This window comes from Miscanthus floridulus, chromosome 14 (assembly GCF_019320115.1).
Source record: "Miscanthus floridulus cultivar M001 chromosome 14, ASM1932011v1, whole genome shotgun sequence".
Lineage (NCBI taxonomy): Eukaryota > Viridiplantae > Streptophyta > Magnoliopsida > Poales > Poaceae > Miscanthus > Miscanthus floridulus.
In genome coordinates, this window is record NC_089593.1 from 59,799,408 (window position 1) to 59,943,586 (window position 144,179).

The 144,179-nt window shown below is 43.0% G+C and overlaps 4 protein-coding genes, 2 long non-coding RNA genes and 2 pseudogenes across 6 annotated transcripts in view; 4 read left to right on the plus strand and 4 right to left on the minus strand.

Moving 5' to 3' along the window:
* Window positions 1-23,042: 23,042 nt before the first annotated feature.
* On the minus strand, window positions 23,043-27,117 carry LOC136503519 (uncharacterized; annotated as a pseudogene).
* Window positions 27,118-54,202: 27,085 nt separating this feature from the next.
* Window positions 54,203-61,835, plus strand: LOC136505566 (nucleoside diphosphate kinase 2, chloroplastic-like). The gene is made up of 4 exons (XM_066500736.1): window positions 54,203-54,259; window positions 54,369-54,455; window positions 61,435-61,515; window positions 61,613-61,835. Exons 1-4 carry the CDS (start codon window positions 54,227-54,229, stop codon window positions 61,766-61,768), a joined length of 357 nt encoding a protein of 118 aa, XP_066356833.1. The 5' UTR covers window positions 54,203-54,226; the 3' UTR covers window positions 61,769-61,835.
* On the minus strand, window positions 56,247-57,688 carry LOC136502628 (uncharacterized). The gene is made up of 3 exons (XR_010770645.1): window positions 57,425-57,688; window positions 56,993-57,190; window positions 56,247-56,582 (listed from the first exon to the last, which is right to left on the minus strand). It is a non-coding gene; the product is annotated as an uncharacterized lncRNA (long non-coding RNA).
* Window positions 61,836-63,156: 1,321 nt separating the features above from the next.
* On the minus strand, window positions 63,157-68,455 carry LOC136503520 (uncharacterized). The gene is made up of 3 exons (XM_066498570.1): window positions 67,015-68,455; window positions 63,721-63,905; window positions 63,157-63,582 (listed from the first exon to the last, which is right to left on the minus strand). Exons 1-3 carry the CDS (start codon window positions 68,453-68,455, stop codon window positions 63,157-63,159), a joined length of 2,052 nt encoding a protein of 683 aa, XP_066354667.1.
* A 15,834-nt stretch (window positions 68,456-84,289) lies between these two features.
* LOC136503521 (uncharacterized) lies at window positions 84,290-96,585 on the minus strand (annotated as a pseudogene).
* A 951-nt stretch (window positions 96,586-97,536) lies between these two features.
* On the plus strand, window positions 97,537-101,851 carry LOC136503522 (putative elongation factor TypA-like SVR3, chloroplastic). The gene is made up of 8 exons (XM_066498571.1): window positions 97,537-97,632; window positions 98,782-98,916; window positions 99,006-99,122; window positions 99,605-99,756; window positions 99,831-99,915; window positions 100,073-100,167; window positions 100,854-100,930; window positions 101,844-101,851. Exons 1-8 carry the CDS (start codon window positions 97,537-97,539, stop codon window positions 101,849-101,851), a joined length of 765 nt encoding a protein of 254 aa, XP_066354668.1.
* Window positions 101,852-109,500: 7,649 nt separating this feature from the next.
* On the plus strand, window positions 109,501-110,909 carry LOC136506131 (uncharacterized). Its single transcript, XR_010771407.1, has 3 exons — window positions 109,501-109,597; window positions 109,861-109,943; window positions 110,807-110,909. It is a non-coding gene; the product is annotated as an uncharacterized lncRNA (long non-coding RNA).
* Window positions 110,910-137,431: 26,522 nt separating this feature from the next.
* Window positions 137,432-144,179, plus strand: part of LOC136505538 (nucleoside diphosphate kinase 2, chloroplastic-like) — a 7,669-nt gene continuing 921 nt past the window's right edge. The window contains exons 1-2 of the mRNA XM_066500715.1: window positions 137,432-137,488; window positions 137,598-137,684. Coding sequence (XP_066356812.1) covers window positions 137,456-137,488; window positions 137,598-137,684 — 120 coding nt within the window. The 5' untranslated portion in view covers window positions 137,432-137,455. The remainder of the gene's footprint in view (window positions 137,489-137,597; window positions 137,685-144,179) is intronic.

Below are 144,179 nucleotides of genomic sequence, written 5' to 3' on the forward strand. Positions count from 1 at the left end.
TCAGAGACTTCAAGTAGTAAGCCAGCAAAGGACCTAGGAGATTGAGATTCCACAAGGGTATCACTATGGCACAGATTATAACACCATCCATATGATGCCAAATCCAGGATATCAAGGCACGCGGGATTTCAGTCCACAGATGGGTCAGTAGGTGCAGAGGAATCCAAATCTGTAGGCTGATGAATTATTGCTAAGGGTGACCAAGATGATGAAGAATCAGTTCGGTCTGAAGCCAAAAGGGCTGACCTTTTCGTACAAACACCCATATCCAGAATGGTATGATTTGATCGCTCTTCCAACAAATTATAGGCTCCTAGAATTCGTTAAGTTCACTGGCCAAGACAGTACAAGCACAATAGAACATATCAGTCGGTATCTTACACAATTGGGTGAAGCATCAGTTGAGGATGCCCATTGAGTTCGTTTCTTCTCTCTGTCCTTATTAGGGCCAGCTTTCACTTGGTTTTCATCATTGCCAGTCAATTCCATTGCCAATTGGGCTGACCTAGCGAAGAAATTTCATACATATTTTTACAATGGGAGTGGAGAAAAGAAGATTACCGATCTGACAACTATAAGACAGAAGACTAATGAATCGGACACTGAATTTCTTCAGAGGTTCCGAGAAACCAGGAACTTGTGCTTCTCCTTAAACTTGGCCGATGATCAATTAGCTTTTTTAGCTGTTTAAGGAATGATGCCGATGTAGAAAGAAAAGCTACTGGAATAAGAATTTGACAACTTGGGACAATTGGCTCAACGAGTAGCATCGCTCAATAGCCAATTCCAGAGCATGCGCAGAGATACCCGGTTCTAGAAGAACACCACAGTAGCCGAAGCTTATGATCCATACTCAGTCGATGATGACTATGAAGATGAAGAAGAAGAGGTTGCTATGGTTGAATGGAATTGGGGCAAGAAGACAGTGATGGTGCCCAATCCTTGGGGAAGGGGAGTCAAGAAGAGCTATGACTTTGATGTCACCAAATCAGATAAGCTCTTCGATTTCTTGCTTGAGAAGGGGTAGATCAAGTTGCCCAATGGTCATGTCATGTTGCCCCCTGATCAGTTGAAGAATAAGAAGTTCTGCAAGTTCTATAACGCTACTTCTCATTCCACTAATGAATGCAGAATCTTCAGGTAGCATATACAGAGAGCTGTTCAGCAGGGGAGGCTCAAATTTGATACGCCTCGGAAGATGAAAGTCGATGATAATCCTTTCCTAGGAGATCAAAACATGGTTGATGCTGGCTATTGAAAGGAAAAACCAAGGTCCTAACATCGACCAAATCAAAAGAAGCTAGAATAGTCGATCCCAAGATGCAAGTATCGGCTGACGAGTACAGAGAGATTAGAAGACATCATGCCGAGCAAAAGAGCCGATACGAGCAGGGGAAGACGTCTAAAGCAGAGATGACAAAGCTGCGGGTCACATCTCGGATTCTATTGAATAAATGGTAGCGGTAGAAGAAAAAGGATTATCAGCATTGGTTGAAAGATCAAGCGTACCAACATCAACTAAAACAAGAGAGGTATGAAAGGGAACAAGCCGAATTACATTAGAATTGTCCTTTCTTTAGACATTGCTAGAATGAAGGTTTGAAGTTGCCTACCAGACATGATTGTCCAGAATGCAGCAATCAATATCAGGAGTATAGGCAGTCTCAAACCAATCACCGATCTATCCATGCTCAAGATGCATATCATCATAATAACATGGATCGGCGCTTAGAAAATAAAAGTGTTCATGATCGGCTTGGAAAAAGAGTCATTGATCAGGACTGGGTTGATCATGAAGAGGAAGGCACTAAAAGGAGATATGTATGGAAGGAAGGCCAGTGGTGCCCAAGAAGTTTAGCAAGAAGCTAGAAGAGAAGGGTGCAACGCTTAAGGAATAAAGAGATGGAACATGCTCAGGCATCCAGTAAGACTCAAGTGTGGCGTACCAAGCAAATAGCCGATAGAAAGCAACCATCAGCTAATATCCAAATGGCTTTTTTGTTGCCATTGGAATTCAGAGCTCCGGCAGATCAAGAAGTTTACTCGGATTTCGATGAATCAGAGTATGAGAAGATAGTTGCCAAGTTGATGGTTGTACAACAAGCAATATTTGACAAACCAGTCAAACATCGGCACTTAAAGGCGTTATATATGAAAGGTCTTGTCGATGGGAAGCCGATGAACAAGATGTTGGTGGACGGAGGTGCTTCTGTCAATGTTATGCCTTACACTACTTTTCATAAACTTGGCAAAGGGCCAGAAGATCTGATGGAGACTGACATGATGCTTAAGGATTTCGGAGGTAATACGTCTAAGACCCGGGGGGCAATAAACGTCGAACTAACAATTGGAAGCAAGACTATGCTCACTACATTCTTCGTCATCGATGGGAAAGGGTCTTACAGTTTGCTCCTCAGTCGTGATTGGATTCATGTGAATTGCTACATACCATCAACCATGCATTAGTGTTTGATCTAATGGCATGGAGATGACGTCGAACTGGTTCTCGCTGATGAGTCCATGAGCATCGCAACACCCGATCTAGTCTTTTGGGAACTAGGAGACTTCAAATGTTTTTCTAGCAAGTCATGGGAAGGAGGCTTCATTAAGATCAGCAATGAAAGCCAATAGTCGATGCAAGCGATCGACTCTAAAAGCTTGTTTTAGTAGAAAAATCACGACTTCACATCGGTCATTGGATTAAAGGAAAAATAAGCGTTGAGTCTTGGAGATAAACTTAGGCCGACGTATGTGATTGCTGAGTTAAAGTATAAGTGTGATTTAGAGTTAATGGATTTCTTAAAGAAGATCTGTTTCGCTTAATAGGATGTTCAACCTGGACTAATTAATCGTTCAACTTTTGATATGGAAAGTTTTGTGGTACGTTATCCTGACACTCGGTCAACATTTGATAGCCGGTTCGTTCTCAGCTCTAATAGCCGGTACCAGAAAGGTATCGCCTCTAGTTCAAAAACAAAAATCTTCAAAGACAATAAAAGCCGATATGATATGTATCACCTATAGAGCAAAAACAAAAGATAAAAGTAGTAGGGCATTGCACTGAGGCGCATTCATGAAAGAGAAGTCTTTGTTCATTGGTTCCCCTAAGTACAATCTAGTCAAAGACTTTGTTCACCACATCCTAAGCGGATGTGATGTCCACGATGGCCTCCACCGCTGTGGTGAAATCTTCTATCAAATCTTCATGTCCCTCAAGGCCATCACCAATCGAGAAACCAACCTCCATGGCATGGAGATTAGGCCCGGTTTGGACCTATGCCATAGTTAACGCCATCGATGTGCCATGATGAACACCGTAAAGAGCGATCTCCTAGACGTAGGCTGGAATGTCTTGGAGATGAGCGTCAATGAGGGAACCCCTCGCATTGATGGCGTTCGTGGCCGCATTTGCTGCCAATTGGAGAGATTCCAGTTGCACCGTTTGAGATGGTGATTGCAGAAGAATATCAAGACAAAGGCAATGGAAACCAGAATGGAAACGTTAATGGAGCTCATCTTACCTACTACCATGGCATCAGACTCAGCCAGCCACGCTCGAACGGTGCTTGCCTCCTCCTCAGCCGCATTAAGAGCTGCTTGGAGGACTCTTAGATGAATCTCTAGTTGACCATTGTTCTAAATTGCCTCAGAATAGCGATCCTCGACCGCCCTCCATTCTTGAAAGAAGCACCAAGCATCATCACCGTCATATGAGTTGGAAGAACCCGACGATAAAGCTGACGCAAAAGATGCAACATTAGTGGGTTTGTTAGTCCTAGGGAAAGGATGAAGGCTGTCATTCACAATGAACATATAGGCAAGTCAGAACAGATCATCATCATGAAACAGAGGTTGCCAATCTCACCTCATGCATTGGAGACGCTAGTTCATAGGCATGTCTTCTGCTGGGATCTCCTCTGCCACGCGCTTACCTCGATTACCTTCGCTGGCCATGAGAAATGATTGGATCTACAGAAGAGAGGAAGAGAACCACTATAGGGTTTTGGTAGGCGGAAGAGAGCAAAGGAACAATTGCGAATAGAGATGTGTTTGAGGCCGAAGCCCTCGGCTGGTATTTGAAGACATAAAGCAAAGAGGCGGACGCCTCAGGACGCGCAAAAGGCAACCGCAATTAATCGAAGGCAAAATGCCACTTCACCAATGTCGAAGAGAATACGGCGCCAGATGAATAAGGATGGAAGATCGAAAGGCTCCCTTAATAAAGGCTATGTTTTTAGACCTAGATAGAATTAAAGCCAAGAGTCTAGGATCGGTTATTTTTAAAATTGGTTCTTCAGCCGAAACAAAGGACCTGATCTTCAAATGAAGAAGGGAGATGCGACTTTCGAGAAGGCTGGGAATGAATTACCCTTGATGACCAAGGGCAAAAGGGCTGATAGAGTCACCTTATGAACCTGTGTATAGCCATAATACAGTCCCTCCTTGGGAAGTTCAAACCGGATCGAGGTGCGTTATGCCGAAGTCTACAAGAATTTTGTGGTGAATAGCTTAGAAGATTTGTGTTGCCTTCGGCTGTGCGATCTTGAAAAGCATTGAAGCCCACAAACTGAGGATTGCAATGTTATGATTAAAAAGGGCAAGAATGAACAATTCTCTGAGAGAGATTTGTTTTGAAAAGTAAAATTGCCGATCAGGTCAAAGGACAGCGAATCTGGCAAAAAGTAGTCAACTACTTGGGAGAAACTCTATCGGATCAAGCGTTGTGTGTCGGGTAATATCTATATTTTGGAAACACTAAAAGGGGAAGAAGGATTCGGTAGAGCAATCGAATGGGGAATATTTGAAGGAATATTACCCTAACATTTGGATTAATACTTAACAACCAATTTGCTCATTTGACAGCTCTAGTATCCGATATCATAAGGATATCGCTTCTGGTGCAAAAATAAACCCAGAAGGGTAAAAGCTGGTACAATGTGTATCGCCCACAGAAGCAAAGCAAACATAGACAAAGTGATGCATATAGTATGAAGTATGGAACAAAAGAAAATCACTCAAGATAGAGGAATTGTTTGCTAATATCACCTATTACAAACTACGAGCCGGAAAACACTTTGGCTATTATATCATCGGCCTAGAAGATAAAGGCTCCAAAGTTAGCAGCACTGAAGAAATCCTCAATCAGACATTCATGATCCCCAAGGTGCGCCGCTATTGGAAGACCATGGGGGAGAAGCTGAAGTTCATGGCCAGAATGAGCTTGCGCAGAAGCTAGCGCCATGGCGAGCGCCATGCAAATCGACCTCCCTGACGCGATTCGGGATATCATGTAGGCAAACCAATGAGACGGCACATCTGGCATTGATGAATCTCGCTGCGTGCTCTGTGGCCGATCAAAGTTTCTCCAGTTGGGCAGACAAGTCTAAGAAGACTCAAAGGGAAGGTGATTAGAATCTTGAGAATGGAAATGAAAAAGGACCAAAGGTCATGACAGATGTCTCACCCATGATTTTTGCCTCGGCCTTAGCCAACCTATCCTCCACTGAATTAGCCTTGGGAGGTGATCGACATCGAACCATGGCCAGAGCTAATTTCGCAAGGGAGACACATTCAGCGAGACTCTAGCCATGCCGATCAATGGAGGCAAGTAGATCATCGTTGTCAATCCGCCTCCTTTGCTAACAAGGGAGTTGGCGACAAGCTATTAAAGAGGAAGACCCTAGAGGCCAAACGGAGTTGGTCCTATTCCCTGAGGCAGTGGGGGCACCATGTGTTGCACCCTCCTACCGATGAAGGCGTTGACGCAATGATGCAGTTCCATTGAGGGCCTCCACAATGAACTTCTTTCTATTCTCCATGATCTCAAGCCTACAAAGAAGCAGGAGCTATACTAAGGACATGGAAGGTTTGAGGTGAAGCGAGTTCTTTTTTGATCCCTAGCCATGGCCTGTATATATAGCCCGGGAAGGTAGTGAGATAGATCTCACCAGCGGTGTGAAATTGAAATCAGATACGAAAAAGGGTCGACGCTCCGAGAATTCAGGGAGCAGATAACGAAGAGATAACAGATTCAGACTTATTGCTCTCCCAAGTTACAGAATGCCGTGGGATAGATCAAAAGATTTACATTGACCAGCAATCAACCCACCAAGGCCTCTTTGGATTGAAGGGAGTTCGAATCCCCACAAGGCCGAAAGTCATCATAAACCAAGTCACATCGGCCCGTTAATAAAATTACGATAGGGAAGGAAAATGTTGCTTGTCTAACAAATGCCCAGCTAATTTCTTGAAGCCGCTGGAAAGAAGCTTATGGCTTTCCCGGTGGGCATTTGATTGAGCAAACAAGGGGAAGTGTCCACGCATTTTAGCCTTTACAAACACTAGAACAGCTCTGTGAGCATGGAGAGAAGACCCAGGTGATATCACAAGGATTCTTCTAACCATAGTAGCTAATTCTCTTGCTCGACAAGGTGCTAAGATGGGAGACACAATCACCCTATGCACAAGAATTCTTCTAACTGCTCAAGATTTTCATAGCAAGAGAATAGACCATGGAGGGCCCAGCGAAGTCGGGGGCACTCGAAGAGATAGTAAGAAGAAAGACATGGCTGAATTGTTGAGTTGCTCTCACCAAGGTCGGATAGGCATTTTATAGCCGGCCTGTGAAGATGAATCCAAGTGCCTGTGAAGCAATGATGCTTTTGTGAAAAGTTTTGAGGCATAGGCTCATGAGTGGATGCAAGCGGCAATAAACAGTAGACCCTAGATCAAGGTTCTCTACCCGTGACTATGGACCAATCAGGGATACAAACAGCATAATTTTGGAATAAAATTACTTTTATCCCATAATTGGGGGACATGTGTTTGCACCAAAATTTGGAAGAAGAGTCATAGGGACTCAAAAGCTCCCAAGATCATGTCATCAAGGAATCAATTGCGTGTAGATCAGAACCAGCTGATTCGGATGCAAAAACTAGAATCGGCTTTCTTCAGATAGCGCCAGCGGATAACGACAAAGTCTATGATTCGGTGCCACGACAAAACATGTTGGACTTTACAAAAAGGGAAAGATTAGAGTCCAAGTTATCTTAAATTAGGAATGTTTTCTTTAGGGTCAAAAATTGTGATGAGTCGTGCGCAGGCCCCAGGTATAAATATCAAGCCCCGGCTATTGTAAAAAGACATCAATCAATCCAAATACAAGTCAATTACTTTTTCGGCTTCGGCCACCTCTTAGGAGTAGCAATAGAGTAGATCTCGGCGAGTTCTTCAATGAGTACGGCTGCATCGATTCGGTCGACCTCCACTGCTTGTCTGTAAGTACCATCATGGTTTATACCTCCGTTCGTATGGCTGTATCGATCCGGTCGACCCCCACTGCGGCTCTGGTATAAGCTAGTTATCGACTCTTGTTTAATTCAAGTATGGCCTGTGATATTCTGCCTCACACCCCACTGCTTGAACTAGATCAAGGTCAAGTTATCGGCTCTACCTTAGAATGGCAGTCTTTGGTAGATTCATTAAGTTACCGATATTGCTTATTGCTTTCATTATTTATCTAATTACAGCAATATCACTCTGCCCGATTGAGATTGATTTAGATCAGCCTTATATCTTATTTAACCCATCATTTGCTAATCTAAAACTGATCTAATCTACACCTTAAATGATGAGTTATGTTTTATCGGCAATTTTATATCAATCTTAATCATGCATAACGTGCGGTTAAGGCATGTTGCATCTCGAGTAGATCTATTGGCTAGCGAAAACTGTTCCACGGCCCATTATCACGGCCTATGTGATTCTGCCTCACACCCCACTATTAGCACCATGGAGTGGGGATCGTTATTTAGTAGATGTATTCCTGGTAAGGCATGACTTTAACTATGCGCTATGCCCAAATCTGCTGTTTTAGCCAATATCGAGTGCTTTCACGAATAGTTCATGTCACGAGACCGTTGAAGTAAAGATAGGTTGAAAGATATGTTAGCCCCATGATCTTATTATTGTGTTATGGCATGCATGATTCTGCCTCATGCCCCACTGATATTAGTAATGAGTTAGGGTTGTTGAGTTTATCATTATTTCTACGGCCTGCATGATTCTGCCTCATGCCCCACTGGTCATAGTGATAGATGAGATCTAACATGTTCATTAGATTTATCTTTATTAAATGGTTAAATGGTGTTGAATTGTTTCTTTATATAAAAGTGGTTCGGTTACTTGTAATCATTGGCTTAGCATAAACCAATCATCATTGATATCTTATTGCCATTGATTAATATTTGCTCAAATAATAATATTTATCCTGAATGATAACTGATTCTTCTTACACAACCCCATCAGCTTTAATCGATTTATTCTCATGAATATACTAGAATCGACTATTTAGTCGATCTCCTTTCATATCGGCTCTCATAGCCACACATTCGGGACTATCTAGCAACACCAGCAAGTTCTACCCTTAATTACTGATAAACTTTCATCTCCTTATTAATTGTTGGGTCAAATTGACTGGCACGTCTCGGGAGGATTGCGCAGGATCGACCATCCCTATGCTGAAGCTAGGTGGATTTGCTCCATCGAGCGGACCCTTCCAGTTGCTGCGTGTGTCCTCAGCACGGGACGAAAATTCTATGTCGACAGAAGCCACAGTGCAGAATAACTCCGGAACAAGAATGGGTCAGTCGTGCACAATACAACACGTGTGACACCTATGGATGACGTATCTGCAAGCAATATGGGCACTACAATGCACAAACAGGATATGCATGAATGCACATCCTCTACCTGTAGAAAATTGATTAAGCCTACCTAAGCTAGCAGACTGCCATCTATCCTGGATACATAACCATAGTAATAGGGCTACTTATCTAACTTCGCATGCAATGCCCTAACTTTTTGAAAAGAATTTATTGTCAAGTTTTATTTTAGAAATAGGTTCTAAAGCTTTATTTCCTCATTTATGCTCTGATACCACCTATGGTAGAACCGCCTAATCTAATGCCTCCTAGGAGTACTTGTCTTCCCTTAGACACTAAGTACTCAAGGGAGAACACTAAATTACACAGTTCCGTTAGGCACAGCGGTTTTAAGAACAAAACCAGATACACACCATATGTGAGCCCAGGAAGTCATATTTCATATAAAGCTACAAATAAGGGTAATATCAAAAGACAATGCCTAAATACATAGCGTATTAGTATAAAGATTATAACCTTAGAGTATAGACAGCGGAAAGTCAACTCTGATCTTTAGGCGAGTACTCCAAGTTCATAGGGACAACTGACTGGTTGATCACAAGACTAATTCTTCCAAACTCTAGCAATCTGGTACCCATCCGGGATTTTTATCCAAATAATTGAAAAGTAAAGCAAGCGTAAGTACATGTCGTACTCAATAAATATAACATGGGGTTCATGAGGCTCAACAAGCTAACACTGGTTCAACTGCGATTAGCTTTTAATTGTTATAATTTTAGCAATTGAGTAGCAACAAGATTATCACAAAGCCCATAAACCCATGATCAGGTAAACATGAATAATGAATAGCATAAACAGTAATCATTAGTAAGCATCTTCATCATCAGTAACATCTGTGTTCATCATATATTCCATAAATTTTTTAAGGCCGCTCGTGACCGTGAGCACGACTGATATACCAGTTTTACACTCTATAGAGGTTGTACACTTTCATTGTGAGTCATGATTTACCCTTTCGCCCGAGGTGATCAGCCTCTTGACCCACTACCAAGGAAGGTCGGCAGGGTTCACTGTGAAGCCTTTCAAAAGTTTGTCTAACAAGTTAGGGACGCTAGGTTTCTATGGCCTGTGAATGTAGAGCTCCCCTTCCGATAGGCACAATGACGTGTAGCCTATACACTGATAGACAGAGGACGCACTATATCCAACCCAGAACACACCCCTCTTGCACCATAAAGGTAACCACTAACAAGCTAGAAAAGGTCCTCATACTGAGCTAAAGCCAGAGCCATATAGCCCTTATAGTTGTACTGTAAGTCCCGGATGATCACTTATAGATAAGTCCTTAGGGAGAGGAATCTAGAGCACCATAAATAGCCCAATACTCTAGTCCCCTTGTTCCATGTTGCTAAAAAGCATCTTTTAATGTTTATTGGATAATCCATTAGTCAAGTTACAAGATCGTGGTTGTAGTTGAGCACTACATCATACTACCCAATGCAATACCCCATAGGAGTCAAGGTACAAGTACAAAAGACTAGGATATCCTTAGTGATAGTCAAGGTAGACACATGAAATATGAATTAAATGATTAAAGGTGAATAGGTAACAAGGATGGTCCCATGCTATACTTGCCTTAAAACACCGATCCTTCGATAATCTATAATCTTCAACGTTCTTCTTCTTCTTCTTCTTCTTGATCACCACATATATCTCACCGACTGGACAAAATCATAAAGCACCACACAAGCATCAATACAATCATACAAGAAGCAAACAATAGATCTAAATTAGAACAATACACCAAACATAAAATCAAGATGAAAAGTTTGTAAAATGAATCGACGTCTCGCTATGAACACACAGACGTGAAAAGCACGCTAATCGAAGTTATGGTTAAAAACATACAACAACCGAGAGATCTACTCATAAAACTATTAGCTTCATGTGTTTTAATTATATAAAAATATATATAAGACATTGTATAGATAATATAACGTAAGTCAAATTTAAGTTTGAATTATAATACTAAAGTAAAACAAATCATATTTTATTTATAAAACTGAATTGCATAATTATTATTCAATTTAGAGTTTAAACCATAAAATTCCAGAAATAGTGACATGGTAACCACCGTTACTAATGCGTAGATCTCATCGCTATGAATCTAACGAAACTTGAATGGGTCAAAACTGAGTTAAAACGCAAAAGATATGATTTAAACAAGATCTCCTTAAAATAATAGATTAAATCTAACCTCAAATTTTAAAAGTTGAAAACCTACTTAACAGTAGTATGAACATGTAGATTATGAAATTATGAACCTAATGCAATTTGAACGGGTCAAATCGGAGTTAAAACTGAGAAGTTATGGCTAAAACAAAATCAGTGGCAAAACTATAAATAGCTAAAAATGTATTTTCAATCTAACCGAAACAACGTACGCTTTCAAAAGAAGAAAACGGAATTGAGGAAAACGTTTTGGACTACGGGTTAGATTAGTAGCAAAGAGAGGGTCTCTTTAGCAAGTATGCCAACCGAAGGGGTATGGAGGAATATCGGTCGTTGGATCAGATGCGGGCGGCCGGGATTCAATCGGAGGGGAGAGAGAGAGAGCATGGACGGTCAGAATAGTACCTAGATGACGGCGCCATTGCCGGACCTAGCCGGCAACATCGGCTTCGATGCTCCTGGTCACCACAGGGCACGGGAGGAAAACGTGGAGAGAGAGAGAGAAGCTCGAGGCGAGCTCGATTGATGGTTCGGGGAAAGCTGCGATGGCACGGTGGCAGCCTCGGGCACGGTTGGGCGGTGTGGAGCTTGTGGCGGCGCGGCTGAGGGCACAGGCGGTGGCTCGGCAAAGGTGGATGCGGCGTTGGACGGCGGAGTAGGGAGGTGGCACAGCTCGGCCTACTATTTATGAGCCAGGCAGCCTTAGGGCGCAAGCTACCGAGGGGAAAGCGTAATGGAGCCGGACATGGACACCAGTGAAGGAGTCCGGCTTAGTAATGCCGTGGGGAAGAAGCGCCGGCCATGTGGGCCCTATCGGTCAGTGAGTGGAGAGCGCAGGGCCATGGCGTAGTGACGCAACGCTAGAGGGAGGCGGGTGCGCGGCGGAGCGGCTACGGGCCTCAGCTAGGTTGGCCCACGAGCGGAGAGGGGGCGAGTGACGCTGGGCTGCGGGAAGGAAGAGCTAGGCATGCGCGCTGGCGTGGGCCGAAACATCAGTGGACAGAAGCAGGCCATGGAAAGAAGTGGCCGAGCTGTAGCTCTCGCGAGAGAGAAAAAAAAGTAGGGAGAACCAGGCCGGCTGCTAGGCCGAATGGCGAGAAAAAGATTTTTTTCCTTTTTATTTGGTTTTCCTATTTCATTTTCAAAACCAAATTCAAACATGACCAAAGTCAAATTCAAATGGGGTTTCAAATACACTTTTCAATTCAAACAAAATGAACAATTTTGGTAAGTTTTTCGAAAATAAATTTTACACCTTTTTAAATTCTTTTATTCTCAAATTTTCTTTTTCTTTTACTTCAAAACCATTTTTAATTTATTTTCAAAAGCAATTTAAATAATTTTGAATCTTGATTCAAAACCACTCAACCAAATAAATCAAATGCACCGGCATGTATGCACAAACATGTTGCTTCCTTATGATAAATTTGAAATTAATGAAAAGTTTTATTTTTCCTATATCTCATGTGCACAAAAATTCACAAATAAATCATTTTAAATCCTATTTTCAAAAATGTAAATTTGAGGGTGTTATAATTCTAACCCCCTTAAGATGAATCTCGTCCTCGAGATTCGAAAGACGTTGACAAAAGAGATGCAGATTCTCCGTCTTTGGATTCTTCTTTACTTCCTCGTGTCATTCCATCGTCTCGATAGGGATCCCACTTTACTTTGCATACCTATTGATCTTACTCCAAGTATCGTGCCAAATCAATTCCAAGATTCTGACCGATACTCCAAACGATACTTAGGTAACTCCAATCACTAGGCCACTTCTCTTTTTAGTTCATAATATCAATTCTCTTTCTTAAAATATTCACCTTCCAACGAAGCCTGACAAATTTCTTGGTCAAAAGGATATTCTACTACTAATCCTCAAAACATTAATGATTTTGGTTAAGTTACCCAAACTTGGAATACAATACTTAGTTCTTGGTGTCACCCAAACCTTCTTAGCACAACTCTCCATTGCTAAGGGTATCGGCTGTGACTTTTACTTCTCCAAGTCATAGCACTTTTTCAAGTCATAAACAATATCATTCCAATGAGGATATCACAAGATCAAGACCAACTTAGTGAAGATGTCTTGTAGATTCTTGTGACCCTCCGAGATGTCACCCTTACTTCTAAAAAGATAGTACTTCCATGCTTCACAATAGATAACTTCCAGATCATACGTCAGATGTTCCATCTCATGTTTTTTTCATAAGCCTCTACCTTTCTTCTTGCATAAGGACACATCCCATACCTTGACAAGGTGCATCATTGTGGATATGAAGCTCTCGTCCGGATCTGGCAAAGCTAATACATAGATTTTAATTCAACCTCTTCTTAGACTCCTTCAAACATTTACCTGAGGTCTTTTGATCCAAACTAACTTAAAACCTCTTCCAGTAGCATTGTCAATATCTTGATGATCTTGGTTAAATCTCCCTTGAACCTTTAATCAAACCTCATTGAGACTCTGAACTTCTTTCACATCTTTGGGTACCACCACGCTTCCACTGCACAAACTAGAACGTAGGGTACTTCATCTTGTAAATTCTTCAACTTGGCTACCCCCCTTAAGAAGAGATAAACTAGGGGACACCAAAGTATAGCTTGCATCTCCTTCTAGATGAGTTAACTAATATCAAGGCGTTCTGTCATCCCAATGATACTCTTGTGTATGGGTAAGAACAAGAAATCTGAAATTCCTCGCGAGATAAAAAATATTAGCATAGTAAAATAGCTGTAACTCTCATTATGTTAATCCAATGAAGTTGTAGCATATACTGTTGGAAAGCTTATAAAATTCTTCACAACTTCCTTATAGAACATGTTTCCAGATTCTGCAGTTTAGGTGATCAAAAATAGTGCACAATAGAAACTACTCTAGATTCCAAATAGCACAGATGCATCGCCTTGTGATTTTCGTATCTCCATAACCAAAATAGCTATCAAGGTGATTCTTGCACTTAGAGAAAGATATTGAAGTCTACTATTTTCCAGAATTTTCTCATGATTTTTGATTGTATGAAATCCGAAATATAAGACGAAGAGTACAGACTGCTCCAAAAAGACAGGATAGGGGGAACAGAAGAAAACCATAACCCAAATATTTATTGCACTAGTCCTTATACCTTAGGCCTATAAACTAAATGAAATTGTGGGAACACCCAACAAGATCATTGCAATCATTACAAAGATTCAAAACAATCATAAGCATAATGACAATTCAACAAGCATTAAAGGTTCATAATTCAATCATTGACTCAACTTGCAATACTATCGTCCTCATTGTACTAGGGGTAACAATCCTAAGACTCATCTTTAGATTACGCAAGAAGGTGATGAGGAACAGTTCTAAAAGCATATCAAATCAAGGGGTAAAGATGAGAACAAAGACTTCAAAATAAGCATCAAGGAGGGGATAAATATCAAGGACAGATATATAGTAGAGAAGAAAATATCAAAATTTATAGAACAAGGATTTTATAGCAATTTCAAAACCTTAAGAACGACCAGTTTCTACTAGGCTTGCGTCCTACAGTCAGCATTGCTCTAATACCATTTTGTAGCACCCGGTTTTAAGAACAAAACCAGATACACACCATATGTGAGTCCAGGAAGTCATATCTCACATATAGCTACAAATAAGGGTAATATCAAAAGACAATGCTTAAATACATAACGTATTAGTATAAAGATTATAACCTCAGAGTATAGACAGCGGAAAGTCAACTCTGATCTTCTGGCGAGTACTCCAAATCCATAGGAACAACTGACTGGTTGATCACAAGCCTAATTCCTCCAAACTCTAACAATCTGGTACCCATCCGGGATTTTTATCCAAATAATTGAAAAGTAAAGCAAGCATAAGTACATGTCCTACTCAACAAATATAACATGGGGTTCATGAGGCTCAAAAAGCTGACACTGGTTCAACTGCGATTAGCTTTTAATTGTCATAATTTTAGCAATTGAGTAGCAACAAGTTTATCACAAAGCCCATAAACACATGATCAGGTAAACATGAATAATGAATAGCATAAACAACAATCATTAGTGAGCATCTTCATCATCAGTAACATCTCTGTTCATCATCTATTCCGTAAATGTTCTAAGGCCGCTCGTGACCGTGAGCACGGCTGATATACCAGTTTTACACTCTACAGAGGTTGTACACTTTCACTATAAGTCAGGATTTACCCTTTTGTCCGAGGTGATCAGCCTCTTGACCCACTACTAAGGAAGGTTGGCAGGGTTCACTATGAAGCCTTTCAAAGGTTCGTCTAACAAGTTAGGGCCGCTAGGTTTCTGTGGCCTACGAATGTAGAGCTGCCCTTCTGACAGGCACAATGACGCGCACCCTATACACTGATGGACAGAGGCCGCACTATATCCAACCCAGAACACACCCCTCTTATGCCATAAATGTAACCACTAACAAGCTAGAAAAGGTCCTCATACTGAGCTCAAGCCATAGCCATATAGCCCTCACAGTTGTACTATAAGTCCTGGATAATCACTTACAGATAAGTCCTTAGGGAGAGGAATCTAGAGCACCATAAACAGCCCAATGCTCTAGCCCCCTTGTTCCATGTTGCTAAAAATCATCTTTTAATGTTTATTGTATAATCCATTAGTCAAGTTACAAGATCATGGTTGTAGTTGAGCACTAGCATCATACTATCCAATGCAATACCCCATAGGAGTAAAGGTACAAGTACAAAAGACTAGGATATCCTTAGTGGTAGTCAAGGTAGACACATGCAATATGAATTAAACGATTAAAGGTGAATAGGTAACAAGGATGGTCCCATGTTATACTTGCCTTAAAACATTGATCCTTCGGTAAGCTTTAATCTTCAACGTTCTTCTTCTTCTAGATCACCACGTATATCTCACCGACTGGACAAAATCATAAAGCACCATACAAGCATCCATACAATCATACACGAAGCAAACAATAGATCTAAATTAGAACAATACAGCAAACATAAAATCAAGATGAAAAGTTTGTAAAACAAATCTACATCTCGCTACGAACAAACAGACGTGAAAAGCATGCTAATCGAAGTTACGGTTAAAAACATACAACTATCGAGAAATCTACTCATAAAACTATTAGCTTCATGTGTTTTAATTATATAAATACATATATCAGATATTGTATAGATAATATAATTTAAGTCAAATTTAAGTTTGAATTATAATACTAAAGTAAAACAAATCATATTTTATTTATAAAATCCAATTGCATAATTATTATTCAATTTAGAGTTTAAACCATGAAATTCCAGAAATAGTGACATGGTAACCACCATTACTAATGCGTAGATCTCGTCGCTATGAATCTAACAAAACTTGAATGTGTCAAAACGTAGTTAAAACGCAGAAGATATGATTTCAACAAGATTTCCTTAAAATAATAGATTAAATCTAACCTCAAATTTTAAAAGTTGAAAACCTACTTAATAGTTGGATGAACATGTAGATTATGAACCTAACGCAATTTGAACGGGTCAAAACGGAGTTAAAACTGAGAAGTTACGGCTAAAACAAAATCAGTGGCAAAACTGTAAATAGCTAAAAATGTATTTTCAATCTAATTGAAACAACGTACGCTTACAAAAGAAGAAAACGGAATTGGGGAAAATGTTTTGGACTGCAGGTTAGATTAGTAGCAAAGAGAGGGTCTCTTTAGCAAGTATGCCAACCGAAGGGGTATGGAGGAATATTGGCCGTTGGATCAGATGCTGGCGGTCGGGATTCGATCGGAGGGGAGAGAGAGAGAGAGCATGGACGGCTAGAATAGTACCTGGACGGCGGCGCCATTGCCGGACCTTGCCGACGATGTCAGCTTTGACGCTCCTGGTCACCATAGGGCATGAGAGGAAAACGGGGAGAGAGAGAAGCTCTAGGCGAGCTCGATGGATAGTTTGGGGAAAACTACAACGGCACGGTGGCGGCCTTGGGCGCGGTTGGGCGGTTGAGGGCACAAGCGGCGGCTCTGCGAAGGTGGACGCGGCACTGGAGGGCGGAGTAGGGAGGCGATGTGGCTCGGTCGGCTATTTATGAGCCAGGCAGCCTTAGGGCGCAAGCTACCGAGGGGAAAACATAATGGAGACGGACATGGACACCAACGAAGGAGTCCGACTCGATGACGCCGTGGGGAAAAAGAAGCGCCTGCCATGCGGGCCCTATCGGTCAGCGAGTGGACAGCGTGGGGCCACGGCACAGTGACGCAACGCCAGAGGGAGGCAGGTGTGTGGCCGAGCGGCTACGAGCCTCGGCTGGGCCAGCCCACGAGCGGAGAGGGGGTGAGTGACGCTAGGCTGCGGGAAGGAAGAGCTGGGCCTGCGCGCTGGCGTGGGCCGAAACATCAGTGAACAGAAGCAGGCCGGGGAAAGAAGTGGCTGAGCTAGGGCTCGCGTAGGAGAGAAAAAAAAGTAGGGAGAACTAGGCCGGCTGCTGGGCCGAATGGCGAGAAAAAGAAAAATTTTCCTTTTTATTTGGTTTTCCTATTTCGTTTTCCAAACGAAATTCAAACATGACCAAAGTCAAATTCAAATGGGGTTTCAAATACACTTTTCAATTCAAACAAAATGAACAATTTTGGTAAGTTTTCCGAAAATAAATTTTACACCTTTTTAAATTATTTTATTCTCAAATTTTCTTTTTCTTTTACTTCAAAATAATTTTTAATTTATTTCCAAAAGCAATTTAAACCATTTTGAATCTTGATTCATAACCAGTCAACCAAATAAATCAAATGCACCGGCGTGTATGCACAAACATGTTGCTTCCTAATGATAAATTTGAAATTAATGAAAATTTTTATTTTTCCTATATCTCATGTGCACAAAAATTTACAAATAAATCATTTTAAATCCTATTTTCGAAAGTGTAAATTTTAGGGTGTTACAGGCACACCCCATGGGGAACCCGAAAATCCACATTTTTTCATCATGATCACAAATGAGAGAGAGAATAAAGCTTACAACATTATAGCCATTTCATACATCACTTTTAATACCACATCAGAGTTATGAACAATTTAATTTAACAGTGGAATATAAACATGTGAACAGAGTTACAGTGGAAATGAACATCTATTCATGACATGGTGAAGCATTAATATATAAACTATGACAATAGATTATAAAACTTCTATTTATAAAAATATTTAGTGAGAGTTATAAATAAAGCTATGATCGCAGCGTAGAGGAATTCTCTCTGAGCCCACCAAAAGGGATCCACACACAAGAGTCAGCTCTAGCATTTGCCTGTCACCTGCAACAGGGAGAAATAAAACCCTGAGTACTCAATTGTACTCAGCAAGACTTACCCGACAGAAGGAAAGAAAAAGACTCCAAGGATATGCAAGGCTATCTAGCTTGTGGGTTTATTACATCTACAGTAGCATTACTAAACGTGCATCCTTATATTTAAATTTTATTAGCAGTCAATATTAGTTCATTAACTAACCATTCAAGCAGGTGGTAAGCAATCAGAATCATTTTACCATCTTTCAGTTCTTACTATGAGGCTAGACTGTAGACAAGCTGTACCAGAACACAGTGTTCGCCTAAACGGCCTAAACGGCCGATTAAACGGCCACTAAACGGTAAACGGTGGTAAACTGTTTTGTTTAGAGGGTAAACGGAAATTAAACGGTTGACCGTTTAAACGGTAAAAAACAGGAAAAACGGTCTAAACGACCTAAACGGAACGGAGATAAATTGTATTAAACGGGCTAAACGACTGTTTAGGCGAACACGAGGTAAATCTAGTTCAGTTTTGTATGGATAAATTTATATACTTAAGTTTATTATATTTATAAATATGTACACTTGATATGTTATATGCATAAATATCTATATTTAGTTCTTTTTCACATGCATAAATATATATACATACCAAAATAATTGATTTTTACTCGGATAAATATGTATAAATGCTAGAATACTTGATGTTTTATATGCACATATATAATTATATGTATTTTTTTAAAGTACAAAACCATTTAGACCGTTTAACTTCGTTTAAACACCGTGCAAACAGCCTAAACGCTAAACGAAGGACGACCGTGTAAAGACCGTTTACCGTTTAGAAAAACATTGCCGGAATGCCGACGATTCGCGAATCAATGTGCCTAGCTGGGTACCCCAAAACACACACCCCACTTGTACCCTAGGTACAAGCAGGACCAACCCACCACTCTCCTGTCACGGGGGTCCAGGTCCCTGTCCATACTTGGACTCCAAACCCCCGCTTCTGAGTTCCGGACTCAGTGCGGTGTTTAGACCTCCACCATCCCCATCTCCAATCAGTCAGTCCAGAAAGAGCCAGAACCCACGACAAGAGAGCAACAAGCCTTTCCTATGCCCATACACAAGTATGTGTTTGGGATAATAAGTCTGTGACTTGCCTAGAACCTAATGCAACGGCCAGTTCTTAACCGACACAGGCAAAACAAATGCAATCTGAGCCTCGCTCGAATGCCAAACCAAGTCCAGATCCAAAGTACCATTCCATCTGGTCTCCAATTATCATTTATATATATATTCCAGGTGATAATAACAATATTAATATCTTTCCTATCTCTCGTGAGTGACAGGAAATCACTCGTCTTCTACCGGAGTCCTATAGCATAGCAATCTATATGATCATGTCATACTAGTAAGACTCATAGGATAAAGATATTTATATGCAAGTGGGTTTCATTCAACTCCTTAAAACTTAATGCACAAACATAATATAAAGTGCAGAAAAGTAGGGGTTATGCACCGGGCTTGCCTGGGTAAAATACAACCAAAAGTTAGTATTCCATCTTGGTGACACAATCATCAAGGCACCATCTTTTCTGCTACTTCGGTCATCTCCACGATCCATTGTTGTTCCTATTATGATATGCAATGTGATGCAGAGATGATGCAATAGTTAATTAACAAGGCAACAACAACTCTTAAGATAGAGTACATTCCACGAACTAACAAGTTAGCTCTAATGACTAATGTACTAATCTATGTATCAACATTGTCGAGAAAGATGTCATTTCTCAACAAGTGTTTTAGTTATACAAACCCAAGTTGTTTATTTATCCCATTTATTTGATTTACTATATATTCAAACAAGGGCTCATTTGCTATCTTAGCAATTTAGTTACTATGCAGCTACAAAAATTACAGAGAACACCTGATAACACTTCTAACCTACTGCGAAATTTTTAGAGCTAACATTATCACCGATTTATCACAGAAATTCCTATAAGTTTATGTCTTAACAATATTAAGCATGTTGAAATAATTAGAGCAACCCTAAAAATATACAGAACCTATGCAAACGAAATACCCTATCAGATAGATCCTGATTTTAGAAACTTAACAAAATTGGTTTGGCATTTTTGTTATATTCCTATGATTTATTTTCAATTTCTGAAGAGCACTGAATTAACAAAACGAAAATCAACACGAAAGGAAAGGGCCTAAGCGGCTTGGCTCGGCCCGCAGACGTGCGCGGCCTGCTGGCCAGGTGCGGCCCAGCGGCGGCGGTAACGGGCGCGGGTGGCCCAGAGGCTGCAGTAACGGGCGCGGGCGGCCCAGCGCACGCGGCACAAGGCCGGCCCAAATGGGGCGTGTGACCGGCGGCCCAGCAAGCCGGCCCACGTGCGGCGCAGGCATGACAACACTTATATTTACAACCCTGACTTTCCCTGAAATTAACCAAGCCCTTATTTGTAAATCTATGAGTCTAGCATTTTTGCAAAGTGAACACAGTTAGAGTTTCTATTTGCGTTGGAGTCCTTCTTCTACCTCAAAACCAGAGCGGCGAGCAGGGAAGGCACTCCGCCAGCCGATGGGGCGGCTCGTCGGCGGCGGTGCTATCGTGGGGCGGCGTGTGGGGGCATCAGCGGCTCCGGCCGCACCCGAGGATGGAAATAGCATAGTCGGGCGGGGCCGGTGGAGCACGCACCACACGCATAGCGGCAGTGGCCGAGCTCGGGCCCACGTCCAACGACCACGGCGAAGATGGCGCCCAGCGGCCCGACCACGGGGACGGCAGGAGATACCCACGCGGCGGCGGCGGCAAGACCTACGGGAGGCGGTGTAGGCCAGGGAAGGACGGGGAGGTGGTGGAGGGGCAGCGGCATGGTTGCGCCTCGCTGCGCCAGAGGTGGCGCACGACGACCTACCCCGCGCAACGCGGCGTCGGCGGAGGAGGCACGAGGAGGGGGGCGATGAGCGGGCAGAAGGCGCGGCGACGGCGGCCCGACGTAGGAGGCAAGCAGAGAGAGACCGTGAGAGAGCAAGCCCCTCGACAGCAGAAAAAGAAAAGGGAGGGGAAGCAGTGCGAGGGCTCGGCTAGCTTTCATTAAGTCGCTCTCCGAGAAAGGACATGAGGGAGCATGCGCACATGGCGCCTACTGCACTCATTCAGTGCAGCAGTGGCAGACAGACAACATGGCAAGGACGTGGGTAGCAGCAGCTTGGTGAGTAGGTGGGATGAACGACCGAGAGCTAGCGGGGCGAGGTAGTTGAAGTGAGCGGCTGAGATTGCTCGCTACAGGTGCCGGTTCACGAACAGAGCGCCAACGACACGGTTCAATGCGTTCTAGCGAAGTTCGGTCAACTTTTGCGTGAGCATCGTAACTCTAACGTAACCATGACCAGCATCACGTCCTAGTATACACCTAAAAGCAACCGATCGTGCGAAAACATAGATGTAGCGCTTAACCATTTTTGTTGGGAAATCAAACGCCAAAATGGCATTGTCTACTATCGTTTCATACTTAAAAGAATTAGGTTTCAGTTAGAACTAATGTTCCTAAGCATTTTTGGTTGAATTTTTAAATGGTCAAAACTTTACCAAACTTCACCCACAACCATTTCACGGCATAGCACACACTTTATACCAAACAATAGAACAAAAACATCAGGGCGTTATTTAACTATTTTGCATTTTATAAATCGCCAAAAAGTGTACTTCAACACAACCTCAATTTTCGCCGATTCAACGAAAAGGGCTAATTTAAATGAAGGATTCGATTTCTGAATTATCAGTTATACTATTGAACAACTTTTATTCACCAAAACAACAGTTGTATTTTCATCTACTAAACTTGTACTTCAATTTTTATTTAAACCTCAACACATGTTCTATATTATTTTTGCTCTATAAAAATTGTTTTTCATGCTTAATCAAATAAACAAGTCATTCGCTATTTATTTGCTATCAGGCATTTTAAGCACTTTCTTCATACTTTTCCAAAACAAGCCCTAAACAACTTTTGTCCACAAGATTATTTAAAAGTTGTTAAGCACCGAGACAAGTTGACTAGCGACACTTATTTGTTTATTTTATTCACGAAAGCGAGTCACACAAGATTCGTTTATAATTCCATGTGTGCTTTAAATTTTTAAACCTGAAAACTCGTTTTGCTAATTTCTCTTCGGCATTAACCTAGGTGCTAAGCAAGCTCGTAACACTATAGGTGTTACATATTTTTTATTGCTCATAGATATTAAACATGAATATCTAACGTTTCTGCCTCCTAATAACTAATTAAATTATAAACCAGGGTTTCTGCCTCTAACGATAAGATTTATTGTATCCAAACAACCAGCACCTCTTGAAAACCAAACTATTTTGTAAAATCATAGTATTTATCTGATACTCAAAGATTCTCCTACTTCGCATCCAAATCAGACTCCGAAAATAGGACATGCCATAAAGCAGTATTGAAGACGAGAGGACGTACGTACAGCAGCCATGCACGTGGCAATACTGCACCTGTCCACACGGTGCCTTGAATTTAGATCATCATCTATCTCCCGGTACTTTTTTATGTGCCAAAATAAATCTGGTACTTTCACATTTCGTTTCTAACCCAGCATCAATTGCAACGAGTCGATCCTCGTAAACTCTGAGCATTGCCTACCCTTTTCGAGCTCTATCCGGTGGGGCGTGGGCACCGGCGCCCACCGCAATGAGCGTGTGCCCTACTGCCCTTGGTTTATTTGTGCACACCTCCTATAACTATAATCCAGGTGCCTGATGTCGATTTCGATTTTAGGCGACCGATAACTATAAGAAAATAGAAGAAAAGAAACACAAACATCGTAAATATAAATATTCGTGCACCAGCACTGAGGGGCCAATCGTGTATCCCATTTTAACTTTATTAAAAAATAGACACATGAAAACAGAGGATATATAATAATTAGCATAATTACATGCATGGTCTCCAGGCAAATGAAACTTAACAAAGTACACACAAGATAAACAAATATAATTTGTGTTTGCTTATTTCAATCTTATGACATTTCTACCGAGAATCCTGACGGAGCAAAGTGCATGCGGATGTTGGAGTTGGAGGCTTCAGGTTTTGGAGCGCAGTCAACTAGTCCTCTTACTCAGGTTTCTGTTTCACTTGAGGAATCAGCTGGTACCTACAACCGCCAATCTTCAAGCCCTCTTCTTCTCTCGAAGTTTCTCTTGTGCTTTGCCCAGAAATTCTCGGAAAGTCTTGTGAGGCATCCCCTGTCTCAAACATATCTTGGCTGCGATCTTGTTGAACTGACAAGTCAAATCTTCATCGTCTTCATCAATCCATTTACTTACCGCCCCGCACAATTCTATCAAGGCCTCCTGCAGTTGAATTCCCTGGTGTTGGTTACCCTTTTGCTGATGAGGGGTAGAGCTGCTTTCCTGTCCATTATTATTATTATCATGTGAAGAACCACCTTGTTCTAAGTCCGGGCCCTCTGGGGCCAGGAGAACCTTGCCGCCGTTGTTTGCTTCTGTTACAACTTGTATTTCTTCAGTCGTGAGCCAGTGGACAATTTCTTTGAGCACTGGCCTGAGGCACCAATAATGGTAGTTCGGACTTCAGAGTGATGTTGGCTTTCTTCAGAGTGTTACAACTTTTATTTCAGATACAAATACGATGCCAGTAATATAGGAATAAATAAAGTTTTTTTTTAAAAAAAATGTTTGTGCACAGGTTAATTACCTCTTCCATGACATTGCCCATGAGTTTCTTCAGCAACCAGAGATTTCCATCTTCGGTGTTGTAATTTGCACAGAGATGCTCCATGATCATTGCTGCATGTGTTCTGTATGCATTGTTTTGGGCACCTGCAACTGTTCTTGCGAGGCTGCCAATAACATGACCAACTGATGGTAGCATGCCCGTGTCAATTATCGAAGATATCCTGGCGAGCCTGTCAATGACATCACCAACAAGTGATGGTAGCGTACTCGTGTCACTTGTTGCCTCCGTTTTCGAACGTATCATGGCCTGCATCTTTTCACCTGCTAATCTTGTGATGTCACCGCACATCATGTCAAAGTGATTATATGGCAGAAGAAAAATGTCCAGCAGTATCCAGATGAATATTATGCTGCTGCTTCCACTTGCGCCGGGCACAATGGATGGCGGTGTATCCGGAGACAGGTGTAAGTGGACATGTGCGGCTTGTCTTTTCAGCAACATGTGACATTTGTGGCACCCCAGGGTTCTGAAGAACGTCGCTTGGCTGCTGCGTGAGACCTCACTTGTCAGCTTTGTTGTTTCGGTCCCTCCTCCTAGAGTAGCCATGAACAGATTCATGAATTCTAGTGATTGAACTGCTATGATGGACCATTCATCATGACTGTCCCCGAGATTAGGGGCGCCATCATCTTGGATAGCTGACCTTGCGTGTTGCTTATGACTCTGTAGTTGTTCTCGTTGGCAGCGAGCTTCTGGAGGATACGCAGGCCTTTCACCGCCAGATCTCTGCACACTTGGAGCAGGTTACCACTCTCACTACTCTCCTCCATGTCTAGCAGCCAGCCCCGCTCATGTTTTTTGGGTAGCTGGTCAAATGTGTCAAGCAGGGATGATATGCACTCAATCATCATGCCTCAGGGAACTGGTCCAAACGGATCCTGCCAGCAACATTTTCCACTATCATAGCAGCTCGTAGCTTGATCTCTGTGCTATATTGGCTTCTCGGACCAAATGTCTCTAGCAGTCGTTGCACCACATGGCTAAAGGATGCTGATTCAGTCAGTAGTTCTTTTATCAGATCCAACTGTCGCCAGAATCCCATCTCGAGGATTGCCCCAAGAATCCGAACCCCAGAAATGTAGCCGTACTTTGACTTATATTCCATCAGTAAGTCCACAGCATATGTGACGAAGTTCCTACCTCTCGCAAACGACGGATCCTTCATACATCCTGCCACAGTTCCAGTGAATGATGTTTGGCCACATCTTCCACCAGTCCGGTTCTTGCCACTGAATCATAGATGGCCCTGTAGCCATAAACCACACCTTGAGCCACGGCTAAGGAGTATAAGACATTGAGCGCTGGCTTTAGGTTGGTGCCTCCATCGGGGTTACCGTAGTCCTCTTGTATCAGATGCCATAAAGAAATTCCAACAGAGACATAGATCCCAAGCATATACAGAACCGTCAGAGGACATAAGACAATGGCAAGCACGAACACTTGGACAACCACTAAAACATATGCTAGCACGACGCGTGCAGTCGATGGTTCTTTTTTGAATGATTTCGTAACCGCGGCACCTACAGCAATCGATGGTTCTTTTTTGAATGGTCTCACGACCGCGGCTCCTACAGCAACCAGCAAGCCCTTCAAAGAATTGCCAATGTCACTTGCCTTTTCCTTTAAAAAGAAATCAAAGACCCTGTTAATAGAAGTGTTGCAAGCAAGATTGTTATGTGTGCCATGGCAAGGATGCCACCAAATTGGTTTATACAGGACAATACGAATCGCAATAAGGGTGATGAGTTGGGCAAGTTTATAACAACTAGATAGACACTATAGGTTAGTATCTACTAGTCCATAAACCCGTGCTCTCGCACGGACTAGATTTTTAGAAGATATAAGTATTAGGTACTGTTTAATAATCCCTTCATTCCAAATTATAAGATATTTTGGCTTTTTTAGATATATTGTTTTTATTATGTATCTAGGGAGTGCATCTACGTGTATAGCAAAAGTTATGTATTTAGAAAACTCAAAACGTTTTATGTTTTCGAATGGAGAGAGTACATCCGACTAATAAGAATTACTTATATTAAATTGTATGTTTTTATCTTTGTTTATTTTCTAACCTAGTAGATACAATAGATACTCTGTAGTATCTATATCAAGTTATCATAAAGTTATTAATTACTGTTTTTGAAGGAACTAATCTATATATTTTTTTATCCATATTCATATTTTTTGTTTGCATGGTGTACAATAGATAACCCAATGGATAATAAGATGTTTAAAGCTGTTGCTGTTCGCAATACATGCTCAAGGGGACAATACGCTGTTGCTGCGCTGCACGCAAGTAACAGCAAACCATCCACTCTCTACAGTAAGCCAGGCATTCTATATTGTCCAGATTATAATAATATCAATATCTTTGAGAGGTAGCATCACATCTCACAAGAAAATAGTAGCATCAAATGGATGAGCTGACGTTCCATAAAAACACACCCGTGTCTTATTTTAACCGTCCAACACCATCACTTATTTAAAATCCAAATTTACAGCAATTACATTAATCCATTCTGAGAGGGTCACTCATTCTTAACATTGATAGGTAATTATTATTACATCACAATGAGCAACTTAAACACTGAAAAAACTGAGAGAACAAGTTCAATTTCTACAACTTAGCCTCTGAATGTAATATGGTTTTGCATTAACTTAACAAGTGTATCAACTTGTCCTCAATCCTTGAACTGTGAATGCAATGAGACAACAAATAGATGAATGCCACAACACTACGATCTCTATAACTAAAGCTCCTTCTCCTGGAGCTGAACTAACCAGAGCTCCCAAACCACAAGAATCCAATACAATGGCCTGTACAGGAACAAGCACTTGTCCTCAATCTGCATACCAAAAGCAGAATTCATTTGCCATTGCAGGAATAAAAGAACCATCATAGTGCTTACATTAGATAGCTATAAATGACATGATAGTTCTCTTACCTCAAACAATATGTCTCGAAAAGCATCACTGGATTGAACATGCTCATGTACACTTAGTGAAGAAGCTTTAGTGCAAAATATGTCCTCTGTACCCATCCTTGACTCAACTGTTTCAAATGAAAACAGAGTTAGAATGTTTGTTAATACATTACAAGTTACAACATGATTCCAGCAGAACATAGGACTACAAATATATACCTGGTATGTCTGCTCTTAACCAATCTTGGGTACACATGGCCTCGACAATGGTTGGGAGTAAGCTACAACGGTTTTTATCAACCATTAGTCCAGCAGTGCTAAAATCCGATTCAGATGCCACAGTAGACACTAGAACACTAAGAATGTCACGAGCCATTTTGATATGATTGGATATTTTGGACCGTTTAGTTTCCACCAAGTGATAATGTCAAATGTACCATCTCCTATTTCAGGATGTGAAGGGTCTTCCAGATACACTTCTAGTTCTGACATCCTATGCTGACTTGAGTTACTCTGATGAATGAACCTAGATAAGCCAACTTTGGTGGCATATAAGCTCATTGAGGACTCAGTTGAAGTAGATTCCACCTGAACATTTCTAGATGTGTTAGCAGCACATGAAGACTGTAGCAGGAGGGGGAACAAGGCCACTGGGAGGGAAAAGGCAGCGCGGTCACGGAGATCGTCTAGCAAGAAATTAATTGCATGATTCTCGGTTTCACCGACACGGTTCGGCCAGTTAACTTTCACGGTTTAGAAAGCTGCTTATAAGAGCAAGACTAATAATAGAGCCAGCTGCTGACTGTATGAAAACTTACAGCCAATCTATAAGCATATTGTATAATAGTTAGCTGTCCACTTGTCCATCTCACAAAATTTCTTGGTTTTTGTGCATTCATTGGCTGTAAACTTACGGTCCGCTTTTCTTCTCTCTCCTTCACCTTAGCATTCAGCCCGCTTACAACCCTTGTTATACTTGCTCTAACATGTACGATGCTTAATAAAACAAGAAGATCATTATTTACTCCACCAACAAGGGTGCCTTTCATTTGCATCATTTCAGTCATCACAATTACTTGCATTGCTTGTCTGACCTCGATCACATTGTCATGTTTAATCACTGTCTCCATCAGACAATGAAGCAGCGAATAAATTATGTTCAGCACTATTCAACCAAGATGGAAACTGCTACAAAAAGAACAATTTTCCAAGAACCCGCCTACATTTCCTAATAGGTCCCCTGTACAGGTACGCGGTGGTGGTGTCCTGTAGCTTCAAACCGTCGGTGCACACATATTGTCACAGGCCATTCCATATGCATACACTGAAAATCGACGATTAACCTAGGCAATTTTCATAAGGAACTGTAAGTAGTGTAAAGTATGTTTAGGCCATAGATCCATCTAACTAAAATTTAGCTAGATAATTGCTAAAGCTAAAATTTAGTCAGCTAAAGATTAGCTGGCTAAACTTTAGTGGGGGTGTATTGAAAACCTTACCAGAACGCTCCTTACTAAATGCAGCAGAGGTGAGAGGTGATTTAGTGGGAGTCAATATGCCAAAACTCTCCCACTACCCCAGAGCAGGACAATACTGCCAGTTCAAAACATCCCATCACTTCCGGATTTTGAACCGACACAACCATACCGGCAGTGATGAGGATTAGATATCACTGTCGGTTCCTACAAACCGGCAGTGTTCTTCAACTTCACTGTCGGTCCTTTACACAACCTAATATATTTCAGTTCCACCAACACTGTCGGTTCATGAGACCATCCAGCAGTGTAACCTCGAACATCACTGTCGGTTTGTGTTTTTAGCCGGCAGTGTTGTCGTAACCAGCACTGCCGGTTTGTGACAAGACCCGGCAGTGATGGCTAAGCCAACGCTGCCTGTTTGTGGCTCAAGCCGACAGTGCCATCTTGGCCATCACTGCCAGTTTATTGCTAATCGGCAGTGATGGCCCTTTCGTATTTTATTGTTTTATAATTTATTTTAATTTATATTTTTTCATGGAATCGGGTTTCGCTTTATATACGCTATGTAGACGACAGGTCCATCAATATTAAACATTATAAATGTTACGGTTACAGTTCAAATATTATTATCAAGATCTCGATCCTTAAAAATAAAAAAGAAATTATTCGATAAGATGAAGCATGCTTCTCGGATTTCTTACAATAATCTAGCGAGCCGCTCTGGGTCATACTGGTCCTTGAACTTTACGGATTGTGCAATGGAAAATACTCTATCTTTTTCCAATACCTCGGCTAAGATGAATTTTGTCAGCTCCGATTGTAGTGCGACGATCTCCATGTCTAACAGTCTTTCGTGGTTATATTTCTTACGCTGTCGTTCAAAAAAAGATGATATCCAAAGAGAAATCAGTAAATCATTTTGTTGAATTATTAACAGACATAAATAAAATAGGGATTATACACACCAACTTATCTGCTTCTTCCGATATCCCACTGATGTAGCAAAGCATTGCCCACATTACATAAAACCCGTATTCATTGTTTCCCGCCAACTGTTTAGGTATTTTCCCTCCATTTCGACAACCTTGAATGGAACTTGCGTCCTACCGATATGACTTCTTCGCACACTGTACAACATTAAAAGGAGAAACATTAGAAAGCGGTATGTGTGATTAGAAAATAATATGTTATTAGGATCGCTTACTAATTCAGCACTGCCACCAGTGTATCCAGATGATGAAATGGTTTTTTTCTTTGAGTCCCACAACTCGATCAGATTTTTAGCAAGATTGACACAAATGAAGATGAAATGGTTGCTGCAATCACAGAATCCTAATTATCGAATAATCTTAATGAAAAAAGAAGCATAAAATTAAAAGCCGAGAACACATTCTCGTAGTTGTAGGCTAGAAGTACGTGGGTTTTGTTCTTCATCTTGAATTCATCGAAAACAACAATCAATCTCTCTTTTAGGTCTTCTACGTCACATCCATGGAGGCCTAAACATGTCTTCTCATTGACTCGCTCGGGGTCCAAGAAGCCTATGTTATCCCATTTCCTTTTTAGGATGCAAAATTTTGCTATACACCTACATAAAATCATGGGAAGTGCTCAAAAGTTAACAATTTGTGTCTCGAGAGAGTAGTTAATTGTAATATCGTGCATGTAGGGTACTTACATAGTCCACATCGTCAACATTTGTGAATCGAGAAAGCGTTTTTGGTATAGCTGGAACAAGCACTCCCACTCGACATGGAACTTCTCTTCTTCAGGATAACGAAAAACATGTAGCGAACGGATAATAATCTCAAAACCAAAGTCCTTCGTCTCTGTTGCTTGAGCCATGTAATATTCATGCAAATGGCGCATATATGTTTTCAAATTTTTATACTCGTCATTGGGAACCAAAAGATTGCCCCTTTCATACTTCATTGCCGGTGTTCTCGTCCCTTGTACATCATAATAGATGTTCGCGACCTCTTCATGGTTAATTCGGGGTTGTCTTCGACGTACTTCTGTATCTTCCTTAAATCTTCATTGTGTATTTCTTCGGCTCTTATTATAGCGTACTTATTCTATGTTTGCCTTTCGAATTGAGACTTCAACAAACACTAAGGCAGTAAGGCACAGAGATTGAAGAAACTAACACAATCTTCCTTCAAGATGTGTGTTGTAAATTTTTCTTTCATCAAGTTTGTAACGCTGCCACTGAATGGCCTTTTGTGTTTTTGTTGGTCCACTTTGGGAGCATTAGTGACCGAATCCAAGGACCTTTTCTGTGACTGCGAGGATGCCTTTGATCTTGTTTTGGGCTAAGGTGGAGGAGGAGGATGGTGACGATGAGAATTCTATTTTCCCGGGGCTGATGAAGATGGAGGAGGAGGAGTCTTCTCTTTTCTTGGGGCTGATGAAGATGGAGTCGGACGAGGAGGAATTGGAGACATCTGTCTTCTCGGGGGTGATGGCAAGGGATGAGGAGGGGAGTGATCTCTGTTGTGACATGGTGAGTGATCATTGTGGGTTGGCGAAGACTCGCAGTCGTCCTCATCATCAGAGGTCAATTGGTGGTCAAGCTTAATGAAGCGCTTGCGCTAGGCCACTTGAGAGCCCTTGTTATGACCAAGTTTTGGCCTGTCTTCCACTACGGGATACTCAATGTGTATCTTGTTATACGTCTTATCAAGTATTCTGTCAATGGTGACGTGGGTGTACCCCTATGGAATAGGGCGGCCATTAATGGTCCTATCTCCCGTAGGTCAGGCCTGACCGAGTGCCACCTTGTCCTTTGTCCATTCCTGATGGATGTACAAATTGACATTAACGGGTTCAGTGATGCCGTCCACTGGATGAGGCACATTCACATCTTCTTTGTTGAGCGGGGTCAATCCACAACTGTTGTGACCCCTCAACATTGGCTAAAGTTAGTAGGAGTAGGGTTTTGTGGTACTCCTGACCTCTTGGACAGCAAAATTTGCTGGACTCGTGGTTCAATAGTAGCCTCAATCCGTGCATCCATTCTGTCTTCCATCTCTTTTAGTCACCTCAAACACTCTACCTCCTGTTCTGCTCTACCCCTCGAGTGGCTCTAGTAAGTGTGAGATTCTTCAGGGAATGCTAGTTTCCAAGGAACAACACCGGTTCCTCTAGTGCGACTTAGGTGCTCCTTGGTTCTGAGTGCTTGGGTGAGCACATCTTTCTCCCTATTAGAAGTGCAAGTCCCTTGCCTCACCTCCTCAGTTACCTGGGAGATCCTCTGGATGAGTTTGCTCATGGGTTGATTTATGGAGCTAAAGCTCCTGTCCTCGGTGTGGCGTACATTCCTCCCCATACAGTATATTACCAATCTTGGCTCCCAATGGGCGGTCTCAGCCTGAACACCTTCCTCGGCAAGGCGATCCATCTTTTCTAGTTCTGCTTCAAATTCTGGCATCTTTTTGGTGTAGCCACGAGAGCCGAGATGATGAGGATTTGTCACTTTCTGTGAGTTCTCCTTATTCTTCCTGCTCAGTTCTAAGTACTCCTTGGATAACCTGTATTCCTTCAAATCTTGCTAGAAGTCCTTCTGCTTGCTAAACTGTCTACCATCAAAATCTGGCTCTTTATTTTGGAGGATAAAATATTTGTACAATGTCCCCTTGAAATTCTTGAAGCATGTCCCCATGATTTCTTTTGCTTTTTTCTTGACTACCTCCTTGTCATACTCCGTTGGGAAAGTGAAATACTCTAGGATCTTGATATCCCATATATAATCCTTCTCACTTTCGAGAACCCTCCACGGGTCATTATCTTTCCCAATCCACTTTCTGTACATAATTGGGATAAAGTCCCTTACAAGTAACCCGAGGATAGTCTTGTATTTGGTCAAAGCTATAGGCTGTGAGAGTGGATCCCTGAATTCATCGAACTTAGTGATGTGCCAGTGTGCATTCCTACAAATAGGAATCTTTGACACGCCTCGCTTGGATCTGGCCTTCCTGCTACCCGAACCCTTTGGCTCCTCGGCCGGTGGAGGCTCCTGCTGGAGACACCAAGTAAGCTATGACCCTCTCAATTGATTAGCGTGTGTGGCTATATAGTCACATGATACCAAATTTACTTGGCCATCTTGGTCATTTTGACCCAGCTCAAGCAGGCTGGACGAGGTCCATGGCTGCTTGTTCTCACCGTCCTGATTGACACCATCACCGTTTGTCGGATCATACGGCTCTCCCATCCTAGCGATATCAGCCACTTCTTGTTGTCGATCTGTTCTTTAGCGATGGGGTAACAGGCGATGATGAGTCATGGCTGTGACACGATCGTGGTTAGTTTTGGCAACGGACAACTACTAATAGCATATGTTCATATTATATATATAATATGTTTAATGCAAAGTCTAATAATAAGTCCACATACAACAAAGTCTAATAATAGCATATGTTCACCTAGAACAAATTCATTGTTTGATTGAACACATACAACAAAGTCCACCTACTGTTCTACGAAACTGAGCCTACATCAACTTCCAAATAAGAAAGCAGTGACCATAGCCATAAATAAAAGCATGACATCTTTCCAAGACCAAGGAGCAATTCTCCTAATCTTCACATCTCCGATGGGTGGCTTCTCTTCAATCTCCAGTGCCGGCGGATGGCCATGGATTGCATTCATTGGACCATAGTAGGCTGGTTGTCCATGGTTTGCAAGGTAGGCCGGATGACTATAGTAGGCCCTCAAAGCTTTAGCTTCTCAGTTGTATTTTTTGTGCAAATTACCAGGGTAGCGATTGACTTGAGCATAGCAATCTTCCCAGGTTCGATACATCCCAAGCACGTGACCAACATGCACTACATACCATGCCATGCTTGCCTATACATTTAAGTAAATTAGGTTGTCATTCAAACATGATGTATCAGAGTATTAAGTTCACATACAACTAATGAACAAATATTATCTAGATAAAGATGCATGGAGCAAGCTACATTGTGAGAGGAGGTACTTGCAGCATCTAATAAATTAAATTATTCTTCATGATTTTAGCATGAAAAAGCTTATTCAACACTGGTTGAGATGGTTTGGACATGTCCAACAAAGACCTCCAGAGGCACCGGTGCATAGTGAAATCCTAAGTCAGGATAGTAACATGAAGAGAGGCAGAGGAAGACCGAAGTTGACTTGGGTAGAGGCAATAAAAGGAGACTTGAAAGGATGGAATATACCCAAAGACTTAGCCTTAGATAGGAGTGCTTGGAAAATAGCTAGTCACGTACCTAGACCTTGATTGCTGGGACTTAAAGGCTTTGTTGTTGTTGTAACAAAGACTTTCTCGTCTAAAAAGTTAAAACAATTGTTTAAAATGCCAACATTCAACACAGAACATGATTCATGAACATAAGGGGCAATTGTCATAGCAAGTTAGCAACCACTGAAAAAAATAGAGATCATATATGACCAATAATGATTCACCCACCAATACAATTAAGTATGATTTCTAACAATGCAATCATGGCAGGCTACTAAATGCAAGCATAAATGCAGATACCAACATCTGGTTAAGCTCATTCTAACTATAAGCCTTTATAGGTTGTATACTGATGCACAATACCAAAATTATATAGGAACCATGGAGTGGACCATGCTACCATAGTTCCAACAAATATCACACTAAAAGTGGAGTTACCAAATACAAAGCACATACCACTCAACATGGCAAATTTAAACAGTTGCTTCCTAAAGGCTAGATCATGCCATCAAGTTAAGTTGCCAAGCAAAAACTGGCACTCTTAAACATTGCAATACCACAATAAGAATGGCGTTTATGTGTAGAGTAATTGTGCCATCTTATTGAACCCTCATATCTGAATGATAAATTATACAACATGATTATAAGTATATGACAGTGAATGTACAGAGTTTAACCACATTAGGTACTTTTGCTAGTAAACCATGATACTATCATTTTGCCTTGAAAACCTCCCAATGCCCAGCCCTAAAGTCCCATTGGCCCCAACACACCAAATGCCACATGGATCACGAGTCAATGCCACATGGATCCTGTCCGCCGCCGCCACGCACTCACCGTGGGGCATTTCATCAAACACATAGCGGGCAGTGAGCCACGCACTCACCATGGGGGGTGGGGAGGCAGCTATCCGCACGCTCCTAAAGGCCTCGGCGGTGGGAGTGCAGGCATGGAGGAGGAGGGGCATGGCCGACGTCGTGGACAAGGAACAAGGGCACGAATGACACGGTGCTCCGGAGTGGGGCGGTGGATGATGTCACGGGCGCTGGCGTGGGACTAATGGGGAAGCATGTGTATTCCTATGTTGAAATGGCTTAAATTTTTTTGGCAAGCATGTACACCCAAATTAAGACCCCACACAGGATCTTAGGTTTTTCTGATTAGTTTTTTATTTATTATATTTTTCTGTGTGTTGAATGAGACAAAAGAGGGTCAATTTAATCTTGGACCCAATAGATTTTTTTATCTACCTCCACAAAATTCTTATCCCTAAGGCACATGAGAGTCTTTGTAAAAGTTTGGCATCATTCTGGGTCTTTTCGTGGGTAGACTCCGTTCAACCTATAATTAATCAGTGACGTCGCGCAGAAATTCAATTAAACCTCAGAAAGTAGCAAACCATCTTCAAAAAAATCCCGAACTTGGTGTTTCTTTCACCCGTGGCATGTGCAAGCCTAAGAAAGAGTTTGAGACCAATACGACACCAGAATGCATATGAACCACATAAACCTTGATAACCTATGTGTATAGTCATGGTTCGATGAAAGGGCTCATGTACCTCTATGAAGCATGTATACTCCGCCTTTGTCGAAATGGCTTGAATTTTTTTAGCAAGCGTGTATACCCAAATTAAGGTCCCACACAAGATCTTAGGTTTTTTATCATTTTTTATTAATATATTTTTCTCTATGTTGAATGAGACAGAAGAGGGTGAATTACATCTTGGACCCAATAGAATTTTTCATCGACCTACACAAAATTCTTATCCCTAGGGAACATGAGAGCCTATGTAAAAGTTTGGCACCATTCTGGATCTTTTCATGGGTAGACTTAGTTCAACCTATAATTAATCGGTGTCATCATGCGAAAATTCAATTAAACCTCAGAAAGTAGCAAACCATCTCTGGAAAATCCCAAACTTGGTGTTTCCTTCACGTGTGTCACGTGCAATCCTGAGAATCATTTTGAGACCAATGCGACACCAAAATGTATATTTCTAGTTGCCCAACAAATGTTACATGAATTACATGCTTGACAATAATTAAACACACAAGCCGTACAAATTAAAATTAGAACCCAATTAAACTACAACCTTGTAAACCTAGCTAATTAAACATTAATTACTATCTGAATCCCTGCTGGGATCGATCGGGCCACGCACACTAACATGCCTCTATAGCCATATATGGTAATTGATGTCATGGATTATGTATCCACTTGTATCGATGAAGGTCAATGTCTGTATGAGTGCACTCTCTCGTGCCTCACAATAATGAAAGAATAGTTGGCCATAGATGTAACCTACTGAATGACCACTGCCCCTGTTAGTAATCCTTATGCAGTATTGGTGTCCTTCTATAGTGAGTTGGCCGAGGTTTCCATTGTAGAAGTCCCAATCGTACCTAAGTTACTCCGTAGCTTGGTCTAGAACGGCCCACAAGCCACATGCAGCATAGGTAAGGTCCTAGAGTGCAATCTGCATGTGGAGAAAAAGAAAAAAAATTAGAGAATGTTATTACAATAATAAACAACAAATAACCATGACTCAGGTATAAGTGACCATTTTACCACATCCGCATAGTTGTAGCTCACAAACCATTCGCTTGCTTGCGGGATGACGATATCACCAGCATTCAAAGCAAGTGCCTTGAAGTGCGAGAAATTAGGCATATCATAGCAAACACATCGAAGTGCCTCTAAATAGAAGCGCACAACATTGAATTGGGCGCTTATCACATCCAGGCTCTGTCTTCCTGTCTCATGGACAAGGTTCCGATGATTTGCACCCCTCAAAGGGATGGAAAAACTGAGTTCACACGTCCATAGCCGACCACTTGCATTAGATGTCGTGTTCTCAACAATGTCCGAGATAAAGAACCAGCTAAGTGTTGTTCGCAGCCAATCTATTGGGGATATAGTCTATGACATATATGTATGCAATAATGATATGAAACTAATTACACTTATTTATTACCATTAAAAAACAAAAGATGTTGGAAAAATATTTCATACAATAGCTGGAACAGGGAATCGCAGAATGGCAACATTAGGAGCGAATGGCTCATCGCCAGGGTGAAAACCTGGTCCTTGTGGTGGGGGAGATCCGTTGTTCATACCACCTAATTGATAAAATACAAAAAAATATGAACATAAATATATGCACAAAAGATTCTTCCAAGTAAAATGTGGCAACATAATTAAATATAGATCGAATGCAAGGAATAAGAATATATATAAATGTAGAATGCAAAGAAACATGAATATAAATATAGATCAAATGAATATAGATAGAATATTGGAGAAGACAACATATCAATACCAATGAAAAATGCAACAGCTATGACCAAATCACATAGAGAAAGAGTGGATTTCTTGAGAAGTGAGAGTGAAACGTGAGAAATGAGACTGTGAGAGTTCGTGGGTGGGTGGTATCGATGTATGTGGCCGGCGGTTTATTTTATATAGGGGGCATGGACATCATTGTCGGTTTTCAGTTACAACCGTTAGTGAAAGTGAATATCACTGCCGGTTTTTAAATGGAACCGACAGTGAAGGTGCATATATGTAAAGGACTGTAGGAAAGTTTTAACAGCAACGATATATTTATTTAGATAGAGTACAGAAATACATAAAAAATAACAAAAATATTAGAAATAAATTGCATATATGATAACAAAGACCTTACACTAAAATTCCATATACGATAACAAAGACCTATTTACGTATAGGTTAATGTTACAATTAGTGTGTATCAAGACATTATAATTTAACCACCTCAGTAGCTTTCTTGTAGCACAAACTAGGGTCAAACAACAGCGCCAAGGTGGTCTACGAGCTATACCGGTTGAAGATGACAAGGTGGCATCGATGAATCCATGCCTCTGCTGTACATGGCCTTTTTCTCGGTACAGTCTAGAGCAGAGCACACCGGATTCAGCTTGGCACCGCACCGATGAACCAATGCCGCTCCAGGATAGGAAATTGCCCAGAGCACACCAGGTAGGTCGAGCATGAAGGATGCCATGTCTCTCTAGACATACAGTCCAGAGCGCACCGCAGTGGATGGATCTGTGAACCTCGCGGCGTCTCCGATCTTCGGCGTTACCCTATCTTCAATAGCATTCTTCTAGTACCTTTTTTGTGGACCATTTTAGTGGACTACGATGCATAACGATATCTGTACATGGAAGGCTTTCTCCCACAGAGAGGCCATATATGTGGAAACTAGCAAGCAAAGAACGATCTGGAGAAATAAACAGCAAACAAACAGACAACCTGTTCACTAGTCGGTTTTTAGGCTGATAAGCCTGACTAGTGCTGATTTGTTGTGAGAGGAAAACACTGTATCATAGTTGATAAGCCCTGGCTAAAACAAACAAGTCGTGGAGAGGCTCCCTAGCAACGCGCCATTTTATAGGCTAGCTGTCGTGGTAGGTGGGAGCAGTGCTCTTGCTGTGGTGATCAGCAGGAGCACTGCTGGCCCGTGGAGGGAATATTTTTATAACTGTCGGTTTTGATAAAAAACCGACAGTGATAGGGGTCATTAGTGCCGGTTTTTAGAACTGACAGTGATTCCATGTATCACTGTCGGTTTTTATGAAAAAACCATCAGTGATAGGCCTGGCAAACAGCTGCCGCAGGCGCTCAGCTTTTATTTTTTTGAAATCAGAGCCACTACCGTGGGCTCTGGATAAAAATATTAAAAAAAATTGTCCTGCCTGGGTTTCCAACCTTGGGAGCGAGAAAGAGGGATTAGTGGCTTAAACGCTGCGTTAAAGGAGGATTTAAGTTAGGAAACATTTTTTTATTATTTTTATAGTTTAAGATGGGGTTCATTTAATTCTATAAAAATATAAAAAAAAGTTTGCCACACCTTGGATTCAAACCAAGGGCGCGAGCTTCATAGTAGTTGGCTTTTACCGCTGCACTATGATAGGGATTACGTCAAGGTACGTTTTCTTTTTCGTTTTATCCTCTGAATGGGAGTTAATTAATTCGAGATCCAGATTATAGGGCCTTAACCGCTGCGCTAGCATTAGGGATTATGTTAGTTTAGGTTATGTTTTTTCTTTAATCCGTTTAGTGCATGTAAATACATATAATTTATTGGAAAATAATACAAATATTTGTGTCTCAATTATTTAATTCCATGATAATTAATTAATGGTCTATAATTATCAAATAATAGTGTTTCTGAACATCATCTCAATATTTGATTACATAGTCAATTATTTAATTTTAGAGAAGCGCACAAAATATAAATTAGATTACATAGTTGGTGAACAACATCTGAATAATGATTACATAGTTAACTATAATCTAACTATCTTTAGGTGCATCAATAATGAGGGTCTCATTGTGATCAAGTCATACGTAAGTAGGTTCGTCACCTTCTTGAAGGATATGTAGGGGTACGTTCCCCCTAAATGGAGGCATTTCCTAATAGCCCCTGTAGTCTTCTTCGTCCATCACTCCATTGACACCGACAATCTTCCTTTTCCCTTCTAGGACTACATTTAGCCTTTCTTTTGTCTTGTTGTCCCTTGCATCAAAGACTTACATAACATCTTTTGCAAGAACAAAGGGGTCATCTCTGTATACGGTCTTAGTGAGATCAACGGTAGTGAACCCTGCGCTGTCAGTGTTGATTTCCTCGAGCCGGACCCACTGGCAGCGAAAAAGAGCTATCTTCAACGGACTGTAGGCGAGCTCCCATATCTCCTCTATGAAACCATAGTATGTCACCTGCACGTTGTTGTTTTCGTCGTGAGCATCAAAACGAACACCACAATTTTGGTATGTGCTCTTTCTATCTTGATTTTTTGTGTAAAATGTGAATCCATTGATCTCATACCCTTGGTACTTAAGATATGTACTCGAAGGTCCCTTGGCTAAGACATCCAGTTGATTACCCAACTTTATTCGAAGCAAGCGGCGTCGCAACTAGTTGACAAATTCCTCCTTATGTTTTTTATCCATCCAAGCCTATGACCTGCTCGGATACAGAGTTTGCAGCGATTGCATGTGCTCGTCAATGTATGGCATCCCACCCTTGGCTTGCTGGAGAACAGCGAACTGTGCATGTCTGAAAGAAATAGGGTCATTTACTATAACAGATTTCTCCCCGATCGTTCCTTTGCCACGTAGTCTTCCCTCGTGACAAGATTCTGGAACTCCGTCCCTTTTGATGTCCAGATAATATGTGCATAACTCAATGGCCTCCTCCGTTGACCATCCTTCAACCATGCCCCCTTTTGGCCTAAATCTGTTCCTAACATATGTCCTAAAAACTTTTATCAATCTTTCAAAAGGGAACATCTAATGTACGTACATTGGGTCAAGGGCTCTAATTTGGTCAACAAGATGAATGAGCAGATGCAATGAGATATCAAAGTAAGTCAGCGGGAAATGCATCTCAAGCCTAATGAGAGTTTCGGCTATGTCCTGCTGTAGCTGCTCTAGCGTGGACACATCAATGACCTTTTTTGAGATCGCGTTGAATAACGAGCACAACTTTATGATTGGGGTGCAGACCTTTGAGGGGAGGATACCATACAGGGCAATAGAGAGCAGCTAAGTCATAATGACATGACAGTCATGGGCCTTCATAGGGCCATATTTGAACTTGAGTTCGCTCATGTTCACTAGCCTCTTCGGGTTCGCACAGTAGCTTGTTGGGACTTTGAGTTCATTGAAGAAAGAAATAAGCGCACGCTTTTTTTCCTTTTTCAATGTCCATGACGCAACCGAAAGTTCGAACTGGCCATTCTCTAGCTCCACGGGATGCAGCTCCTTCCTGATTCCCAAGTGTTGCATGTCCAGGCGTGTGGCTAGTGAATCCTTCGATGTCCCCCGGTGTCCATCAAGGTGTTAAGCGTGTTAGCGCACACGTTTTTAGTGATGTGCATGGGATCAAGATAGTGGCGTACACTAAAAAATGTCCAGTAAGGTAGTTTCCAGAAAACTGATTTTTTTTCTTCCAAACGCTCCCATCAGGCGTTGCTACTGCATTGTCCCCCTTCCCAAGGACAACCTCTAGTTGAGTTCTCGAAGTATCGCATGCCCGTCTCAATATTTTGGAGCTAAGCGTTTCTCAATAGTACCGTTGAAATCTTTTCTGTTCTTGCGGTAAGGGTGATCCTTAGGTAGGAACCTACGGTGTCCCATATAAACTATCTTTGAGTTATTTGGCAGATTTACTGCATTAGTGTCGTCCAAGCACTCGACACATCCAATATAGCCTTTTGTCTTCTCTCCAGACAACGAACCTCGACTCGGCAGGTAGGTGATTGTAGTGATAAGTACTCCCTTGATCGTGACATGTTCCTTTTTGTACTCGTCCCAAACATTCGGCACACCCTTTTCAAACATCTCCACTAGTTCATCGATCACTGGTTCTAGAAACACATCGATGTCATTCCCATGTTGTCTTGGCCCTTGGATCAGTAGTGGCATCTGGATGTACGACCGCTTCATATAGACCCTAGGTGGAAGGTTATATAAACAGAGCATCACTGGTCAGGTACTATAATTGCTTCTAACCTGGTCAAAAGGATTCATCCCATCTGTGCTCAAAGCAAATCAAAGGTGCCTTACCTCTCCACCAATGTCCTTATAGAATATAGTATTGACAGTCCTCTAGTCATGGCCATCAGAGGGGTGCCTCATCATTGTATCTTTCTTATGCTCTTCGCCATGCCAGCGCAATAGCTTGGCTGACTTTGCACATGCAAACAATCTATGCACCCGGGGAGCTATAGGGAAATACCAAACAACCATTACGGGACCTCCTCTAGTCTTGGTACCCTCATCGAACGGCCCTTCCTTGTACCATGGAGCTTCACACTTGGGGCACTTGTCCAAGTCTTTGTATTGTTCTCCATGGTATAATATGCAATAATTGGAACACGTGTAGATTTTTTCAACCTCAAGGCTGATGGGGCAGATCATTTGCTTGGCCAAGTATGTCTTTTCTGGCAACTTTTTTTCTGAGAGCATTTTCCTTATTATATCTAACAACTGATCGAAGCCTTTATCGTTCAATCCGTTTGTCGATTTGAACTCTAACAACATGATGTTGGCTTCTAGTTTGCTCATTGGACAATTCTTATACAATGGTGTTTTGCCATCTTGTCTCATTTTCTCTAGCTTTCTCAGCTGTCTTTCACTAAGACATCCGGCCTCTACATTACATACAGCTAAGAAATGCCATTGTTATTATCCTTGGTGTCGTCAGCGAGCGTGTTCCTAAAGACATTATTAACTGTGGCCATAGGATCCGTGTTGACACCGGGTTCCTCGTCAGCATCGTGGATAGCTACGTCAGGCATGTTCACGTCATCATCATTTTCCTACGGAACATTCACACCAACCTTGCCATGCATAGTTCATATTGTATAGTTTGGCATGAACCCCCTGGTAATCAAGTGCGATCGTATAGACTCAATTTGACGAAAGTTCCTTTGATTGTTGCAATCTTTGCATGGGCAGAAGACAGGGTTCCCATTCCCAGCATGGGCTTTGGCATCGGTGATAAACTGGCTGATGTCATGCATGTACCGCTTGTTCGTTCGGGAACAACAATAAACTGGCTGATGTCATCCATCTCTGCCCAAAAAATATTGAGACAGTAATTACAAAGAATTAATAAGAAATCGAGCTTCATGAACAACAATTGTAGCTCGAAAGTACTTTTTTTGGAAAACATTATTGTACACTAATTATTAGAAAATTGAAATTGTTAGCCCGGCCCTGTAAATTAAAAATCATAGTAAAAAACAATTATTGCACAATAATGAAGAACAACTATTCTACTCCATGCCACATAAAAATGAAGACACATATTTTTAAAAAGACCAAAATTAGAGACATGATCATGAACAACAATGTAGCTCCAAACAATGCCCATACAAATTAAAAAACGCAGCCCCATAAAAAAATTATTGCATAATAATGAAGAACAATTATTCTACTCCATGCCACATAAAAATGGAGACACTGATTTTAAAAATAAATCTAAAATTGGAGACATGATCATGAACAACAATGTAGCTCCAAACAATGAGTTGTTATGTGACACAGATTAATTTTCTCAACAAATTGTAAAAGAATCTACTCTACTTCTAAGAACTAATTATAGCATCACATACTAACAATGATGATCATGACCACCATAGAATAATTAGCTTGGAATTTAAATATGTTCACAGACACCAACCTTTTGGACAATGGATTCACCACAATTTGAGCCTTACACAAATGTCCAATTGAAAAAGTGCTCTTTAGAATGGAGAAACAACTAGAATGAGAATCAAGCAATGTAGCCATCAAAACGAAGCTAATTAAGCAACAAAATCAAAGGAGTGGATGTTGGTTACTAACTTTAAAGCAAAAAGATCAAGCCATTCTTCAAAATCCAAGCATTAGTTTTATGGTGAAGAGCAACCGCAACTAAGGATGGCAACGGGGACCCGATACCCGATACCCGACGGGTATTTGATCCATTAGGGGACGGAGATGGGATCATATCTTTACCCGCGGGCATCTAAATGGGCAAGAATCCATACCCGACGGGTATAGCGGGTACGGGAACGTTCCCTGTTTACCCGTCCCCGTTACCCATTGGGGAACCCGACTATTTGAGCTGTCATGCGAGTATTAGGCCCAAAGAAGCTCAACATAGATATTTTGGTCCAAATCTGAACAGTCATATATATAATTTGTGTGTTCTAGGAACCCTCGTTCAATTTTTCCTCACCATCTCCGCCAGCAGCACAAGCACGCCTGTCTCACGAGCGCTCGTGCCCCTTGCTTCCTCAGTTCGGTCTCTCTGCCACCTTTGCTCGTCCTCCTCGCAACCTCGTTCCTTCTCCTCGGCATCTCCGAGACTCCGACACTTATACCCGGGTGAAGAAGAAACGCCTCCGATTGCAAAGCTGCGACCCCAAGTGTCCTTGTTTATCGGGTATGCAGTACCCGTCGGGTATCTGTTACCCAACCGATACCCGACGGGTACGGGGATGGGCAAGAATCTATACCCGAGACAGTTAATGGGGATGGGGACGGGATGAATTCTCCGTAGCGGGGAAGAGAACGTTCCGGCGATACCCGACGGGTATATACCCGTTGCCATCCTTAACCGCAACAATGGAGGGAAGGGCCCAAACATGTGCCTCTATTCTCAGGATGGAAGAGAGGAGGAAGGAGAGGACGGCTGCAACATTTTTGTGTTGTTGTCTTATCACCGTCAGTTCATGGATAGAACCGACAGTGATAGAGCCCAATCACTGTCAGCTCTTGGCTTGAACCGGCAGTGATATGTGGCCATTAAGCCACCGTCGGTTAGAGACATAAACCGGCAGTGATAGTTGTCATCAGTGTCGGTTCGGTCACATTCCAAATCAATTTCTGGTTTTCAGAGCAAAGAGCCGGCAATGAAGGGTCAACACTGCCGGTTCTACTAATTCCGGTAGCGATGAGGCCGACAGTAAAGTGCTATTCTGTAGTAGTGTGCGAGCGTTAATCATTTACTGTTTGCTGATGATTCGTTTGCTACTCTTGAATAATAATGAAAGGAGTGCACAATGTCTGCGAGATATACTTTCTTTGTATGAAGATTGCTCTGGGCATCTCCCACGTGAAGAGGACCACGGTGTCGATGAACCTGTCGATGGCAAAGTAGGACTCGACTTGGCGGCACCCACTAATGGCGAGGTCGCAGCATGCGAGGGCCGCGCGAGCCGAGGACCAGAAGGGCCACACCCCTGGCAAACTCCTCCCCGCTGCGCCCCTTGAAGACGCGCATAGCTATTGGGACGAGTGGGGAAGAAAGGGAATATAAACGATCCATTATGGGAGGGAGGTATGTAACTAGTGCAGTGGTGGGTAATTTTTTCTAACTCCACCAACTTAAGTTTGGTGGAGCACCGCTTGAGGAGCTCCACCAAAATGGTGAATCTGGTCATCAGATCCACAATTTTGGTGAATCCGAATTTTGTGGAGCTAGACCATTTGGGTAACTTTTCATGAAGTGGAGCTGTTTTTGGTGAATCTTGAACTCATGAAGCTATGCCAAACTGGCCCTTAAACTTGAAACATATCCACCGTAGAAGCTCGTGAATCGCGGTGACTGGAGTTGCATGCCAGGGGAGGAGATGAAAGAAGGAGCTTCATTTCGCGCACTCTCTCTTTGCTCCCTTCGTCGTGTTGCCAGATTCACCAAAAAACGGAGCGACAAAAGAAATAGAAACGTATTATAAGACATTTCACTATTTTCAACAACCATAAAAGTTATTTTATTATTTTTTTCTAACTATAAAGAAATCAAAGAAAAAATGTGACATTTTATTAAAGAAGCCAAACTAGAGTTGTATTGACTAAAGCTAAAGCTTTACCAAACGGGTCCTTGGTCTGGATCGCAACACATATATCGCACACCATTTTTCTTCCTTTCCTTGACCAAGTATCGATCAATTCCATAAATTTTTCATGAATATATACGCATCGTTGTTAAAATTTGATTGCACTTTGTGATGTAGAGTACGGGAACAACATGCGGTCCGTGTGGGGACGGAGGGAGCACTTGCATGCACGTGGCGACGACCTCAGTTGACCTCGCGCCCCGCGCCCGTCAACCTGGTCCCACAACACACGGCACTCGGCAGGCAGAGGCAGCAGTGGCATGTCCTTGCGCCTGCACTACACGCCTAATTATTCCGCTGTCCGCTCTGAGGTTCACTTCGCACCAACTGGGGGCGGCTGCGATCCTCCTCGCTCTGTCCACCACCGTACGATGAACATGGATGAGATTACCGTTGTAGGGTGAGACAGTATTAGTTGATAGAATCTAACCATATAAAACTTTGGTTCTAAAATTACAAGCAATCCCTCCGTCTCAAAATAAATACACATCTTGCTTCTCGAGTAGTCAAATATGTTTCAGTTTGATCAAAACTAAAGAAAACGGTATCAATATTTGTATCTCCTAATAAGTTTAGTACGAAAGTATACTCCATGCTTAATGTAATAGTACCTATTATATATCATAAATATTAGTACGCTATTATATAAATTTGGTCAAATTTTTTAAAAAAATTAACTTCAGGAAACGAGATGTGCATTTATTTAGGACGGAAGGGGTACTTCCTCCGTCACGTAACAATAGTCGTTCTAAGATATCGCAAAGACACTAATACTCAATAAAAATAGCCTCGATGCCCCTAGATGCTCCTAGAAATGCTAGCACTAGCAGACCAACATCAACTGTTTTGCTTCTGCACCAGCCGCTCAAGGATTGCGCCTGCCCTGTTTTGCAGTGGTGTTGGTACCCACAGTTAGCGGTTAGAAACCTTAGTGAATGTGTAAAACAGACTTGGAGGGACTTTGTAAAGGCCTTATAGTGTGACCCTGCTGAGCACCTAGGTAGTGCGATGCGTGATGGGGAAACATGACTCATGGTGAAAGTGTGCAACCTCTGCAGAGTGTAAAACTAATATATCAGCCGTGCTCATGGTCAAGAGTGGCCTAGACTTCTTCTGGATTAGATGGCTCTGGTTCAGTTGGGAGGCTTGGATGGAATCCAAGTGTTGGTTTGCTTGGATGGGATCCAGGTGTGGTGCTCGGATGGGATTCGAGTGTTGGTTACAATGGTTCTCTGAGGTGAAGGAAGACCTCACCTAGTTAAATAGGTGCTTAAGGTTTAGGGTAATAGGTGTGTTGCTTAAGGGCTTGTGTTAAACCCTGTTAGCCTTTCCTTGTGTTGGCCCGCATGTCATACTTTCCAATACACTTGCGGAGTACATTTCGATGTGCTCACCCTTCTCTTTATTCCCTTTGCTACCCCACCCAACGGTTCGGACTAGAAGATGGAGTTTCTAGAAGATGGTGTTTCCTGAAGACGGTGTCGATGCTAGGCTGGTGTACCCCCGGTCAGCTGCCTGAAGGGATGGAGACCCTGCTCTGCTGGAACTCTGATGTGATTTTGTGTTTAGACCCTCTGGTAATTTTTGATATATGTAATCGCTTTTGTAATAAACATTGCAATGTATCATTTTGTCGTCGCATGTATGAATAAACAGATCCTGCCATACATGTGATGTGCATTCGGTTTTGTTTTATGAAACCGGGTGTGACAAGTGCAGTCACGGATATCGTCTAGCAAGAAATTAATTGCATGATTCTCGGTTTCACCGACACGGTTCGGCCAGTTAACTTTCACAGTTTAGAAAGCTGCTTATAAGAGCAAGACTAATAATAGAGCGAGCTGTTGACTGTATGAAAACTTACAGCCGATCTATAAGCATATTGTATAATAGTTAGCCGCCCACTTGCCCATCTCACAAAATTTCTTGGTTTTTGTGCATACGTTGGCTGTAAACTTACAGTCCACTTCTTTTCTCTCTCCTTCACCTCAGCATTGAGCCCGCTTACAGCCCTTGTTATACTTGCTCTAACATGTGCGATGCTTAAACAAGAAGATCATTATTTACTCCACCAACTATGGTGCCTTTCATTTGCATCATTTCATTCATCACAATTACTTGCATTGCTTGTCTGACCTCGATCACATTGTCATGTTTAATCACTGTCTCCATCAGGCAATGAAGCAGCGAATAAATTATGTTCAGCACTATTCAACCAAGATGGAAACTGCTACAAAAAGAACAATTTTCCAAGAACCCGCCTACATTTCCTAATAGGTCCCCTGTACAGGTACGCGGTGGTGGTGTCCTGTAGCTTCAAACCGTCGGTGCATACATATTGTCACACGCCGTTCCATATGCATACACTGAAAATCGACGATTAACATAGGCAATTTTCATAAGGAACTGTAAGTAGTGTAAAGTATGTTTAGGCCTTGGATCCATCCAACTAAAATTTAGCTAGATAATTGCTAAAGCTAAAATTTAGTTAGCTAAAGATTAGCTGGCTAAACTTTAGTGGGGGTGTTTAGATCCTCTAACTAATTGAAAACCTTAACCATGCTACCTCTCATTAATTCAATTGTTTTTATTGCTTCCTTTACTGTTTGGAGGAGAAACGGAGCCACGCCACGCTGCCAGAGGTCGCTACTGACTTGAGGTAACTATCGTGTCGAAGGTCATTGCCTGCCGGAGGTCGCTGCCGTGTGGGAAAGAGAGAGATAGAAGGAGCCACAAGAAGTCACTGCCGCGCTGGAGAACAGTGGGCGCCCACAGCGGAGGAGGCCATGGCAGCAGGGGATCTGACGCGGCCACGATGGGTGGATCCTATGTGGCGGAGCTCATGGGCGCGGCCAGCATGGAGGCTGGAGCTCCCGTCCGGGGCTGGAGCAGCCACGTCGCGGCCCTGTGGAGGTGGTGGCTAGGGTTAAAGCGCGAGTGCACGCGCGGAAGGGGAAAAGAGCGACGCAGATTGGGAAAAAAAAGCACGCGGTCGAGTGGTCCCGAGTGCTCGGATGCGGAAAAGTATGAGGGTAATTTCATCATTTGCCACTTTTAGCTGGTTTTAACTGGATTGGAACAACTAATGAGATAACGGGGTTCCTATTAGCCGGAAGATTTTAGCTGATTTTAGCTGTGGGCTGTTTGATCACACAACTAAGTTCGCCCACTAAAGTTTAGGTGGTGGATCGAAACAGAGTCTTAGCAAACGTACAGTTCTAGAAAGCGTATGTGTATGGACATGTAGAAACAAATACATGACTTCCTCATTGTGTAGTTCGGACCAAGCTCCATGACTCCCTAATGGCACGCCGAGACTTGTAAAACAGCGGGAGGTTGTGAACTCAAAATTTGTTGAGGAGTTGGCTACGATCCCTAAGTTAAGTGCATCCCATTCCCAGATTCTTTTTAAAAAAAGTTCCATGTAGGTACAACGGTTGTTCATTATTCATTATATTTAGGTTCTCTTCCTAGATCTAGAAATGACATTCTAGCCATTTATAGCGGTTGGACCTAGATCTAGAGGTGGAGAGATAATGGGAAAGAGTGATGGTGATGGAGATATTGAGTGGGAGAGAAATCCTATCTATTGTTGGTGAAGTCAAAGCTCTTGGACCAGATGGCATGTTGGCACTATTTTACAGAAAGTACTAGCATATTGTTGGTGAACAGATTACGAAGAAGATTAGTACCTTTCTCAATGGAGGTGAGATGCCGCAAGGGTGGAATGAAACAGTAGTAGTCTTAATACCAAAGGTGATTGAGCTGGAGAGAATCAAGGATCCTCGACCAATCGGTTTGTGCAATGTTGTCGATAAAATTGCCTCAAAGGTCTTAGCCAATAGACTGAAAAAAGTTTTACTAGAGGTGATTTCCCTAAAACAGAGTGCTTTTATTCTGGGGAGGCTCATCTCTGATTATATGTGCAGAAGGATTCTCTTGTTTACTAAATGCAGCAGAGGTGAGGAGATGATTTAGCGGGAGTCAAAATATGCCAAAACGCTCCGAGCGTTAATCATTTACTGTTTGCTGACGATTCGTTTGCTACTCTTGAATAATAATGAAAGGAGTGCACAATGTCTGTGAGATATACTTTCTTTGTATGAAGATTGCTCTGGGCATCTCCCACGCGAAGAGGACCACGGTGCCGATGAACCTGTCGATGGCAAAGTAGGACTCGACCTGGCCGGCACCCACTAATGGCGAGGTCGCTGCATGTGAGGGCCGTGCGAGCCGACGACCGAAGGGCCACACCCCTGCCGAACTCCTCCCCGCGGCGCCCCTTGAAGACGTGCGTAACGGTTGGGATGAGTGGGGAAGAAAGGGAATATAAATGATCCGGTACGGGAGGGAGGTATGTAACCAGTGCAGTGGTGGGTAATTTTCTCGAACTCCATCAACTTAAGTTTGGTGGAGCACCGCTTGAGGAGCTCCATCAAAATGGTGAATCTGGCCATCAGATCCATAATTTTGGTGAATCCGAATTTCGTGGAGCTGGACCATTTGGGTAACTTTTCATAAAGTGGAGCTGTTTTTGGTGAATCTGGAGCTCGTGAAGCTATGCCAAACTGGCCCTTAAAGTTGAAACATATCCACCATAGAAGCTCGTGAATCGCGGTGACTGGAGCTGCATGCCAGGGGAGGAGATGAAAGGAGCTTCATTTCGCGTGCTCTCTCTCTCTCTCTCTCTTTGCTCCCTTTCGGCATGTTGCCTGATTTGCCCCGTTGACACGAGGAGGGTCGATGTCATGTCGAACAGGCTAACGCGTGGAGGGGCTGAGACCGGCACGGGGAGACCTCTCTGGGCTGGTGCAGATAGTGTTAGTTTGAGAAGAGAAATAATGGAGGAATAATAAAAGAAGAAAAGAAAAAATGGAGAGAGAAAAGAAATAGAAAGGTATTATAAGACATTTCACTATTTTCAACAACCATCAAAGTTATTTTATTAATTTTTTTCTAACTATAAAGAAATCAAAGAAAAAAGGTGACGTTTTATTAAAGAAGCCAAACTAGAGTTGTATTGATTAAAGCTAAAGCTTTACCAAACGGGTCCTTGGTCTGCATCCCAACACATATATTGCACACCATTTTTCTTCCTTTCCTTGACAAAGTATCGATCAATTCCATAAATTTTTCATGAATATATACGCATCGTTGTTAAAATTTGATTGCACTTTGTGATGTAGAGTACGGGAACAACATGCGGTCCGTGTGGGGACGGAGGGAGCACTTGCATGCACGCATACATTCGCCTGGACACTACTAGCACGTGGCGACACACATGCCTACTTATTCCGCTGTCCGCTCTGAGGTTCACTTCGCACCAACCGGGATGAACATGGATGAGATGACCGTTGTAGGCTGAGACAGTATTAGTTGATAAAATCTAACCATATAAAACTTTGGTTACAAAATTACAAGTAATCCCTCCGTCTCAAAATAAATACATATCTCGCTTCTTGAGTTATCAAATATGTTTAAGTTTGATCAAAACTAAAGAAGACGGTATCAATATTTGTATCTCCTAATAAGTTTATTACGAAAGTATACTCTATGCTTAATGTAATAGTACCTATTATATATCATAAATATTAGTACGCTATTATATAAATTTGGTCAATTTTTTTTTTAAAAAAATTAACTTCAGGAAGCGAGATGTGCATTTATTTAGGACGGAAGGGGTACTTTCTCCATCACATAACAATAGTCGTTCTAAGATATCGCAAAGACACTAATACTCAATGAAAATAGCCTCGATGCCCCTAGATGCTCCTAGAAATGCTAGCACTAGCAGACCAACATCAACTATTTTGCTTCTGCGCCGGCCGCTCGAGGATTGCGAGGGCACGTGGGGGTGTGCCTGCCCTATTGATCGCCATGCACGGATACCCGGGTGACCGCTGCTTCTCGCCAGTGCACAAGCCTCTCTCCCAGCACGGTGGCATCTCGGGTCTGGGGCTGCACCCGTCCACGCTGATGGAGGAGAAGAGGAGGAGGGGCACTAGCGGACGAGAAGGTGACGGGTTTGCCGGTGTTGGAGAAGAGGAGGGAGGTCGTCGTCGGATCTCGACAGAGGAGAAGAGGGGCAGTGCTGGCAGGAAAGAGGGGGAATGATGGCTAGCAAGTATGGGGAGGATGGTAATGACCGATGACAGTGGGATAGGATTGAGTGACGGGAAGTAGGAGGGAAGGATTGAAAAAAAGAAGCAACACATAGTGGAGGGGTGGGGGCGTGAGGTGGAGAGGGCTGGACGAATAGACTCTCTTACTCACATTTTGATAGGCTAAATCGATACTCTTTATAAGACATAATTGTATGTTAGAAGAATAATCTTTATGGAACAGAAAAAATACTTATCGAAGTCATTGTAGACATCGTGTTGAAAAAATGATAACATTGATTTGCTGATATATGTCATAAAAATGCTAGGAAGGCATAATCTACTTTCAAAGTCTAATGTCTTCCCAACCTTAAAAAAAGAATTGGCCCCTAATCATGCCTCCTTCATCAACATATAGAATCTTGGCGCCATTTCGAAATACGACCACTAGGCCGGCACATTAACAAGCTACTACTATCTTCAACCGAAGATTAAAATCTTGTATTTGTTCAACATGTACAGACCAAATTTAGTGTGACATGATCCTGGATTTAATTGATCTCTCTTAAGTGGCGCCCCTCGAATTTGTTGTGATGGGACTTTGTGAGCCACCGGCGTTCCTCATCGCCCAACACTGCCACCGGCTAGCCCAGTCTTCCGCCGCCGCTTGTCCCTCGTCGTCTTCTCCTCCTAGAGCTGCCTGGCCAGGACGGCAAGCGCTTGAGCATTGGTCCCCTCTCCCGGTACCTCCTCGTACATCCTGGTCTCCACGTTGACCCTGGACACCGGCTGCTCCAGCACGCGCTCGCCGACGCCGACGAGGTTCCGCATGTTCTCCGGCGTCGCCGAGTCCACGGCAGCCGCTGCGCCGCCGAGCGCGCCGCTGTTGTCCTGGATGCGAAGGTAGTTCCTCTTGCTGCGAAGCAGCTGGAACTCGACGGCGATGTGGATGTCGATGAGGTCGGAGCTGGCGGCCATGAAGATGTCGATGATGGGCGTCCTGTCCCTGCTGCACAGCCACCGGAGGTTGCCCCACCTGGAGCACGCCTCCCCGGTGTACAGCCCCGCGTCGGACGTCATGCCGGTGCCGATGGACAGCACCAGGAACCGGCCGCAGTCTTCCTCCTCCGGCGTCTTGAGCAGGAAATTGTTGGATCGAGATCACGATTACACGCACAATTTCACTGTGGCTAGTCCTAAATCAATCAAGATTAACCGCAAGAACATAAGAAATCTGAAGAACACTGACGCACACGGAAACTGTCTGAGGACAGAGCTCCTTTACTGAGATGTGTTTGGACGGCACATTACAAGATAGAGCAGAGCCGTTGGGTCACTTCTAATAGGAGCCTCTACAAGCTACATATATCAGCAGAAAGTTTACATCATAACTCCAAAGTAACTGCAAATAAAACACGATACAAAGTGCTCTCTAGCACACGCGCACACACAAAGACACGACGTGGGCACGGTCACTGCGTCAACTGCCGGACCCGCTTCTGTCGCCTTATTCAAACCGTGAAACTTTCCCGCCTGCCTCCACTGCATCAAGACTGAACAGCACAGCAGGATTAACCCAACATACCCCCCCTTAATTCTGATGTGCAATGAGATCCCTCACACCAAGGAGATGCTTCATCACAGCCAGCCTTGTTGCTGGCAATGGCTTCGTCAGCGAGTCGATCTGCTTTCTGCTCATCAGTACAGACACGCTTCCCTGAAATCTGCCGCCTCTCAATGCACTCTCTGATGAAGTGGAATGTTATATCTATATGCTTGCTTCTTCCAAGAAAAACAGGGCTCTTCATCAGAGCTATAGCTGAGTTGTTGTCGACATAGAGTGTCACCACTCTTGGCTCCTTAGCTGTTAACTCACTCAATAGTGTTCTGGGCCACAGAGCTTGCATAGCTGTAACTGTTGCTGCCATAAACTCTGATTCACATGATGATAAAGCCACCGTCTTCGGCTTCTGAGAACACCAGGAGATCAGACTCTCATTCAGATAAAATGTCATGCCTCCTGTGCTTCTCCTCTTATTTAGATCACCTCCCAAGTCACTAACTGAATACCCAATCAGCACCTGCTCATCTTTCCCTTGAGTATACACCAACCCAAGATTGATGGTTCACTTCAAATACCTCAAAATCTGCTTCACTGCTTTTGAGTGTATCACTGTAGGTTTCTCCATATACCTACTGGCCATCCCAACTGAAAATGACAGGTCTGGTCTAGTATGTAACAAGTATCTGAGACAGCCTATGATCTTTCTGTACTCAGTTGCATCAACTCGCTGTCCACCCTTATCTTCATGTAACTTGGTTCCTAGATCCATTGGTATCTTGGCTAGATTGCAGTCCATCACACCAAACTGTGACACTACTTTTCTTGCATACCCTGACTGCTTCACCATCATGTGGTCTGACTACTGATCAACGTCAATCCCCAGATAATATGACTGCAGTCCTAAATCACTCATTTCAAACTCCTTTGTCATCTGACTCTTGAAGTTTTCAATATCAGCTGGCTCACTGCCAGTGACAATTAAGTCATCCACATATACTCTCAAAATTATGGCACTTTTCCCTGTTCCTCTTATGTATACAGCTTGTTCATTAGCACATCTCCTGAAGCCCAACTTTTTCAAACTCTTGTCAAGTCTGACATTCTAGGCTCTCGGTGCTTGCCTGAGTCCATAAAGAGCTTTGCTCAATATGAGCACATACTGCTCCATTTCTTTCACCTCATACCCTTCTGGTTGAGTGACATAGACCTCCACCTCAAGCACCCCATGCAAAAAAGCTGACTTCACATCAAGGTGGTGAACTTGCCACCCATAATTAGCTGCTAGTGCTAGAATTACTCTCACTGTCTCCATCCTGGCAACAGGAGCAAAGGCTTCTTCAAAGTCAATTCCTTCTCTCTGAACATATCCTTTTGTTCTAATGAAACTCAATCATCTTTCTGTTTTCTACAAAGAATTTTAGAACTCATGAAATGTTCAAAAAAAATTTATGATGCTGATATCCTGTGACCTCAATTATGAGATGTTGAGCACTCTACTTTCATCTAGTTCCTTACTTATCCATAATGAGACCTTGCTTAACAAGAACTTACAATCTGTAGGAGGTTGAGCAAAGCTACATTATGATCAAACCAGATAGTGTTCAGCATGGTCTGGTATGCATTCCCCAGTTCCCCACACCCACACTTTTCCTAGTATGGTGCTATTCCTTACCTTCTTTCATATTTCAGTTAAGATAAAACATACTGTATCTGATGCATATAGGTTGGAGATATTATTTCTCGCTTTGAGAAGAAAGGGTTTTTGTTGAAAGGCTTAAAACTGTTACAGTGCCCCAAGGACTTGGCTCAGGTTTGCTTCCCAAAACACATTAATGTTGCAGAACTATTGTGGATCTTGCAAAGTTGCTTATCATTATCATCTTTGGTTGTCAAATATATCTCCCAGTGCTACATATTTTTGCTTAGGATCCTTATGTGTATCCTTTCTACACAAAAATACTTTTGAACTTTTATTATATTATTCATCAGTTATTCCCTTATGCCCTGTGTTGGATGTAGATAAATTGGAATTGAGTTTTCCCAATTCTGCTGTTTGGATGTCTTTGGCATTGCGAGATGGCATTGGCCCCTCAATACCAAGGCATTCAACTACAACTAAAACTGCTCCCCTTCAATACCGAGGCAGACCCCCCCCCCCCCCCCCCCCCCCCCGGCGTATTGGACAGAAACCAGAGCAACGAAGCGGTATCGGAGGAGGACTTAGGAGACGCGAAGAGTCCCGACCACCGCCGCCGTCACCAGACTCTTGACCACCGCCTCCGTCACCGCGACCAGAGGTCCCTACCACCACCGCCGCCACCAGAGGTTCCCTGCCTACTCCTGGTGGGAGAGCTCGCGCAGGGAGGACGGAGGAGACGCGAAGAGCTTGCGCGGGATCCGTCGAGGACGAGCGCTTCTTCTCAAGTCTGGCCACCGCCGAGTGGATCGATGGGGAGTAGCAGCGAGGAGTGTTGGGATCCCCTTCTTCTCAAGTCTGGCCTTCTTCCTCAAGTCCGGCCACCGCCAAGTGCCGAGATCCCCTTCTTCCTCAAGTCCTCAAGAGCCGGATCCCCTTCTTCCTCAAGTCCGAACACCGCCTAGTGCGGGAATCCCCTTCTTCCTTAAGTCCAGCAGCAGTAGGGAGTGGAGTGCGGCGGCGGCACTAGCACCGGCAGCAGACGCAAGTCGCGGCGCGGGTCTAGGAAGTGTAGTGCGGCGGCGGGTTCTGCAGGAGTGTTATGGGGTGGGGGAAGGAGTCAATTCAATTTGACGAGATGTACATCCAAACATTTATTTTGTATTTGCCGTGTCCTTAGATTCCAAATAGCAATTTCATGTACATCCAAACATCTGATTTGGTATTGTAGCCCATTTCCAATACTACTCTGATTTGGCATTTGAACCCAATTCAATGTCAGCCATCCAATATCAACATCCAAACGGACCCTTCAAGAAGTTCCTGATATTCAGTTAGTTTCATAATTTTACTGTGTATCTTTGATTTTTGGCATCCTAAGTACTGATCTGATGCTGTAATAGCGCTCGATTGGCATTTTTTCTTATATTAAGTAACAGAATGAGTTACTGCCTGAACCATATCATTTTTTTTCTTCGAGTGGCTTCTCTTTCTTGCGTTCTTTTTTGTACAATCGTTGATAAAAGACATTGCCCACATCTCTCTTCTTCATTAACTTCACACTTTCATCTTTTTTAGCATTCACTAAAAAGCCAACGGAATCTAGTCAACCTTTCTTTAATTTTTTCTGTACTTTGTTGGTGCACACAATGTTATGTTTTTTTTCACATCAAAATGGAGCGATGACTCACTACTACGGAAAGCATTTGTAGGGGCGGCTGGCGATGGTTTGTAGACGCGGCTCGGCCAACCGCCCCTACCATATTGTCTCTACAAATCATGCATTGTAGGGGCAGCTGGTAACAGCAGCCGCCCCTACAAATCGATTTGTAGGGGGGGTTGGTAGGGGCGGCTACAGTAACAGCCGCCCCTAGAAATCGATTTGTAGGGGCGGCTACAGTACCAACCGCCCCTAGAGTACATTTTTTCGCCAAAAAAAAATCAAATTTACAATTCAAATTCGACCAGAACATATATTTTGTCTGATAGCAAATTTACAACTCAAATTCAAATTTACAAATAAATTCGACTAGAAGTAGATCTGGTAGCAGTTTGTCTGATGTGGGTTCAGTAAATCCCTGGAGTAGAAAATAATAAGAGTAATTACAAACACTTGCTAGATTATACATGTACAAAGGGGATAAAAACCTTATAGTCTGTTACCAACCCCAACATAGTCTTCAATTGTGCTCCTAATATCCAAGTACAGCTCTATAGCTGAAACAGGAACTGCAGCCCAAGATTGTACACCACTTAGTAAGGATAAGAAGGTACGAAAGACATGTCCCACAGCTCCAGAGACTGCATTCAGCACAGGACCACAGGTAAGATATCTCAGAGATGAATGAAGGGTGCAGAAAAATAGCAGTTGCAGTGGTCATGGAATTGTGCTAAACTATTATTCACTCATATATATCAGAGATACTTCATGGCAGCAAATGTTCAGAGTTGTCCTACAACAGCTGCGACATACAACAGATTGATATTTTTGTGATACTTCATACAGTATCACTTCTTTTAGAAGACCGGCATTTCTCTATCCTTACTAAAAGAGGAACTAGTAGCAGTTGAAATCTAGATATTGGATAGTTGAAGGTCAGTGTATGAAGTTGAAAACCACCATTCGAAGACAGGCACCATAGGTCCATGCAATATAGTTTTGGAATGAACAGTCAACAGTGAGTAAAGACATGCAAGGGAAAGTAACTTGCCTGGTAACAGCCAATGATAAGCAAGGATGGATAAGTAGGATGGAAAGTACATGAAGTGAACTTTCTCCCACTGCAATTAAGCTCATTCACAAAGCTCTCATCGTTCAAAGACCACACCTTCACACTGTCTTCACTGACAGACACCACATATTCGCCAGTGGGATCCCAGCACATGGAATCAACACCCTTAGTGTGGCTCTGCAATTTCCAAGAAATCAGATTATCAGGGTTGCTTCAAGTGACCTCTTCTCAATAACAGGGGAACTATAGTGATTAATAAATGAATGCTGACTACAGTTAGCAAGATTATTTTTAGATAAAGGAAGGTTCCAGCCTCTGCATCAGTAGGGGCGCACAGCTAGCAAGGTGTGACTTGCAAACATATTCAAGTTAAGCAAACTGTCCTAGAGTGCACCTCAGTCACTTACGGACCTCAAATCTCCTCACGCAAGTTTGTGTCTCCACATCCAGGATAGAGACTACATTATCTGAAGCTGTTGCAAGATATCCTCCATAACGTGGTTGGAATCTCAGCTGGGTCGAACCTCCCTACAAAAGGTATAGCATACAGAAAAATCCTCTTACTACAATGGCCGTGCAGCTCTCTACATGTTCAAGAAAAAAAAATAGAAAAACACAGGAGATAGTATTGTCACATTTGAGACAAGTTGCTGATTATGCCTGGCGATAGCTTACTCTTTTACAGCATGCTGAGTGCAACATTTCCATGCTTGATGCTCCAGAATCGTATCTCATTGTCCCCATCACAAGAACAAATGAGGTCATCCTTGTTTCGGTGGAAATCAAGTGACATAACAGATGCCGAGTGCCCAGTGAATGTACGAATTGAATAATCATGCTGCAAAAATCAATTCCACAGAATTAACTATGAGTGCCCAGTGACACACCAGAATGGACAATAGTACAATGTATAGACGTGAAAAATGACAGCAAGGATATCAGATGAAGTGAAAGAGATATACAAGCAAAAGCTGAAACACTACCTAGACTCTTCCCTTCAACTATTGCAAGACTGAACACCAATCAAATTGGGAGATTCCTGATTGGAGGAAGACATAAGTAAAACGCCAACTATGGAATTTACAAACAGACCCTACCAACAATACATGAATGAATAGGACGATGTTTTTACATGACCTAGACCCTACTGTGATATATCAGCCATAGAGCATTATGGCTTCTTACTATGGAGTAGGAACAAGTACTATACATCAGTCAATATGTTTCTACCGAGCAATGGATTTAAGCATTATTAGTTCACTTATGCAAGCAGAAGTATATTATCCACTTGCCTCTTATCTGTATCTGTTAATAAACATGAGTACATTTATCAACTGATAGGTGCTCATCAGTTACATACAGAAATTTGATATTCACAAACTCAGTGACAGAATATTATCACTTGCCTCTTACTTGCATTAAATAATGTATATTTGTTCATGTGTCTACCATTTCATACAAGAATTGATATTCACAAACTCAGTGACAACAATGTAGAATTGCACTGAAGAAACAAAAACGCAGCAACCTAGGCTACAAAGAAAAGCACCATGCAGTACTGCATGTAGAGTTGATCCCTAAAAGGAATATCTACAAGTCAGTCTAGTACATCCTCTGGTAATCAAGCACAACACTGAAAACATGATTTCTCTTCATTGGAGAACCCCTAGCTTTTCTGACAATACATATATAACTACTCCTAAATCCTAATAGCATGAAATACACTTACTTCCACAGCTATACACATATCCATGTTTGCACTCACTACTAGAAAACTGTACTTTGCCGAGTGCCGGATACATTGCCGAGTGCAAAATATCGTGGCACTCGGCAAAGCAATATTTTGCCGAGTGTAGCACTCGGCAAAATTTTGCACTGGCAAAGTCAGGCACTCGGCAAATCTGGATTTTGCTAGGCGCTCGGCAAAATTTAGCCGGACCGTGACGGCGGCCACCTACCGTCAGATTTTGCCGAGTGCCAGCCATCAGGCACTCGGCAAAATTTGTTTTTATTTTTTTAAAAAAAACTTTGCCGAGTGTCATCCTTGGGCACTCGGCAATTTTTTTTTTATTTTCTGAAAACAAATTTTGCCGAGTGCCTCCTGGCCCCGGCACTCGGCAAAGACATTTTTGCCAAGTGCTCCCCATGGCACTCGGCAAAATATATATTTTTTTATTTTGGACCCAAATTTTTTTGTGTAGCCTTGTGACAGTATTTAAAGCTCTACTATAAAATTTGGTGAAATTTTGACTTTTTTAGGTATATTTCATTAATTTATTTTGTTTCGTTGATTTTTTCGGCGTATTTCAAATTTGAACTGCAGGTCCATGGAATAATGGAATTTGGTCATCCAAAAATTGATATTCATGATATTTAGCGTATGTTGAGGCCGTATCCAGGGAATCACATGAAATCTCGAGCATCTCGTTGACGTAACATGTCGAGTTAGTTGCGGGAAAAGTGAATTTAAATTATATAAAATCCAGACGAAGTCCGAAAATCACGAAACTTGTGGAGGCGTCGTGTTATCGCATGTGGAGGCTGTGGTAAAAAAATTGATAAGATTTCGAGCCACTACCGGACTCCTTGAGTTTGCCGAGTGCCCGAAACACTTGGCAAAAGGCATAAAACACTCGGCAAATGGTTCGCCGAGTGTAACACTCGGCGAACAGCACTCGCCAAAAAAAGTGACGGTAAAGCCAACTTTGCCGAGTGTCTTTTATCGGGCACTCGGCAAAGCCTTTGCCGAGTACCCGACACTCGGCAAAGTTCAAACCGAAAAAAACCCGAAAAAAATAGGAATTTTTATCCAAAAAAAATGGAATTTTTTTTATCGATGGAGGCCCCCACCGGCCAGCGCCTACCCATCTATGACATTTTTCGCGTGAATTTCATGGCTACGCGGCCGACGCGATTCGAACCCGAGACCTCCCGCTGTGCACGTACCTCCCTTACCACTACACCACACTCTCACTTGTATCTGGATTCTGTTTTAGTTCCCAATATATTATACTAAACCGAGTGTAAATTGCATGTTTGAGGCCTTAAACGAATTCAAATAAAAAAGTTGTAAACTACAAAGTTTCATGACTTTTCGAGATCTACACTTTTAGTTTAGGACGTTTTTCCATCCGAGGTCGTTTACAAAATTTGAATTTTAAAATTTTGAAATTCAAACATAGTTTTGCATGACTAGATGTTTTCAAATAAAAAAGTTGTAAACTACAAAGTTTCATAACTTGTCGAGATTTACACTTTTAGTTTAGGAAGTTTTTCCATCCGAGGTCGTTTACAAAATTTGAATTTTAAAATTTTGAAATTCAAACACAGTTTTGCATGACAAGATGTTTTCAAATCAAAAAGTTGTAAACTACAAAGTTTCATAACTTTTCGAGATCTACACTTTTAGTTTAGGAAGTTTTTCCATCCGAGGTCGTTTATAAAATTTGAATTTTAAAATTTTGAAATTCAAACACAGTTTTGCATGACAAGATGTTTTCAAATCAAAAAGTTGTCAACTACAATGTTTCATAACTTTTCGAGATCTACAAAGTTTATTTTGGTTGTTTGGTCATCTATTCATCCAACATGGTCGTTCTAACATTGTTCACAAATCTTATATATCTCTCTTGTAGTTTCATAAACTACAAGAGAGATATGTTAGATTTGTGAACAAATTTATTTTCACTTTGTCGTATGAAGAAAAGACCAAAACAAACATTGTACATCTTGATGAGTTATACAACTTTGTAGTTGAAAACTTTTTCATTTGAATTAATTTACTGCTTCAAAATGTGCTTTGAATTTTTTTTGCTGAGTGTAAAAAAAATAACACTCGGCAAAGAAGCTCTTTGACGAGTGTAAAAAAAAACACTCGGCAAAGAAGCTCTTTGACGAGTGTAAAAAAAACACTCGGCAAAGAAGCTCTTTGCCGAGTGTCAAAAAAACACTCGGCAAAGAGTTTCTTTGCCGAGTGTTAAAAAAAACACTCGGCAAAGGCGTCTTTGCCGAGTGCCCGAAAAAGAACACTCGGCAAAGCACCTGACACTCGGCAACTTAGTCGTTTCCGGTAGTGAGCAAGTAGTGACGTCGGATGCCAAAAATCCAGACATCTCCACATGTGATCACTTCGTTTCACACCAGGGGCGGCTGGTGAGTGAGCCGCCCCTACAAATCATACCCATTTGTAGGGACGGCTCGTATCACTAGCCGCCCCTGCTGCTTCATTTGCAGGGGCGACTGGTCTTGTGGATCCCGAGCACGTCACTTTAGGGGCGGCTCTATCACCAGCCGCCCCTAAAAAAATTTGTACCGTTGCTAGAAACCGTTTTTCACGTAGTGACTTCGTTATATTGAATCAGCTCACTTATAATTATAATGCTTTTCATATACTGTCTTGTTCACCTTTCCTTTTCTCTCAGGAGCATTACAAGGATTTGAAGGATAAACCTTTCTTTCCTAAGCTGATCGATTACATAACTTCTGGTCCTGTTGTCTGCATGGTATATACTTTTCTTATGAATTAGACATATTTTTCGCAACTCCACACTTTCACCAATGCAGAGTTCACAGCTACAATATTGTTCTCTATCCTGTAAGGCCTGGGAGGGTGATGGTGTTGTTGCATCAGCTCGCAAATTAATAGGAGCTACTAACCCCCTTCAAGCTGAACCAGGAACCATAAGGGGTGATCTTGCAGTTCAAACTGGAAGGTTGGCAGCCACCCTCTTCATGTCTACATATTGTAATATTTAATCATGCAACTCTCCTGTTAAACTTTGTTGGAACATGGTTACATTTTACCTGCATATATCAAATAAATTATGATGGAAACGGAACCTTACAATATTTTACCTGCAGATAGAAAAAATCCTAGAATCCCACTACCCTATCCAAACAGTCTAGATTTTATTAGGGATTTTATCTCAGATATTTTTAGAATCCCAAAATCCAATAAAACTGTTGTGATTCTTTTTATCTGGATTCTCAAAATCTGACGGGGTCCAAACGCCACCTTAGTGATATGCAATACATATTAGTTTGGACCAAAATTTGTTTTGGCCTGCCAGCTATTTATTCTTAACAATATGAGATGACAAGCTCAAACTACTTTCCTACTTGCAGGTCTGTGGTTCAAAGAAGTCGAGCTCTGCCAATGGGAATCAGTTCAAACACCTTGGCTTATAGAGTAACCCTTGCTAATCATATTGAGAGTTGCATTCAATGTTTTTTTTTGTTAAACTTGATTGAAGGAGCCATGTATGAGTATGAATGTATGAGTTTAGTTCGGCTAAGTACATTAGCTCAGGAGGGCTCGAATTATCCGTACCTTTTACCCGGAGGTTCTTTTTACAATATTGAGGATTTTCGCAATTGAAATCTTTGATCAGCTGTTCATGTTGAGAAGCTAATTTCTTCTCACATTTACATGTAAGGTCTTTGAATGAAATACAGGCAAGAAAATTGCAGACCATAGTGCATTTTGTTCCATTTCAGATACAATGGTATACATGGAACATATATATTATCATGAAGCAAAACTGAAATACCCTTCTTGCATGAGAAAGAGAAGACGTGGTTGAAAGTAAAATAGTTTTGGCATTGATGGTGAAAGTACTGTATAGCTAAAGCCGTTTATTTTGCATTGCATCAGGTGCAGTTCTTCACAGGTATGTGTCCTGACAAGGTTGTCATCGGCAATAATACCCAGCAACTTTGAAATTAGCTAGCTAATATATATGTCAGTCCCATAAATGCACACAATGACAACAGATTCTTGTCATTTGTAGTAAGAAAATAGAAGAAAAGAAACACAAATACCATAAACACACACAATGACAATGGATTCTTATCATCTGCTAGTAATAAGAAATAGAAGAAAAGAAACACAAACATCATAAATATCCGTGCACCAGTACTGAGGGGGCAATCATGTATTGCATTTTTTACTTTATTAAAAATAAACACATGAAAACAGAGGATATATAATTAGCATAATTAATAACATGGTCTCCAGGCAAATGAAACTTAACAAAGTACACACAGGATAAACAAATATAATTTGTGTTTGCTTATTTGAACCTTATGAAGACATTTCTACCGAGAATCCTGAGGGAGCAAAGCGCATGAGGATGTTGGAGCTTTCAGGTTTTGGAGCTGCGATGTCCTCTTCTCAGCAAACAGCGCCACCACGAATCAGCCGGAACAGTCTTATAATCCACAAGTTCTTTGAAAGTCTTGTGAGGCATCCTCTGTCCCGAACATATCTTGGCTGCGATCTCGTTGAACTGACTGGTCAAATCTTGGTCTTTATCAATCCATTTGATTGTTACCGCGCAGCACAAGCCTAGCAAGGCCTGCTGCAGTTCGCTTAGTCCCTGGTGTTGCTCACCCTTTTGTTGATGAGGGGTAGAGCTGCTTTCCTGTCCATTATCATTATCATGCGGAACACCACCTTGTTCTAAGTCCAGGCCGTCCTCTGTCAGAAGAACGTTACCGCCGTTGTTTGCTTCTCTTACAACTTGTTTTCCTTCAGTCGTCATGAGCCAATGGACAATTTCTTTGAGTACCTGAGGCACCAATAATGGTAGTTCAGACTTCAGAGTGACAACAGTAGTACTCTATACAAATATACATGATGCCAGTAATATAGGAATGAAAGAGATGTTTTACATAAAAAAATGTTTGTGCACAGGTACGTTAATTACCTCTTCCATCACATTGGCGACGGATTTCTTCAGCTCCTTGAGATTTTCATCATCCTTGGTGTAATATCGACAAAGATCCCCCAGGATCATTGCTGCATCTATTCTGTGTGCATTGTTTTCGGCACCTGCAACTGTTCTGGCGAGGCTGCCAATAACATAAACAACTGATGGTAGCATACTCGTGTCTATGGATGAAAACGGTACGGATATTTATTCGACCGTCCGTTCGACCGAACAAATATGAACACTTATCTGGATAGTTACTCGGATATCCGTAATTTTTTTCGGATACGGATAATAAAACGGATATCTTAGGCGGATATCAAATACGGATGTAATATCATCGATATCCGGCGGATATCGGATAATCCGGATAATTATCGGATATATCCGGATTATTAAAACGGATATTATCCGGATATTTTTCAAACTTTCTCAAATGAAAAAATGGCCTATACAAGGATTGTAGATCTTGATGAGCTGAACAAACTTGGTATTCAAAACTTTTCAATTTGAGACAATCTAGGGTTCCGAAAACTAGTTTGTAGGCGTCGAAAATTAAAAATCACAAATTTGAACCATCCAAACTATCTCAAATGGAAAGTTGACCAAAACAACAATTGTATATCTTGAGAAGTTGAACAAACTTGGTATTCAAAACTTTTCAATTTGAAGTCATTTAGAGTTCATAATACTAGAGTCAAAGTGTTGTTTTTTCATTTGACCAAATTTGACTTGGTCAAACTTGCTCAAATGAGACACTAAATGACCTCAGATGAAAAAACTCTGAATACCAATTTTGATCATCTCAGCAAGATATACAATTGTTACATAGCTCATTTTGTCATTTGAGAAAGTTTTATCAAACACTAGTCACAAATTCTTAAATCTCATATAGACTTTCTAAAACCATGTCACACACTTGTGAAATTTGAATTACATTTTGTTCAAATTTTCTCAAATGAAAAAATGGCCTATATAATGATTGTAGATCTTGATGAGCTAAACAAACTTGGTATTCAAAACTTTTCAATTTGAGACAATCTAGGGTTCCAAAAACTAGTTTGTAGGCGTAAAAATTTAAAAATCACAAATTTGAACCATCCAAACTATCTCAAATGGAAAGTTGACCAAAACAACAATTGTAGATCTTGATAAGTTGAACAAACATGGTATTCAAAACTTTCCAATTTGAAGTCATTTAGAGTTCATAATACTAGAGTCAAAGTGTTGTTTTTTCATTTGACCAAATTTGACTTGGTCAAACTTGCTCAAATGAGACAATAAATGACCTCAGATGAAAAAACTCTGAATACCAAGTTTGATCATCTCAGCAAGATCTACAATTGTTACATAGCTCATTTTGTTATTTGAGAAATTTTTATCAAACACTAGTCACAAATTCTTGAATCTCATATAGACTTTCTAAAACTATGTCACACACTTGTGAAATTTGAACTATAGTTTATTCAAACTTTCTCAAATAAAAAAATAGCCTATATAAGGATTGTAGATCTTGATGAGCTGAACAAACTTGGTATTCAAAACTTTTTAATTTGAGACAATCTAGGGTTCCGAAAACTAGTTTGTAGGCGTTAAAATTTAAAAATCACAAATTTGAACCATCCAAACTATCTCAAATGGAAAGTTGACCAAAACAACAATTGTAGATCTTGATGAGTTTAGCAAACTTGATATTCAAAACTTTTTAATTTAAAGTCATTTAGAGTTCATAATACTAGAGTCAAAGTGTTGTTTTTTTATTTGACCTAATTTGACTTGGTCAAACTTGCTCAAATGAGACACTAAATGACCTCAGATGAAAAAACTCTGAATACCAAGTTTGATCATCTCAGCAAGATCTACAATTGTTACATAGCTCATTTTCCCATTTGAGAAAGTTTTATCAAACACTAGTCACAAATTCTTGAATCTTATATAGACTTTCTGAAACCATGTCACACACTTGTGAAATTTGAACTACATTTTATTCAAACTTTCTCAAATGAAAAAATAGCCTATATAAGGATTGTAGATCTTGATGAGCTTAACAAACTTGGTATTCAAAACTTTTCAATTTGAGACAATATAGGGTTTTGAAAACTAGTTTGTAGACGTCGAAATTTAAAAATCACAAATTTAAACCATCCAAACTATCTCAAATGGAAAGTTGACCAAAACAACAATTGTAGATCTTGATGAGTTGAACAAACTTGGTATTCAAAACGTTTCAATTTGAAGTCATTTAGAGTTCATAATACTAGAGTCAAAGTGTTGTTTTTTCATTTGACCAAATTTGACTTGGTCAAACTTGCTCAAATGAGACACTAAATGACCTCAGATGAAAAAACTCTGAATACCAAGTTTGATCATCTCAGCAAGATCTACAATTGTTACATAGCTCATTTTGTCATTTGAGAAAGTTTTATCAAACACTAGTCACAAATTCTTGAATCTCATATAGACTTTCTAAAACTATGTCACACACTTGTGAAATTTGAACTACATTTTATTCAAACTTTCTCAAATGAAAAAATGGACTATATAAGGATTGTAGATCTTGATGATCTGAACAAACTTGGTATTCAAAACTTTTCAATTTGAGACAATCTAGGGTTCCGAAAACTAGTTTGTAGGCGTCGAAATTTAAAAATCACAAATTTGAACCGTCCAAACTATCTCAAATGGAAAGTTGACCAAAACAACAATTGTAGATCTTGATGAGTTGAACAAACTTGGTATTCAAAACGTTTCAATTTGAAGTCATTTAGAGTTCATAATACTAGAGTCAAAGTGTTGTTTTTTCATTTGACCAAATTTGACTTGGTCAAACTTGCTCAAATGAGACACTAAATGACCTCAGATGAAAAAACTCTGAATACCAAGTTTGATCATCTCAGCAAGATCTACAATTGTTACATAGCTCATTTTCCCATTTGAGAAAGTTTTATCAAACACTAGTCACAAATTCTTGAATCTCATATAGACTTTCTGAAACCATGTCACACACTTGTGAAATTTGAACTACATTTTCTTCAAACTTTCTCAAATGAAAAAATGAACTATATATATGCTGCTTTTACTCAATATCCGAATAGATATTTGTATCCGACCTTCTCCGAATCCGATTCATACTGTATTCGATACTCATTATTCGTATCCGTAACCGAGTCAATCCGTATTCGTATATGTATCCGAACGCTATTCGTGTCCGAATCCGAATCCGAACAAAAATATGAAAACAAATATAATATGAGTGATATCCGTTCGTATCCGATCCGTTTTCATCCCTACTCGTGTCACTTGCCTCCGTTATCGAAGATATCATGGCCTGCATCTTCTCACCTGCTAATCTTGTGGTGTAGCTACTCTTTTTTAACAAATGAGTGGCATCGCATATCCTGCCAACAAAGTGATAATCTGGCAGAAGAAAAATGTGCAGAAGTATCCATACGAATATTTTGCTGCTGCTTGCACCAGGCACAATGGAGGGCGGTGTATGTATATCCACCAGAGGGCGGTGTAAGAGGACCTGTGTGGCTTTTCTTTTCAGCAACACATCACATTTGTGGCACCCCAGGGTTCTCATGATCGCTGCTTGGCTGCTGCTTGAGATCTCACTTGTCAGGTTTGTTGTTTCGGTCCCTGCTCCTAGAGTAGCCATGAACCGATTCATGAATTCTAGCGATTCCTCTGCTATGCTGTACCATTCATCATGATGGTCCATGTGGAGCTTGTCTGAGGTTAGGTGCGCCATCGTCTTGGATACCAGACCTTCAGTGTTGCTTATGACTCTGCAGTTGTTCTCGTTCACAGCAACCTTCCGGAGGATACGGAGGCCTTGCACCACCAGATCTCTATAGCCCTGGAGCGGGTTACGACTGTCACTTTCATCCGTTGCTCTTGGAGGTGCGTCGACTTTGAAACTGTACGACAGCTCCTCTCCATCTAGCAGCCAGTCCCGCTCGTACTCCTTGGGTACATCCCGACGTCGCTCATATCCCTCAGGTCGCCAACTGTATTCCTCAAATGTGTCGAGCAGGGATGATATGCACTCAATCATCTTGCCTTGAGGTAACTGGTCCAAACGGATGCTGCCAGCAACAGTTGCCACTATCCTAGCAGCTCGCACCCTGATCTCTGTGCTATATGGGCTTGTCGGACCAAATGTCTCTAGCAGTCGCTGGAACACATGGCTGAAGGATGCTGATCCAGTCAGTAGTTGTTTTATAAGACCTGACTGTTCGCTCCAGGGAGTTACTGTGCTAAGAATCAGGATCCCAGAAACGTAGTCGTACCTTGACTTAGATTCCATCAACAACTCCACTGCATATGTGACGAGATTCCTTCCTCTCGCAAATGATGGATCCTTCATACATCCTGCCACAGTTTCATCTAGGTACTGCGAAACTAAGTCTCTCTCTAGTGAATAATCTTTGGCCACTACTTCCACTAGTCCGGTTCTTGCCGCTAAATCATAGATGGACCTGTAGCCGTAAACCACACCTTGGGCTACGGCTAAGGAGTATAAGACATTGAGCGCTGGCTTTAGGTTGGCGCCTCCATCGGGATTACCATAGTCATGTTGTATGAGACGCCATAAAGAAATTCCAGAAGAGAGATACATCCCAAGCATATACAGAACTGCCAGAGGACACAAGACTATACCAAACACCAGCATTTGGACAACTGCTAAAACAACTCCTACCACGATGCGTGCAGCCGATGGTCTCATAGAAGTGTTTGTGTGTTTTTTGAATGGTCTCACGACCGCGGCACCTACAGCAACGATCAAGCCCTTCAAAGAACTGCCAACGTCACTTGCCTTTTCCTTTAAAAGGAAATCAAAGACCCTGTTAATAAAGTGTTGCAAGCGAGATTATTAGTTATGGGAAGAAAGGCGAAGCCGTATGCCAATGCATGAAAGCTACCAAACAGATTTATTGAGGACAATGCGAATCGGTGATGAGTTGGGCAAGTTTATTTATAACAACTAGATAGACACTATAGAGTAGTAGTATCGATTATATGTTATAAAATGAACAAAGAGAAAACATTACAACTTAATATAATTTTTTTAGTTAGAGGTATTAAGTAGCAATAATTCTTGTCTATTAAGATTCTATATGTATTTATTTATCAGATTGGCTGTGGTATAGTGAATATTTACATTGACCGTTGCGTTAGGATGAAACCAGTTAGCTTCTCCCATCCGACTACAATCAGCAGGCCCATTTGACTCTCTACTCTCTCGTCCGACGGAATTGGGTAAAACCAGCGCCTCCCCGCCACCAGCACCTGGCACATGCGTCGCGCCGCGCCGCTCCACCGCCAGCACCCGGCTCTAGCTAGCGCAGCGCCGCCACCGGCACCTGGCTCCAGCACCGCGCAGCTGCCCAGCTCAAGAGTAGCGTCGCCACCAGCGTCCAGTGCCGCATCATCGATTTCCGCAGCTTAGCTTTGCATTGGGTCGTCCAGTGCTACTGATCTGTGCCAGCACCCATGCTGCTGATCCAGTGTGCTTTGGATCGTGTCCCAACCACGATCCTGAGTCCGTACCGCGCCGTCCCTGATCTGCGTTCCAGAACAAAAGTTCCGGGAACGCGGAACCCCACCATGACCCGCTCTATGTGTGGTGTTCGAGTTTGGCTAAACAAGGTCTGCGTGTTGTACTACCATGTTTATGCCTTCTTTCCCGTTGTATGAACTTGTCTCATTCCTTTTCTCTTGATGAAAAACTTGCCCTACGGCGCATGTTCATGAAAAAAATGTAGTAGTGTTGACCTATTGCTTTATTAAAAAAAAATAGTGCCTACAATTATATATATCATGGATATTAATATCATTCGTATGTAAGCCATTAAAGAGAGTTTTTTTTATGATACCTCAAACATAACATATATATTTATCACTCATATGTGTACTTGATCTATATGATGGCATAACCTGTATTTGATATTGTCAGTTTTTAATTCATTATTAGTGAAACCCAAGTGGATAATTTATGAGCATTTTTCATGATAGCAGATCTTGGTAAGATGAGGGCAATTTTAGTTTTTGTTTAGCATTGACATAAATGGTAATTAGACGCAAATCTAAGGGGTAACTTAGATTGTCCATCATAATGGTAGGTGGATAATTAGATGGAAATTTAGGGGTTACTTTAATGTATATTTTATAATGGCATAAAGGTAATTTATATACAGATTAAGAGGTTACTCTATATTGTTTTTCATGATGGCAGAGGTGGATAATTATTTAGGCAACACAATATAGATCTAATGATTATCATTATCCATGGTGATTAGAGTCTTGAAAATTGGTGGCTAGATCTTTGTTATACTTGTGAAGAATTCCTAAGATTAATCTATTTCTCACACGTCTCGTGAGGATTATCGTGAAGGCTCCATTGGGGACTAACAAAATATGTGTTATCATCCTTTGCACTATAGATCCTTGGCATTACTTTCATAATCTCATGTCCATAGGGGAGGCAGTTGACGGCGTCAGTGAATACGACATAATGGTGGCAATAGGTACTGTGACAGAAGCAGCTAGGGAGGAAACAGGAGTAGCGGTGGGGAACGAAGCACCTGACCTCACATCACGGGGTCCAGGTTTCCGTCTTTGCCTATAGAATTGTTGACTGAGTTTAGGTATTGTCTTTGTGTCCATGATCCTCCTACTTAGAAGTCGGGTGGGTATTAGATGTAATTGTATTGTATTGTAACACATGCTTTGTTTTCAGCCTATATACACATGAAAAGGTCATACGACCCAAAGGATACGGGATGTTTTCCAAGTTTCTACACTTTAATAAAAGTAGAGTACCCTCTAGCCATGCAAAGGTTATCACACTAAATAGTTCAGATTGATTTGATATGAAATATGGACTGATAGATCTAATGTACAAAGATGAACGACTTAATTACTAAGGAAGTAAGGAAACTAACCCGGCAGTTTGGACTAGTGTGATAGCTGTGAGACACCAAAAATCCTTCTTCTGCAGCATGGAGACGAAGCCACCGAGGAGGACAACCGTGGTCCATGTAAGCACCAGCAAACCAAGCCCCCTCACGCCCATCGACATGTATCCCATGAATATTGCATAGCTGTTGATGCCCTCAACCTCAGGCCAACTCTTGTCATTGATGGAAATTTTTTGACGGGCCATTATTCTTCTCTTAAGGATTGGAGTCTCTGTTGGTCAAATGAAAAATATGCAAAACGACTTAGAAGACTTGATAAGAAGAGGGTCTCTTAAATGTCTCTTATTTTTCCATCCCTCTTAAACAAATGACCCATATGAGCTGTTAGGTTCAAGATGGTAGTAAAACTCCTTTTTATAGTACATATATAAATTAAAAAAAAGAGAAATGGACTATATACCCATGAAATATGAGACAACAAAGATATACTAGATAATAAGTGGAACAAGCCGTACTATTGTTACGTTCGACTGCATTATGGATTTATGGCTTCCTGTCTCATTCGTCATTACCATATTCATCCAACAAGTCATCGGAGGGGATGGCCATATGACCTGTGTGCTACATAATAGACTATTCTAGCAAATGATATACACAAACGATTATGACGCACACACACGTCAATTAAATCTGACGGATGCATGCATGCATGCATGTCAATCAAATTTGTATCACTACTTTTGCAAAGAGAAGAAACAGAAGAAAACAAAATAAAAAAGAAAAACCCTGAAGTGAAATTAACAGCGCTGATTTCACTAACCTGCAGGCTTCAGGAATATTGGGCAAGCACAGAGATAAGGATCGAGGCCTCCTTGTTCAAATTCAAACTATATATACCGGATGTACAGTGAAATGCGCAGCCAGATGGATAGATTCAGCAGATGTGGAGAGGAGAAAGCCTGATGAAATAAGCTAAGGTTTCGGACAAGATAACATGCACCCTGGCAGGCGGGGGGGGGGGGGGGGGGGGGGGGGGGGGGAGGAGGAAGGAAAGACCAAAGCTTAAGCCAGCATTCAGATTCTTGGCAGCATTGATGAGGCAAAGAATAAATAAAAGCACTGTTCGCCTAAACGGTCGTTTAGGCCGTTTACACACTGTTTAAGCGCTACACGGTGGTACACCGTTTCCATTTAATCGATTATTTTGACTGTTTAAATGGCCGTTTTGCCCGTTTAAACACACGTTTTGCCTGAATAATGGGCTAAACGGCAGATGACCGACTGTTTACCGTTTAGCATTCAGGATAACACTGAAAAAGGAATGTAGGATTCTTGGCAGCATTGTTCGTCTCCCTCCCAGCTAGGATAGATACTCAACCTTTGCTTGCTCTCGTCTCCCACTCAACCCTCCCTCCCAGCTAGGATAGATACTGAGGGAGACGAGAGCAAGCAAAGGTTGCTTACAATCTGAAGCATCATATCACTCCTCTACTTTTGTGCGTCTCTGCCTCATCACCGCCAATCTGCCACACCTCTATTGCACAAATGCACTGCAACGGTAAAGAAAGCTTGGATCTGAAGCTACGCTGTTATCTCGGATGATATTGGGGCAAAGGAGAGAGATCCAACAACATATGGTTAATTGTTTAGTAACGCAAAGGCCAAAATGAAAAGGAAAACTTATGGAACATATATAGCAATGAATCGGTAATTAAGCTCGTACTGATTCAGTTCAAACTTCAACTGTGAAATTAACGAACAAGTTACAAACAAATGGCAGATATATATAATTCGGATGTGACAAATGCACTACTGCACCGGCAGACTTTCATGATTTTGGTCAAGAGCAACCCGCATTGTTAGCCACTACAGACTCAGGGCGTGTGCGTGCATCACCAGAGACTGAAGCTACAAGAAGTCTCCACTAGCCGTACGGGCAGCGTTGGACCACAAGAGCAACAAGGCCCACCTTGGGCGTCTTTGGAGTTTGGACCACAAGAGCAAGGACTCTTGTGTGCTTGTATGCACTGAACGAGTGAACGGAACTGAGCCCATATACCTGGATTCACTTGAACTCCCTCCCGCAGTGCTAGGCCTGGAAAAGCTTATTGGGTTCACAGGCGCCCAAGCTCATAGCAACCGAAGCCGTTGTAGTTTGCTCAAGTTCTTTGGTTTGCACCTTGCTTCGAATCTTGCTTGTTTTGCTTCTGTGGTCACTACCGGACAGAGCATCTTTGCCGAGGGCCCAGGGCACTCGGCAAAGGCCTAAAAGCCCTCAGCAAAGGCTTTGCCGAGCGCCGCCCACGGCAAAGAGCCCTCGGAAAAAAATTTAACGGCAAAGAGGCTCTTTGCCGAGGGCCAGTTGTCGGGCACTCGGCAAAGCATTTTCCGAGGGCCAACGGCGGCGCTCGGCAAAGAAAAGCAGCCGTCAACGGCGCTGCTCCGTTGACGGCGTCTTTGCCGAGTGCCGACAGTTTGGGCACTCGGCAAAGACATTTTTTATTTTTTTTCAAAAACTCTTTGCCGAGTGCCACGGCGGCAAGGCACTCGGCAAAGACATTTTTATTTTTTTTAAAAAAACTCTTTGCCGAGTGCCTCCCCAGCTTGGCACTCGGCAAAGATTTTTTGCTTTTTTTAAAAAAAAATCTTTGCCGAGTGCAATGTCCTGGCACTCGGCAAAGTTTCCCAGCTTTGCCGAGTGTCATGACCATTGCACTCGGCAAATCAACCGAAACTGCAATTTTTTTTTTGTTTTTTGCATTCCACTGACACAAACAGTTCAAATATATATCACATGTCACATATATATCACAAACATCACAATAATCACATATATATCACAACGAAACAATTTTCACACATTATATCACAACCACAACTCAAATAACAACATATCGCAACCACAAGTCAAATATCACAACCACAAGTCATAAATTCACAAACACAGTCCATCAAGTCAAAGCACAAGTCACAACCACAAGTGAAGCTCAAGTCCAAGCACATGACGAAGCACAACTCCTCAAAAAAGCGGCCTATGACACGATGGTTCATTCGGTGACGCATTAGCGGGGTTATTCGAACCCGCCGACGGAAGCTGCAAAAAGGATAAGAGGTTGCATGTGTGAGATTCATCTAGTAAGTTTCTATGTGAAGCATTGGTGTATGTCATAGCTAGTGCAAGCATGTAGTAAGTTTCTATGTCAAGCATCTAGTAAGTTTCTATGTCAAGCATCTAGTAAGTTTGTATGTCAACCATGGTTGTATGTCAAGGAAGCATCTAGTAAGAGTGAATTTTCATACTTACAGGAGTGGCTGTAGGAGTAGGCGGTGGAGGTGCTGCCAACGGCAAAGGTACACTCCCTTGCTGGACACTCCACATGAAGGCCTCAATTTCTTGCATCCTCCTCTCCTGAGCCGCGAACACTTCCCTCTGGGCCTGCAGTTACGTGCTCTGAGCCTCGACCACGAGCTTCTGGGCCTGCAGTTCGGCCTACAATACAAACTTCAATGTTTCAGTAATGCAAATGTAACTTAGGTGTGCAAAGATGAACGTACGACGAGTAAAACAGGACGTACCTCGAGAGCGTTGACCCGCTGCAGTGACGGACTAGGCCGTGGGCGTATGGGCTGGCTAGAGCTCGTGCTCCGTGCTCGGAGCACGTCGAGAGAGGGAACAGTGGTGGAGTCGATGGCGCCGTCTGCAATCCACAGCCGCCCATGCTTCTTGCCTTCTCCTGCCTCATGATGGTCTCTGCATCAATGGGCTCAGTGCGCACATCGTAATCTTCCCCATGGACCTCCCTCACCTTTGAGGTGTACTCTTGGACCTTAGTGTGCACGGTCGGGTCGGAGTACACCTCGCGCGGGGCAGACGGGTCGAAGGAGACAGAGGAAGATGCCCTGCCCATGTGGGACATAGCCCACGCAGAGAACTCCGAGACCTCCACGCCCGGGTGTGCAGCCTCCTGCGAGTAAGACGGCAAGATGGTGAGAAATAAGGCAGAACTCAGCGTCAAATAAGATAAAAGAAATTACTTACATATGCTTGTTTGTAGGCCGGGAGGCTGCGGCTGCCTTGATGGTGAGTAGCACCTCGCCTCAGCAGACGCTAGTCCCGCTGCCTCGCGTGGTTCTCAGCAAAGTCATTGGACAACCACCTGTCCACGATCATCTCCCTGCACAAGGAGTGGGATCGGCACCGGGAACCACCTACAAGTCATCGATTATTTGACATAGAAAAAGATAAAATTAAACCGACTTAATCTCAAAACGAATCATTATTAATGTTTTTCGTCTACCTCAAGGTACTGGGCCCGGGACAGCTCCACGTGTCTTGCATCAGGCTTGCTGATGGACTGCTTCAACACCACGGCGTAGTAGTCTCTGTGGGCCTACACGCGCGCCTCGTGGTGCATGTCAGTGACGTACTTCCTACAGGCGGCGGCAGCTGCCTGATCCGCCCGGGCCTCAAGTCCTTCTGGCTTGAAATACATCTACATACAAAATCGATGTATCCATTCATTATTTCAATAAAAGACTTGCCCAATGAAAATGTTGTGCGAGAGAGACTTACCCAAAACTCCGCCAGAACCCGCTCCTGCTTGTTGCGGTACATGTCGTCAGGGGCCAACTGGTACCTGTCCCACGTGTAGGCCGGCTGCCGCACGTCCTCGAACACGTTCACAAGGCCGGGGTACCATTTCCTGCACAAAACACCAAGGATGCTCGCAGGGGAGCGTGCAGAAGTACCCGACAAAACCAACCAGGCCTTGCACAAGTGATTAAGAAAATTTATCAGTTCCTCTTTTGATTTCCAACATTACCATATGAAGTAGTTGTGATAACATCTATAGTTACTTACCTCTTCGCCATAGGGCGAATCAGTGCCCGGTTGTGAGGAAGCGGAGGCTGAGGGAGGCTCGTGGGACCTCACTAGTAGACAGTCGGGGTAGCGGAACTATCACCCTCGGCGGCCTCGTCCTGGGCTACTCGTCCTGGGTCTCTCGGACGTCCTCGTCCTCGACCTCGTCCTCGGGCATGGCCGTCACGTGCTCCTCCTCCATCACCTCGTCTGAAGGTGGCGGGGAAGGAGTCCGCCGCCTCCTGCTGACCCTGGTCCTCCTCCTCTGACCTCCTGTGGACGTTGCCCCTAACCCCGACCCCTCGTCTGAAACAGGAGGGCGTGGTCTCCCGTAAAGGGAGGTCGTCTCACGTCGTGGACGGCTGCTCGCCATCACCTGCAATCACAAAGAATGAACAAGACTTATTAGTATATATATTAGAAATAGATTCAAAATAAATAAAGAAAACACAAACTAAAACAAACGTAGTATTACATGTATTAGGAATAATCTTCATGATTAGGATCATAGGTGTCGTCATCACTGTTAAAATTGTCCAAATGGGCAACACTATTTGAAGGTTCTATGTTGTCTTCGTTGTCATTGCCTAGCCTTAATCGGTCAAGCATTTCTATGTCCTTGGCATTTTGCACCACATCTCCATCAACCTCGTCATCCTCCGTTTTGTTGTCTACTTCCATTTCGATCGCTTCGGGTAAGACTATCTCAAACGTGCCTGGTAGCCCATCTTCTTGAAAGAACTGTCCATCATATGTGTTTGCGTTGAAGTTGTAATCGTCATCGTTTGGGGCAGGTAGTTTACCGTGTGGAGACACCTGGTGCACAATAGCCCAACCCTTAAGATCCGCTTTGTCTTGGTTGGCATATCGCGTATAATACACCTGCACGGCCTGTTGAGCCATAATGTAGACATCTTTTCCTGGATAGACGGAATCTTCTCGAATCTCGACTAGCCCAAGATGAGGGGTCCGTCTCGTTTCTCGAGGATTAAACCAGTGGCATTTGAACACGATAGGTTTATGTTTGTGACCATGAAATGAGAGTTCATATATTTCCTCAACTCTACCATGATAGTCGAGGCCATCAGTGCCGGGCGTGCAAACTCCGCTATTTGTGGTTTTCCGTTTGGGCCGAGTCTGCTCATATCTTGTTGTGTGGAAGCGATATCCGTTCACGTCATAACCGGTAAATGACTGCACCCTAACGTCATAGCCGCCTGCAACCTGTCTCAACTCCTCACTCATGGACGAGTCAGTCTGGGCCTGCAAGCTCAAGCATGATAGGTCGTTATATTAATCGAACGAACGAGAAACTTGGAATATGGAACGTGGGAGCTAAATGGGACATTACCTTTTGTTTGATCCAGGAAATGAAATCAGGCCTCCCTGCACCCGCACCTCGAGAAAGAAGGGTGTCATGTTCCTGCGAGGTAGGATCCCTTGATTGATGCCAGGACTCACGAACAAATTCCCAGTCCGAACGAGAATCAGTGGGGTTGCATGAAGAATATTCAGGACGTATTGAAACAAGTTCGTTGAGAACTTACTCGACGAACGGCTGCACCTCGGGAAGGTTGGTCAACACATATAGCATGACACTTCGCCACTCTTCATTTCCCAATATCTTATTGGTCGATCCACTTGCGCTGCCGAGTTGGCCTTGGAACAGGCTGTAGGTCCTTTCATTTTCGCCAACATTGTAACGAGGGAGTGGATTATGATTGCTAGGAAGTTTCGGCTTGTAGTATAGTGTTGTGAAGTTTGCCACCTCCTCCCTTAGACTTGCCTCTGCAATGGAAGCCTCAATTCTGGCTTTATTTGTACATTTCTTGCAAAGAGTCTTTAGACATCTCTCGATTGGATAGCACCACCGGGCTTGCACGCCCCCCCCCCAAACGTACCTCGGACGGGAGGTGCACAATCAGATGCTGCATGGGCATCCGACGTGGAGATGTTTGGCTTTTAGGCATCCGACATCACAACTTGCTTCAAACTTTCTCAATTTTTTACCACGGCCTCCACATGCGATAACAAGACACCTCGATAAGTTTCGTGATTTTCAGACTTCGTTTGGATTTTATATAATTTAAATACACTTTTACCGCAAGTACATCGCCATGTTACGACAACAAGATGCTCGTAATTTCATGCGAGTTCCTGGATACGGCCTCAACATACGCCAAACATCATGAATACCATTTTTTGAATGACCAAATTCCATTATTTCATGTACATGCAGTTCAAATTTGAAATAGTCAAAAAAATTCAACGAAACAAAAATAATTAAGGAAATATAGTAAAAAACTCAAAATTGTCCCAAATTTTGAAACGGAGTTTCAATTACTGTAGCAAGGCCCAGGAAAAAACGGGGAGAAAAAAAACAAAATTTTGTTTTTTAATTTGCCGAGTGCCAACCTTGACACTCGGCAAAGACTGTCTTTGCCGAGCGCCAGGTCACAGGGCGCTCGGCAAAGGATTTTTTAAAAAAAATTGCAAAAACGGTTAAAAAGTCTTTGCCGAGGGCCTAACGGTGATGCCCTCGGCAAAGATTGACGGTAGAAGACGGACATCGTGTCAGGCGGTGTTGCCAAGGGCCGGCCCTTTGCCGAGGGTTTAGCCCTCGGCAAATAATTATTGTTGCCGTGTGCTTGTCTTTGCCGAGTGTCTGGCCCTCGGCAAAGAGTCTTTGCCGAGGGCTGTTCTTTGCCGAGGGTCAGGCCCTCGGCAAAGACTCTTTGCCGAGTGCCCGATTATTTGCCCTCGGTAAAGGGACAGGCCCTCGGCAAAGATGCTCTGTCCGGTAGTGGGTGTTCTAAGTCACTCCTAATTATTCCTAAGGTCAACATGTCACGAGAGGTGCTTTGAGTCGAAACTGGGATGTAGGCCAAGTTCTCGGGAAGAATTATTAACGGCTCTCATTCATCCCCTGATGGCTGTTTCGGTCCTTCAATGCGTCAGTGCTATAAATGTACGCATATCAATAAAATTTCATGCATCAGCAGTCTGATTATGATTTAGGACATTTCTATAACTTGTTATCAGGGGACAATCATGTATTTGGGTGCAAAATATCTTTCTGCAAATCCTTTGTTTCATGCTCGAACAAAACACAGAGATTGATTTCCATTTTGTCAGAAAGAGAGCTGCACACAAGTTGTTGGACATTCGGTTTATTAATTCAGGGGATCAGATGGCGGATGGGTTCACCAAAGCTCTTCCTAGTGTGAAGCTACGAGAGTTCATGAACAATATCAACCTTGTATGTGGCTGAGATTGAGGGGGTGTTAGATGATAGGCATCTCCTCTAGTGTCTAGGCATGGGTTGTTCCTAGATTGTAGCTCAAGATGTATATCTCTCTAATCTGTTGTAACAAACTTAACCCTTGTACAAGCCACAGCCGGGGGCTGTTCCCCGAGCTATTTAACACGAAGCCGAGTGCCAGGGAGAGGCAACTCGTTGAACCCATTTTCACAACTACAACCATTAACCTTTCAAGTTATTATTATATCCTTTGTTATTTCCTATACATATACATGTATATAATGGATTTCCTCATGCCAACCAAAAGTTTTTTAGTTAGCTCATCTAGCTATCAGTGTTGGGTCGCGCAACAGCATGTCTGCATTCACTCATCCACGCCTCCAACATCTCTCCTCCTTGCTGCTTCACCTTCACTCAACTAGAGATCCAGAGTTTTCATAAAAAAAAACTAGAGATCCAGAGTCATGGCCACGTGCCAACGTACATTCCTTTTGACTAGTGAGAAACTCCAACCAAAATCGAGGACTCAGGGGCAGGCCCAGCACTAAGGCAACTAAGGCCATGGCCCTAGTCGTGACCCAAATAACCAGGGAGTAGATCTTCAATTTTTTTTTTGGCCCAGCCCAACAAACAACAGCGTCCAGAGTCAGGGAATACGCTAATACAGGATAATGGCCTGTTTGAACAAAGGAATGAAAAACGGAGGAATAGAAAAAACCGCAGGAATAGAGTGGAGTGAAAAGTGAAAAATTACATGATTCTAAAACACAGGAATGAATACTTTGAGCTATTTGGATAGTAGGAATATGGTTGAATCATCGCATGCCCCTAGACAATAAATTAGTTCTAACCATTGTTGCATTCTAAAGTGATTATTCAGGACACATAGGTTGTCTCGCATATTATTATTTAATTCATTAACTACATCGATCTTTTACTTTAGCAGCTGTACTCTCTATTCATTAACTACATCCATTCTCTCTCCTGGACATTCTTATCTTCTTTTATCTGCATGCAGCCGTGATAAGCGTCAGCGTGATTTCCATTGGTTCTGACCGGATGGTTTTTTTCCTGTGAAATGCACGTAGCTCATTTCCCTCCTTTCCCTTGTTCCAAACACACCCACATGCTTCCTTTCCTTAGGAATGGCACCCTCGAAAAATCTTGTAAAAATCCTACAATCCAAACAGGCCTTAAGAGGGTTGGAAAGAGTTCGCCTGCTGGCTGACCTGCTCTGCTCACACTATTCCTGTTCGCCTGCTCAGCTGCTCTACTCGGCTGCTCCCAGCGGGCAGCAGCCCGTGGCCGGCTGGCTGCCGAGTGGGTCCGGGGAGCCGGGGCGGCCACCGTTGGGCAGTGGCCGGCGGGCGGGCAGCCAGCGACCGGCCAAGGGCAGAGAAGCGCCCTGCGGAGCACAAATCGGAGGCCAGAGGGGGCGAGGCGGCGGCGGGTGACGGCGCAGAGGCGGGCCAGGTGGCAGAGCGTGCGAGCGGCGTGACTTGGACTCAAGCGAGGAGGCGAGGAGCTGCCGTATCCCGTAGGGGACTTACTAGTGCTCGGACGTCCAGAGCAAATGAGCATGTCCAGACACCCCGAACATGTTGCTGTGCCAGCCTGCCCGCGCTTGCCGCTGCACCGTATCACTGCTGCAGGGGCGCATGTCCGTCCCCCATCTACCTCGCCCTGCCCCGCACACACACCCTGGCTGCACCCACCACTCCTTCCCCCTAACCCCCTCCGCTCTCTGCGCGGGCGGGACCCGAGAGCCTGGATGAGGACGATCACGCCCTATCCGTAGGACCCTAGGCACGCCGTGCACCCCATCTGTCGGCCCCCCGGCTTGCCACGGCCTTCCCCCAGTGCTCAGGCCATGCCCCCATGAGACTATGAATATACCTCTAATCAACGAAACACTTGCAACATGAAACAATTGAATGCAATATACAGTGGCGGATCTAGAAATGAGTCATGATGGGGGCTAAATAACATAGGACTAAAAATCATACCAGCCATACACTAATAATACATATAATAAAAAAAAACAAATGTCGATATCAATTTAAAGCATTCAAGTACTTTGTAGAAATATTGTAAAATCTTACTAACATATCTCTCTATCCTAGCATAATATGTCATATGATATAAAATATTGCAAATTAAATCATGATTATTACAAACTAAACATTTGCATCCATTCATGAAAAAACAAAATTGAACAAAATATGATGAAACTAGGCCGGCTCTCACCATAAGGCGTGAGCTATGCTGTGGTAAGCAGGGGATGTTGACGCGGTGCCGCTGGAGGTTGGGCCGCCCGAGTAGTGAGGAGTAGGCAGTGCCCAGCCGGCAACCAAGGCAGCTCTACAGCTGCAGCAGGGGTAGAGACTAGAGACAGAGAAGAGGGCCGTCGGCCGATGGGCGCTGTTGTAGTAGACCGGGTCGCGATTGGGGGCGGGCGTGCCGCATGCGGGAGGACGCAGACTTCAGCGCTGAAGAGGCATCAGACGCTTGAGCCGGAGCAGAAGGATCCGGAGGGCGCAGAGGGTGCTAAGGATGTTTTGGGCTGCTCTCGGAAGAGCTGTTCCTTTATATTTTTGGGCGCCACCACGGTCTGCAGCCTCTCCAGCCTGGGACGTGAATCCGCTGCCCTGGCAATATAAGTACAAAGCAAAACAAATATTTAAAACATATATTTGCAACATATGTGTGAACACATATGCAACATTAAGATATAATACTTGCAACATGAAAATACTTACTGCAAGATAGGAATGAAACAGCCGAAACATTTAGAACATCTCTTACAACATATGTGTGAAACATATGAAACATCCAGATCAAAACGCTTGCAACATGCGTCTAGAACAGATGAAACACTTTGAACAAACGCTTGCAACATGCCTATGAAACACTTGCAGCATATGCAATATCCCGTTCTACTTTTGTAACATTCATATGAAATACTTGCAACACACCTATGAAACTTTGAAAACACTTGAAACATACGTTTGCAACATGCGCTGAAAGCGCAACATCACCTTGCTGCTTGGGAATGGAGGCTCGTTGGCGCATGGCATGTGAAGTTCATCGGTGTAAAGCTCGCCTGTGGCGCGGAGCTCGCTGCTCCGATGGAGAAGGCCACGACAGGTCCCTTAGAGAAGGTGCTGCAGCGGGTCCGTACGCCGGAGAAGCCACGACGGACGAGAGGCGCGGTGGAGAGGGAGGAAGACGGGCTCCCATGCTCTGGCGCGAAGATGCCGGTCGATGGAGTAGAGGCGCGATGGAGAGGGAGGCGCGGTGGAGAGCATCGTTGCCGAGGTGGAGCGTCGTTGCAGAGAGCTATCACTACATTGCAGTGAGACGAGTTTTTTCTTCTTCTTTTTTTAAGAATGGTTGGATGAGCAAATAAGATGTAGTTGCCGAACTATGTTGCGGTCCACTATTAGCACCGTTCGAACGGACACTCTAGTTCTAGCATTACCGTTCTCATTTTGATTCCAAGTCAGAAAACGACGTGCCTGGGGCACTCGGCAAAGGTCCTATTGCACTCGGCAAAGGCTTTGCCGAGTGCCACACTCGGCAAAGAGCAAACAGCAAAGCCGCATCCGGCGAAGGGTTCTTTACCGAGTGCTGTTTGTCGGGCACTCAGCAATGGTAGTGTACACAGCTTTGTCGAGTGCCAGGGTACTAGCACTCAACAAAGAGACGTGGTACCGCATTTTTTTGGTAGCTTTGCCGAGTGCGGGGGCAAAAGGCTCTCGGCAAAGGCTCTTTGCCGAGTGTTACACTCGGCAAAGTGACCAAAAATTTTTGTTTTTTTTTGCTTTTTGCTTTCGATCACTGCAAACACAACATATGGCATATATATCACATCCATCACATATATACCACATCTAGCACCTTATATGTCACAATCCATCACACATACCACATGAATCACATCCATTCACCACATGTCACAGTAATTCCATCCATTATTCGACAGGATTCCACATCATTCAACAAGTAGTTCAAATCCATCACCACATGTCACAATAACACATGCATGACAACAGCATTGTCTCGGACAGAAATCCATTGCGAAGAGAACAAGACATGAAACTACAAGCGCTACTCACTGAAGCGGCCCTTGATGGGGCCATCCTGCTGACAACGGGGAAGGAAACATCTGCTGGTTCGGAGTGCCCTGAGCTGGGTTGTTTGAACCCGCTGACTGAGGCTGCACACAGGAGAAGAGATTGCATGAGACAAGATTAGTTGAATAGCGATTGTAGCAATTCCTTGCATGTGTGACATTACTCACTGGAGTAGCGGAGTGAGGAGGCTGAGGTGGACCCATTAACCCAGGAGGCATAGCAGCACCCGTCGTAGTTTGCATCCAGGCAATAATGTTCGCCAACCTTTTCTCCTGGGCGAGTTTGTCGACCTCCCGCGCGGCCCGCTCGGCCGCCAACCCTAGCTCCAGCTCCTAGGCCCTCCTGTTTGCTTCTTCCACCTAGGCCTACAAATTGTTGCAAAGCTAATGTTACAATAATGCAAAGGAAATAGAGTTGTGTAAAGATCAATGTACGATGAGTAAAACATGAATAACCTGGAGTGTGTCGACCCGGTGCTGTGAAATGCTCGGCCATGAGCGTATCGCTGGGAGTGAGGAGGCAGTCGTGCTCTGTGCTCGGATCTGGGAGAGAGTGGGAGTAGAGGCCGTGTCGATCACGCTATCGCCAATCCAATAGCGGCCATGCTTCTTGCCTTGTCCAATCCTCATGACGGTGTTTGCATCAATGTTGTCGGTCTGTGGATCGTACTCCGGCCCATGGATCGACCTTGCCGCCGCCGTGTACTCCGTGATTTTCTCATAGGCGCTCGAGTTTGTGTATGCCTTGGTCGGGTCGTCTAGGTTGAAGGAGACGTCGGACGACGCCTTGCCCTTGTGTGCCATGGCAAATGCGGCGAAGTTGGAGCACTCTTGGCCTTGATGTGCCACCGACTACAATAACGAAAACAAGATGATTAGAATTCTTTGCCGAGTTCAACGAAAGCAAGAAGAATAGAAACATGACCACGTACCCATGCTCGGGCGTATCCGTAGAGGTTGCGGTTGCCTTGATGGTGTGATACACCTGGCATGAACAAACGCCGCTGCCAGGCAGCCACGTGCTGAGCGGCGCACGCCACGCTTAACCACCTATCCACCATCTTTGCCCAAGCCACGGGGCACCCATTGCACCACCAAGGAATCACCTACACGTCATCAAGTAGTTGACATATTAGAAAAACAAGTGATTCATACTTAATCTCAAAAGGAACCAATTTTAATGTTCTTTAGCTACCTCAAGGAACTAGGGTTTGGTCAGCGTCAAGTCTTGTTCTCAGATGTCCTTCTTGGTGACCTTCTGTCCGAGCTTTGTCCCATAGTAATCTATGATGGCCTGGAGTCACGCCTCATGATGGATGTCGATGATGCATTTCCTGCAAGCTCACTTAGCCACTGCCTCCGCCGTTCCCTCGAATCCGTCGTCAAGTTTGAAGTACTCCTGCATATACAGACACGATGTATGCATTAGTTATTTCAAGTAGAGTCCAATGAGTGCATTGTATTGAGCCATGTAGTGCGAGGAAGACTTACCCAGAACTCCCGAATGACGAGCGCAGCCACGGTGCCTGCTTTCCACGTGGGGTGTGGACTCGTAGTGGGCAAACGTGAAGGTGGGCTTGAGGTTCCCGACATGCATGACCATGCTAGGGAAGTGTCTCCTGCACAGGAGACCTAGGATGCCATTGACATGGCGGGAGGCAGTGTTCCCCGACACAATCTCCCACCCCCTACAGAAGTGATTAAGAAAACATATTAGTCTCTATTTCGATATCGAACATAGCATAAGAAGTAAAAGTGATAACATGCAAAGGCACTTACCTTTGCCCCTCTGGGCGAATCACTGGGCGTAGACGAGTATGCGGTCGGCCTGGACGGTACCTTGGTTTTGAACCAGGAAATAAAATCGAGGCTCCCTTGTCCCGCACCCTTGGAAAGAAGGGTATCACATTCCGGCGGGGTTGGTTCCCTTGAATGGGGCCAGTATTCATGAATGAATTCCCTGTAATGACAAACAAGGGGGTTGGATGTAGAATAGTGCGGGATTATTGAAACAAGTCCATTGAGAACTTACGCAATATATGGGTCCACCTCTTCAAGGTTGGTCAGCACATATAACATGATTTTGTGCCACTCCACATTTGTCAGGGGCTTATTGGTTGATGCACCTGCTCTTCCAAGTTGCCCTCGGAAAAGGCTGAGGCTCGAGGCATTTTTGTCAGCATTGTAACAAGGAGGTGGATTATGCACACTTGGAAGGTTGTCAGAATAATACAATGTTGTGAAGTTTGACACCTCCTCCATAGTGAATGCACTTGCAATGGAAGCCTCAATTTGCCTTTGTTTTTACACTTTTTCTGAAGTGTCTTAGGCATCTCTCGATTGGATAGCACCAACGGACCTGCACGGGCCCCCCCATTCATGCCTCATACGGAGGTGCAATATCAGATGCTGCATCGGATTGAAGAAGCCGGGTGGAAGATCTTCTCCAACTTGCAAATGCAAGACAGGTGCCACTTTTTGCAAGTCAGCAATCACGGTCCGAGATAACTCCTTAGGCACAGAGCTGGTGGAAGAAGTAGCTCAACTCTGCCAGCACTGTCCATATGTGCTCAGGGACAAAGCCTCGAACCATCGTTGGAAGAAGCCGCTCAATCCATATGTGGTAGTCATGACTCTTCATCCCATTCACTCGGAGAGTAGTTAAGTTCACTCCCCTCCTCAGATTCGTTGCATACCCATCAGGAAACATTAATGTCTGGATCCATTGGAGTACTTTCCTCCTTTGTCTGGGGGTCAAGACGAAATCTACCTTAGGGCCTTTTCCATGTCTTGCCGCCTCCAGGAGCATGCATCTCTCGATGTGGTCTATCACACAACTCTGCCAGGTCCACTCTAGCCTTAGGGTTGTCCTTTGACTTTTCAGTTTCCATGATTGTTCCCTAGAGTGCCTCAGCGACATTCTTTTCTGTGTGCATGACATCAATGTAATGCGGCATAAGAAGGTCATCAAAATAGGGGAGCCTCGTCAAGCCCGACTTATGAGTCCACATGTGTTCCTCGCTGTATCCCACGAAGCCATCACCTTCTTGATTCTCCACAAGAGAATCTATCTGAGCATGAACCTCGGCACCAGTCATCATCTGTGGTGCAGGTTCTGTCACTTACGACACCTTTGTAAAGTTCTTGGTGTCTTGCCTGAATGGATGCTCAGGAGGGAGGAATTGATGATGTTTTGTCGAACGACGAATACTTGCCACCCTTCTTGAGCCAGATGAACCTCAGACGATCCTTGCATAATGGACATGGGAACTTCCCATGGACCACCAACCGGAGAATATCCCATATGCTAGGAAGTCATGCATGGAGTACTGGTACCAAACGTGCATTTTGAAGGGTGTCTTGTAGCTCTATCGTATGTCCATACCCCATCCTCCCAAGCACTAACCAATTCATCAATTAGAGGCTCCATGAAGACACCCATCTTCTTTCCCCGGGTGTCTAGGAATTATCAATGACAAGAATACGTTCTGACGTTCAAAGGCGACGCCAGGGGGGAGATTGAGGGGGATGACGAACATGGGCCAACATGTATAGGGGGGCAGCCATCAAACCATAAGGATTGAACCCATCTGTTGCCATCAACTAAAATAGATATCAACGAGTAACGTAACCATCAACTACATCTACGTGGTGTTCCTACTATCTAATAGGTGAGGATATGTCCTAATCCCACCCGCGGATGCATAGACGAGGTTAGTTTCCATGGTCTACTCCGAGCCGAGATAGAATTTTGGCAGCACCTCCCCGCTGTTCTCCAGATACACATCCTGGCAGGGAGAGTGTGTATCCGGAGAACAACACGGAGGTGATGCCAAAACTCTGTCTCGGATTGGAGCAGACCATGGAAACTAACCTTGTCTACGCATCCGTGGGCTGTCTAGAAAACGTGGACAATCCGAAACAGATACGGTTATACATATGCAAAGATCTGCATACTTCCAACCATATCTCTTTTGGATGGGAGATGCCTAACTGGGTTACACCGATCTACGACAACGATAAGGAAGAGAGGTTATTTATACCTAGGGTGGCAGTGGAGTCAGGCTAGCGGGGCAGTGGCAAGTCGGTGCAGTGGCGAAGCGAGGCTGTGCAGGCAGGACCACAACACCGACGAAGACGATCGGGGTTGCCTAGGTAGTACGGGTCCCCTCCGACAGGTCCTGCTTTGCAAAACAAGAAACACAACACTACAAGTTGAAAATTTTGGCAGAACCTCCCCTGTACAGGGAGGTTTCCAAAACCTGCAAAAAATAACGGCACGAAGGCCGACATTCACAAGGGCACGAAGGCCGACATTCACAACGGCATGAAGGCCAACATTCATGGCACGAAGGCCGACATTCACAAGGGCACGAAGGCCAACATTCACGACATTCACAACGGCACGAAGGCCGACATTCACGCACGAAGGCCGACATTCACAAAGGGATGGTGCATATACCTTGGGCGGTGGTGGGACGTGCACGCGCAGAAGAAGACGCCAAGAACTCCTCCTCCTTCTCCTTCTCTTCCCCTTCCTCCTTCCTCCTTCCTCCTTCCTCCTCTCCTTCTTCCCCTTCTTCTCTTCTTTTCCTCTTCTTCTCCTTCTCTTCCCCTTCCTCCTTCTCCTCTTCTCCTTCATCCTACTTCACCTCTGCCTCCTCCCCTCCAAGAACCGATGGCGAGGGGGGGGGGGGGGCGGGCTGGGCGCGGCCCCCACGGGGAGGGGAGGTGAAGGCAGCCCTCCCTCTCCTTCTCTAGCAGCAGTGGTCCACCGGCGTTTGGCGACGCCGGTGGGGGCACGGGTGGGGCGCGAAGGGGAGGGGAGGGGAGGAGAGGCGGGCGCACGGGTGGGGCGGGCAGGCCGGAGCGGCGGGGTCGGTGGCCGCCGGCGTGGCACGGCCCGCAGCAGCGGGCGGCGGGGCTGGGGGCGGGCGCGGGGCGGCGGTGCTAGGGGTGCAGGGCGGGGACGTAGCGCGGGGATGGGGGCGCGGGGGTCGCCGTGCAGTGGCGGGTCTTGCCGGCGGGGGCGGGGCTCGCCGGCGGGGGGGGCGGGCGCGCGGCGGCGGCGGCGGGCCACAGCGACGGGTGCGGGTGGCGCGCGCGCTTGTGTGGGCCGATGGGGCTTCGGGGTGGGGCCGGCCGAAGGAAATTCCCTTTCCTTTGCCGAGTGCCCCGCAGAACTGGCACTCGACAAAGGATTTTAATTTTTTTTTCAAATATCTTTGCCGAGTGCCGTAGATATGGCGCTCGGCAAAGAGTTTTCTTTTTTTTTAAAAAAGAAACAACCGTACTTAAAAAGAAAAAAAACTTACCCTCTTTGCCGAGTGCCGCCAGATCTGGCACTCAGCAAAGCTCAGATTAAAAAAATCTGAAATCGTCCGTGTTTTTTTTTTTAAAAACTTTCACCTTTGCTGAGTGCCCCCCTGTTAGGCACTCGGCAAAGAGTCATTGCCGAGTGCCAGGGTTGGGCACTCAGGCAAAGCATAATTTTTTTTTGTTTTTGCCTCCAAACTTTTTCTTCAGCCCTTACACATTAAGTTGAAGTACATCCTCAAATTTGGCACATTTCTCGATCTTTTTGCTATATATCCTTAATTTATGTTCAATTAATTGGTATTTTTCGGGAAATGTAAGTCTGAACTACATGTGCATCGAATCATGGAATTCGACGAGTGGAAAAATGATATTCGCGTTACTTATTGTATTTTGAGACCGTTTCCAGGAGCACGCCCGAAGTTTCAAACATCTCACGCATGAAACAATGGCGACAAAATTGCGGGTGAAGTGTTTTTTAATTATATAAAATGCAAACGAAGTTCGAAAATCATGAAACTTGGGGACGCGTCTTTACATCACATGTGGAGGCTATGGTAAAAATTTGAGAATATTTCGCACACGTTGTCACGTAGGAATGGTTAGAAACCTAGACATCTCACGTGGTGATCACGTGAGATACCCCTTCTTGAAGTACCCTTCTTGAAGCAAAACTGAAATACCCGTCTTGCATGAGAAAGAGAAGACGTGGTTGAAAGTAAAATAGTTTTGGCATTGATGGTGAAAGTACTGTATAGCTAAAGCCGTTTATTTTGCACTGCATCAGGTGCAGTTCTTCACAGGTATGTGTCCTGACAAGGTTGCCATCGGCAATAATACCCAGCAACTTTGAAATTAGCTAGCTAATATATATGTGAGTCCTATAAATGCACACGAATGACAACAGATTCTTGTCATTTGTAGTAAGAAAATAGAAAGAAAGAAACACAAATACCATAAACACACACAATGACAATGGATTCTTATCATCTGCTAGTAATAAGAAATAGAAGAAAAGAACCACAAACATCATAAATATCCGTGCACCAGTACTGAGGGGGCAATCATGTATTGCATTTTTTACTTTTTTAAAAATAGACACATGAAAACAGAGGATATATAATTAGCATAATTAATAACATGGTCTCCAGGCAAATGAAACTTAACAAAGTACACACAGGATAAACAAATATAATTTGTGTTTGCTTATTTCAACCCTTATGATGACATTTATACCGAGAACCCTGATGGAGCAAAGCGCATGAGGATGTTGGAGCTTTCAGGTTTTGGAGCTGCGATGTCCTCTTCTCAGCAAAACGGCGCCACCCACGAATCAGCCGAACAGTCTTATAATCCACAAGTTCTTTGAAAGTCTTGTGAGGCATCCTCTGTCCCGAACATATCTTGGCTGCGATCTCGTTGAACTGACTGGTCAAATCTTGGTCTTATCAATCCATTTGATTGTTACCGCGCAGCACAAGCCTAGCAAGGCCTGCTGCAGTTCGCTTAGTCCCTGGTGTTGCTCACCCTTTTTGTGATGAGGGGTAGAGCTTGCTTTCCCTGTCCATTATCATTACCATGCGGAACACCACCTTGTTCTAAGTCCAGGCCGTCCTCTGCCAGAAGAACGTTGCCGCCGTTGTTTGCTTCTTTTACAACTTGTTTTCCTTCAGTCGTCATGAGCCAATGGACAATTTCTTTGAGTACCTGAGGCACCAATAATGGTAGTTCAGACTTCAGAGTGACAACAGTAGTACTCTATACAAATATACATGATGCCAGTATATAGGAATGAACGAGATGTTTTACATAAAAAAAACTGTTTGTGCACAGGTACGTTAATTACCTCTTCCATCACATTGGCGACGGATTTCTTCAGCTCCTTGAGATTTTCATCAATCCTTGGTGTAATATCGACAAAGATCCCCCAGGATCATTGCTGCATCTATTCTGTGTGCATTGTTTTCGGCACCTGCAACTGTTCTGGGCGAGGCTTGCCATAACATAAACAACTGATGGTAGCATACTCGTGTCACTTGCCTCCGTTATCGAAAGATATCATGGCCTGCATCTTCTCACCTGCTAATCTTGTGGTTGTAGCTACTCTTTTTTAACAAATGAGTGTGCATCGCATATCCTGCCAACAAAGTGATAATCTGGCAGAAAAAAATGTGCAGAAGTATCCCATACGAATATTTTGCTGCTGCTTGCACCAGGCACAATGGAGGGCGGTGTATGTATATCCACCAGAGGGCGGTGTAAGAGGACCTGTGCGGCTTTTCTTTTCAGCCTCATGTGACATTTGGGGCACCCCAGGGTTCTCATGATCGCTGCTTGGCTGCTGCTTGAGATCTCACTTGTCAGGTTGTTGTTTCCGGTCCCTGCTCCTAGACTAGCCGTGAACCGATTCATGAATTCTAGTGATTCCTCTGCTATGCTGTTACCATTCATCATGATGGTCCATGTGGAGCTTGTCTGAGGTTAGGTGCGCCATCGTCTTGGATACCAGACCTTCAGTGTTGCTTATGACTTCTGCAGTTGTTCTCGTTCACAGCAACCTTCCGGAGGATACGGAGGCCTTGCACCACCAGATCTCTATAGCCCTGGAGCGGGTTACGACTGTCACTTTCATCCGTTGCTCTTGGAGGTGCGTCGACTTTGAAAGTGTACGACAGCTCCTCTCCATCTAGCAGCCAGTCCCGCTCGTACTCCTTAGGTACATGCCGAGGTCGCTTATATCCCTCAGGTCCCCAACTGTATTCCTCAAATGTACTCCTTGGGATGATATGCACTCAATCATCATGCCTTGAGGTAAACTGGGTCCAAATGATGGATCAAATGTCTTGTCGGACCAAATGTCTCTAGCAGTCGCTGGACCACATGGCTGAAGGATGCTGATCCAGTCAGTAGTTGTTTTAGAAGACCTGACCGTTCGCTCCAGGGAGTTACTGTGCTAAGAATCAGGATCCCAGAAACGTAGTCGTACTTTGACTTAGATTCCATCAACAACTCCACTGCATATGTGACGAGATTCCTTCCTCTCGCAAATGATGGATCCTTCATACATCCTGCCACAGTTTCATCTAGTTACTCCGAAACTAAGTCTCTCTCTAGTGAATAATCTTTGGCCACTACTTCCACTAGTCCGGTTCTTGCTGCTAAATCATAGATGGACCTGTAGCCATAAACCACACCTTGGGCTCCGGAGCGGCGACGCGGGTGTCGTGGAGGTCTTTGGGGGCGGCGGGCGCGGGCGTCCAGGAGGTCCCCGGGGCCGGTGGCTTTGGCTTCGAGGACGGCTCGGGGAGGCAGTGCGGCCGTCGGGGAGGGCGCTTGGGGTGGGCAGCGTGGGTGCGATCCTGGAGGAGCCCTCGGGTGGCAGCATGCGTGCGAGCTCAGAGGAGCCCTCGAGGCGGCAACGGATGTGAGTGGAGGAAGACCTAGGGGCTGCGGTGGCGCAAATGTGAGTGGCCCAAGCCTAGTCGGGCTGCAGGCGGCCAGCGGGTTTGCATAGGTGTGTAGAGAAGTTGATGACCGGGTTTAGGATAGATGGCCGTACTATCAAGAGGGGCAAACTTATTTGCATATCGGTCATCTAGTGCCACTTAAGCGATCTAACTTTGCATACGTGTTAGGATCGAGTGGCGTGGCAAGTTGAGTAGCTAACTCCTTGAAAATGATTGTGAAAATGCTAACACACATACACATGGTGGTGTACACTTGGCTGGTGTTGGCACATTTACAAAGGAGAAGAAGTTGGAGTTGATGTGGATCAACTTGGTGAAGGAAAGGAGGTGAAACTAGGTCACTGGAAGTGACCGGGACTCTACGCAGCGCAGCGACCGGACGCTGGCTAGCGAGTCCGGTCATGTGTTCCTGAGAGGGCATGGTCTCGGTCAAGTGACCGGAAGCTGGGCGAAGAGGTGACCTGAAGCACAGTGGCCGCGTCTGGTTAGGCTGACGTACGCTGACGCAGGCAGGCGCAAGAGGCCAAGAGATGATCGGACGCACCTGTGTGTCCGGTCACCTATGATCGGACATGTCCAGTTCATGTTTTTGCTTCTCTAGAATCTTACTGGAAATGACGACTCAGGCGTAGCAGCGTCCCGGTCATCCTCACGATGCGTGTCCGGTCGTAACTTAACCATTGAGATCGGGTGCTCAGCATTTGAAGCCAGGGATGACATGGCAGCCATCGATTGATCGGACGCTGGCAGGGTGCGTCCGGTCGATCCGAAAATCCGCCCAGTGAAGGGGTAATGACTATTTTGGCCCGTGGGGCTATAAATAGATGTGTTGGTCGGCCTTTGGCCGATAGTGGAGCAGAGCTTGAGCACCCTTGAGCCTTGGTGGCTTGTGTAGGTGTGCTTGGGAGCCCTCTAACTCACTTGATCTTGATAGTGTTCATCCGATCGAGTGAGTGAGCGATTCTAGTGCGATTGCATCGTGAGGTTGCATCGAGTGGCACTAGATGATCGAGTTGCAAGCTAGTGGTGCTTGTTACTCTTGGAGGTTGCCACCTCCTAGATGGCTTGGTGGTGGTCTCCGTTGAAGCACGCCAAGAAGATTGTGCGGTGCTCCGAAGAAGTGATTGTGAGGGGGATTGTGCTCACCCCCACGGGAGCCGCGAAGAGCAACTCTATTAGAGCGAGACGTGAAGGGCGACAAGTGGTCCGGCCGGGTCAAGTGCTAGAGCTTGTGGTAAGCACTCCATGTGGGAGAGTGTGACTTGCGGGTCACCACTAACAAGAGGACTGGTGGCAACCTTGGAGCTTGTCTCAATGGGGACTAGCGTGTTTGGCAAGCACGTGAACCTCAGGATAAAAATCATCGTGTCATCCTTGTATTCCGGTTGGTTTGCATCCTCGTTACACAAGCTTGTATTTAATTCATTTATATTGTGCTTGTGTAGTTGCTCTTGTAATTAGTTAGCTTGTGTAGCTTGCTAGTTACCTTCTAGCTTGTGTAGCATAGAAGTAGCTCCCTTGCGTGGCTAATTTGGTTTGTGTAACCTTGTTAGCCACATTGCTTAGTTTGTGTAGCTAAGTATTTGTGCTCTCTAATTTAGCATTGGTTGCCTTGTTATTGAGCATTGCTAGTGAGCTTAGGAGCTTTGTGTTTTTGCTTACTAGAATTGTGTAGGAGCTCCCCGGTGTGCAAAATACTAGTGGCATAGGTTTGTGTGACCTTGCTCCTAGAGTTGGATAGGTGAGCTCTAGCTAGTTTGGCACCTTAGTTGCTTAATTAGGATCTTTGCAAGGTGCTAGAGAACATAGATAGAGGGTGTAGTCTTAGCTAGACCGATAGTTTTAATTCCGCACTTGTTTCTCTTCATCCTGGTACTGCTTGGTTAGCTTGGTTTTATAAAGGACTACCCCCCTCTAGTCCGCCATCTCAATCCTACACCTGCCTTGGGTTAGCTTGGTTTGGGAAATTTATTATAGTAATGGAAGACTACCTGGTACTGCTAATAACAAGGGCTCTTTTTGGTGGAGGGGTAGCAAAGACTGATCTGAACGATGGGAAAACTTGCCTGCTTTGGCAGGATATTTGGGGGCAAGACTGCATTCCTCAGCTAGCATACCCAGAGCTGTTCTCCTTCGCAAAAATCAAGGCAATCTCAGTAGCTCAAGCTAAGAGTTTAGGGAACTTCCATGACCTTTTTCATCTACCACTCTCAGGAAGAAGCATACAATCAGTACTTGATCCTGCAACAGAGTCTAGATGTTTTACAACTTTCTGATGACAAGGATACCTAGGGCTTTATTTGGGGATCAAACTTCTTTCTCTTCTTCAAAGGTGTATAAGCAGCTGAGTGTCCATTGCGCTGTCCACGCGACATTTAAATGGCTTGGGAGGAGCTCATGTCAAAATAAGCACAGAGTTTTTTTCTGGTTGATTTTGCAAGATAGGCTTAATACCAGAAGCATGCTTAGAAGAAGACACATGGCATTGGAGAACTATAACTGTGTCCTTTGCAATGGACAAGTGGAAAGAAACAATTGAGCATCTCTTCATCTCTTGCCCTTTTGCTTCTGAATGTTGGAGCCTAATCAACCTGCAGGTCAATCAAAATTTAAACCCTCTCCAGAACTTGGAATGGCTCAGACTTCATAAAGCAAAAGTTCTTTATGGAGATCATCATCCTCTTTTGCTGGGCTATCTGGATGAGCAGGAACAACTTCATTTTCAGGTAGATCCCTCCTTCTACCCAAGGGTGCAAAAACATCTTCAGGATTGAGCTAGAGCTGATGCTATGCAGATCAAAGAAGAAGTACTTTCCTAAAATTCAAGAATGGATAACCCGCTTAAATTAGGATGGAGGCCTCTTGTGTACTCTTAGATCTTCTTCACCTTCCTTTTCTTAATTCCTTAGAATGTTTTTTTCCAGCTACCTCACCATGTTTTGTACTCTTGGACTGTTGTTTTTTTTACCTTGTTTAAATATATGCCAGTAGGGCCTGCTTGGCCCTCCTGTTCTTTAAAAAAAAGTCCACACCATATGTGACTAGGTTTCTTCGTCTCCCAAATGATGGATCCTTCGTACATCCTGCTACTATTTCATCTAGGTACTCCAAAACAAGGTCTGTCTCCACTGAATAATGATGAGCCACATCTTCCACTAGTCCAGTTCTCGTCGCTACATCATAGATGGTTCCTATAGCCATAAACCACACCTTGGACCACAGCTAGGGAGTACAAGACCACAGATAGAGCGCTGGCAGGTTTGTACCTCCATCAGTGTCACCGTAGTCGTCTTGTATCAGACGCCACATTGAAATTCCAGTAGAGATATACAACCCAATGAATAGTATTTTTCTCTCACAACAAATAAGCCTTGTTCGCTTGACTTATAAGTCGTACTTTTCAGCCAACGAACAGTATTTTTCTCACAACAAATCAGCTAACAGTACTTTCAGCCATGACTTATCAGCCAAGCGAACAGGACAATAAAACCGCTAGAGGACACAAGACAATAGCAAGCACCAGCACTTGGACCCACAACAAAACACATGCTACCATGATCCGTGCAGTCGTCGGCAGTTTTTTGACTTCTTTATTAATTTTTGAAGTAATCGGGGTGTTTGTGTCTTTTTTGAATGGCCTCCTAGATCGCGGCAACTACAGCAGCCAACAAGCCGTTGAAAGAATCCAGAAGATCACTTGCCTTTTCCTTTAAAAGGAAATCGAAGACCCTGTTAAAGTGTTTCAAGTGAGATTATTAGGGAAGTCAAAGCCGTGTACCTTAGCAAAGATGCCAGCAAACTGTACAAATGACAAATCTATCTATACGATAAAGGAGCGAAGGAATTAGAAAATACCTGTTACTAAAAAAACATCACTTTAGATTTACATTAAACGCATCTGATTTGGTAGTTAGCCGTAGGCCCGGAGCGTTTCGTGGCATCCTGACATTAAGATATAAAGGCACGCCGAATCGGCAGCCTCCCAGGGTGTCCACGTATGTTCTATTTACTTGGTTCGTTAGATCAAAATTCCAGACTCAGATGAAGCGCATCACAGTCAGCCTTCCTCTGTGCATTCGGCAATGGATAGATGAAGGAAGCCCTGGTGATTGTACGCGGCACGCAAATGGACGGTGGCATGTAACAGGGGACGGTGGATTCTCGGCATGCATGGCCGGTGCCTAAATTTGTACGCTCGGCACGGCTCCCATCCCGTCCCCATCTCCGGTTCTCATCCCATCCCATCCCACTCCATTTCTCAGTCGCACAGGCACCTGACCCCGCCGCCTCCAACCCTAGCTAGACGAGCTCCACCTCACCTCACCGCCAGCACCGGCCCCTCCCCCACTGGCCTCCTCCTCCTCTGCTCCTCCCTCCTTCCCCCTGCAACTCTAGCCCCGACGAGCTCCACGACCCTGTCACCACCGCAGCTGCCGGTCGTCTCTCCGGCGTCGGCGGCCACCACTCCCCGCCCGCCTCCCCCTCCCTACTCCTCCATCTCCCGATGGCACGACCACTACCCGCGGCGTCGCAACCGCGTCCGTCCCGCCGGTCCACGTCACCCCTATCCGACCCACCGCCGCCACCCAATCACTCTCTTGTCTCCCGGGTATCTCTAGTCTTCCCCATCTCTCTCGCCGCAGCCACCGGCCTCCCAGCCTGCCAGCCCACCGACGTCGCTCCCTCCTGTCTCCTCTCCCTTTCTCCTCGCTCTCTGTCTTCCTCTCTCCTCTCATTTCCTTCCTCTTCTGAAATCCACAACCACAAGCGGCGGCGAAGGGCGTAGGGCGGCAGGATCCCGACGTGGGTGACGGCGGTGGTGGCGGGTGGATCCCAGTGATGGCGGCTGGATCCCAATGGTGGCTGCTTCTGGATCCCGGCATGAGCACCTTCATTTGCGTCGCCAGGGATGGGCTCGGTCGAGGGGGGGCAGGGCAGATCTATGGAAGCCTAGTCGAGGGGGGGGGGGGGGCGGGATCTACGACAACTTGGTTGAGGGCGGCGGGATCCATGGCGTCGTATCCTGCTCTGATGCGGCCGACTAGGGTTTTTGCCACCGTGGATCTCGCTGTCCATGCCATGGAGACCTCGCCTGGCAGCCTAGAGTCAAGCTCGCCGCCCCAGCCCCGGCCTCGTGGCGACGGCCCTCGTGAGGCCACATGGAGCTGCGCTAACTGCCCCACCCTAGGCCTGCGGTGTTCCCCTCGCCAGATCTCAGCAGCTATCGATTTTGTTTCATGAATTGTGCCTCCTAAACTATAGAACAATAGTTTCTTTTCTGTTTTGTTTGTTAATGTACCGTCATCTGTGGTCAAACTTTACATGCTTAACCAATTATACGAATCAAATATGAGCAACAACGTTATCCTAAAATGCTGAAAGCCATGTCTTGGAAAATTAATTTATAGGTGTTTCTTGTTGATGACTGATATCTGGCATTCACTAAAAGTGAAAACTTTATTGAAAATTAATTGCTTCCGACATTCACAATCAAGAAATAGTTGTATTATAACTATTTTTATTACTCTTGGATTTCTAAGTCTCCAATCTCGATTCATGTTCACAGCTGATCTCTCCCAAACTAGTGTCACATGGACGCTCACTCATTTCTACTAAAAGGGTGCCATTGCTAATTTGAGCACGAGACTCACCAAACACATAATATGAATACCTTATCTATTTTGTTGCTTCTTCCAGGCTTCATGCTTATAAAGCTCCAATTGTTTTATCATGAAAATTTTTCTGCTGAGACGGCTTTCTGGCTTCTCAACATGTTTTGGTGTTCACAGCCTATATCTGCACTTATCTTTCATTGCCTCCATAACAATGCTTAATTGCTGGCTTCTATGAAGGTATCTAATACTGAATATGATGAGCACAAAGGAAGAATAGCAATTGGACGGTTGCATGTAGGAGAACTTCAGCGTGGCATGGAGGTCAAGGTATAAATCTGCTCTGATTGTGCATGTTTTGGCATAATAATGTGAACATGAACATTCCAGTTAGAAAGTTATATAAAACGTGGTAGTATCACAGACAGGCTCAACCAAAGGAGAGATTGAAATTTCTGCTGAGTGAAAATAACCATTTACAGTGAGGTGTTATATGGTTCTTTACTACATATATGTTGGATAAAGTATTACTGAGTTGATGCCACAATGCTGGTAAATTTAATTTGCAATATAATAAAATGTATAGCATTTTTTATGAGTACCTGAGTTTTGCCTTCTCTATTTTAGATTGGCGCCTTATGATTCATCTCAAATTTCTTGAGGAAGTCTGTGAGTAAAGCAAATCATATATAAGATAAAAGGAACTGCTGGGCTTAATTGAGGCCTGAGCAGCCTCCACATCTCTTTATCTTACATTTTAGAAGCTCATTTGGTGCATTCTATTTCGAATTTTATCCTTCTAATCCCAACATGCATGTGAGCAAATGTTATGATATAGTCAGAAATTATTGTGTTTTATGTGAACGAACTGATAGCTTGGTGGTTCACTGTTGTGCAACGAACCAGTTGTGAGTTTGGCTCCCAAACTTGCATGTGGGTGCGCAAATATGTGTGGTGGGCGGTGGTTAGATGTGCCCAATAGTGGTGCTCCTCGGTCGAGTTTGTGCCCGGATGCTGCACTAAAAAATGCCCCTCGCTGTATGCAGCCTTCGGGGCCCTTTGCTAGCCCAAAGTGATTATGGTTTCTACCTCTCAAACAATGTCGTTGGGGCAGTCTTCCCTTAGGGTTAAGGTTTTTTTTTTGTGTTTTATAAATGAAAGTATTGTGATATATTGGGTCTTCAGATTCAGTTTCTCGTTATATGTATTTCATCTATTGAAGGATCTGAGTCTAGCTCAATCCGTGGAAGGTGTGGCTTAACCCTGCACCACCCAGGTTTGGGTCCTCTTCGACTCTAATTCGGTTACATATTTCTTCTTATATACAATGCCACATGGTTCCTCCTTGTTGGTCAAGTTTTTATTTCATCTATTGGTTCCAAAGTCTATTAAGTCTTCTTTTGAATAAAATTAGAAAATTTTCTTCACCTGTTATCATATTATTGCAGTAGAGTTTCTATTGATTAAGATATTTTTCAGGTTTGTACACCAGACGATGCTTGCAGGGTTAGTAAAGTAAGTGAGTTTTTCGTTTATCAGAACTTTAGTCATGTCCCTGTTGAATCTGTTGGTGCTGGTGACATTTGTGCTGTATGTGGAATGGATGGTATCATGGTAGGTGTTTGTGCATTCATATTCATTATTCAATCTTCCAGTTCATATTTATACTTATAACATGATTCTATATGCTTTGAACTATCCAGATTGGGGAAACTATAGCTGATAAAGTTACAGGAACACCATTGCCCACTATCAAAGTGGAGGAGCCAACAGTCAGAATGTCTTTCTCCATCAATACATCACCTTTTGTTGGATGGGAGGTATGTCTATCCTCCATGCTAACAAAAAATATGTTATATCACTTCCTAACATGCTCTTCTGTGTTAAAGAGTTGGGAAATCCATAAAATATACCCTCATTACTCCATATGATCTCTTGTATTCTGTATTCATTGTTCTAAATTCGTGCAGTCAACCTTCTAGAAGCCATAATTATAGATAAAAGGTTTTCTCAGTTCTCACGTTAAAATGGTATTTTGTACACTTGCCATAAAAGTACTTTGGCATTGTTATGCTTCAATAATTTTTGCTAACTACAATAAGGAAACTAATAATCGAAAGTTGGTATTGTTAAGCTAAATTTCTTCTATATCTTAATGAATTGTGTAAATGAGTGCCCTCCATGATAGTGTCCTTACATCACTTGTGAAATACTATACCATGTTAAATATAATGCAATAGTTTGGTTTATTCTCTTTGTAGAATACTGACAAATTTACTTCTTCTCATTCACTTTATTATAGGGGAAATACGTTACTAACCGAAATCTCCGTGACAGGTTGTATCGCGAGCTCGAAAGGAATTTGGCTATGAAAGTAGAAGATGGGGAAACTGCTGATACATTTCTTGCTAGTGGCAGAGGCACACTGCATCTCACAATATTGATAGAGAATATGTAAGAACTTAAATTTGGTAGTTTCATTAATTCAGTGACTTTTGGTTGTCTTAAGAACAATGTGAACTTTGCAGGCGGAGAGAAGGATATAAATTTATGATTGGACCTCCAAAGGTCATAAACAAGACAGTGGATGGAAAACTACTAGAGCCTTATGAGGTAAGTCTATACTTTATTGTATATAGAGAGTTGGAATACATTTATTTACTGATTTATTAGCAATAAACCTCTTTTTCTATTACTTCATTATTCCTGGAACTCCTTTGTCCTTAGTTCCCAACTTCCCATTTAATTAATATGTGCTGTTATGCTACAGATTGCTGCTGTTGAGGTCCCAGAGGAGTCCATGGGATCAGTTGTTAAGCTTTTGGGGCGAAGGCGTGGACAAATGGTCGACATGGAAGCTGACGGGTTTGTGCCATACTTTCATTATCTCATCAAATCGGTGAAATGCTTGTTTACAATCTGTATACTATTTTGATATAGGAATGGCTATAAGACTAGTGCCAATATTCTTCCGACTTATCACGCTTCAACTGGTTTCTTAGAACAACCTTAGAGTCCAGTGCTTCACTCCAGCATTTCCATCCTTGAATGACATACAATATTTATTTTCAACACAATATTTTTATAACTACTAGTACTAACTAAGGGTGTAAAAGTAAGTTTCATAATCCATGCACCAATCTAAGTGAATACAGTATGGAACTAAGAGTAAACTTAATTAAATACTCTTAGCGTCATGTATATTTGAAACAATTTTATTTGAGAAAAAAACTGAAACTTCAATATGAACCTATCCAAACTAACAAAACCCGTCAATTTTCTGTGAGTTCAACAATGGTCAGTTTGCACAATTTAGTTGGGAACTGCTATCTCCTTAATTATCAATCATTTATCTTATCTGCTGATAGGATAGAAATCGTGCAACAGGTGAATTGCTCTAGTTTACGAAAAAGCCACTTTTGAATTAAAAGGGGATTAAGATAAGATTAATTATTGACTTGGCTTGTATTAATCATATTATACTCCAATCTTTTGCGTTCTGCTTTGTGTTATTGAGTCATTGCCTTGATGAGTATCATTTTGAATGGTAGGCCGGAGGGAACAGCATTGCTGAAATACAAGATTCCTACCAGAGGCCTCATTGGACTTCAGAATGCAATTCTTGCAGGTACTCCTCTGCGACTCTGTCTTCTTAGGTGTTCGTCATCTGCGAGTGCAAGTGGTAATAAATTATGGTCTTCTGCTACTGCGAGAGGTCCTCCGTCTTCTTAGATGTTCACTCCTGTGTCTTGAACTAGGGACCAGCAAGTCCTCCCTTGCGTTATATCAATCTTGTACATCTATGTGAAATGGTTGAATCATCTTAGAAATTGCAGTGATGAGAATATTAGTCAATGATAGTATTTGGCTGTTGATGATGATAGCTTCTTATTCCGTTATTTTCCACTTTTCTTGAACTGACTTATCTCAAATGTGCATATCTTGCAACAGATGGTGTCGTGATCATATAATGTGCGTATCTTGGACATTTTAGAACCAATAAGTTCTTTTTGGTCTGTTCTCAGTTCATTAAAAGCTACCTACTTGTCACTAGGCCACTGAGAAAATGATTTGTGAATGGGAAAGTTTGCTCAATGAAATTAGGCTAGCCTATGCTCTCTTTTTACTAGATGACTGATTCAGGCATCTTGGCCTATGCTTGCAATCCTGATATTGTGTGGGTTCCATAATTGATATATGATGGGCACTGCAAATTAATATTAATCGTCTAATTTATATTGAAGAATTATGCCTGTATTTTTTTTGTTAAAATTAGCCTCATCGCCTCTTCCTGTTAAGTAAAGACAATTTCAAAAACTGAATGTCATTGTGCAATTACAAGCAAATTAACTAAAACTGAATGTATTGTTCTAGAGAGAGAGAGAGAGAGAGAGAGAGAGAGAGAGAGAGAGAGAGAGAAGAGAGAGAGAGAGAGAGAGAGAGAGTACTGCATGAATCTGATGTCTAATTGTCAGGAAGCTCCATGACGGCCAGCAGTATCAAAAAGTTCCTTGACTAGCAGTATCGTTTATACCTTGCAGGAATCTGATGTCTTCTATATGCCTCCTACTGCTTTTGGCTCAAACTCTAACACATGTAAGCTTCACCTATTTTTCTTCTATTTTACCTATCATTTCTATGCAGTGATGCGCTCTTGTATGGATCAAATTGTGGCCTTCTAATGATGCTACAGACCTATGCAGTGAGGCGACAGTTTCTTCTATTATGATTTGCACCAGCTATAAGTTAAACAGGACCAGCTTTTGGATAGCTGTCATACTCTATGACCATTTTGGTTGTTTGCGAATCTAGATGCTTTTAAAGTTACTCAAAGTTAATAGTACATTTGTAGCATTGGTCTGCACTGAGAGTACCAAACTGGCAGCACTGTTCACATAGTCTTGGAGCAGCAAAATAGCTGAAAGTTAGTAGCAGCGGTTATGAATTTTTCTCAATGCAGCTAGCAATGTCTCGGTCTTCGTGCTGCCATGTCATCAAAATTTCAGCACGCAGTCTTCATAGCTTCATGGCTCCACTACGTGGCCACCCGATCTTCACCAAATGCACATCAAACTGCACCACAGCCTTTTCTCCTTCGCCGCGATGAATCTCGTGGTTCAGACCATACATATCAAATTATCAATTATCAGTTTCAAAATCAACTCATGCGGCGTGTCAGGTTTATTAATATGATTATGTCTCCTTGGATCTGTGTCTCTTAGATTCCTCTCCCTCTGGCCTTAGTATGTGTGCATCAGATGTAGATAGAGGCCAGTCAGATGTGAATTTCAGCTTACTTGTCCTGCAGCTTCTGCAACACAAACGACAAAGAATCCCTTACTATTTAGCAAATGCTCAAGCTGCCGCAAAACACCAAATTCACCATCTAGAGTGAACGGGACCTTCATTCATATTGTAAGCTTCTGTTGCTGCATCCATGTGTGAGGAAAACATATGGTAATTTTAAATATAGTAAAAGTTACATTTATATTACCTCAGGTATTAAGCAGACATCGACCTGCCCACTTGAAAGAGAAGCATTCATTGCAATAAACCCACTGCTTCTTCCCATTAATTTGACAGCTATCCAAAATCTGGGCCTATTTAACTTATAGCTGATGCAAAATTTTGAAGCATCCATATGATATCTGCCTATTTAGTGTTAACACGAGTGCTATTAGAACACATTTATTCAACAAGCATGATGTTTTAGATACAAGTTGGTCTTAACTTTACAACTGAAATAGTATCCAACATTGATCATTGAGGTTCCTTTAAACATTTTGCTTCCATATGCTTATTTTCCCATCATAATATCTTGTAATGCCCGCATCTACCTGTTGCCCAGGTTAATCGAGGGGTAGCTTCTCCACCAGACATATCCATGGACATCACCAAGCTAACCCAGATTCTTGGTATCAAGCCAATCTCATTTCAAGATGGAGTCAGAAGTACACTTGATACAGAAGCCAGTACATGACACTTCCTCAACAGTTTGCTTGAGTTCCTAGGGACTTGCTTGCATTCAGATATGAAAGTGTGACGTAGAAAATCACATTTAGTTTGCGAAATTTCGGTAACGGTAAATTTCTGTTGGATCTATGTGAAATATGTAACTTTGTACCTACTCAACACCAATAGCATCATCGGTGTTACTGCCTGATTGTACTATACCGTTACGAATACAAATGACATTCATTTTAAATTATTTTTTCCCTAGAAATATGTAACTGTATTGTGCATGTATATTACAATTTACAACTAATGTTACCCTCATGTATTTTTTTAGAGTTTTAAGCCTTTGCCCGTCTTAGCATTAAACAAAGACAATAACATTCAATTACAGCATTCAGGTGGATCTACCCTCACGTATTTTGTTTGTTTGGTATTTTCAGATTTGTTGCTGCCTAATATTTGGCTTTAATTTCTAACCCTACCTTGGGGTTAGTATTCTATATAGTGCATACCCTGTATTGGATTGAATAGAAGTGCTGGCTTTGCTACTGCATTACTCTTTCTTTCCTTTTTAATAAAATGATACGCAGCTCTCCTGCGTGTTCGAGAAAGAAATATATGCTCGACCATATAAATTGAAAGTTGTATAAATTTAGGTGTAAATTTGGAAGGTGTATAAGTTCTCTATGGTCCTAATTGAACATATACCTTTGTTCTATCGAAATGATTTCATAATTTAGAACTTCTCACTATCTGACAAAGAGTACGGAAAATAAGCATCACACAAACCACTAAATAATTGGCAGACTCAAGTGGGTTACCAAAACCTTTTGTTTTATATTTGTTTTTTTACTATTTGGCTTGGATAAAAATTGTTACAAAAAAGGTTAATACAGATAAGTGATAGGCATGCCTAAGTTTGAGACAGACAATAGGGCATCAATATAAGTATTTGTCACTTTTACAGGTGGAGCAGCATTCCAGGAATCTCAGAGCTATCTTGTGACAAATTCATGGAATTGTGTATTGTGTAAATATCAGAGACACAAGCACAAAAGAAAATATTAAAATAATTATTCTAAAACAATGATAAGATTGCATAGGATACACATACAGGCTAACAAGTATTATTGGGGGCAGCGAGACTGGAAAACTGCCTTCTAGATTAAAAATGGCCTTCTGAAGAAGCAAAGTCGTCAACTGTACTAATCTTCTGAGACGTTTTCTTTTCCTTATTCCCATTAACCTCAAAGTATGGGAGGACACGGTGGTTGCAGGCATATAACCGTACAAATGCATTATCGCTGCCATATATATGGTCTAAGTACTACCATGTGAAATGGTTCCACATAGAATGATACCCCACGACAGAGTCAGTAAAAATAATATTGCATATTACAGCCACCATAGTATCCCTCGTAAATGTTAAAGTGTAGCCTGTCCGAACTTTATTTAGTTATTACTGACAAGGAACTCACATGGATACCCAGCACTGATACTATGCTAGCCACGTAAAAACTTAACCACAATGACAATTGCAAAGGACCTCGCATCACAATATAGCTGGTATAGGAATTGCGCCTCTATTTATTTGATGAATCTAAGAAATAACTTAATCATGCGTGGTCCAGTTGTGGACAGGCCCTATGCCCTTGAAATTTGAATAAATCCACGAAACTTGAATATTTATTCAACTCTTCTTATTTCAACAACTATCTCAGGGCCTCTCGTAGGGTAGCGGGCGCATTACAAGGATATACAATATGGTTGATGCCACCATAGTAGGAATTAGGATAGCGAAGATGGTCATGGTGAGCTCATCTTCATCTAAGCACATCTTGAGAGTGTCAGCTTCTTGCTTCTAACAATGTACTCCAGCTCCTGCTTGATGTTTTCTTCGATAGTCTTCAGCTTGCAGCACTTATCTCAGGCTTTTTCTTAAAATGTTGAAATAGGTTGGCATTTGAATAGGGGGCTTATGCGGGTGATTAGTGTTGAGTGTGGAGGGTCGTATTGTGAAGGGGGAGCCGGGGGGGGCATTTTATAGGCGATTGATGGCGGGTTTAGAGGGTGGGTGCGTGCCATTATCGGCGGCACTGAGCAGCATCGGGGGCTGAGGGAATCAGGTTTGTGGGGGATAGCAGCGGCAGCATCGGGCCAATGGAGGTGACATCATGAGCGGTGTCGTGGAGGCGGTGGTGTGACATGCGGTGGGTGGCGGTGTAGAAGAGACAGCGGTGTGACGCTGAGAGGACGACACCAGTGTGCGAGAAAAGGAACGCGGGTGAGTGGCCACTGGCGGTGCGTGTGGATTGAATTTGCATGCGGTCTGCTGTGTGCTTTGCTGGTTGCATGGGTCTAGAGTAAATGTAGCTAACTCGACCGCACCCAAGCGATCAGGAAGTGGAGGTGGCGTGGAAGGGAAACACTGGCAGGTCACGAGGTGGGGAGAGTGTCAGCCATGGTGCGCTCCCTGCACGAGCTTGAGTGGACAGAGGAAAAAGGAGGGGAGAGGGGTTCGCTCCATGAGGAGGCATGCGAGCGGCCTTGCCCCAAAAGAAGAAAAAGGAGGGGTCCGGTACGGGGGCGAGGGCGAGAGTCCAGAGCCGACAGGGTGAGGGAAAAGGAGAGAAAATGAACTGTGCGAGTGAACAAGGCGAGTGCGGCATAGCCAAACGAGAGCTGAACGCAAGTGGGTCCCGGTATTGACAGCGTCCGCAGGCGTCGATGCGTGCGTAGCGCGGTCAAACTGGACATTGGGATTGGGACATGGCATCAATTTAAACGTTTCAATCACTCTAGACTATTCAAATAGTAACTTTTCCTTGTTGCTCTTCTCTCTCTTCAGAAACCATATTAACACAGTTGATTCGAAAAAGCACTACTTCATCAACCCGTTGTGGATTTTCCGTTAGAACACAAGGATATTTTTCCAAAGGAGAATATTTTGTTGCGAGAGCGATATGGTGGTGTAACTTGGCATAGGTGCTTGGTTAACCACCTTTATACCAGCGCGCGCCGAGCACCATCGCCATGTGGTAGCTGTTCCACAGGGGCCCTCGGTTTCATCGCGGCACCATTAGCATTTAATTAGGCAACTTTACTAACTTACACGCAATGAAACTAGTGGGGTCACTCACCACGGAACCAGGGGAGGATTGCAAGGGAAGATTCAGACAAGAAGGGTTCTTTTCATGACAAGGGGCCAGGAAATCAAATTCCACAATAGATTTAATTTTTAAGGAAATTCAAGTGTTCTGCGAGGACATCCACAATTAATTGATACAGTGATCTCTGCCATCCAATCATAGCTAGTTTGCTTGCATCTGAATGGTTGCTTTTCTTGTAACCCGCTTGATTTTTGCCTCAAGAACCCTAGGTAAGTCTAACGAGGTCTAAGGGTAAATCGACAAAACAAACACAACAGATAAAGAAAAATATTCGGGTGTTTAAACGGGAAATCCATAACGGGTTGATGAAATAGTGGTCTCTCAAAGTAAATAAGAGGAGGTGGTTTCGGAGGAAGCATGTATGTTGCGATCTCACTTCATACAAAGGTTGGTGCATATTGTGGACAAGGAAGGGAAGGAAAGAAGAACACCTAGGAAAAGTTAGCCTTGGGTAGTAGGGGGTGCTTAGAAAAGCCTGGGTGGGTGTCAAGTCCCAAGCACTGTGCCCAGCTCGACCACGCTACGCACGCCGGGTCGCTATCACCGCGTGCCCCGCGGATGCCGTCTATATCAGCCCTATTTGTCCTCGTGCACTGTGCCCTTCTCCTTTTCCCGGCCTCTGGTGTGCTCTTGATCCTCGCCCTCATCGCCGTACCGGACCCCCCCCTCCCTTCTTTCTTCTTTTGGGGAGACGGCCGCCCGCACGCCTCCCTCGTCGAGCGAACCCTCTCTCCTCTCCTTTATTCCCTCCTCCGCTCGCTTGCGCAGGGAGGGCACCATGGCCAACTGTATCCCCACAGCATGAACCGATAGTGTATCTCATCCATGCCATCTCCACTTCCGGTGCGCTGCACCCCATCTCTGTTCACCACTATAAGATGCGCTTGGTCCTTGCTTTTCTTCTTCATCCCCATCCCTCTTGAATCCGAAGCAGAGCTACGAGATCCAGTCGTCATTATGGAACTAGGTTCGTCTGACAGAGTTGATGGTGTAATCTGAGAAGGGATCTGGTTTTCGAAGAAGTTTAAGTCTACCATTGGTTAGTTTGGTCTTAGGGTTCATGATGTTTTACTTCTCAGTCTCCTGTTTCTGGATCTGTTGGTCATACGCCATGTTTTGGATAATCATTATCTCGTTGTTTCTCCATTGCCCTCGTCTATCTCGACTTCTGGAGTAAGCCTTGGTTGTACTAGGTTGCTCTTAACTATGTAACTTTAAATCCCGGTGTAATTTAGTGTTCGACGCTGTGTAATCTTTCGTGTAATTCTAGATTTACGAAATGTGTTGTAGTTTCGCCTAAGGGAAGTGGATCCTAATTCACTCTTTTGTAAACCCTCACGTTAGGAGACCTACTTGTGTTGTAGTTTTTGCTCTTTCCACCTATAATGTAATCCTAACTAATGTTGTGCTTTGAATCTAAGTGTGTTAGTTGCTTGAGCCCAGCTCCATCAAATACTTCTTTTCACTAACATGTCATTGATTTGCTGGCCTAGAATAGGCATCATGTAATGACAACCAACCTATATGTTCGTTTACAACATTGTAATGAAAAAAGCCATGTTATCTTTCCTTACCATATTTTCCCATTTAATGTACCAAATAGACCAACTTTTCGTAGCAACGCGATAAAAAAACATATTAGACATATGAGTCATATTTCCGTAAATTTTTCCTATACCAAGCACATCACCTGCAGCGAAGCGTGGGTAGCAGTGGCTAGTACATGTGAAACACGTGTTCCCAGAGAAACACTCGACTCCGACCCAAGTTTTTTTTTCACCGGGGAAGTTTCTTACCCGCCCGCACGTTCCCGTGGACCCCGACGCCGCTCGCGTTCGGGTGCCGCCCTTCCCTGCTGTAACCGCCCACACCCTCCCTCCCTCGCCGCCGCTTCCGCCCACTTGCGCGACCGTACCGCTTCTCCTCCGGATGTGCGCCGTGTCTGCAATGTTCCTCACTGCGCTCCTCGCCCATGCCGGTCGCTCGGCCTGCTATCCGATGGAACATGGATCCCTGCCGCCGCTGGAGGAGGATTCGTGGCTTGACCCAGCGCCGTCCTTGCTGCTGCCATCATGGTATGTGGATCTGAACGCCTCCGCTCCGGTGCCGGTTTTTATCGAGCCAAAATTTCCCCCTGTAGCCGCCGCAACAACACCTTCTCTATTCCCCTCCGCGACGTCCTCCTCCTCTTCATTCCCATGCGCCCCATGCCCCATATGCCGATTCTCCTCAATCAGCGCCGACGGACGACCTCGCGCACGGGGAACCCGGCAGGTGGAGGTGACCTCGTGCACGAGAACCCGGCGGCCTAGGCTGAAGAAGCAAGGATCAAGATCAACAGTTGCCTATGGTAATCAGTAGAAACTTGATTTAATTAGCCTATGTTCTTTTGGCTGTGCGCTTTTGACACAACATGCGTTTTTTTCTGTCTGGATCTGATTTTCGAAACAATATGTTCTGGGGCATGAATTGTTCCTTTTGTTGTACTTGCTTCCAGTTCCAAACAATATGTCCTGTGCATAATTTTAGTCGCTCTAAACAATTAGTAAAATAAAAATTTAATTACACAGTCAATATTTATTTTGGATTGTGGAAAGCAATGTTCACTATATATTATTACTTGCAGACCTCCTGGATTGTAAGATAGCACCATGGTCTATATTATATTATGTTGTGAATATTTCTAACACAATATTATTGGTCTCAAACAGGTAATGCCATCGCCTCAGGAGAAGTCTCCTATTGCCATTTTGTTTTTAGAGTTGATTTCAAAGACCGGAAGGTATAATTATTAAATTTATATTTTATCAGCAAAGCTTTGTTATATATTTAACCTGGATATCTGACTATACCAGCTGTACATATTTTCATGATCTGGTTGAGGGATTAAAGACTCAGCAAGTGCTCTGTTGACAGTACGAGAACGAACAAGAGGTATGGGTTCGCTTTTCACAGTGCGGACCTGATTGATTTGGCTGTCCTCTTTATCCAATGCCTGATACAATGGGCATAGGAGGGGGTGGCTGCATCACATCCTAGCGCAGTGTCACAGGTGTTTGACCCCTTGACAATTCAACAGATTTGCTTTTCAGGCTGCACCATTGATTTCCATGTTGACTGAAGAAAAGAACTCTGGAATTCAACAGACTCATAGACCTAGACAGGAACTTGTAAGCGAAACATTGCATTTTATCTTCTATTCTTATTTGCTGCAGCTTCATACTGCGAGGTAGTATAGAACTTATCTAGAATTATTCAGTTTATTTTTTAAGTTGCACTAGCTCTGTATTCAGAGTTTCACACAATGGGCAGTAGCATTGCCTGTTATTTTCCTGTCCTGTGTGAGTATTAAGCAGACAACTTTGTGCAGTACCAAAATGATTTTTGATATGGAAAATCTGATACTATTACCTCTTCGCTTTGGTTCTTGAAGGGTCTAACTAGATGCAGTTTGATAGCACTAAGTTGTACTACTCTGCCACCTGATATCAAGAGCAACGTCAATGCTTTTTTCTGGTATGTCCTTAACCACGATTTGTTGGGTGTGTTTGTGCTGCCTGAATCTGACGCTTCAGCGCATATTTTCAAAATTGTTGCTTGATAGCTTTATTTTGGGGGTGCTCTCCTGATGATTCAGATCGTGAAAGAATGGTGTTCAATATGTTCCTGGTTGTTCAGCATTTGAGTGCTTAATATAAATACATTACTCTGGTTAAAAACCATTTGCTTTTGTAACTACAATAAATGATGATTTTCCAAATAAATAGATCTTTTATTATAGTTTTTCAGCAATAGCTTGAAAAAAAATAAACACAGACCATTCATAATTTGTTCAATGTCAGCACTGAACTTGTCAAACTACCCCCAATGGGGGACGTTTTCTCTGTCGTGGTACTTGTGCTTCAGGTTTCAGACAGCTCTTATATTCACTTTTGCAATGGCTAATGTTGCACAGTTAATTATAAGCCAGTGGTTGTCCAAACTTCATAAGATATGGACACTTTGATAATCATGTATTTCTGTGTGATTTTAATTTTAGAAATACAATGTCAGCACTGATGTTGTCAAACTACCCCCAATGGGGGACATTTTCTCTGTCGTGGTACTTATGCTTCAGGTTTCAGACAGCTCTTATATTCACTTTTGCAATGGCTAATGCTGCACAGTTAATTATGAGCCATTGGTTGTCCAGACTTCATAAGATATGGACATTTTGACAATCATGTATTTTTGTGTTATTTTAATTTTACAAACACTATCCATTTTTTTGTTAAGGGGCCATTTAATCTATCTTATTTTACCTCTGGTCTCTGTTTGAAAGAATTATATTTCAATAATGTTATTGACTCCTGATACTTCATTCTTGTATATATATCCAGATGGTTCAATACAAAGTCTGGAGTACCGACCTATCAATGTGTTTGTGAATTTCTACTCAAGTAAGCTTTTGTATGAAAATATGTTGAGGGTCTTCGATTATTATTCACCAACTTATCTGTAAACGGTGCTCGTAGGTTTCATCCAAACTTCAGAGTATATGTGTTGTCTTATCTATTTGTTTCATATAAAATTAATAAATAGTGAGGCTTCTGAGTACTCTTTTTGAATGGTGATAATAAGGAAAGCTCTCAGTGAAAAGTATGAGGGATCGAGGAGAGCAAAAATTAAAAAAAATGGGAAAAAAACAAAGTCAAAGCTTCAAGGGTTTTAATTAAATTGTGCTGTTAAGTTTGCTTATTTGTTGCCCTTAGAACAATGGAGGTCACTCAAAGAAAACAAGGTTCTGAAATATTTCTGTGCCATTTCAGATTTTCAGAATATGCAAAATTAATTGTCATCATTAGAGGACAACCATAACTATGTTGTGTTATAGAGTTAGGTGTATTTGATTCCCATAGAACAATGGTGGTCACTGAGAAAACAAGGTTCTCAAATATTTGTGCCATTTCAGATATGCAAATTAATTGTCATCATTAGAGGACAACCATAACTAGGTTCTGTAATAGAGTTAGGTGTATTTGATTCTTCAAAATGGAAGAGCATTACCACTGCATTTTGTAAGATCTTGTATCTGAAGCATTTGACTTGATCTGTTCCCGATAGGTGATTCTACAGACTGCCATAGCTCTCTGCTCAACCTGTAGCCGCGCTCCCCGTTCTAAAGCCAGCTAGGAAAGCTCCTAGGAACAATGTCACTCATCCTGAGCAGGCCATCAATGCTTCCTGAGCTTTGATATTACTGTGTAATTTTTTTTTGCCACTATCATCAGTTGCATTTTCTTTTTTCTTTATTTAGGTGGGTGGTCCAAGGAAGAGGATATGCTAATGTCTGAGGTGAAATCTAGATGTATAAAGAGCAGTTAATGCTTTCAGTGTTGCTGCAACCCTGAAAGAAACAAACTGAACAAGTTGACCTAGTACTGCTAAATCATTTATCTTGTTCTGGTCAACTATAACAGGGCTATAACTGAAATACCAAGACACGTTTTGCTGTAATACATCTGCACTCAATGGAATTATTGAAACATGTAACTGAACTAAAAAAGAAATGCTTGCATCACACTTTTGGTTCTTCCAGATACATTGTTTTTTGCTATGTATCTAGATATAATGTATATCTAATTGCATAACAAAAGCTTTGTATGTAGAAAAGCCGAAAAGTCTTATAGTTTGGTATGAAGGGAGTACTATTTTAACCTTTGCCCATAATAGCCAAACATGTTATGTGTTGAATCTTTATTTTTAGTTTCTTAAATACTATATGATGGGTAATCAAATAATTAGAAAATCTTTAAATCTAAGACGGTTGGTTACAAAATATTTTTATAGCCACGTGCATGCCACACGTGTATTTCCACTACTAGTAGTAAGGGCCCTATTTGGAACACAAGAATAAAAAGCAGATGAATGAAAACAGCAGGGATGGAATAGAGCCAAAAAAAAGTAACTAGATTAGCACTAATCATTGCACTCGAATTAGATCAACAGTCTCCTGGCACCTTTAATAACTCATCTAATGTCTAAATTAACTTATCCCTGCCTGGACATGACTCTGCCCGAAGCAGGTAACTTTGGCCGGCATCAGCTAGCCATTTTGCCTATTATCAGCGCACTAAGCAAGCCGCAGGAAATTTTCCTTTAGCTGAAACCCCATGTTTTCTTTCTTGCATTTTGTACAGGAAAGCTGACCATTCCTTAGGAAAGGAAACTGGCGATCCTTTAATCCAAACAAGCCTTGAAAATACTACACAATAACAGATTCCTTCGGAATTCCTTTTTTATTTTCTTTGATCCAAACAACCCCCTAATGGGGATGAGTTAGAGCAACTCCAACAGTCATCTACTTGAGCCCTCAAAACTTAATTTCACGGCCATAGCTAAAAAATGTGGTCCAGCAGGACCCCTACTAGGCCCTCTCGCTGCACCCCGATGCCCTTCTCTTCCCGACGGAGAAGAAGTCCCCATAGCTAGAGCTCCTCACTGGAAAAGAAGCCCCCGCGGTCGCCGCCGTCGACAGAGAAGAAGCCTCCGTGGCCGTCACCGCCGCTAGATCGGACAGCCTGCCGGGCACGGCCACCTCCTCACCAGAGATGAAATCCTGTGGCCTCCACCGCCACCGCCAGACCTAGCGGCCTCCCGAGCACGGCCACCTCCTCGCCGGCGAAGAAGTCCCTGCGACCAAAGCTCCTTGCCAGAAAAGAAGCCCTCCTTCGCGCGTTGGTCCTCCGCTCCTATAGCCTCTCCATCCGGGGCTCCTCCCCTCCCGTAGGCAGATCACGTGTTCCTCCTCCCCGCCCATAGCCACCGAAGCCCTCTCCGTCCGGCGTTCCTCTCCTCCCACGGGCGGGTTTGCGCATTGGGTCAGGACAGAGAGAGGAGAGGGTGGAACGTAGATGGAAGGATGACAAAATAACAACAATTTGACTGGCATGTGGGTTCTAGAGGTGTAGGGGCTTTAATTTGAGAGCTGTTGTTGGAGTTGAACCTAGAAAAAAGGACCCTCAAAATGAGGGGAGCCCTCAAATCCAATACAGATGCCCTGATTTAAAGGCCATTGCTGCAGGTGCTCTTAGTTAGTTTTACCAATACTTGTATCACTAGTAGAGAACAGACCTTTGATCCACGGCCAAAATGGGCTCTAGTCCCGGAATTTTTTTCCCCCAGGACTAGAAATACCTTTAGTCCCGGTTGGTGGCTCCAACCGGGACAAAAGGTCCCTGCCCAACGGCTACTGCGCCAGACAGAGGTGGCAGGGACCTTTAGTCCCGGTTGGAGCCACCAACCGGGACTAAAGGTATACTTTTACTCCCGGTTGGTGGATCCAACCGGGAGTAAAAGTCTACTCCCGAGCCGTGGCTGTGCCCGGGGTTGGAAAGTTACCTTTAGTCCCAGTATAAATCCACCAACCGGGACTAAATGTTCTCCCTTTATAAATCGGACGTCTCCTTCTTCCTCCACGAGCCCGAGCTCAGCACATTTTGAAGCTCACTGCACTAGTGTTCTTGCTTCCTCCCTCCCTCCATTGTTCCTCCATCCATTCTTCGATTCCTCCATCGATTTCTTCGATTCCTCCGTCGATTCTTCAGTTGTAAAGGTTACCAATCTCATACTCTCATTTTTCACCATTTTCTTATGCCATTTTGTTCACTATATATATTTATGGTTCTTTATTGTGGTTTTTTTCATTTGTAAGTAATTTGAGCTCAAAATCACTTCAAGCTTGCATATTTACATGAAAGAAGGTTAAAGTATATATAAATATAAACTTAGAAAATAGTTAGAAAATTATAGAAAATCCGTACTAGTTGAACTTGCGGACCATGTTCAGCTCGGCGAGCATGTTCTCTGCCGAGCGGTAACGGACGTCAAGGAGGAGCTTTCATTCTACGAGGGAGAGCGACAACGGTCGTGGAAGACCGTGTTCCCTTCCTCGTAGAATCGGAGCTCTTCCTTGACCAAGTACGGTGCCGTCCGGTGGAGAAATGCTCGCCGAGATGATCACGTAAGCAAGGTCAACTAGTACGGATGGTTATTTATTCACATGTCCCGATATCGTCGCAGTAGTCTGTCAATCACCGTACCTAAACGTAGTATATATAAATGTAAACTTAGAAAATAGTTAGAAAATTATAGAAAATCCGTATTAGTTGAACTTGCGGACCATGTTCATCTCGGCGATCATGTTCTCTGCCGAGCGGTAACGGATATCAAGGAGGAGCTTTGATTCTACGAGGGAGAGCGACAACGGTCGTGGAAGACCGTGTTCCCTTCCTCATAGAATCGGAGCTCTTCCTTGACCAAGTACGGTGCCGTCCGGTGGAGAAATGCTCGCCGAGATGATCACGTAAGCAAGGTCAACTAGTACGGATGGTTATTTATTAAAACATGTTTTTGAGCTATAATGTATTAAAAATGAGTATAGAGATCTAGATAATTTTATAGTTTCTTAATTTTATTTGTTTATAAAAGGAGAAATTTATAGTGTATTAAAAAATGAGTATAGAGAGTAGATGGCAACTGCTTCCGGGTCCTCGGCCTCTCATGGGTTTCCAAAGCGACTTAGGCCGGGCCTTCCTCTCATTCCATGCGGCAAGTGTCGTGATGAGACGAAGATTGTGATGCAGTACCGAGTGAAGAAGGAGGGTCCCAACAAGGATCATATCTTCTACAAGTGTCCGGATCGCAATGTGAGTTATTTTATTGTATTTAACGATTATGGTTAGTTTATACCTATTTTCATGATGGTTGTGATTAAAGTTCTAATTTTTTGTTTTAATTTTAGTGGGATGGCAGTGGACGATGTTCAGGCTTCTACTGGGAGGAAGAGTATGTTGAACTCGTGCAAAAATATCTTGCACAACAGACAGATACGGCGGCTAATGAGGCAGTGATCCAGCCGAAGAAGCCCAAAGATGTTCCACAATCGGGGGATCTGTCTGTTTTAGTTGAGATTGGTCACGAAATCCTTGTGCTCCTGAAATGTATTTTAGCTTTAGTTCTTTTAGTGGTAGTTGGGATTGTCTACATTGTAGCGATGCTTTCATAAATTTGTATCTTTTGTGGTGGCACGCATGTTGTATAAATAATTAATTATGATCTAGGTTTTAATATGATATTTATGTCATGTAATGCAGATGAGCCGTCATTGGATGTATAATGCTGATCGCCGCTCCCAAGAGTTCATTGACGGCATGCATTCTTTGTTACGTGCGGCCGAGGCAAACAAACGCGACGGTTTCATGTGCTGCCCATGTGCCATATGTAAGAATACGGTGGAATATCCTTGCTTAAGGACTCTTCATTCACACTTGTTCAAGTCGGGTTTCATGCCAAACTATATTTGTTGGACAAAGCACGGAGAAACCGGTGTTGTAATGGAAGAAGGTGAAGAAGAACAATGGGACGACAATGATATTATTCCTGATGGTGCGTGCTTCAATGATACTGCAATGGGAGAAGCTGAAGAAGAGGTAGCCGTAGAAGATGAGCCGGCTGATGATCTTTCTCAGGTCATTCGTGACGCACAAAGAGAATGTGAAAGTGAAAAGGAGAAGATCAAGTTCGAGCGGATGCTAGAAGATCACAAGAAATTGTTGTACCCAACTTGTGATGCTGGGCAGAAAAAGTTGGGAACCACACTAGAATTGCTGCAATGGAAGGCAAAGAATGGTGTATCTGACAAGGGATTTGAAGAGTTACTAAAAATCCAAAAGAAGATGCTTCCAAAGTACAATGAATTGCCCGCTACTACCTACGAAGCAAAACAAGTTGTCTGTCCTATGGGGCTAGAAATAGAGAAGATACATGCATGTCCTAATGACTGCATCCTGTACCATGGCAAAGAGTACGAGAAATTGGATGCATGCCCGGAATGCCATGCGTCGCGGTATAAGATCAGGCGAGATGACCCTGGTGATGTTGAGGGCGAACGTCCGCGTAAGAAAATCCCTGCCAAGGTTATGTGGTATGCTCCTATAATACCACGCTTGAAACGTCTGTTCAGAAACAAACAATATGCAAAATTGTTACGATGGCACAAAGAAGACCGTAAGGTAGACAATATGTTGAGACACCCTGCTGATGGGTCCCAGTGGAGAGCAATCGACAGAGAATTCCCGGAGTTTGCAAATGATGCAAGAAACTTAAGGTTTGCTTTAAGTACAGATGGTATCAATCCTTTTGGAGAGCAGAACAGTAGTAATAGCACTTGGCCTATTACTCTAAGTATCTACAACATTCCTCCTTGGTTATGCATGAAGCGGAAGTTCATTATGATGCCTGTGCTCATCCAAGGCCCGAAGCAACCTGGCAATGGCATCGATGTGTACCTGAGACCACTTATTGACGAACTTCTCATTTTGTGGAATAAAGAAGGTGTACGTGTGTGGGATGAGTATAAACAGGAACACTTTGATCTGCGAGCATTGTTGTTCGTAACAATCAATGATTGGCCTGCTCTAAGTAATCTTTTAGGACAGTCAAACAAGGGATATAATGCATGCACACACTGCTTCGGTGATATTAGAGGTGTATTCTTGAAAAAATGTCGAAAGGTCATGTACCTTGGCCATCGTCGATTTCTTCCTGCAAATCACCCCGTAAGAAAGAAAGGCAAGCATTTTAAAGGGAAGGCAGACCACCTGACCAAGCCTCGCAACCGAACCGATGAGGATGTATTCGATATGGTCAATGATGTGAAAGTCATCTTTGGAAAAGGACATGGAAGCCAACCTATTCCGAAAGACGCTAACGGTCACGCACCCATGTGGAAGAAGAAGTCCATATTTTGGGACCTACCCTATTGGCAAGTTCTGGAGGTCCGTAGCTCGATCGACGTGATGCACCTGATGAAGAATCTTTGTGTAAACCTGCTAGGCTTTATGGTTGTGTATGGAAAGCCTAAGGACACATTTGAAGCACGACAGGACCTGCGTTGTTTGAGAGAAATAGACAACCTGCATCCAGAGAAGACAGATGATGGATGCCATTACTTACGTCCTGCTAGCTACACTCTAAGCAAAGAGGAGAAGGAAATCATGTTTGAATGCTTAAACAACATCAAGGTACCATCTAGATTCTCCTCGAATATAAAGGGTATTATAAATGTGCCAGAGAAGAAATTCTGTAACTTAAAGTCCCATGACTGTCACGTTCTCATGACGCAATTACTTCCAGTTGCATTAAGAGGAATTCTACCTCCAAATGTATGTCTAGCCACCGTGAAGCTATGTGCATTCCTCAATGCAATTTCTCAGAAGGCAATTGATCCAACTGATCTAGCTAAACTACAGAATGATGTGGTTCAATGTCTCGTCAGCTTTGAGTTGGTGTTCCCTCCTTCCTTCTTTGATATTATGACACACCTCCTAGTTCACCTAGTCAAGGAGATTTTCACTCTCGGTCCTGTGTTCCTACACAACATGTTCCCCTTAGAGAGATTCATGGGAGTCTTGAAGAAATATGTTCACAACCGTGCTCGCCCAGAAGGAAGCATCGCCAAGGGCTATGGAATAGAAGAGGTCATTGAGTTCTGTGTTGACTTTATTCCCGACCTTGACTCGATTGGTGTTCCTGAATCGAGACATGAGGGGAGACTAAGCGGAAAGGGGACACTAGGGAGGAAAACATATATTGGTACGGATGATGATTATTTCAATAAAGTGCACTACACAGTTCTATAGAACTCCTCTTTGGTAGATCCGTATATTGAGACACATAAGGATCTCTTACGATCTGAGTTTCTAGGGAAGACTGAAGCTTGGATTACACATAAGCACATGGAAACTTTCGGCGATTGGTTGCGAAAAAAATGTCAAGGTGATGAGAGCATCCATGAGCAACTGTATTTATTGGCTATGCAACCATCATGGCATATCGTCACATACAAAGGGTAGAAGATAAATGGGAACATATTCTACACAGTAGCCCAAGATAAAAGGAGTACCAACCAAAACAGTGGTGTCCGCATAGATGCCACAGACCCGAATGGGAATAAGCAGACATATTATGGATGCATAGATGAAATATGGGAACTAGAATATGCACCTACTTTGAAGATCCCATTGTTCGAGTGCCAATGGGTCAAGGTGACTGGAGGCGGGGTAACAGTAGACAACGAGTATGGAATGACAACAGTAGACCTTAGTAATATTGGGTACAAAGATGAACCATTCGTCCTTGCCAAGGATGTGAATCAGGTGTTCTATGTCAATGATATGTCTACCAAACCAAAAAGAGGGAAAAACGATAATGACTCAACCAAAGAGCCAAAGCGCCACATAGTTCTTTCAGAGAAAAGAATCATCGTGGGAATTGAGGACAAGTCGGACATGTCAGAAGAATATGAAAAGGATGACCGAATTCCGCCCTTCAAAGTGAACAAAGACCCTAGCATCTTGGTAAATGATGAGGACACTCCATGGTTATGAAGCGATCATAACCAAGGGACATACGTAAAGAAGAAGTTCACTGCTGTGCCCACTTGATGATATAGTGATTTAATATAGTGTGTGTTTGAGATATTATGTAATAATTGTGAATTCAGATATTTATTATGTCATGTTTCAAATTAAATCAATGTTTGATTTGGTCGGATTTCTCTCTCAAAAAGGTAAATTAGGATACTGAGTGATGAAAAATTAAAATATTAACGTTAAAATGATGTGAAAACAAATTTCCTGTCAAAAACCAATAGTTTTAATAATTTTAATTAAACACTACATTTTTGCATTAACGAAATAATAAATATTAGTTACATTATGTTTTATAATTCTAACAAAAAATAAAAAAAAAGTTAGGTTATAGATTTTTCCTATGTGCAATAAAGAAAAAGAAAATCCATATTTTTAACAAAATAATTTTATGCCTTTTATTTAATTTACTATGTATTTAACAAAAACTATTGCATTTCTATTGTATTTAACAAGACTATTGCTTAAAACAGGCGGGAAACGAAACTGCAGCGCATCTTTACTCCCGGGTGGGAAGCCCACCCGGGAGTAAAGGTGGGCTGCAGTTTTGTGGCCCGCCAAAAAAACCCTTTACTCCCGGTGCGTGTTACCAACCGGGAGTAAAGGTATACCTTTACCCGGTTGGTAGCACGCACCGGGAGTAAAGAGACCTTTACTCCCGGTTGGTAATACGAACCGGGAGTAAAGGGTTTTTACTCCCGGTTGGTGGCTGGCACCGGGAGTAATTTTCTCTAATATATAACCTCCAGCGCCTGGCGCAGATCGATCCACTCGTCTTCTTCCTCGTCGAACACCGCCGCCCTCTTCTTCCTCGCGCCGCCGTCCGTTCGCCTTCCGTGACACCGCCGCCCTCTTCTTCCTCGTGCGGCCTCCACCGCGCGCGCCCGTGCCCCTCCTCCGCGCGCGCCCGTGGCCCTCGCGCCCTCCTCCGCGCCCGAGGCCCTCCACCGTGCGCCCGTGGCCCTCCACCGCGCCCGAGGCCCTCCACTACCGAGCTCGAGGTGATATGTTCGTCGATCTCTTTGTACATTCTTAGACGATGGCCGGAAACTGAACATTGTTTCATGAATTTAGAACACTGCCTTTGCTCAATAGAAGAATTTTTTCTATCTTCATAGATCAATGTTTGTTAACGAAATTTTATCCAAATATATTCATGTAGGGTCTTTTTTTTGAAGGATTTATTGTAGGATATATAATGGTCAAATAGGAACTCAATTTGGATACCCAGTTTGTAAACTAAGCGTTTTTAGTTTATAAAAAATATCACATGTAATGATGTAAGTAGTTTTGGTTGGACTTGCATGCATGGCTGTAGACAATGAAGGAAAACTTCAACGTTTCTTCATTTGTGAACTTTGAATATACAGATATAATATATTAATGTTGCTAAAGTAATATGAGCATTACATATTTTTTCCGGGAAGACTATCTTCAAACTTTATATCATAGCATCAAAGATCGCCTTTAGAAGAAGAAAATAAATTCTTATCATTTCGGAAATAGTAATGGTTATATTAGCAATAAGACACATATACTTACATTTCATAATGACTTATACTTACATTATCAACATAGAATTTTCTCATATGATGAATGACTACATGGTTCACATGGTACATAGGATCACAATATCACGCACCGACACCGCCCCGGCCCGCCTCACGTCGTCGTCGTCGTCAGCACGCCGGCCCGCCTCACGTCGTCGTCGTCAACACACCGGCCACCGCGCCGACACGTATATATATGTCATTTGTATTCATATGCATGTATATATACGTCGCGGAGCACCGCCGCCCTCGTCATGCGTTTCAATGTATACGGCGGAGCACCGCCGCCCTCGTTCACCCATGTGTACAGACATATATACGGCGGAGTGGAGCAGCACCACTCTTGTCACACCGCCCTTTCTCGTGGCCTAGTTGATCAACATTCGTATTATCGTTATCGTTAATGCTAAACAATCACACCAGGGCGAACCACGCTGTTGATGTCACCGACGTGGTTCGCCCTAGTCACCGACGCAATTTGCCCTCGACCGTTTATGTATAGCCCTAATTCACCCTAGTACCGACGCAGTTTGCCCTAGTGTGGCGAATTGCGTCCGTGACCGAGGGGCAAGATTTAATAATGCATATTGTTCGTAGATTTTACGCATATAAGCAAAGATTTGACGTACTATATATTGGTTTTGTTTTTTGAAGCTAGATGGCCGACCCAAGAAACATGGATGAGGAGGAGTTGATGATGAATTTGATCAACACTGGCACTCAAGTTGCCGGCGATGATGGTGCTAAAAATAACGTGCAAGAGGATGCAGATGACGGGAGTCAGTACTTAGCTCTTGTGCATTCATTGGCTGTAAACTTACAGTCCGCTTTTCTTCTCTCTCCTTCACCTTAGCATTCAGCCCGCTTACAACCCTTGTTATACTTGCTCTAACATGTACGATGCTTAATAAAACAAGAAGATCATTATTTACTCCACCAACAAGGGTGCCTTTCATTTGCATCATTTCAGTCATCACAATTACTTGCATTGCTTGTCTGACCTCGATCACATTGTCATGTTTAATCACTGTCTCCATCAGACAATGAAGCAGCGAATAAATTATGTTCAGCACTATTCAACCAAGATGGAAACTGCTACAAAAAGAACAATTTTCCAAGAACCCGCCTACATTTCCTAATAGGTCCCCTGTACAGGTACGCGGTGGTGGTGTCCTGTAGCTTCAAACCGTCGGTGCACACATATTATCACAGGCCATTCCATATGCATACACTGAAAATCGACGATTAACCTAGGCAATTTTCATAAGGAACTATAAGTAGTGTAAAGTATGTTTAGGCCATAGATCCATCTAACTAAAATTTAGCTAGATAATTGCTAAAGCTAAAATTTAGTCAGCTAAAGATTAGCTGGCTAAACTTTAGTGGGGGTGTATTGAAAACCTTACCAGAACGCTCCTTACTAAATGCAGCAGAGGTGAGAGGTGATTTAGTGGGAGTCAAAATATGCCAAAACTCTCCCACTACCCCAGATCAGGACAATACTGCCAGTTCAAAACATCCCATCACTTCTGGATTTTGAACCGATACAACCATACCGGCAGTGATAAGGATTAGATATCACTGTCGGTTCCTACAAACCGGCAGTGTTCTTCAACTTCACTGTCGGTCCTTTACACAACCTAATAGATTTCAGTTCCACCAACACTGTCGGTTCATGAGACCATCCAACAGTGTAACCTCGAACATCACTGTCGGTTTATGTTTTTAGCCGGCAGTGTTGTCGTAACCAGCACTGCCGGTTTGTGACAAGACCCGGCAGTGATGGCTAAGCCAACGCTGCCTGTTTGTGGCTCAAGCCGGCAGTGCCATCTTGGCCATCACTGCCAGTTTATTGCTAATCGGCAGTGATGGCCCTTTCATATTTTATTGTTTTATAATTTATTTTAATTTATATTTTTTCATGGAATCGGGTTTCGCTTTATATATGCTACGTAGACGACAGGTCCATCAATATTAAACATTACAAATGTTACGGTTACAGTTCAAATATTATTATCAAGATCTCGATCCTTAAAAATAAAAAAGAAATTATTCGATAAGATGAAGCATGCTTCTCGGATTTCTTACAATAATCTAGCGAGCCGCTCTGGGTCATACTGGTCCTTGATTACGGATTGTGCAATGGAAAATACTCCATCTTTTTCCAATACCTCGGCTAAGATAAATTTTGTCAGCTCCGATTGTAGTGCGACGATCTCCATGTCTAACAGTCTTTCGTGGTTATATTTCTTACGCTGTCGTTCAAAAAAAGATGATATCCAAAGAGAAATCAGTAAATCATTTTGTTGAATTATTAACAGACATAAATAAAATAGGGATTATACACACCAACTTATCTGCTTCTTCCGATATCCCACTGATGTAGCAAAGCATTGCCCACATTACATAAAACCCGTATTCATTGTTTCCCGCCAACTGTTTAGGTATTTTCCCTCCATTTCGACAACCTTGAATGGAACTTGCGTCCTACCGATATGACTTCTTCGCACACTGTGCAACATTAAAAGGAGAAACATTAGAAAGCGGTATGTGTGATTAGAAAATAATATGTTATTAGGATCGCTTACTAATTCAGCACTGCCACCAGTGTATCCAGATGATGAAATGATTTTTTCTTCGAGTCCCACAACTCGATCAGATTTTTAGCAAGATTGACACAAATGAAGATGAAATGGTTGCTGCAATCACAGAATCCTAATTATCGAATAATCTTAATGAAAAAAGAAGCATAAAATTAAAAGCCGAGAACACATTCTCGTAGTTGTAGGCTAGAAGTACGTGGGTTTTGTTCTTCATCTTGAATTCATCGAAAACAACAATCAATCTCTCTTTTAGGTCTTCTACGTCACATCCATGGAGGCCTAAACATGTCTTCTCATTGACTCGCCCGGGGTCCAAGAAGCCTATGTTATCCCATTTCCTTTTTAGGATGCAAAATTTTGCTATACACCTACATAAAATCATGGGAAGTGCTCAAAAGTTAACAATTTGTGTCTCGAGAGAGTAGTTAATTGTAATATCGTGCATGTAGGGTACTTACATAGTCCACATCGTCAACATTTGTGAATCGAGAAAGCATTTTTGGTATAGCTAGAACAAGCACTCCCACTCGACATGGAACTTCTCTTCTTCAGGATAACGAAAAACATGTAGCGAACGGATAATAATCTCAAAACCAAAGTCCTTCGTCTCTGTTGCTTGAGCCATGTAATATTCATGCAAATGGCGCATATATGTTTTCAAATTTTTATACTCGTCATTGGGAACCAAAAGATTGCCCCTTTCATACTTCATTGCCGGTGTTCCCATCCCTTGTACATCATAATAGATGTTCGCGACCTCTTCATGGTTAATTCGGGGTTGTCTTCGACATACTTCTGTATCTTCCTTAAATCTTCATTGTGTATTTCTTTGGCTCTTATTATAGCGTACTTATTCTATGTTTGCCTTTCGAATTCAGACTTCAACAAACACTAAGGCAGTAAGGCACAGAGATTGAAGAAACTAACACAATCTTCCTTCAAGATGTGTGCTGTAAATTTTTCTTTCATCAAGTTTGTAACGCTGCCACTGAATGGCCTTTTGTGTTTTTGTTGGTCCACTTTAGGAGCATTAGTGACCGAATCCAAGGACTTTTTCTGTGACTGCGAGGATGCCTTTGATCTTGTTTTGGGCTAAGGTGGAGGAGGAGGATGGTGACGATGAGAATTCTGTTTTCCCGGGGCTGATGAAGATGGAGGAGGAGGAGTCTTCTCTTTTCTTGGGGCTGATGAAGATGGAGTCGGACGAGGAGGAATTGGAGACATCTGTCTTCTCAGGGGTGATGGCAAGGGATGAGGAGGGGAGTGATCTCTGTTGTGACATGGTGAGTGATCATTATGGGTTGGCGAAGACTCGTAGTCGTCCTCATCATCAGAGGTCAATTGGTGGTCAAGCTTAATAAAGCGCTTGCGCCAGGCCACTTGAGAGCCCTTGTTATGACCAAGTTTCGGCCTGTCTTCCACTACGGGATACTCAATGTGTATCTTGTTATACTTCTTATCAAGTATTCTGTCAATGGTGACGTGGGTGTACCCCTATGGAATAGGGCGGCCATTAATGGTCCTATCTCCCGTAGGTCAGGCCTGACCGAGTGCCACCTTGTCCTTTGTCCATTCCTGATGGATGTACAAATTGACATTAACGGGTTTAGTGATGCCATCCACTGGATGAGGCACATTCACATCTTCTTTGTCGAGCGGGGTCAATCCACAACTGCTGTGACCCCTCAACATTGGCTAAAGTTAGTAGGAGTAGGGTTTTGTGGTACTCCTGACCCCTTGGACAGCAAAATTTGCTGGACTCGTGGTTCAATAGTAGCCTCAATCCGTGCATCCATTCTGTCTTCCATCTCTTTTAGTCGCCTCAAACACTCTACCTCCTGTTCTGCTCTACCCCTCGAGTGGCTCTAGTAAGTGTGAGATTCTTCAGGGAATGCTAGTTTCCAAGGAACAACACCGGTTCCTCTAGTGTGACTTGGGTGCTCCTTGGTTCTGAGTGCTTGGGTGAGCACATCTTTCTCCCTATTAGAAGTGCGAGTCCCTTGCCTCACCTCCTTAGTTACCTGGGAGATCCTCTGGATGAGTTTGCTCATGGGTTGATTTATGGAGCTAAAGCTCCTGTCCTCGGAGTGGCGTACATTCCTCCCCATACAGTATATTACTGATCTTGGCTCCCAATGGGCGGTCTCAGCCTGAACACCTTCCTCGGCAAGGCGATCCATCTTTTCTAGTTCTGCTTCAAATTCTGGCATCTTTTTGGTGTAGCCACGAGAGCCGAGATGATGAGGATTTGTCACTTTCTGCAAGTTCTCCTTATTCTTCCTGCTCAGTTCTAAGTACTCCTCGGATAACCTGTATTCCTTCAAATCTTGCCAGAAGTCCTTCTGCTTGCTAAACTGTCCACCATCAAAATCTGGCTCTTTATTTTGGAGGATAAAATATTTGTACAATGTCCCCTTGAAATTCTTGAAGCATATCCCCATGATTTCTTTTGCTTTTTTCTTGACTACCTCCTTGTCATACTCCATTGGGAAAGTGAAATACTCTAGGATCTTGATATCCCATATATAATCCTTCTCACTTTCGAGAACCCTCCACGGGTCATTATCTTTCCCAATCCACTTTCTGTACCTAATTGGGATAAAGTCCCTTACAAGTAACCCAAGAATAGTCTTGTATTTGGTCAAAGCTATAGGCTGTGAGAGTGGATCCCTGAATTCATCGAACTTAGTGATGTGCCAGTGTGCATTCCTATAAATAGGAATTTTTGACACGCCTCGCTTGGATCTAGCCTTCCTGCTACCCGAACCCTTTGGCTCCTCGGCCGGCGGAGGCTCCTGCTGGAGACACCAAGTAAGCTATGACCCTCTCAATTGATTAGCGTGTGTGGCTATATAGTCACATGATACCAAATTTACCTGGCCATCTTGGTCATTTTGACCCAGCTCAAGCAGGCTGGACGAGGTCCATGGCTGCTTGTTCTCACCGTCTTGACTAACACCATCACCGTTTGTCGGATCATGCGGCTCTCCCGTCCTAGCGATATCAGTCACTTCTTGTTGTCGATCTGTTCTTCGGCGATGGGGTAACAGGCGATGATGAGTCATGGCTGTGACACGATCGTGGTTAATTTTGGCTACGGACAACTACTAATAGCATATGTTCATATTATATATATAATATGTTTAATGCAAAGTCTAATAATAAGTCCACATACAACAAAGTCTAATAATAGCATATGTTTACCTAGAACAAATTCATTGTTTGATTGAACACATACAACAAAGTCCACCTACTGTTCTACGAAACTAAGCCTACATCAACTTCCAAATAAGAAAGCAGTGACCATAGCCATAAATAAAAGCATGACATCTTTCCAAGACCAAGGAGCAATTCTCCTAATCTTCACATCTCCGATGGGTGGCTTCTCTTCAATCTCCAGTGCCGGCAGATGGCCATGGATTGCATTCATTGGACCATAGTAGGCTGGTTGTCCATGGTTTGCAAGGTAGGCCGGATGACTATAGTAGGCCCTCAAAGCTTTAGCTTCTTAGTTGTATTTTTTTGTACAAATTACCAGGGTAGCAATTGACTTGAGCATAGCAATCTTCCCAGGTTCGATACATCCCAAGCACGTGACCAACATGCACTACATACCATGCCATGCTTGCCTATACATTTAAGTAAATTAGGTTGTCATTCAAACATGATGTATCAGAGTATTAAGTTCACATACAGCTAATGAACAAATATTATCTAGATAAAGATGCATGGAGCAAGCTACATTGTGAGAGGAGGTACTTGCAGCATCTAATAAATTAAATTGTTCTTCATGATTTTAGCATGAAAAAGCTTATCCAACACTGGTTGAGATGGTTTGGACATGTCCAATAAAGACCTCCAGAGGCACCGGTGCATAGTGAAATCCTAAGTCAGGATAGTAACGTGAAGAGAGGCAGAGGAAGACTGAAGTTGACTTGGGTAGAGGCAATAAAAGGAGACTTGAAAGGATGGAATATACCCAAAGACTTAGCCTTAGATAGGAGTGCTTGGAAAATAGCTAGTCACGTACCTAGACCTTGATTGCTTTTGCTGGGTTTCAACTCTAGCCTACCCCAACTTGTTTGGGACTTAAAGGCTTTGTTGTTGTTGTAACAAAGACTTTCTCGTCTAAAAAGTTAAAACAATTGTTTAAAATGCCAACATTCAACACAGAACATGATTCATGAACATAAGGGGCAATTGTCATAGCAAGTTAGCAACCACTGAAAAAAAAATTAGAGATCATATATGACCAATAATGATTCACCCACCAATACAATTAAGTATGATTTCTAACAATGCAATCATGGCAGGCTACTAAATGCAAGCATAAATGCAGATACCAACATCTGGTTAAGCTCATTCTAACTATAAGCCTTTATAGGTTGTATACTGATGCACAATACCAAAATTATATAGGAACCATGGAGTGGACCATGCTACCATAGTTCCAACAAATATCACACTAAAAGTGGAGTTAACAAATACCAAGCACATACCACTCAACATGGCAAATTTAAACAGTTGCTTCCTAAAGGCTAGATCATGCCATCAAGTTAAGTTGCCAAGCAAAAACTGGCACTCTTAAACATTGCAATACCACAATAAGAATGGCGTTTATGTGTAGAGTAATTGTGCCATCTTATTGAACCCTCATATCTGAATGATAAATTATACAACATGATTATAAGTATATGACAGTGAATGTATAGAGTTTAACCACATTAGGTACTTTTGCTAGTAAACCATGATACTATCATTTTGCCTTGAAAACCTCCCAATGCCCAGCCCTAAAGTCCCATTGGCCCCAACACACCAAATGCCACACGGATCACGAGTCAATGCAGGAGAGGACCTACCAAATCCTGTCCGCCGCCGCCACGCACTCACCGTGGGGCATTTCATCAAACACATAGCGGGCAGTGAGCCACGCACTCACCATGGGGGGTGGGGAGGCAGCTATCCGCACGCTCCTAAAGGCCTCGGCGGTGGGAGTGTAGGCATGGAGGAGGAGGGGCACGGCCGACGTCGTGGACAAGGAACGAGGGCACGAATGACACGGTGCTCCGGAGTGGGGCGGTGGACGACGTCACGGGCGCTGGCGTGGGACTAACGGGGAAGCATGTGTATTCCTATGTTGAAATGGCTTAAATTTTTTTTTGGCAAGCATGTACACCCAAATTAAGACCCCACACAGGATCTTAGGTTTTTCTGATTAGTTTTTTATTTATTATATTTTTCTGTGTGTTGAATGAGACAAAAGAGGGTCAATTTCATCTTGGACCCAATAGATTTTTTATCTACCTCCACAAAATTCTTATCCCTAAGGCACATGAGAGTCTTTGTAAAAGTTTGGCATCATTCCGGATCTTTTCGTGGGTAGACTCCGTTCAACCTATAATTAATCGGTGACGTCGCGCAGAAATTCAATTAAACCTCAGAAAGTAGCAAACCATCTTCAAAAAATCCCAAACTTGGTGTTTCTTTGACCCGTGGCATGTGCAAGCCTAAGAAAGAGTTTGAGACCAATACAACACCGGAATGCATATGAACCACAGAAACCTTGATAACCTATGTGTATAGTCATGGTTCGATGAAAGGGCTCATGTACCTCTATGAAGCATGTATACTCCGCCTTTGTCGAAATGGCTTGAATTTTTTTGGCAAGCATGTATACCCAAATTAAGGTCCCACACAAGATCATAGGTTTTTTTATCATTTTTTATTAATATATTTTTCTCTATGTTGAATGAGACAGAAGAGGGTGAATTGCATCTTGGACCCAATAGAATTTTTCATCGACCTACACAAAATTCTTATCCCTAGGGAACATGAGAGCCTGTGTAAAAGTTTGGCACCATTCTGGATCTTTTCATGGGTAGACTTAGTTCAACCTATAATTAATCGGTGTCGTCATGCGAAAATTCAATTAAACCTCAGAAAGTAGCAAACCATCTCTGGAAAATCCCAAACTTGGTGTTTTCTTCACGTGTGTCACGTGCAATCCTGAGAATAATTTTGAGACCAATGCGACACCAAAATGTATATTTCTAGTTGCCCAACAAATGTTACATGAATTACATGCTTAACAATAATTAAACACACAAGCCGTACAAATTAAAATTAAAACCCAATTAAACTACAACCTTGTAAACCTAGCTAAATAAACAGTAATTACTATCTGAATCCCTGCTGGGATCGATCGGGCCACGCACACTAACATGCCTCTATAGCCATATATGGTAATTGATGTCATGGATTATGTATCCACTTGTATCGATGAAGGTCAATGTCTGTATGAGTGCACTCTCTCGTGCCTCACAATAATGAAAGAATAGTTGGCCATAGATGTAACCTACTGAATGACCACTGCCCCTGTTAGTAATCCTTATGCAGTATTGGCGTCCTTCTATAGTGAGTTGGCCGAGGTTTCCATTGTAGAAGTCCCAATCGTACCTAAGTTACTCCGTAGCTTGGTCTAGAACGGCCCACAAGCCACATGCAGCATAGGTAAGGTCCTAGAGTGCAATCTGCATGTGGAGAAAAAGAAAAAAAATTAGAGAATGTTATTACAATAATAAATAACAAATAATCATGACTCAGGTATAAGTGACCATTTTACCACATCCACATAGTTGTAGCTCACAAACCATTTGCTTGCTTGCGGGGTGACGATATCACCAGCATTCAAAGCAAGTGCCTTGAAGTGCGAGAAATTAGGCACATCATAGCAAACACATCGAAGTGCCTCTAAACAGAAGTGCACAACATTGAATTGGGCGCTTATCACATCCAGGCTCTGTCTTCCTGTCTCGTGGACAAGGTTCCGATGATTTGCACCCCTCAAAGGGATGGAAAAACTGAGTTCACATGTCCATAGCCGACCACTTGCATTAGATGTCGTGTTCTCGACAATGTCCGAGATAAAGAACCAGCTAAGTGTTGTTCGCAGCCAATCTATTGGGGATATAGTCTATGACATATATGTATGCAATAATGATATGAAACTAATTACACTTATTTATTAGCATTAAAAAACAAAAGATGTTGGAAAAATATTTCATACAATAGCTGGAACAGGGAATCGCAGAATGGCAACATTAGGAGCGAGTGGCTCATCGCCAGGGTGGAAACCTGGTCCTTGTGGTGGGGGAGATCCGTTGTTCATACCACCTAATTGATAAAATACAAAAAATATGAACATAAATATATGCACAAAAGATTCTTCCAAGTAAAATGTGGCAACATAATTAAATATAGATTGAATGCAAGGAATAAGAATATATATAAATGTAGAATGCAAAGAAACATGAATATAAATATAGATCAAATGAATATAGATAGAATATTGGAGAAGACAACATATCAATACCAATGAAAAATGCAACAGCTATGACCAAATCACGTAGAGAGAGAGTGGATTTTTTGAGAAGTGAGAGTGAAACGTGAGAAATGAGACTGTGAGAGTTCGTGGGTGGGTGGTATCAATGTATGTGGCCGACGGTTTGTTTTATATAGGGGGCATAGACATCACTGTCGGTTTTCAGTTACAACCGTTAGTGAAAGTGAATATCACTGCCGGTTTTTAAATGGAACCGACAGTGAAGGTGCATATATGTAAAGGACTGTAGGAAAGTTTTAACAGCAACGATATATTTATTTAGATAGAGTACAGAAATACATAAAAAATAACAAAAATATTAGAAATAAATTGCATATACGATAACAAAGACCTTACACTAAAATTCCATATACGATAACAAAGACCTATTTACGTATAGGTTAATGTTACAATTAGTGTGTATCAAGACATTATAATTTAACCACCTCAGTAGCTTTCTTGTAGCACAAACTAGGGTCAAACAGCAGCGCCAAGGTGGTCTACGAGCTATACCGGTTGAAGATGACAAGGTGGCATCGATGAATCCATGCCTCTGCTGTACATGGCCTTTTTCTCGGTACAGTCTAGAGCAGAGCACACCGGATTCAGCTTGGCACCGCACCGATGAACCAATGCCGCTCCAGGATAGGAAATTGCCAGAGCACACCAGGTAGGTCAAGCATGGAGGATGCCATGTCTCTCTAGACATACAGTCCAGAGCGCACCGCAGTGGATGGATCTGTGAACCTCGCGGCGTCTCCGATCTTTGGCGTTACCCTATCTTCAATAGCATTCTTCTAGTACCTTTTTTGTGGACCATTTTAGTGGACTACGATGCATAACGATATCTGTACGTGGAAGGCTTTCTCCCACAGAGAGGCCATATATGTGGAAACTAGCAAGCAAAGAATGATCTGGAGAAATAAACAGCAAACAAACAGACAACCTGTTCACTAGTCGGTTTTTAGGCTGATAAGCCTGACTGGTGCTGGTTTATTGTGAGAGGAAAACACTGTATCATAGTTGATAAGCCCTGGCTAAAACAAACAAGTCGTGGAGAGGCTCCCTAGCAACGCGCCATTTTATAGGCTAGCTGTCGTGGTAGGTGGGAGCAGTGCTCTTGCTGTGGTGATCAGCGGGAGCACTACTGGCCCGTGGAGGGAATATTTTTATAACTGTCGGTTTTGATAAAAAACCGGCAGTGATAGGGGTCATTAGTGCCGGTTTTTAGAACTGACAGTGATTCCATGTAACACTGTCAGTTTTTATGAAAAAACCAACAGTGATAGGCCTGGCAAACAGCTGCCGCAGGCGCTCAGCTTTTATTTTTTTGAAATCAGAGCCACTATCGTGGGCTCTGGATAAAAATATTAAAAAAAAATTGTCCTGCCTGGGTTTCCAACCTTGGGAGCGAGAAAGAGGGATTAGTGGCTTAACCGCTGCGTTAAAGGAGGATTTAAGTTAGGAAACATTTTTTTATTATTTTTATAGTTTAAGATGGGGTTCATTTAATTCTATAAAAATATAAAAAAAAGTTTGCCACACCTTCGATTCAAACCAAGGGCGCGAGCTTCATAGTAGTTGGCTTTTACCGCTGCACTATGATGGGGATTACGTCAAGGTACATTTTCTTTTTCATTTTATCCTCTGAATGGGAGTTAATTAATTTGAGATCCAGATTATAGGGCCTTAACCGCTGCGCTAGCATTAGGGATTATGTTAGTTTAGGTTATGTTTTTTCTTTAATCCGTTTAGTGCATGTAAATACATATAATTTATTGTAAAATAATACAAATATTTGTGTCTCAATTATTTAATTCCATGATAATTAATTAATGGTCTATAATTATCAAATAATAGTGTTTCTGAACATCATCTCAATATTTGCTTACATAGTCAATTATTTAATTTTAGAGAAGTGCACAAAATATAAATTAGATTACATAGTTGGTAAACAACGTCTGAATAATGATTACATAGTTAACTATAATCTAACTATCTTTAGGTGCATCAATAATGAGGGCCTCATTGTGATCAAGTCATACGTAAGTAGGTTCGTCACCTTCTTGAAGGATATGTAGGGGTACGTTCCCCCTGAATGGAGGCATTTCCTAATAGCCCCTGTAGTCTTCTTCGTCCATCACTCCATCGACACCGACAATCTTCCTTTTCCCTTCTAGGACTACTTTTAGCCTTTCTTTTGTCTTGTTGTCCCTTGCATCAAAGACTTACATAACATCTTTTGCAAGGACAAAGGGGTCATCTCTGTATACGGTCTTAGTGAGATCAACGGTAGTGAACCCTGCGCTGTCAGTGTTGATTTCCTCGAGCCGGACCCACTGGCAGCGAAAAAGAGCTATCTTCAACGGACTGTAGGCGAGCTCCCATATCTCCTCTATGAAACCATAGTATGTCACCTGCACGTTGTTGTTTTCGTCGTGAGCATGAAAACGAACACCATAATTTTGGTATGTGCTCTTTCTATCTTGATTTTTTGTGTAAAATGTGAATCCATTGATCTCATACCCTTGGTACTTAAGATATGTACTCAAAGGTCCCTTGGCTAAGACATCCAGTTGATTACCCAACTTTATTCGAAGCAAGCGGCGTCGCAACCAGTTGACAAATTCCTCCTTATGTTTTTTATCCATCCAAGCCTGTGACCTGCTTGGATACAGAGTTTGCAGCGATTGCATGTGCTCGTCAATGTATGGCATCCCACCCTTGGCTTGCTGGAGAACAGTGAACTGTGCCTGTCTGAAAGAAACAGGGTCATTTACTATAACAGATTTCTCCCCGATCGTTCATTTGCCACGTAGTCTTCCCTCGTGACAAGATTCTGGAACTCCGTCCCTTTTGATGTCCAGATAATATGTGCATAACTCAATGGCCTCCTCCGTTGACCATCCTTCAACCATGCCCCCTTTTGGCCTAAATCTGTTCCTAACATATGTCCTAAAAACTTTTATCAATCTTTCAAAAGGGAACATCTAATGTACGTACATTGGGTCAAGGGCTCTAATTTGGTCAACAAGATGAATGAGCAGATGCAATGAGATATCAAAGTAAGTCAGCGGGAAATGCATCTCAAGCCTAATGAGAGTTTCGGCTATGTCCTGCTGTAGCTGCTCTAGCGTGGACACATCAATGACCTTTTTTGAGATCGCGTTGAATAACGAGCACAACTTTATGATTGGGGTGCAGACCTTTGAGGGGAGGATACCATATAGGGCAATAGGGAGCAGCTAAGTCATAATGACATGACAGTCATGGGCCTTCATAGGGCCATATTTGAACTTGAGTTCGCTCATGTTCACTAGCCTCTTCGGGTTCGCACAGTAGCTTGTTGGGACTTTGAGTTCATTGAAGAAAGAAATAAGCGCACGCTTTTTTTCCTTTTTCAATGTCCATGACGCAACCGAAAGTTCGAACTGGCCATTCTCTAGCTCCACGGGATGCAGCTCTTTCCTGATTCCCAAGTGTTGCATGTCCAGGCGTGTGGCTAGTGAATCCTTCGATGTCCCCCGGTGTCCATCAAGGTGTTAAGCGTGTTAGCGCACATGTTTTTAGTGATGTGCATGGGATCAAGATAGTGGCGTACACTCAGAAATGTCTAGTAAGGTAGTTTCCAGAAAACTGATTTTTTTTCTTCCAAACGCTCCCATCAGGCGTTGCTACTGCATTGTCCCCCTTCCCAAGGACAACCTCTAGTTTGTTGAGTTCTCGAAGTATCGCATGCCCATCTCGATATTTTGGAGCTAAGCGTTTCTCAATAGTACCGTTGAAATCTTTTCTGTTCTTGCGGTAAGGGTGATCCTTAGGTAGGAACCTACTGTGTCCCATATAAACTATCTTTGAGTTATTTGGCAGATTTACTACATTAGTGTCGTCCAAGCACTCGACACATCCAATATAGCCTTTTGTCTTCTCTCCAGACAACGAACCTCGACTCGATAGGTAGGTGATTGTAGCGATAAGTACTCCCTTGATCGTGACATGTTCCTTTTTGTACTCGTCCCAAACATTATCGAAGTCATTGTAGACATCGTGTTGAAAAAATGATAACATTGATACTCTTTATAAGACATAATTGTATGTTAGAAGAATAATGTTTATGGAACAGAAAAAATACTTATCGAAGTCATTGTAGACATCGTGTTGAAAAAATGATAACATTGATTTGCTGATATATGTCATAAAAATGCTAGGAAGGCATAATCTACTTTCAAAGTCTAATGTCTTCCCAACCTTAAAAAAAGAATTGGCCCCTAATCATGCCTCCTTCATCAACATATAGAATCTTGGCGCCATTTCGAAATACGACCACTTGGCCGGCACATTAACAAGCTACTACTATCTTCAACCGAAGATTAAAATCTTGTATTTGTTCAACATGTACAGACCAAATTTAGTGTGACATGATCCTGGATTTAATTGATCTCTCTTAAGTGGCGCCCCTCGAATTTGTTGTGATGGGACTTTGTGAGCCACCGGCGTTCCTCATCGCCCAACACTGCCACCGGCTAGCCCAGTCTTCCGCCGCCGCTTGTCCCTCGTCGTCTTCTCCTCCTAGAGCTGCCTGGCCAGGACGGCAAGCGCTTGAGCATTGGTCCCCTCTCCCGGTACCTCCTCGTACATCCTGGTCTCCACGTTGACCCTGGACACCGGCTGCTCCAGCACGCGCTCGCCGACGCCGACGAGGTTCCGCATGTTCTCCGGCGTCGCCGAGTCCACGGCAGCCGCTGCGCCGCCGAGCGCGCCGCTGTTGTCCTGGATGCGAAGGTAGTTCCTCTTGCTGCGAAGCAGCTGGAACTCGACGGCGATGTGGATGTCGATGAGGTCGGAGCTGGCGGCCATGAAGATGTCGATGATGGGCGTCCTGTCCCTGCTGCACAGCCACCCGAGGTTGCCCCACCAGGAGCACGCCTCCCCGGTGTACAGCCCCGCGTCGGACGTCATGCCGGTGCCGATGGACAGCACCAGGAACCGGCCGCAGTCTTCCTCCTCCGGCGTCTTGAGCAGGAAATTGTTGGATCGAGATCACGATTACACGCACAATTTCACTGTGGCTAGTCCTAAATCAATCAAGATTAACCGCAAGAACATAAGAAATCTGAAGAACACTGACGCACACGGAAACTGTCTGAGGACAGAGCTCCTTTACTGAGATGTGTTTGGACGGCACATTACAAGATAGAGCAGAGCGGTTGGGTCACTTCTAATAGGAGCCTCTACAAGCTACATATATCAGCAGAAAGTTTACATCATAACTCCAAAGTAACTGCAAATAAAACACGATACAAAGTGCTCTCTAGCACACGCGCACACACAAAGACACGACGTGGGCACGGTCACTGCGTCAACTGCCGGACCCGCTTCTGTCGCCTTATTCAAACCGTGAAACTTTCCCGCCTGCCTCCACTGCATCAAGACTGAACAGCACAGCAGGATTAACCCAACATACCCCCCCTTAATTCTGATGTGCAATGAGATCCCTCACACCAAGGAGATGCTTCATCACAGCCAGCCTTGTTGCTGGCAATGGCTTCGTCAGCGAGTCGATCTGCTTTCTGCTCATCAGTACAGACACGCTTCCCTGAAATCTGCCGCCTCTCAATGCACTCTCTGATGAAGTGGAATGTTATATCTATATGCTTGCTTCTTCCAAGAAAAACAGGGCTCTTCATCAGAGCTATAGCTGAGTTGTTGTCGACATAGAGTGTCACCACTCTTGGCTCCTTAGCTGTTAACTCACTCAATAGTGTTCTGGGCCACAGAGCTTGCATAGCTGTAACTGTTGCTGCCATAAACTCTGATTCACATGATGATAAAGCCACCGTCTTCGGCTTCTGAGAACACCAGGAGATCAGACTCTCATTCAGATAAAATGTCATGCCTCCTGTGCTTCTCCTCTTATTTAGATCACCTCCCAAGTCACTAACTGAATACCCAATCAGCACCTGCTCATCTTTCCCTTGAGTATACACCAACCCAAGATTGATGGTTCACTTCAAATACCTCAAAATCTGCTTCACTGCTTTTGAGTGTATCACTGTAGGTTTCTCCATATACCTACTGGCCATCCCAACTGAAAATGACAGGTCTGGTCTAGTATGTAACAAGTATCTGAGACAGCCTATGATCTTTCTGTACTCAGTTGCATCAACTCGCTGTCCACCCTTATCTTCATGTAACTTGGTTCCTAGATCCATTGGTATCTTGGCTAGATTGCAGTCCATCACACCAAACTGTGACACTACTTTTCTTGCATACCCTGACTGCTTCACCATCATGTGGTCTGACTACTGATCAACGTCAATCCCCAGATAATATGACTGCAGTCCTAAATCACTCATTTCAAACTCCTTTGTCATCTGACTCTTGAAGTTTTCAATATCAGCTGGCTCACTGCCAGTGACAATTAAGTCATCCACATATACTCTCAAAATTATGGCACTTTTCCCTGTTCCTCTTATGTATACAGCTTGTTCATTAGCACATCTCCTGAAGCCCAACTTTTTCAAACTCTTGTCAAGTCTGACATTCTAGGCTCTCGGTGCTTGCCTGAGTCCATAAAGAGCTTTGCTCAATATGAGCACATACTGCTCCATTTCTTTCACCTCATACCCTTCTGGTTGAGTGACATAGACCTCCACCTCAAGCACCCCATGCAAAAAAGCTGACTTCACATCAAGGTGGTGAACTTGCCACCCATAATTAGCTGCTAGTGCTAGAATTACTCTCACTGTATCCATCCTGGCAACAGGAGCAAAGGCTTCTTCAAAGTCAATTCCTTCTCTCTAAACATATCCTTTTGTTCTAATGAAACTCAATCATCTTTCTGTTTTCTACAAAGAATTTTAGAACTCATGAAATGTTCAAAAAAAATTTATGATGCTGATATCCTGTGACCTCAATTATGAGATGTTGAGCACTCTACTTTCATCTAGTTCCTTACTTATCCATAATGAGACCTTGCTTAACAAGAACTTACAATCTGTAGGAGGTTGAGCAAAGCTACATTATGATCAAACCAGATAGTGTTCAGCATGGTCTGGTATGCATTCCCCAGTTCCCCACACCCACACTTTTCCTAGTATGGTGCTATTCCTTACCTTCTTTCATATTTCAGTTAAGATAAAACATACTGTATCTGATGCATATAGGTTGGAGATATTATTTCTCGCTTTGAGAAGAAAGGGTTTTTGTTGAAAGGCTTAAAACTGTTACAGTGCCCCAAGGACTTGGCTCAGGTTTGCTTCCCAAAACACATTAATGTTGCAGAACTATTGTGGATCTTGCAAAGTTGCTTATCATTATCATCTTTGGTTGTCAAATATATCTCCCAGTGCTACATATTTTTGCTTAGGATCCTTATGTGTATCCTTTCTACACAAAAATACTTTTGAACTTTTATTATATTATTCATCAGTTATTCCCTTATGCCCTGTGTTGGATGTAGATAAATTGGAATTGAGTTTTCCCAATTCTGCTGTTTGGATGTCTTTGGCATTGCGAGATGGCATTGGCCCCTCAATACCAAGGCATTCAACTACAACTAAAACTGCTCCCCTTCAATACCGAGGCAGACCCCCCCCCCCCCCCCCCCCCCGGCGTATTGGACAGAAACCAGAGCAACGAAGCGGTATCGGAGGAGGACTTAGGAGACGCGAAGAGTCCCGACCACCGCCGCCGTCACCAGACTCTTGACCACCGCCTCCGTCACCGCGACCAGAGGTCCCTACCACCACCGCCGCCACCAGAGGTTCCCTGCCTACTCCTGGTGGGAGAGCTCGCGCAGGGAGGACGGAGGAGACGCGAAGAGCTTGCGCGGGATCCGTCGAGGACGAGCGCTTCTTCTCAAGTCTGGCCACCGCCGAGTGGATCGATGGGGAGTAGCAGCGAGGAGTGTTGGGATCCCCTTCTTCTCAAGTCTGGCCTTCTTCCTCAAGTCTGGCCACTGCCAAGTGCCGAGATCCCCTTCTTCCTCAAGTCCTCAAGAGCCGGATCCCCTTCTTCCTCAAGTCCGAACACCGCCTAGTGCGGGAATCCCCTTCTTCCTTAAGTCCAGCAGCAGTAGGGAGTGGAGTGCGGCGGCGGCACTAGCACCGGCAGCAGACGCAAGTCGCGGCGCTGGTCTAGGAAGTGTAGTGCGGCGGCGGGTTCTGCAGGAGTGTTACGGGGTGGGGGAAGGAGTCAATTCAATTTGACGAGATGTACATCCAAACATTTATTTGGTATTTGCCATGTCCTTAGATTCCAAATAGCAATTTCATGTACATCCAAACATCTGATTTGGTATTGTAGCCCATTTCCAATACTACTCTGATTTGGCATTTGAACCCAATTCAATGTCAGCCATCCAATATCAACATCCAAACGGACCCTTCAAGAAGTTCCTGATATTCAGTTAGTTTCATAATTTTACTGTGTATCTTTGATTTTTGGCATCCTAAGTACTGATCTGATGCTGTAATAGCGCTCGATTGGCATTTTTTCTTATATTAAGTAACAGAATGAGTTACTGCCTGAACCATATCATTTTTTTTCTTCGAGTGGCTTCTCTTTCTTGCGTTCTTTTTTGTACAATCGTTGATAAAAGACATTGCCCACATCTCTCTTCTTCATTAACTTCACACTTTCATCTTTTTTTAGCATTCACTAAAAAGCCAACGGAATCTAGTCAACCTTTCTTTAAATTTTTCTGTACTTTGTTGGTGCACACAATGTTATGTTTTTTTTTCACATCAAAATGGAGCGATGACTCACTACTACAGAAAGCATTTATAGGGGCGGCTGGCGATGGTTTGTAGACGCGGCTCGGCCAGCCGCCCCTACCATATTGTCTCTACAAATCATGCATTGTAGGGGCGGCTGGTAACAGCAGCCGCCCCTACAAATCGATTTGTAGGGGCGGTTGGTAGGGGTGGCTGGTAACAGCAGCCGCCCCTATAAAATCGATTTGTAGTGGCGACTACAGTAACAGCCGCCCCTAGAAATCGATTTGTAGGGGCGGCTACAGTACCAACCGCCCCTAGAGTACATTTTTTCGCCAAAAAAAAAAATCAAATTTACAATTCAAATTCGACCAGAACATATATTTTGTCTGATAGCAAATTTACAACTCAAATTCAAATTTACAAATAAATTCGACTAGAAGTAGATCTGGTAGCAGTTTGTCTGATGTGGGTTCAGTAAATCCCTGGAGTAGAAAATAATAAGAGTAATTACAAACACTTGCTAGATTATACATGTACAAAGGGGATAAAAACCTTATAGTCTGTTACCAACCCTAACATAGTCTTCAATTGTGCTCCTAATATCCAAGTACAGCTCTATAGCTAAAACAGGAACTGCAGCCCAAGATTGTACACCACTTAGTAAGGATAAGAAGGTACGAAAGACATGTCCCACAGCTCCAGAGACTGCATTCAGCACAGGACCACAGGTAAGATATCTCAGAGATGAATGAAGGGTGCAGAAAAATAGCAGTTGCAGTGGTCATGGAATTGTGCTAAACTATTATTCACTCATATATATCAGAGATACTTCATGGCAGCAAATGTTCAGAGTTGTCCTACAACAGCTGCGACATACAACAGATTGATATTTTTGTGACACTTCATACAGTATCACTTCTTTTAGAAGACCGGCATTTCTCTATCCTTACTAAAAGAGGAACTAGTAGCAGTTGAAATCTAGATATTGGATAGTTGAAGGTCAGTGTATGAAGTTGAAAACCACCATTCGAAGACAGGCACCATAGGTCCATGCAATATAGTTTTGGAATGAACAGTCAACAGTGAGTAAAGACATGCAAGGGAAAGTAACTTGCCTGGTAACAGCCAATGATAAGCAAGGATGGATAAGTAGGATGGAAAGTACATGAAGTGAACTTTCTCCCACTGCAATTAAGCTCATTCACAAAGCTCTCATCGTTCAAAGACCACACCTTCACACTGTCTTCACTGACAGACACCACATATTCGCCAGTGGGATCCCAGCACATGGAATCAACACCCTTAGTGTGGCTCTGCAATTTCCAAGAAATCAGATTATCAGGGTTGCTTCAAGTGACCTCTTCTCAATAACAGGGGAACTATAGTGATTAATAAATGAATGCTGACTACAGTTAGCAAGATTATTTTTAGATAAAGGAAGGTTCCAGCCTCTGCATCAGTAGGGGCGCACAGCTAGCAAGGTGTGACTTGCAAACATATTCAAGTTAAGCAAACTGTCCTAGAGTGCACCTCAGTCACTTACGGACCTCAAATCTCCTCACGCAAGTTTGTGTCTCCACATCCAGGATAGAGACTACATTATCTGAAGCTGTTGCAAGATATCCTCCATAACGTGGTTGGAATCTCAGCTGGGTCGAACCTCCCTACAAAAGGTATAGCATACAGAAAAATCCTCTTACTACAATGGCCGTGCAGCTCTCTACATGTTCAAGAAAAAAAAATAGAAAAACACAGGAGATAGTATTGTCACATTTGAGACAAGTTGCTGATTATGCCTGGCGATAGCTTACTCTTTTACAGCATGCTGAGTGCAACATTTCCATGCTTGATGCTCCAGAATCGTATCTCATTGTCCCCATCACAAGAACAAATGAGGTCATCCTTGTTTCGGTGGAAATCAAGTGACATAACAGATGCTGAGTGCCCAGTGAATGTACGAATTGAATAATCATGCTGCAAAAATCAATTCCACAGAATTAACTATGAGTGCCCAGTGACACACCAGAATGGACAATAGTACAATGTATAGACGTGAAAAATGACAGCAAGGATATCAGATGAAGTGAAAGAGATATACAAGCAAAAGCTGAAACACTACCTAGACTCTTCCCTTCAACTATTGCAAGACTGAACACCAATCAAATTGGGAGATTCCTGATTGGAGGAAGACATAAGTAAAACGCCAACTATGGAATTTACAAACAGACCCTACCAACAATACATGAATGAATAGGACGATGTTTTTACATGACCTAGACCCTACTGTGATATATCAGCCATAGAGCATTATGGCTTCTTACTATGGAGTAGGAACAAGTACTATACATCAGTCAATATGTTTCTACCGAGCAATGGATTTAAGCATTATTAGTTCACTTATGCAAGCAGAAGTATATTATCACTTGCCTCTTATCTGTATCTGTTAATAAACATGAGTACATTTATCAACTGATAGGTGCTCATCAGTTACATACAGAAATTTGATATTCACAAACTCAGTGACAGAATATTATCACTTGCCTCTTACTTGCATTAAATAATGTATATTTGTTCATGTGTCTACCATTTCATACAGGAATTGATATTCACAAACTCAGTGACAACAATGTAGAATTGCACTGAAGAAACAAAAACGCAGCAACCTAGGCTACAAAGAAAAGCACCATGCAGTACTGCATGTAGAGTTGATCCCTAAAAGGAATATCTACAAGTCAGTCTAGTACATCCTCTGGTAATCAAGCACAACACTGAAAACATGATTTCTCTTCATTGGAGAACCCCTAGCTTTTCTGACAATACATATATAACTACTCCTAAATCCTAATAGCATGAAATACACTTACTTCCACAGCTATACACATATCCATGTTTGCACTCACTACTAGAAAACTATACTTTGCCGAGTGCCGGATACTTTGCCGAGTGCAAAATATCGTGGCACTCGGCAAAGCAATATTTTGCCGAGTGTAGCACTCGGCAAAATTTTGCACTGGCAAAGTCAGGCACTCGGCAAATCTGGACTTTGCTAGGCGCTCGGCAAAATTTAGCCGGACCATGACGGCGGCCACCTACCATCAGATTTTGCCGAGTGCCAGCCATCAGGCACTCGGCAAAATTTGTTTTTATTTTTTTTAAAAAAAACTTTGCCGAGTGTCATCCTTAGGCACTCGGCAAAATTTTTTTTTATTTTCTGAAAACAAATTTTGCCGAGTGCCTCCTGGCCCCGGCACTCGGCAAAGACATTTTTGCCGAGTGCTCCCCATGGCACTCAGCAAAATATATTTTTTTTTTATTTTGGACCCAAATTTTTTTGTGTAGCCTTGTGACAGTATTTAAAGCTCTACTCTAAAATTTGGTGAAATTTTGACTTTTTTAGGTATATTTCATTAATTTATTTCGTTTCGTTGATTTTTTCGGCGTATTTCAAATTTGAACTGCAGGTCCATGGAATAATGGAATTTGGTCATCCAAAAATTGATATTCATGATATTTAGCGTATGTTGAGGCCGTATCCAGGGAATCACATGAAATCTCGAGCATCTCGTTGACGTAACATGTCGAGTTAGTTGCGGGAAAAGTGAATTTAAATTATATAAAATCCAGACGAAGTCCGAAAATCACGAAACTTGTGGAGGCGTCGTGTTATCGCATGTGGAGGCTGTGGTAAAAAAATTGATAAGATTTTGAGCCACTACCGGACTCCTTGAGTTTGCCGAGTGCCCGAAACACTCGGCAAAAGGCATAAAACACTCGGCAAATGGTTCGCCGAGTGTAACACTCGGCGAACAGCACTCGCCAAAAAAAGTGACGGTAAAGCCAACTTTGCCGAGTGTCTTTTATCGGGCACTCGGCAAAGCCTTCCGACACTCGGCAAAGTTCAAACCGAAAAAAACCCAAAAAAAATAGGAATTTTTACCCAAAAAAAATGGAATTTTTTTTATCGATGGAGGCCCCCACCGGCCAGCGCCCACCCATCTACTACATTTTTTGCGTGAATTTCATGGCTACGCGGCCGACGCGATTCGAACCCGAGACCTCCCGCTGTGCACGTACCTCTCTTACCACTACACCACACTCTCACTTGTGTCTGGATTCCGTTTTAGTTCCCAATATATTATACTAAACCGAGTGTAAATTGCATGTTTGAGGCCCTAAACGAATTCAAATAAAAAAGTTGTAAACTACAAAGTTTCATGACTTTTCGAGATCTACACTTTTAGTTTAGGAAGTTTTTCCATCCGAGGTCGTTTACAAAATTTGAATTTTAAAATTTTAAAATTCAAACATAGTTTTGCATGACTAGATGTTTTCAAATAAAAAAGTTGTAAACTACAAAGTTTCATAACTTGTCGAGATCTACACTTTTAGTTTAGGAAGTTTTTCCATCCGAGGTCGTTTACAAAATTTGAATTTTAAAATTTTGAAATTCAAACACAGTTTTGCATGACAAGATGTTTTCAAATCAAAAAGTTGTAAACTACAAAGTTTCATAACTTTTCGAGATCTACACTTTTAGTTTAGGAAGTTTTTCCATCCGAGGTCGTTTATAAAATTTGAATTTTAAAATTTTGAAATTCAAACACAGTTTTGCATGACAAGATGTTTTCAAATCAAAAAGTTGTCAACTACAATGTTTCATAACTTTTCGAGATCTACAAAGTTTATTTTGGTTGTTTGGTCATCTATTCATCCAACATGGTCGTTCTAACATTGTTCACAAATCTTATATATCTCTCTTGTAGTTTCATAAACTACAAGAGAGATATGTTAGATTTGTGAACAAATTTATTTTCACTTTGTCGTATGAAGAAAAGACCAAAACAAACATTGTACATCTTGATGAGTTATACAACTTTGTAGTTGAAAACTTTTTCATTTGAATTAATTTACTGCTTCAAAATGTGCTTTGAATTTTTTTTGCTGAGTGTAAAAAAAATAACACTCGGCAAAGAAGCTCTTTGACGAGTGTAAAAAAAAACACTCGGCAAAGAAGCTCTTTGACGAGTG

Coding starts and splice junctions, on each gene's coding strand:
- LOC136505566 (XM_066500736.1), top strand. CDS start 54,227: ATGATCAAACCAGATAGTGTTCAGCATGGTCTG. Junction 54,260..54,368: donor ATAGTGTTCAGCATGGTCTG/GTATGCATTCCC, acceptor TGATGCATATAG/GTTGGAGATATTATTTCTCG. Junction 61,516..61,612: donor CTGGTCCTGTTGTCTGCATG/GTATATACTTTT, acceptor CTATCCTGTAAG/GCCTGGGAGGGTGATGGTGT.
- LOC136503520 (XM_066498570.1), bottom strand. CDS start 68,455: ATGAGACCATCGGCTGCACGCATCGTGGTAGGAGTTGTTTTAGCAGTT. Junction 63,906..67,014: donor AACGGAGGCAAGTGACACGA/GTAGGGATGAAA, acceptor TTTCATCCATAG/ACACGAGTATGCTACCATCA. Junction 63,583..63,720: donor TCGCCAATGTGATGGAAGAG/GTAATTAACGTA, acceptor TTGGTGCCTCAG/GTACTCAAAGAAATTGTCCA.
- LOC136503522 (XM_066498571.1), top strand. CDS start 97,537: ATGAAGGTATCTAATACTGAATATGATGAGCACAAAGGAAGAATAGCA. Junction 97,633..98,781: donor AGCGTGGCATGGAGGTCAAG/GTATAAATCTGC, acceptor GATATTTTTCAG/GTTTGTACACCAGACGATGC. Junction 99,123..99,604: donor CACCTTTTGTTGGATGGGAG/GTATGTCTATCC, acceptor ACTTTATTATAG/GGGAAATACGTTACTAACCG.